This window comes from Liolophura sinensis, chromosome 6, assembly GCF_032854445.1.
Source record: "Liolophura sinensis isolate JHLJ2023 chromosome 6, CUHK_Ljap_v2, whole genome shotgun sequence".
Taxonomy (NCBI): Eukaryota; Metazoa; Mollusca; class Polyplacophora; order Chitonida; family Chitonidae; genus Liolophura; species Liolophura sinensis.
The window spans coordinates 80,964,738-81,101,067 of record NC_088300.1 but is presented as its reverse complement, the minus strand read 5'-3'; the positions used below and the strand labels follow the sequence as shown (position 1 = coordinate 81,101,067).

General features: G+C 41.3%; 11 protein-coding genes across 14 annotated transcripts; 5 read left to right on the top strand and 6 right to left on the bottom strand.

Annotated features, from left to right (window-relative positions):
- Positions 1 to 3,190: 3,190 nt before the first annotated feature.
- LOC135466365 (TNF receptor-associated factor 6-like) lies at positions 3,191 to 29,104 on the bottom strand. 2 transcript variants are annotated; one of them, XM_064743801.1, is made up of 7 exons: positions 28,926 to 29,104; positions 20,999 to 21,300; positions 18,667 to 18,826; positions 10,733 to 10,894; positions 10,376 to 10,450; positions 7,261 to 7,338; positions 3,191 to 6,793 (listed from the first exon to the last, which is right to left on the bottom strand). In XM_064743801.1, exons 2-7 carry the CDS (start codon positions 21,253 to 21,255, stop codon positions 5,618 to 5,620), a joined length of 1,908 nt encoding a protein of 635 aa, XP_064599871.1. In that variant the 5' UTR covers positions 21,256 to 21,300; positions 28,926 to 29,104; the 3' UTR covers positions 3,191 to 5,617. The 2 variants fall into 2 exon arrangements, with proteins under 2 accessions (XP_064599871.1, XP_064599872.1); XM_064743802.1 differs by lacking the exon at positions 28,926 to 29,104 and adding an exon at positions 28,799 to 28,881.
- A 2,819-nt stretch (positions 29,105 to 31,923) lies between these two features.
- LOC135467830 (glycosyl hydrolase YngK-like) lies at positions 31,924 to 41,017 on the top strand. 2 transcript variants are annotated; one of them, XM_064745715.1, is made up of 3 exons: positions 31,924 to 32,070; positions 36,478 to 36,661; positions 37,930 to 41,017. In XM_064745715.1, the coding sequence occupies exons 2-3, from the start codon at positions 36,613 to 36,615 to the stop codon at positions 39,321 to 39,323; spliced, it is 1,443 nt and encodes a 480-aa protein (XP_064601785.1). In that variant the 5' UTR covers positions 31,924 to 32,070; positions 36,478 to 36,612; the 3' UTR covers positions 39,324 to 41,017. The 2 variants fall into 2 exon arrangements, with proteins under 2 accessions (XP_064601785.1, XP_064601784.1); XM_064745714.1 differs by lacking the exon at positions 31,924 to 32,070 and having other exon boundaries at positions 36,221 to 36,661.
- A 3,743-nt stretch (positions 41,018 to 44,760) lies between these two features.
- On the top strand, positions 44,761 to 49,628 carry LOC135468198 (Rieske domain-containing protein-like). The gene is made up of 3 exons (XM_064746313.1): positions 44,761 to 44,978; positions 46,773 to 46,955; positions 47,586 to 49,628. Exons 1-3 carry the CDS (start codon positions 44,927 to 44,929, stop codon positions 47,810 to 47,812), a joined length of 462 nt encoding a protein of 153 aa, XP_064602383.1. The 5' UTR covers positions 44,761 to 44,926; the 3' UTR covers positions 47,813 to 49,628.
- Positions 49,629 to 52,617: 2,989 nt separating this feature from the next.
- On the bottom strand, positions 52,618 to 66,360 carry LOC135466492 (ER degradation-enhancing alpha-mannosidase-like protein 2). Its single transcript, XM_064744004.1, has 10 exons — positions 66,253 to 66,360; positions 62,720 to 62,830; positions 61,439 to 61,584; positions 61,132 to 61,257; positions 60,688 to 60,899; positions 57,836 to 57,977; positions 57,233 to 57,357; positions 56,789 to 56,933; positions 56,387 to 56,508; positions 52,618 to 54,102 (listed from the first exon to the last, which is right to left on the bottom strand). The coding sequence occupies exons 1-10, from the start codon at positions 66,258 to 66,260 to the stop codon at positions 52,780 to 52,782; spliced, it is 2,460 nt and encodes an 819-aa protein (XP_064600074.1). The 5' UTR covers positions 66,261 to 66,360; the 3' UTR covers positions 52,618 to 52,779.
- A 54-nt stretch (positions 66,361 to 66,414) lies between these two features.
- LOC135466493 (small ribosomal subunit protein eS10-like) lies at positions 66,415 to 73,403 on the top strand. 2 transcript variants are annotated; one of them, XM_064744005.1, is made up of 6 exons: positions 66,415 to 66,457; positions 67,592 to 67,732; positions 68,064 to 68,238; positions 68,698 to 68,763; positions 72,891 to 72,946; positions 73,283 to 73,403. In XM_064744005.1, the coding sequence occupies exons 2-6, from the start codon at positions 67,592 to 67,594 to the stop codon at positions 73,325 to 73,327; spliced, it is 483 nt and encodes a 160-aa protein (XP_064600075.1). In that variant the 5' UTR covers positions 66,415 to 66,457; the 3' UTR covers positions 73,328 to 73,403. The 2 variants fall into 2 exon arrangements, with proteins under 2 accessions (XP_064600075.1, XP_064600076.1); XM_064744006.1 differs by lacking the exon at positions 66,415 to 66,457 and adding an exon at positions 66,488 to 66,681.
- Positions 73,404 to 73,540: 137 nt separating this feature from the next.
- Positions 73,541 to 78,241, bottom strand: LOC135467602 (very long chain fatty acid elongase 4-like). The gene is made up of 11 exons (XM_064745375.1): positions 78,223 to 78,241; positions 77,908 to 77,967; positions 77,676 to 77,735; positions 77,328 to 77,387; positions 77,100 to 77,155; positions 76,736 to 76,978; positions 76,302 to 76,382; positions 75,678 to 75,734; positions 74,973 to 75,087; positions 74,620 to 74,747; positions 73,541 to 74,084 (listed from the first exon to the last, which is right to left on the bottom strand). Exons 1-11 carry the CDS (start codon positions 78,239 to 78,241, stop codon positions 73,866 to 73,868), a joined length of 1,098 nt encoding a protein of 365 aa, XP_064601445.1. The 3' UTR covers positions 73,541 to 73,865.
- A 6,251-nt stretch (positions 78,242 to 84,492) lies between these two features.
- Positions 84,493 to 106,090, top strand: LOC135466791 (very long chain fatty acid elongase 4-like). Its single transcript, XM_064744478.1, has 8 exons — positions 84,493 to 84,598; positions 92,678 to 92,768; positions 93,978 to 94,165; positions 94,654 to 94,734; positions 95,357 to 95,528; positions 95,938 to 96,065; positions 102,219 to 102,380; positions 103,910 to 106,090. Exons 2-8 carry the CDS (start codon positions 92,702 to 92,704, stop codon positions 104,018 to 104,020), a joined length of 909 nt encoding a protein of 302 aa, XP_064600548.1. The 5' UTR covers positions 84,493 to 84,598; positions 92,678 to 92,701; the 3' UTR covers positions 104,021 to 106,090.
- Positions 88,261 to 91,218, bottom strand: LOC135467601 (uncharacterized). Its single transcript, XM_064745374.1, has 3 exons — positions 91,186 to 91,218; positions 89,698 to 89,990; positions 88,261 to 89,412 (listed from the first exon to the last, which is right to left on the bottom strand). Exons 1-3 carry the CDS (start codon positions 91,216 to 91,218, stop codon positions 88,404 to 88,406), a joined length of 1,335 nt encoding a protein of 444 aa, XP_064601444.1. The 3' UTR covers positions 88,261 to 88,403.
- A 4,494-nt stretch (positions 106,091 to 110,584) lies between the features above and the next one.
- LOC135468857 (uncharacterized) lies at positions 110,585 to 116,856 on the bottom strand. The gene is given in 5 exon segments (XM_064747316.1): positions 110,585 to 110,691; positions 112,790 to 113,483; positions 113,485 to 113,786; positions 114,959 to 115,076; positions 116,824 to 116,856. Coding segments are annotated over 4 exon segments (1,215 nt in total). The 5' UTR covers positions 115,071 to 115,076; positions 116,824 to 116,856.
- Positions 116,857 to 118,455: 1,599 nt separating this feature from the next.
- On the bottom strand, positions 118,456 to 118,884 carry LOC135467600 (thioredoxin-like protein 4A). The gene has a single exon (XM_064745373.1). It carries the CDS (start codon positions 118,882 to 118,884, stop codon positions 118,456 to 118,458), a length of 429 nt encoding a protein of 142 aa, XP_064601443.1.
- A 1,121-nt stretch (positions 118,885 to 120,005) lies between these two features.
- LOC135466373 (NADH dehydrogenase [ubiquinone] 1 alpha subcomplex subunit 9, mitochondrial-like) lies at positions 120,006 to 135,158 on the top strand. The gene is made up of 11 exons (XM_064743815.1): positions 120,006 to 120,057; positions 121,168 to 121,344; positions 121,754 to 121,851; positions 123,709 to 123,800; positions 125,706 to 125,868; positions 128,511 to 128,619; positions 129,071 to 129,141; positions 129,484 to 129,560; positions 132,699 to 132,794; positions 132,960 to 133,026; positions 134,501 to 135,158. Exons 1-11 carry the CDS (start codon positions 120,018 to 120,020, stop codon positions 134,678 to 134,680), a joined length of 1,170 nt encoding a protein of 389 aa, XP_064599885.1. The 5' UTR covers positions 120,006 to 120,017; the 3' UTR covers positions 134,681 to 135,158.
- Positions 135,159 to 136,330: the final 1,172 nt, after the last annotated feature.

The window sequence follows — 136,330 nt, the reverse complement described above, 5'->3', positions numbered from 1 at the left end:
GGTCATCATTCTACAGCTCACACAAGCTGCCCATCACTATAGGCTGGTCACCATTCTACAGCTCACACAAACCACCCCATCACTCTATAGGCTGGTCATCATTGTACAGCTCACACAAGCCACCCATCACTCTATATGCTGGTCACCATTCTACAGCGCACACAAGCCACCCCATCACTCTGTAGGTTGGTCACCATTCTACATCTCACACAAGCCGCCCATCACTCTATAGTTTGGTCACCATTCTACAGCGCACACAAGCCACCCCATCACTCTGTAGGTTGGTCACCATTCTACATCTCACACAAGCCGCCCATCACTCTATAGTTTGGTCACCATTCTACAGCTCACACAAGCCACCCCATCACTCTATAGGCTGGTCACCATTCTACAGCTCACACAAGCCGCCTATCACTTTATAGGCTGTTCATCATTCTACAGCTCACAAAATCCGTCGATCACTCTATAGGCTGGTCACCATTCTACAGCTCACACAAGCCACCCCATCACTCTATAGGCTGGTCACCATTCTACAGCTCACACAAGTCACCCCATCACTATGGGCTGGTCATCATTCTACAGCTCACACAAGCCAACCCATCACTCTATAGGTTGGTCACCATTCTACAGCTCACACAAGCCACCTCATCATTTTATAGGCTGGTCATCATTCTACAGCTCACACAAGCCACCCATCACTCTATAGGCTGGTCACCATTCTACAGCTCAGACAAGCCACCCATCACTCTATAGGCTGGTCACCATTCTACAGCTCACACAAGCCACCTCATCACTTTATAGGCTGGTCACCATTCTACAGCTCACACAAGCCACCCCATCACTCTATAGGCTGGTCATCATTCTACAGCTCACACAAGCCGCCCATCACTCTATAGGTTGGTCACCATTCTACAGCTCACACAAGCCGCCCATCACTTTATAGGCTGGTCATCATTCTACAGCTCACACAAGCCGCCCATCACTCTATAGGCTGGTCATCATGCTACAGCTCACACAAGCCACCCCATCACTCTATAGGCTGGTCACCATTCTACAGCTCACACAAACCACCCCATCACTCTACAGGCTGGTCATCATTCTACAGCTCACACAAGCCACCCCATCACTCTATAGGCTGGTCACCATTCTACAGCTCACACAAGCCGCCCATCACTCTATAGGCTGGTCACCATTCTACAGCTCACACAAGTCACCCCATCACTCTATAGGCTGGTCATCATTCTACAGCTCACACAAGCCGCCCATCACTCTATAGGCTGGTCATCATGCTACAGCTCACACAAGCCGCCCATCACTCTATAGGGTGGTCACCATTCTACAGCTCACACAAGCCGCCCATCACTCTATAGGTTGGTCATCATTCTACATCTCACACAAGCCACCCATCACTCTATAGGCTGGTCACCATTCTACAGCTCACACAAACCACCCATCACTCTATAGGTTGGTCATCATTCTACATCTCACACAAGCCACCCCATCACTCTATAAGCTGGTCATTATTCTACAGCTCACACAAGCCGCCCATCACTCTATAGGCTAGTCACCATTGTACAGCTTACACAAGTCACCCCATCACTATGGGTTGTTCACCATTCTACAGCTCACACAAGCCACCTCATCACTTTATAGGCTGGTTACCATTCTACAGCTCACACAAGCCACCCCATCACTCTATAGGCTGGTAATCATTCTACAGCTCACACAAGCCGCCCGTCACTCTATAGGCTGGTCACCATTGTACAGCTTACACAAGCCACCCCATCACTCTATAGGCTGGTCACCATTCTACAGCTCACACAAGCCACCCCATCACTCTATAGGCTGGTCACCATTCTACAGCTCACACAAGCCACCCCATCACTCTATAGGCTGGTCACCATTCTACAGCTCACACAAGCCACCCCATAACTCTATAGGTTGGTCATCATTCTACAGCTCACACAAGCCGCCCATCACTCTATAGGCTGGTCACCATTCTACAGCTCACACAAGCCACCCCATCACTCTATAGGCTGGTCACCATTCTACAGCTCACACAAGCCACCTCATCACTCTATAGGCTGGTCACCATTCTACAGCTCACACAAGCCACCCCATCACTCTATAGGTTGGTCACCATTCTACAGCTCACACAAGTCTCCCCATCACTCTATAGGCTGGTCACCATTCTACAGCTCACACAAGCCACCCCATAACTCTATAGGTTGGTCATCATTCTACAGCTCACACAAGCCACCCCATCACTCTATAGGCTGGTCACCATTCTACAGCTCACACAAGCCACCTCATCACTCTATAGGCTGGTCACCATTCTACAGCTCACACAAGCCACCCCATCACTCTATAGGTTGGTCACCATTCTACAGCTCACACAAGCCACCTCATCACTTTATAGGCTGGTCACCATTCTACAGCTCACACAAGCCACCCCATCACTCTATAGGCTGGTAATCATTCTACAGCTCACACAAGCCGCCCGTCACTTTATAGGCTGGTCACCATTCTACAGCTCACACAAGTCACCCCATCACTCTATAGGCTGGTCACCATTCTACAGCTCACACAAGCCACCCCATCACTCTATAGGTTGGTCACCATTCTACAGCTCACACAAGCCACCTCATCACTTTATAGGCTGGTCACCATTCTACAGCTCACACAAGCCACCCCATCACTCTATAGGCTGGTCATCATTCTACAGCTCACACATGCCGCCCGTCACTCTATAGGCTGGTCACCATTGTACAGCTTACACAAGCCACCCCATCACTCTATAGGCTGGTCACCATTCTACAGCTCACACAAGCCACCCCATCACTCTATAGGCTGGTCACCATTCTACAGCTCACACAAGCCACCCCATCACTCTATAGGCTGGTCACCATTCTACAGCTCACACAAGCCACCCCATCACTCTATAGGTTGGTCATCATTCTACAGCTCACACAAGCCGCCCATCACTCTATAGGCTGGTCACCATTCTACAGCTCACACAAGCCACCCCATCACTCTATAGGCTGGTCACCATTCTACAGCTCACACAAGCTGCCCATCACTCTATAGGCTGGTCACCATTCTACAGCTCACACAAGCCACCCCATCACTCTATAGGCTGGTCATCATTCTACAGCTCACACAAGCCACCCCATCACTCTATAGGCTGGTCACCATTCTACAGCTCTTATAGGCCGGTCTCCTCACCGAGATGGTAAGAGAGAACTGCATAAAGCAGCTTGGCCCTGAAGCATATTGATGACTGTCTTTTTACCTGTAATATTGGTTATAGCTAAGGGCAAGGCTTAATGTTCTTAATTTATCTTTATTCAAACAATAAGATGCACAATGACAACAGGACATACATGTGCACATACATGTGTATATATCTGCCTCTACACAAGATACATACTGACAACAGGACATACATGTGTATATATCTGCCCCTACACAAGATACACACTGACAACAGGACATACATGTGTATATATCTGCCTCTACACAAGATACACACTGACAACAGGACATACATGTCCACATACATGTGTATATATCTGCCTCTACACAAGATACAACACCAACATCTGGAATCCACTGGCTTTATATAAAAGCACCATTAATGTTTTAACTGTTTCTTGTTTAATATGCACAGGGGAAAGGAGTGCATGAGCAAAGGTACAGAAAATGTCAACAGTCTTGGTAGTTTAGCAGCGACCCAACGGTAGCTAATCCTCATCGTTCATGTATCAATCGCTACAGCTTTCGCTGAATGGAAGGTTGGCATACAGGACTTTCAGGCTCCATAATAAGTTTAACTTTAGTTTTATGATAGTCCACTGGATTGCATACAAGTCGAATTTATTGACCAGGATTAATTTAAATCTGAAATTATAAGAAATTACCATTTTTTTTCCTTAAGAATGAATGATTAAAGAATTTTGGTTCAAAGGGAAATTCTGTTCCATTCAGATTCGACACACATACATATATGTAGCCATAGTATGGACAACTATTGTGACACTCTCACTGTTCAGTCATTGGTGAAGAAATGTAACTAAGAAGAGAAGAAAAGCTAAACACTATATGAAAAGTCAAACTAATTGCTCAGTTCTTCAAATAAATAATGACAGGATTTCAAGCTTAAATCTTTCTAATGAAACAAAAAAATGTTCGCTGGTTAAATGTTGATTCAGGCATGCCATTTTCCATTTTACGTGAACAAAAAAAAAAGAGCGACAAAAGAATATTTATTATGTACTGGTATGTTTCCTACTTCATGTTTCAAGTCAATTAATTTCTGACACAGCTAAGATATGTGCTAAAAATGTGATTTAATGAGAAGGTGGTTTTACTTCTGTCACAATCAACATGAAGTCATCCATAACGGTGAAAACACACCCAGTAACTTTCTAATCAAGAGCGTAACACAGGCGATCAAAACTATCAAGCTTTAAATCGAGCATCAGAAAAAGGTATGTTAACACCTGCTCTCTTGTTTGAGCTGGCTGAGCCATCAGAAGTCTACATGTTGTGCCTACATGTATGAAGCTGGCTAGCAGAGCCATGCTGCCAGGACCAAAGATTAAATATGGGTATAAATGACAAGACAACTGCTGACTGCGAGCTCTCGTCAACCCACTGACCACCGGTTCAATTCTGACCATGCCAATTACATAGTAATTACACATACTCTTCACTGTGATATAAATGTATAACATTTACTGGAGCATTCTGCATTCATTCACTACAGTTCTACATGTAACTATAACCATGAAATAACTTCATGGTTATAACATTTACTGGAGCATTCTGCATTCATTCACTACAGTTCTACATGTAACTATAACCATGAAATAACTTCATGGTTATAACATTTACTGGAGCATTCTGCATTCATTCACTACAGTTCTACATGTAACTAGAACCATGAAATAACTTCATGAAGTCTAAATTAAAATCAGTAAGCCTCTTGGCCTGTGTAAATAAGAGTGATGCTGGGGAGTAAAGGGCTGAACTCTCCTGAGCAGCCTGTGTGTGTGGATTATCTGTGTTACAGCCTGTGTGTGTGGATTGTGTGTGTTACAGCCTGTGTGTTTGGATTGTGTGTGGTTACAGCTTGTGTGTGACTTATCTGTGTCACAGCCTTGGTGTGTAGAAGTTTAGACAGGGGGATGTCTGTAAAAGTAGGTCGAAACTTCGAAACTTGGCACTAGCCAATGTCAGAGGTCCCATCTAACCCAACCTTGACCCTTAAAATGCGACAAACGAGCATGAAAATAACTTCAAGGGAGGTAATGCAGTCAGGCCTAATTAGTTACCAGTATTTTAAAAACAAACATGTACATGTGTCTTGGGATCAAACAATCGTGTAACTTTGAATAATGATCAGTTATGGAACAACGTTTACACAGTTAGGGTTGGACATTTAACACAAACTCAAACTGAATATAAAATCCCTTAACTTGAATACTGGTAACAATATGTTAATTATACAGAGATCCAGCAATATGACTTCATATTATAATATAATTAATTAATACATGTGATACAGATAGCTCAAGATATGTATTTGCTTCTTTGTAATCCTATAAGAGTGATATCACAGTGCATTTGCTGGAATAACTTGGGCCTTTATAATGAGAATGTCATTTAGAACATAGGAGCAGCTATCTAAGATATGCAGGGGAACAAACTCCATATAGCCAAATCCTTTGTGGTTTCGTTGTGTCATAGGTCTCTGAAAAGCAGCCAGATTTGGCTTTGCCAAAAGAGTTTCAATGATGTGATGTCGAATTTCACAAATTGGGTTCTGATCGATGACACTTAGAATAATTTTTCCCTCAAATGGCCAGTCTAGAACGTCATCAAATTCACCTTGCATGAAATGTACAAATATGGACATGTGTGTTCCGCGAGCTGTGTCCACACCGTTCAGGTTGACCCGCACACACATCTTGTAGCCGTAGAGGCTGGAGTAAAATGCAGGACTATGTAGCACCGTGGTCTCACCCATCTCAGCCTCTCGCCGGAGTCTCGAGAAATTCTTCACTTTCCACAAGAAGTTGCCGTTGCAGGCACGAGATTCCAACGTACCATAAAAGGACAATTTTTCCTCGAGGTAATGGACTTTTTGCTTGAACTCCTGGTTGGAGTGTTGCAACATGTGGATCTTGTTTTGGAGCTCCAGGATGTGCTGATCATGGCGGGCTAGACTCTCATCCTGGATCATGTTCTGATCCTTTAGGGACGTGAACTCTGAGCTCAATACAAACGGCATACCCAGGTTGTCCTTACGCTGAGTATCCTGACCAGACTTAAAGTGGAAGAAGTTCTCCCGAGTCGAAGTGTTAGTCCCAGGAACTTCTTCAGTCGCGCCCACTGCACCCGCTGTAGCCCCTAGCGATGAGCTGCGCGTCACAGCCTGGTGTGGTTGTTGTTGTTGCTCTGTAGGAAGAGGGTGTGAATGGAAGGTGACGCCCGAAAGAAGCGGTGCTCCTGTGCTGGCTATAGCCGGTAATGTCTGAGGTTCCTGCCGTGGGGAGCTTGTAACCCCAGGACCTGCTCCTATGCTGTGACGTTGCATCAGTCGACTCAGATCAGACACACCCTCGGGCACGTCAGGGGAGCTAACTCCCCCCATAGGGCTGCTGCCCGTTGTGAGTGCCTCCGGGACAATGCCCTGTATCATACAGTACCTACAGAAGGCAGTACTCAGCAAACGCAGATGGAACGCTGTAGAGTCCCTCTGATGATTTGCCTGATCTGAGCGTATAACCTGCAACCATAATTGCAATATTAGCATGCTATAAGCTGCTCGCTGGCTAAGATGGAGACTGCATCATTTGGACCCTGAGAAACAACTACCAGTGTACATGCACATCAAGACAATTTTCATTCATGTTTACCTGATAAATTACAAAATTATCCTATAAAATACCATGCAATGCACTCAAAACCCTTGAAGAAAAGTAGTTACTGAAAATCAATGGGTATCTTCCCCATGACATGTTAAGTGTTTAGCTGGGAATAATCAGTCTGTCTATTCATCTAACGATTATTCATAAAATATGGAACAAGAATTGAATAGGGTTTGCCTACATGCCCAAACTTACATGTTATGTATGTCTAGTAAACTTTAGTTTAAAATTTCATCAGAAATTGCATTAACAAGCCTTTCATAAACTTTAATGAGCAAATGACCATTATAAATAGGTCAAGGTGAGGCTGTTTTCCTGCACTTACCTCTGTATCACAGCCCCAAACACTGAAAACACACTTGACTTTCACATTTGGGCAGTCCGTATCCAAATGACGCTTTATCTACAAACCACAACAACACTTTGGTGATGCTGAGCTTTTCAACCAATCAAAATGGAAGGAAATAAAGAAAGATCTAAGACAGTGCAATATTGATACCGTATATACATGTACATGACAGTACGGTGTAACAACATGGAATACAGAAGTACAGACACTTCAGTCCAGCTCAGGTTTGACGATGACAAAAGGCCATATTCTGAGGACAATATAACATCACATGGACTGGACAGTCCCTCAGAACAAGGTATATCAGCAGAAGTACAACTGAGGTCCATGTACATTATGGCTGGCTGCTGACCAGCCCAAAACACTGTGCAGCACTTGTTATATTATACCAAATTTCTCCATTATTTTACCCAAGGCAGAGGGCTTCCAAGGGAGATAACTGTGTTATTTGTATGCGTGTAAGTGTGTATTCATTTATTTATTTATTTAATTGATTGGTGTTTTATGCCGTCCTCAAGAATATTTCACTTATACGGTGGCAGCCAGCATTATGGTGGGTAGAAACCGCCCCCATGTGTGATTGTGCTTTATACAGTACCGTATCTGCATGTACAACTTCAACTCAATCCATCCTGTACTTTTTGAGATACCACCCCAACACTTTAACACTGATTCTAATACAGAATATACTACAAGTCATGAATTTTGTAATTTACAGTAATTAATTCGCACAGAGCACATCTTTGATGCAGCCTCCCCTTGTCTTAAAAAGAGAAGAAAACTTAAAAACATGTCACTATGGGCTGAAAAGAGCACATTTTTTTCTATCTGGCGACACCTGCTGCATAATTTTGTGATTTTTCCTTGCCATACACGTAAAGCCTGAAAACGGCAAAGCTGGCATAAATCGTTGAGTCCATCTCGTCGTCCATCTTTAACACCCTGTAATTTATGCTGGGGGTGTGTTGCCTCTCAGCCAATGAGAGTCGTTAAAACTGCCGGCATGTTTGTGTAAACTCGGAACCTACGTCCAACATTCCGGTTTCCCAATCGTCAAGTGCAAAGCGAACTGTACTTTTCGCAACCTTCTGGAAAGACCTTCTTGGAGGTTTCCAACAGAAATTCTCCTCCTAACACAGAAGACTTCAGGGTTACTTCTTAGGCAAAATGGAGTCACCCACAGCCGATTTTGCCCTGACTTTATTTATAATTTATCGTCTTGAGGTACATATTAGAATTTTTTATGGCATGCACCTGCGAGGAAATGCATACTCTTTTCAATGGTATTTGTTTGTAATTTAAGTTTTCTTTTCCTTTAATGTTTTTAACATATGGGCAAAACCTCAGCTCAGTACATGCAATACGTTTCGTGAAACGAACTCTTACATTCTGTTTAACTTTGCCTTCCTGTTATCAGACACAGACACTCGGGGTATGACATAAGCCAGGTAAATATGGTCTACACCAGCCACTGATGTTAATAGAGACATGTAAATATGGTCTACACCAGCCACTGGTGTTAATAGAGAGACATGTAAATATGGTCTACACCAGCCACTGGTGTTAATAGGGTGACATGTAAATATGGTCTACACCAGCCACTGGTGTTAATAGGGAGACATGTAAATATGGTCTACACCAGCCACTGGTGTTAATAGGGAGACATGTAAATATGGTCTACACCAGCCACTGGTGTTAATAGGGAGACATGTAAATATGGTCTACACCAGCCACTGGTGTTAATAGGGAGACATGTAAATATGGTCTACACCAGCCACTGGTGTTAATAGGGAGACATGTAAATATGGTCTGCACCAGCCACTGGTGTTAATAGAGAGACATGTAAATATGGTCTACACCAGCCACTGGTGTTAATAGGGAGACATGTAAATATGGTCTACACCTGCCACTGGTGTTAATAGGGAGACATGTAAATATGGTCTACACCAGCCACTGGTGTTAATAGGAAGACATGTAAATATGGTCTACACCAGCCACTGGTGTTAATAGAGAGACATGTAAATATGGTCTACACCAGCCACTGGTGTTAATAACGAGACATGTAAATATGGTCTACACCAGCCACTGGTGTTAATAAGGAGACATGTAAATATGGTCTACACCAGCCACTGGTGTTAATAGGGAGACATGTAAATATGGTCTACACCAGCCACTGGTGTTAATAGGGAGACATGTAAATATGGTCTACACCAGCCACTGGTGTTAATAGGGAGACATGTAAATATGGTCTACACCAGCCACTGGTGTTAATAGGGAGACATGTAAATATGGTCTACACCAGCCACTGATGTTAATAGGGAGACATGTAAATATGGTCTACACCAGCCACTGGTGTTAATAGGGAGACATGTAAATATGGTCTACACCAGCCACTGGTGTTAATAGGGAGACATGTAAATATGGTCTACACCAGCCACTGGTGTTAATAGGGAGACATGTAAATATGGTCTACACCAGCCACTGGTGTTAATAGGGAGACATGTAAATGAGATATCATATAAACCTTTATGACACTGTCCTATTTGTCCCGGCAATATACAAAACGAATTCCAATGAATGTGGTGCATCACTTCCCTGTGACGCACAAGTCCATGCAAGATTTTCTTCAAAAGACATAAGAACACAAACTCTAAAATTCTGACATACTTGTATTCACCACCAAAACTGTAGTATTAGTGACAGAGTTTAAGTATTCACACCTGTACTCAACACCAAGACTACAGTATTAGTGACAGTGCTTTAGGATTCACACCTGTACTCAACAACAAGACTACAGCATTAGTGACAGTGCTTTAGTATTCACACCTGTACTCAACAACAAGACTACAGCATTAGTGACAGTGCTTTAGTATTCACACCTGTACTCAACACCAAGACTACAGTATTAGTGACAGTGCTTTAGTATTCACACCTGTACTCAACAACAAGACTACAGTATTAGTGACAGTGCTTTAGTATTCACACCTGTACTCAACAACAAGACTACAGTATTAGTGACAGTGCTTTAGTATTCACACCTGTACTCAACACCAAGACTACAGTGTTAGTGACAGTGCTTTAATATTCACACCTGTTCTCGCATGAGCTTCAGTTGACAAAACTGGCAGAGCACAGTTATATTTGGACATTCTTCTTGCTGGTGATTCTGAAAAATATCAAGACAATCATTATGTTTTTTTTTTTTTAATATTTTTTGCACCCAATGACATCTGGTTATAAGACTGTGTAATGTTTACAACAAACTAAACATTTATTCATTTATCTGTACCTTAGAACAGAATAAACAGAAATGTTTACATAAGGCACAATTTTGTTTACACATTTGCAAAAAGTGCATGCCATCTAGCACCTATCTTTGCACATCATCAGCAGACCACAGCTTTAGCCATCTGATGCAGCAAGGGGTTATTCCAAGCCAGACACCTACCTGCGCACGCCCAGCCAGGACAGTCTCATGGCAGAATGGACACTCCACCCTACGGCTCTCACAAGACTTCGCCACATGCTCCTCTACGTCCTTCCTGAACAAGATACAAGCACAGCCCAGGGGGCAGGGCTGGTAAGTCATCGGGCAGTTGTCCTCGTGCTCCTACAGGTGACAAAACCATCACAAGTAAGTATGGAGTGGATGCAATAATGGCATGGGCCTAATGCAAATTCATCAGGTGTAATCATTTATTTGTTGGTGTTTAACTCAAGAATATGTCACTTATACGATGGCACCCAGCATTATGATGGAAGAAAACCAGGCAGAGTCTGGCAGAAACCCATGACCGTCCGCATGTTGCTGGCAAATCTTCCCACATACCGCTGGAGAGGAAGCTAGCATGAGCTGGACATAAACTCACAGCGAACGCATAGGTGAGAGGCTCCTGGGTCTACACTGCGCTGACGTGCTAACCCCGCTTAGTCATGGAGGCGCCCAGACATAATAATGCAGTATGAGTTTAACCTCATATAATTATGTAGTGAATGTAATATTGGTACAATAACAAGAAATGACAAGTGAGTTAGGAGTGAATGTTATTATGGTGCAATCATCACAAGTGAGTTGGAAGTGAATGTTATAATGGTGCAATCATTACAAGTGAGTTGGAAGTGAATGTTATAATGGTGCACAGCCAACACAAGTGAGTTGGAAGTGAATGTTATAATGGCACACTGCCAACACAAGTGAGTTGGAAGTGAATGTTATAATGGTGCAATCATTACAAGTGAGTTGGAAGTGAATGTTATAATGGTGCAATGCCAACACAAGTGAGTTGGAAGTGAATGTTATAATGGCACACTGCCAACACAAGTGAGTTGGAAGTGAATGTTATAATGGTGCAATCATTACAAGTGAGTTGGAAGTGAATGTTATAATGGCACACTGCCAACACAAGTGAGTTGGAAGTGAATGTTATAATGGTGCAATGCCAACACAAGTGAGTTGGAAGTGAATGTTATAATGGTGCAATGCCAACACAAGTGAGTTGGAAGTGAATGTTATAATGGTGCAATCATTACAAGTGAGTTGGAAGTGAATGTTATAATGGTGCAATGCCAACACAAGTGAGTTGAAGTGAATGTTATAATGGTGCAATGCCATCACAAAATGAGTTGGGAGTGAATGTTATAATGGCACACTGCCAACACAAGTGAGTTGGGAGTGAATGTTATAATGGTGCAATCATTACAAGTGAGTTGGAAGTGAATGTTATAATGGTGCAATGCCAACACAAGTGAGTTGGGAGTGAATGTAATAATGCCGTATGTATGCTTGGAACATTACAATGGTGCAATGTTAGTCCATCACAAGTGAGTTGGGACTGAACATGGTGGAGTGCAAATCCATCACAAGTGAGTTTGGAGTGAATGTTATAATGGTGCAATTTAAGTCCATCAAAAGTGAGTTTGGTGTGAATGTATTATTGGTGTATAATGCAGAAGAATCTTGAGTGATTAGGAAGTGAATATACAAATATTCCACAAACAGCTCTCCAACAACACATTTGCTAAATCTGTGATCAAAAATTCTTACACTGTATTTATGCAATTATATTATGAAGTCCATTATGAAGATTTATGAAGACATAAACTACAAATTAAGCCACACAAAGGAGTGCAACTTACGCAACAGAAATTATCATAATGCAAAAGCATCTGATGACCTTTCAGTTTAAATGCAACATCTCGGTTCATTCAGAATACAAGTATGTATGATTTTGCAAAATGCTAAGCTTATTGGAAGATGAGAAAAGATATGACAAAGATTACCTCTGTTAATGTTGCTATGACCTTGATGTGACTTCAAGAACATCCCCTGTAATATCTGTAACTTAACTAGTCAGAGACTATGGAATTCTCTACAGTTACAAACTAAACATTTACACAACCCTGAGGGACAGCAACTTCAGTGGGGCAACTACAGCCTAGCAACATTCACATCTGTAGGCTTCATCTCTACACATAAATACCAGGTAAATAGCATAAAGATCCACCTGTTGGGGTACCAAAGGTTTACTGCATTAGTACCAGATCAACAGCCTAATGGGATTGCATATTATTCATTATAAGCTTCTTTGAATAAGTTATTCTGTAAACTGACCCACTAGGAAGTAAAATTACTCAAAATAGGGCAATGCCAGGGTTGGAATTATCACACTAGTGCTTAATAAGAGGCACTTCCTGGTTCTCATGAACAGACTAAATTACTACCTGTGTCAAGTAGGTGCCAGCTAATATTGCTATATTAACAACAGAACACCATTTAACCTACATGTAAACTGTAAGCTTGTAACACAAAATACAGAAATATACCTGTACACGTGTGCACGCATCATCAAGACGTGTAACACATTCTGGTCTATTTTATCATTAAGACATGTAACACATTCTGTTCTATTTTATCATCAAAACGTGTAAAACCTCCTGGTCTATTATATCATAAAGACGTGTGACACATTCTGGTCTATTTCATCATCTAGATGTATAACACATTTTGGTCTATTTTATCATCAAGACGTATAACATATTCTGTCTATTTCATCATCAAGACGTGTGACACATTCTGGTCTATTTCATCATCTAGACGTATAACACATTCTGGTCTATTTCATCATCTAGACGTATAACACATTCTGGTCTATCTTATCATCGAGATGTGTAACATATTCTGTCTATTTCATCATCAAGACGTGTGACACATTCTGGTCTATTTCATCATCTAGATGTATAACACATTCATGTCTATTTTATCATCAAGACGTATAACATATTCTGTCTATTTCATCATCAAGACGTGTGACACATTCTGGTCTATTTCATCATCTAGATGTATAACACATTTTGGTCTATTTTATCATCAAGACGTATAACATATTCTGTCTATTTCATCATCAAGACGTGTGACACATTCTGGTCTATTTCATCATCAAGACGTGTGACACATTCTGGTCTATTTCATCATCTAGACGTATAACACATTCTGGTCTATCTTATCATCAAGATGTGTAACATATTCTGTCTATTTCATCATCAAGACGTGTGACACATTCTGGTCTATTTCATCATCTAGACGTATAACACATTCTGGTCTATTTTATCATCAAGATGTGTGACACATTCTGGTCTATTTCATCATCAAGACGTGTAACACATTCTGGTCTATTTCATCATCTAGACGTGTGACACATTCTGGTCTATTTTATCATCCAGATGTGTAACACATTCTGGTCTATTTCATCATCAAGACGTGTGACACATTCTGGTCTATTTCATCATCTAGACGTATAACACATTCTGGTCTATCTTATCATCAAGATGTGTAACATATTCTGTCTATTTCATCATCAAGACGTGTGACACATTCTGGTCTATTTCATCATCTAGACGTATAACACATTCTGGTCTATTTTATCATCAAGATGTGTAACACATTCTGGTCTATTTCATCATCAAGACGTGTGACACATTCTGGTCTATTTCATCATCTAGACGTATAACACATTCTGGCCTATCTTATCATCAAGATGTGTAACATATTCTGTCTATTTCATCATCAAGACGTGTGACACATTCTGGTCTATTTCATCATCTAGACGTATAACACATTCTGGTCTATTTTATCATCAAGATGTGTAACACATTCTGGTCTATTTCATCATCAAGACGTGTGACACATTCTGGTCTATTTCATCATCTAGATGTATAACACATTCTGGTCTATCTTATCATCAAGATGTGTAACATATTCTGTCTATTTCATCATCAAGACGTGTGACACATTCTGGTCTATTTCATCATCAAGACGTATAACACATTCTGGTCTATTTTATCATCAAGATGTGTAACACATTCTGGTCTATTTCATCATCAAGACGTGTAACACATTCTGGTCTATTTCATCGTCTAGACGTATAACACATTCTGGTCTATTTCAGGTGCATGTTCCTCACCATTCCTGTAATCCTCCATTTAGTCAAATACAGATAACCTCTGTTATCTCTATACATACATCATCATATCAAGATACACAAATGTCATCTATAGATATGCGTTTGTCAGTGGAAACATTTACTACAGAAAATTTATATGCTCTGGCAGATCTGGTGACACCTATCTGGTGTCATTGTGCTTGTGAACATGTATCCTACTCCTACCACAGACTCATGCATCATGTCTGTGAACACATATCCTACTCTTCCCCTCAGACTAAGGCATCATGTCTGTGAACACGTATCCTACTCCTACCACAGACTAAGGCATGATGTCTGTGAACATGTATCCTACTCCTACCACACTCATGCATCATGTCTGTGAACATGTATCCTACTCTTCCCCTCAGACTAAGGCATGATGTCTGTGAACATGTATCCTACTCCTACCACAGACTCATGCATCATGTCTGTGAACACGTATCCTACTCTTCCCCTCAGACTAAGGCATGATGTCTGTGAACATGTATCCTACTCCTACCACAGACTCATGCATCATGTCTGTGAACATGTATCCTACTCCTACCTCAGACTAAGGCATGATGTCTGTGAACATGTATCCTACTCCTACCCCAGACTCATGCATCATTTTTGTGAGCATGTATCCTACTCCTACCTCAGACTAAGGCATCATGTCAGTGAACATGTATCCTATTCCTACCCCTGACTCATGCACCATGTCTGTGAACATGTATCCTACTCCTACCCCTGACTCACGCATCATTTTTGTGAGCATGTATCCTACTCCTACCTCAGACTAAGGCATCATGTCAGTGAACATGTATCCTATTCCTACCCCTGACTCAGACATCATGTCAGTGAACATGTATCCTACTCCTACCTCAGACTAAGGCATGATGTCTGTGAGCATGTATCCTACTCCTACCCCTGATTCAAGCATCATGTCTGGGAACATGTGTCCTACTCCTCCCCCAGACTGCGGCGCCATGTTTGTGAATATGTATCCTACTCCTACCCCAGAGTCATGCATCATATCTGTGAACACGTATCCTACTCCTACCCAGAGTCATGCATCATGTTTGTGAACATGTATCCTACTCCTACCCCAGACTAAGGCATCATGTCTGTGAACACGTATCCTACTCCTACCCAGACTAAGGCATCATGTCAGTGAACATGTATCCTACTCTTCCCCTCAGACTAAGGCATCATGTCTGTGAACATGTATCCTACTCCTACCCCAGACTCCTGCATCATGTTTGTGAAGATGTATCCTACTCTTACCAGACTCATGCATCATGTCTGTGAACACGTATCCTACTCTTCCCCTCAGACTAAGGCATCATGTCTGTAAACATGTATCCTACTCCTAACCGATTCAAGCATCATGTCTGTGAACATGTGTCCTACTCCTCCCCCAGACTCCAGCGCCATGTTTGTGAATACGTATCCTACTCCTACCACAGACTCATGCATCATGTCTGTGAACACGTATCCTACTTTTCCCCTCAAACTAAGGCATCATGTTTGTGAGCATGTATCCTACTCCTACCCCAGACGCAGACATCATGTTTGTGAACATGTATCCTACTCCTACCCCAGATTTAGGCATTATGTTTGTGAACACGTATCCTACTCTCCCCTCAGACTAAGGCATGATGTCAGTGAACATGTATCCTACTCCTACCCCAGAGTCATGCATCATGTCAGTGAACATGTATCCTACTCCTACCACAGACTCATGCATCATGTCTGTGAACATGTATCCTACTCCTACCCCAGACTAAGGCATCATTTTTGTGAATATGTATCCTACTCCTACCCCAGAGTCATGCATCATGTCTGTGAACACGTATCCTACTCTTACCCCAGATTCATGCATCATTTTTGTGAGCATGTATCCTACTCCTACCCCAGACTAAGGCATCTTGTCAGTGAACATGTATCCTACTCCTACCCCAGACTCATGCATCATGTCTGGGAACATGTATCCTACTCCTACCCCAGACTCATGCATCATGTCTGGGAACATGTATCCTACTCCTACCCCAGAGTCATGCATCATGTCTGTGAACACGTATCCTACTCCTACCCCAGACTAAGGCATCATGTCTGTGAACATGTATCCTACTCCTACCCCAGAGTCATGCATCATGTCTGTGAACACGTATCCTACTCCTACCCCAGAGTCATGCATCATGTCTGTGAACACGTATCCTACTCCTACCCCAGACTAAGGCATTATGTCAGTGAACATGTTTCCTACTCCTACCACAGACTCATACATCATGTCTGCGAACATGTATCCTACTCCTACCCCAGACTAAGGCATCATGTCAGTGAACACGTATCCTACTTTTACCCCAGACTTAGGCATCATGTCAGTGAACATGTATCCTACTCCTACCACAGACTCATGCATCATGTCTGTGAACATGTATCCTACTCTTCCCCTCAGACTAAGGCATGATGTCTGTGAACACGTATCCTACTCCTACCACAGACTAAGGCATCATGTCAGTGAACATGTATCCTACTCCTACCCCAGACTAAGGCATCATGTCAGTGAACACGTATCCTACTCCTACCCCAGACTAAGGCATCATGTCAGTGAACATGTATCCTACTCCTACCACAGACTCATGCATCATGTCTGTGAACATGTATCCTACTCTTCCCCTCAGACTAAGGCATGATGTCTGTGAACACGTATCCTACTCCTACCACAGACTAAGGCATCATGTCAGTGAACATGTATCCTACTCCTACCCCAGACTAAGGCATCATGTCAGTGAACACGTATCCTACTCCTACCCCAGACTCACGCACCATGTCTGGGAACATGTATCCTACTCTTCCCCTCAGACTAAGGCATGATGTCAGTGAACATGTATCCTACTCCTACCCCACAGTCATGCATCATGTCTGTGAACATGTATCCTACTCCTACCCCAGACTCATGCATCATTTTTGTGAACATGTATCCTACTTCTACCCCAGACTCGGGTGCCATGTCTGGGAACATGTATCATACTCCTACCCCAGAGTCATGCATCATGTCTGTGAACATGTATCCTACTCCTACCCCAGACTAAGGCATGATGTCTGTGAACATGTATCCTACTCTTCCCCTCAGACTAAGGCATGATGTCTGTGAACATGTATCCTACTCCTACCCCAGACTAAGGCATCATGTCTGGGAACATGTATCCTACTCCTACCCCAGACTCATGCATCATGTCTGTGAACATGTATCCTTCTCCTACCCCTGACTCATGCATCATTTTTGTGAACATGTATCCTACTCCTACCCCAGACTCATGCATCATGTCTGTGAACATGTATCCTACTCCTACCACAGACTCATGCATCATGTCTGTAACATGTATCCTACTCCTACCCCTGACTCATGCATCATTTTTGTGAGCATGTATCCTACTCCTACCTCAGACTAAGGCATCATGTCAGTGAACATGTATCCTACTCCTACCCCTGACTCATGCATCATGTCTGTGAACATGTATCCTACTCCTACCCCTGACTCATGCATCATTTTTGTGAGCATGTATCCTACTCCTACCTCAGACTAAGGCATCATGTCAGTGAACATGTATCCTACTCCTACCCCAGACTCATGCATCATTTTTGTGAGCATGTATCCTACTCCTACCTCAGACTAAGGCATCATTTTTGTAAGCATGTATCCTACTCCTATCCTAAGTCTGGGCAGAAGGAATTCAGGTGGCTAACCAGACACCTACTCATCAAAGAGACCCACAGTTTACATTCACAACCTGATGATTCAACTTTGGACACAGAAAATTGTCATTTGTGGTTTTTAACACTGTTAATCAAATGGCCTTAACAACTAGCATGAGAAAATGGAGAGAAACAATCAGTGTTAATGAGGCAGACTACCCACCTGGACTTTGCCCAGCTCCACGACACTATCGCATCCATGTTTGGCGTTAGGACATCGTACTCTCAGACTCAGGATTTCTCGTTTGGCAAAATTATCAGGAAAAAGTTGTGCCTTTGTGATTGGCTCATTGTCTGCAGGGCACCTTCTGGTCTCATGTTCACTGGCAGGAAAACAACACAGGAAAAGAAATAAAAACGTCACAAATCATAACAAAACATCATATCTGTTCTAACAGCAGAGGGTGTACATCATATCTGTTCTAACAGCAGAGGGAGTACATCACATCTGTTCTAACAGCAGAGGGTGTACATCATATCTGTTCTAACAGCAGAGGGTGTTCATCATATCTGTTCTAACAGCAGAGGGTGTACATCATATCTGTTCTAACAGCAGAGGGAGTACATCACATCTGTTCTAACAGCAGAGGGTGTACATCATATCTGTTCTAACAGCAGAGGGAGTACATCATATCCGTTCCAATAGCACAGTGTACATATCATATCTGTTCTAACACCACAAGGTGTACATCACATCCGTTCTAAAAGCAGAGGGTGTACATCAGATCTGTTCTAACAGCATAAGGTGTATATCATATCTGGTCTAACAGCAGAGTGTGTACATCATATCTGTTTAAACCGCAGAGGGTGTACATCATATCTGTTCGAACAGCAGAGGGTGTATATCACTTTCATCAGACACATCTCTGCTTTCTCCTGGTGGCTCATGGAGTGTGGGGAGTTTTCTCTTTAATCAACCTGTCAGATATGATAAATGACCGATCGGTCAGCAATGATTACAGTGATGGCAACCAGTCAGATGTGATGGCAATCTGCCAGATATGATGACAACTAGTCAGATGTGATCAGTCACATGGGATGAGAATCATTCAAATATGATGACAAACAACCAGTAAAATATGATGACAATAGATATTATGACAGCCAGTCACATGTGATGACAACCAGTCAAATATGATTACAATCAGTCACATATGATGACAACCAGTCACATGTGATGACAAACAATCAGTCAAATATTATGACATTAAACCAGTCTGATACTATGATGACAATTTACAACCACAGGACTCTGTCAATGTCAAACTTTTTCATCTCTCTCCTACAATACACTTATATGTACATGTGTATATCTTGCCTCATTCGCAACAGTTACATAGAAATGAACAAAATTTTTCATGCTCCCTATTCTTACATTTTAAGCTGGTATGAAATCTGTGTCTGGAGTCTATACCTGGATTCTGAGTTTGGAATCTGAGCCTGAAGTCAGAACATGGAGTCTGTCTGATGTGTAAGGATTGAGTCTGAGCCTGAAGTTTGAGCATAAAGTCTTAGCCTGAAGTTTGAGAAGTCTGAGCATGAAGTCTAGAATGTGAGTCTTAGCATGAAGTCTGAGACTTGAGCCTGCCCTTGGAATCTGAGTCTAGACTGTGATTCTGAGCCTTAAGTGTGACGTTTAAACATAGACTGTAAGTCTGAGGACTGAGCATGGAGCCTAAGTCTGAGGACTGAGCATGAAGCCTAAGTCTGAGGACTGAGCATGGAGCCTAAGTCTGAGGACTGAGCATGGAGCCTAAGTCTGAGGACTGAGCATGGAGCCTAAGTCTGAGGACTGAGCATGGAGACTAAGTCTGAGGACAGAGCATGGAGCCTAAGTCTTAAGACTGAGCATGGAGCCTAAGTCTGAGGACTGAGCATGGAGCTTAAGCCTGAGGACTGAGCATGGAGCCTAGGCATGAAGTCTGAACCTGGAGTCTGAGCAGTACAAGTCTGAACCTCAAGTCTGAGATATGAAGCATTAAGAGATATGAGCCTTAAGTCTAAGCCTGGAGTCCCAGTCGAAAGCTGAGTTCGAATAAGATTGGAGTCTGAGTTTACATTGAACCACAGAGGCACATTTAGTACGGAAAATTTGATTAATCCAGCTGGAAAATAACACACAATCTCCTGGGACATATGCCAGTAGTGTCTTAGGTGACACATTACACCGCTCAGCCAACAGAAAGTACATGTAGGTCCTTACCTACCATGATCATGAATGTTGCAGGAATATAAGTGCATTTAAAGCGCTATTTGGACTTCCTATAAAAGTTCTCAATTTTTTCAGCCAATTTTATGTCTCAACTAATCAAGTTTAATTTTCATAATAATTCCTACCAGCCAGAAGCTTAAAAACTCTCAGAGAGCATCAATTTGATCTGCATTTTAGAAAACTAAATTCCTTTATACACAAGCTTTTTTCTCCTAGATATGGCTCTAGGTATGTGAAACCTGATCATAATGTTATCTAAGCTGGCTGACCACTGGGCACTTACCTGAGCCACCTGGTGATGCAGCCCCGACAGAAGCGGTGCCCACACTCTGTCTGACACGGCTCACGTAATATCAGCAGACAAATTGGACATTCATACTTGGGGTCAGGCTGAGGTACAAACTCGTAATCATAACCCTCCGACCTCTCGGAGTAACCCGGAGATGCTTCCATTGTTGTAGCAAGTCTGTGAGAGTGGGAAGAGTCTGTGGCACACAAGGATAAGACATCTTGGTCCTGCCATTCCACACACCTGGCCATTAAACCTACATTCTAGCCAACGGTATAGCCTGCAGCTTCATTTACCTGTCAAACACATAAAACTTTAATTTAAACTGCACACATTTCCATTAAATGCCCTCTACACATAAAATTAGTTTGGATAACTTAAACTTTGATAATTCATGTACATGTAAATGTAGTTTAATTACCACAGACCTTTTTGCCAAACCCAATATTACCTAATATCATTTAAAATGCACAGAGCTGAGTACTAATATGTGCTGTCACACACATACACTGTACCAGGTAATTACAAATCAATTCCTCATCTCACTGTATTATAGCCTACCAACAAAGTCACACAAATCTTTAACAAGAAAATTAAAACTGTTCTTTTCACTGTAACTTATATTTGTAAAAGATGTCATACATATGAGAGTCCTGGTGCACTGCTATGTTTTCCTTTATACATGTAAACAAACCAAAAGCACATTTCTTCATATTTCATCTCCTTTGGTGTTCACTTACATCTTACAACAACAACGATCTATTCAAACATCTGGTTCTCCATGATTCTTCCCTAATCTGTCATGCTGTGTCTACATACCAATCCCAGCTCAGCATGATAACATCTGGTTCTCCATGATTCTACCCAAATCTGTCATGCTGTGTCTACATACCAATCCCAGCTCAGCATGATAACATCTGGTTCTTCATGATTCTACCTGAATCTGCCATGCTGTGTCTACATACCAACCCCAGCTCAGCATGATAACATCTGGTTCTTCATGATTCTACCCTAATCTGTCATGCTGTGTCTACATACCAATCCCAGCTCAGCATGATAACATCTGGTTCTCCATGATTCTTCCCGAATCTGCCATGCTGTGTCTACATACCAATCCCAGCTCAGCATGATAACATCTGGTTCTCCATGATTCTACCCGAATCTGTCATGCTTTGTCTACATACCAATCCCAGCTCAGCATAACATCTGGTTCCCCATGATTTGACCCCAATCTGTCATGCTGTGTCTACATACCAATCCCAGCTCAGCATGATAACATCTGGTTCCCCATGATTCTACCCTAATCTGTCATGCTGTGTCTACATACCAATCCCAGCTCAGCATGATAACATCTGGTTCTCCATGATTCTACCTGAATCTGTCATGCTGTGTCTACATACCAATCCCAGCTCAGCATGATAACATCTGGTTCTCCATGATTCTGCCCCAATCTGTCATGCTGTGTCTACATACCAATCCGAGCTCTGCACAACATCTGGTTCTCCATGATTCTACCCGAAACTGTCATGCTGTGTCTACATACCAATCCCAGCTCAGCATGATAACATCTGGTTCCCCATGATTCTTCCCTAATCTGTCATGCTGTGTATACATACATGTACCAATCCTAGCTCAGCATGATAACATCTGGTTCTCCATGATTCTTCCTGAATCTGCCATGCTGTGTCTACATACCAATCCCAGCTCAGCATGATAACATCTGGTTCTCCATGATTCTACCCAAATCTGTCATGCTGTGTCTACATACCAATCCCAGCTCAGCATGATAACATCTGGTTCTCCATGATTCTACCCGAATGTGTCATGCTGTGTCTACATACCAATCCCAGCTCAGCATAACAACATCGGGTTCTCCATGATTCTACCCTAATCTGCCATGCTGTGTCTACATACCAATCCCAGCTCAGCATAACAACATCTGGTTCCCCATGATTCTACCCGAATGTGTCATGCTGTGTCTACATACCAATCCCAGCTCAGCATGATAACATCTGGTTCTCCATGATTCTACCCTAATCTGTCATGCTGTGTCTACATACCAATCCCAGCTCGGCACAACATCTGGTTCTCCATGATTCTACCCTAGTCAGTCATGCTGTGTCTACATACCAATCCCAGCTCAGAATGATAACACAGTTACAGTTTATATAAAGCACAATATGTATCCATGTTCCAGCCGGGGTAAACACTATATAAATGTAGGCCCTGTAACATGTACAGCTACGGCTGACAGGAAAGTCTATAGATAAAACAGTCACTAGAGGCAGCGTACACTGTAGTAAAAGCTAACTGACCTACAACAGATCACAGATTTGTCAGAGAGGAAATTTGTTCAATGTACCAACAACAGCCTAATCATTATTTAGACTGCCGGTAAATGTCACAAGTAATATTTATGACGATATCTAAGCAATTTCCTCATAATTACCACTAAATCTGCAGTCTTTCCCGCAATTCAGTAAACTGTTAAAACATGTGATTCTGAAAATGATGTTTCAAGTCACCATAAACAGGAAACTAATCATTTCATTGGTGATTTGGCTAGCCAATCTAAAACACTTCCTCTTTTGTTTCCATGGCCCATGTGCCCGCAAAATTACTTTGTGCTCATAGCAGTCCCTTCATAACAGTAGTTTCCTCTGCATTTTTTGTCTCGTGGTCATTTTTTGACAGTCACATTCTTTTCATGTGTCATTCAATGACTGGTTAAGATAAAAATATATTTTCAAAATTTTTTTTTCTGAAATGTCATTAAAGGTGCTGGCAACTGTAAAGTGTAATGTCATTAAAGGTGCTGCTAAATGAACAGTGTGTCAGTGCACCACTGTGTCAAAAATGTGTTGTAACTCCTATAGCACATATCCTGGTTGTGGAGTATGGCCGTCCTCTACACAGGCTTTGTAGACTGGTCAGAATCTCAATAGCCAACTAGACCAAACCCTTTCTAATGGAGAGCACATGATTATTTGTTTGATCTTGATTTTACAATGTGCATGTATTAAAAAAAAATATTTCATTTTATATGATACCGCGATATCTGACGAAATATGTCCAGTGGCACAAAATATCAGTCCATTAATTTGATGTTACTTTTTATGTACAGACTACAAGATTTGAAAAAAACTGACCCACGTTCTCTCAAGGGTAATCTAACTGCTCAACACCATCTTGTTTTGGAGTCATTTGATTACCTATAACTGATGTCACTGAACCAAAAAGGCCCAGCTGATTTCTCAAATAGTTCTCATTACCTTCATGTTTTGGATGAGAAGACAGTTTCAAGTGACCCATACTTCTGTCAGGCCCAACAGGCCAAAGAAGTAGTGACAGACTGAAAACAACAGACAAACCACAGAAATCAACAGCCCAAAACACACAAAATAGATTCCTACCTGTAACCTACAGCCATTTGGTCAAAGGTCTCTTGTGAGTGGTAAGAGTGACATGTACAGTACATGTCTCCAAACATAGCTCACAATCGCCTGTTGTGAGCAGTGAGATGGACGCCTTTTACCACTATGCCAACATGCTACATACATGCACATATACTGTGCGGTACATGTCTCCAAACATAGCTCACAATCATCTGTTGTGAGCAGTGAGATGGACGCCTTTTACCACTCTGACAACATGCCACATACATGCACATATACTGTGTGGTACATGTCTCCAAACATAGCTCACAATTGCCTGTTGTGAGCCGTGAAATGGACGCCTTTTACCACTCTGACAACATGCCACATACATGCACATACACTGTGCGGTACATGTCTCCAAACATAGCTCACAATCGCCTGTTGTGAGCAGTGAGATGGACGCCTTTTACCACTCTGCCAACATGCCACATACATGCACATATACTGTGCGGTACGTCTCCAAACATAGCTCACAATCGCCTGTTGTGAGCAGTGAGATGGACGCCTTTTACCACTCTGCCAACATGCCACATACATGCACATATACTGTGCGGTACATGTCTCCAAACATAGCTCACAATCATCTGTTGTGAGCCGTGAGATGGACGCCTTTTACCACTATGCCAACATGCTACATACATGCACATATACTGTGCGGTACATGTCTCCAAATATAGCTCACAAACGCCTGTTGTGAGCAGTGAGATGGACGCCTTTTACCACTATGCCAACATGCTACATACATGCACATATACTGTGCGGTACATGTCTCCAAATATAGCTCACAAACGCTTGTTGAAGGCAGTGAGATGGACGCCTTTTACCACTCTGCCAACATGCCACATACATGCACATATACTGTGCGGTACATGTCTCCAAATATAGCTCACAATCACCTGTTAAAGGCAGTGAGATGGACGCCTTTTACCACTCTGCCAACATGCCACATACATGCACATATACTGTGCGGTACATGTCTCCAAATATAGCTCACAATCACCTGTTAAAGGCAGTGAGATGGACGCCTTTTACCACTCTGCCAACATGCCACATACACATACTGTATGGTACGTCTCCAAACGCAGCTCACAAAGGCCGTTTGTGAAAGGATTGTGAGCATTAAGACTGACCCCTTTTACCACTCTGCCAACATGCCACATACACATACTGTATGGTACATGTGTCCAAACACAGCTCACAAAGGCCGTTTGTGAGCAGTAAGACTCTTACCTGTTCATGTATATGTTCTTACCCTACAGGATCTACCGCCCTAATTTGAATGAACTTCATGCTCCTCATGTGGGCAGTAAGTGGGTGTGGTCAGTAAGTGGGTGTGGTCAGTAAGTGGGTGTGGTCAGTAAGTGGGTGTGGTCTGCAGTGATCTCAACACACACCACTCCAGCAGGATACAGGTACGTGTACTTACAGGAATACTGTGTGCTTGTCTACTGCTTTCTAATCAGAAGATATGTAAAGTTCAATTGGAAAGTTTTATTTTAAAGGAAAAGAAAACATAAAAACAATGGTTTTTAATATTTATTCGATCTTTCCTTTCAGGCATTTCAAAACATTTTTGCATGGTGGGTATTTGGAAACACCTCTTGGCAAAACCTGAATACTTTTTGAAACACCACCAGAGATTTTTGGCAAAATATGTTATTACACAAATCCAACCAAATTTTTGTTGTTATTTCATAACAACCCGTAGAATTACATCTCACAAAATAACAGCCTGGCCTGTGCATGTGTTACCATTTCAAAATGGGTAATATGTTCCTAAAAAAATGGATCACATTATAATTTTTTCAAGATTCATAATCATTTCAACGCCATTAACAACACAGATATGAGTCTGATAATTACTGAGAGGCAATAATTCGAGCTGTTTTAATATACAGAAAATTTGACTTGATTTGCAGCAAATATGGACCTTTTGCCAAAAAGTGTGGACTCTTTAACACTGCTTTCACTGTTAACAGGTAACAATGCCAATAAGGTATTTCTTTACATGGTTGGTGTTATACGCCATACATAAGAATATTTCACTTATACATCGGCTAGAATCATGGTGGGAAGAAACCTGTATTTTCTGTAAAAAAAAATTCTGTATGATGATGGGTAAAATATTTTGATTTTTTTCCCCTCATTATATACATGAATATTCATTAACAAGAAACTAAATAATGGTGAATAGGAAAAAAAAAACTAACTGACTGGTGTGCCACTCCACAAAACGCAAAGACATCAACTGCAGAGGACCAGCAGGTTACTAATAAAGCTACAAATAACACCTATGTGTGATGTATCAATTTTCTACTCATTCATTTATTTGGATGGAGTTTTATGCTGTTATCAAGAATATTCAACTTTCTATAATGGTGGAAACCTATGATCATCCACAGGTTGCTGGCAGATCTTCCCATGTATCACTGGAGAGGACGCCATCATGAGTTAAACCTAAGCTGGCATGCTAACAACTCAACCATGATTTTCTAACTATGGCTGTATCCACAACAGCTCACAGAATAATCTGACAAATATTTCCAATCTATCTCCCAACTCTATCTCCTTGAACGGATATCCACCACATTATCCTCCCTTGTTTTCCTAGTGTCAGGAAACCAGTAGGGCTGGACATTATTGTCATACATGCAAGCAAACACACCAGTCATAATAAATAATCATGTCAAACATCATGTGACAAACTTCTAGATTAGAACAGCAATTTTCAGTGGATGAAGTTCCATATTTTTATTCACCAGAGACAAATGTGTGAATGTTGGTTTCCAAGTCACAAACTTTTTGTGTGACACTAATGTTGTATAAAGCAGAGGCTATCAAACTGCATCCCAAATTAAGATGATGCAAGCTTTATTGGACATTCTGACTACGTCCTTGCATGTGCACAATGAGCATTCATCCCATGTAAATGTCAGACCTTGAGTGTAAGCAATGGTGAGGAGGAAATGGTGGCTTAAGAGTGGTTCAATTTGGAGTTACAGTACATATTGCACATGCTTCATATTGCTATGATACGTCAACCAGAACAAAAATATTCCTTCCTTCTGCTATTAAAGGATTCTAGGTACGTAAATTATGTGGTGCAGCGTTCCATTTAAGCAGGCTCAAAGTTATATTGCTATTTACGCATGGATCGATATGGATATGCCTGTGACAATATTAAAGGTCCAAATATCAAAATCCTCACATTCCAAAATTGCTCAATTACTGGGGTAGGGCACAGCCTCATTCTTCTTTGTCTATTCTAAAACAAATGAATGGTGATGAGTCCTTATAATTCATTAATCTACATGCTGACATTTTGACAGATTCTGTCAACACTGTGAATGTTTCAACAAACTCTTGGCAGTGTACCCTGAGTTCCACATGACAGTCACCATGAAGTACAACCTGATGATTCTGTCAACCTGTGAAAGTGTGCAACAAACTATTGGCAGGGACACCCACATGGTGAAGTCACCATGAAGTACCGTCTGATGATTCTGTCAACACTGTGCAAGTGTGCAACAAACTATTGGCAGGGACACCCACACGGCGAAGTCACCATGAAATAAAGCCTGATGATTCCATCAACATTGTGAACGTTTGCGACAAACTATTGGCAGGGTGATGGCGAAACCCACACAACCAAGTCACCATTAAAAGCAGCCTGGGAACCAAACTAGAGCATAGGATGTTGTTTTGACATGGGTGACCTCCACACATGAGGGCAGTATGGGTTAGCAGTTTTATATCCAACTGCCTGGCGGTGCATGCGGCCGTAGATGGCGGCCATTTTGTAAGTGACAAGTGAGCGGAGATGCTGGACTTTAATAAATATGGATGAATATTTTCCCTTGAGAAGATCAACTCTCAGGATTTTAATAGCCAGGTGCCCTAGGACCCTAGGCATTGTTAAGGAGTAACTGGGCGGGTGTGGTAGTTTAGTAACCGACTGTTTTCCTAAATTTTACAATTCTTCACATCTGGTCGAAGTGGGTCCAGCCATGACTACTCGAGCGTCAGAACAAATAAAAAGAGCGCTGCGTAGTTATCCAAGGCCAGGTGAAGTTAAACCTAACGGAGACATGGGGAATTTTAAAATGGGGGTTACGACACGTGGTAGAGTGACGTCAATTCATTAAAGAACCAGCTCTTCACAATGAACATCTCCGAGAGGCTCAATGAATGACAAAAGGATCAACCAAGTCTTTACTTTTCAATTGGTCTTGTTCAATCTTCTTGTCTTGATGTTGTTGTTGTTCAGGTAAATTACGTGTTACACCTACCGCCATAACTGTAAACAACTACCACAAAATGTTAACACAGTTGTATGACAAGTACTTTACCGTCTTACCGTCTACCGATCGGTGATAAGCACTCGGGAAAATTTTCCCGAAATTGCCTAACACCCAACCTCTTAGATACTTCACTTCCTGATTTCGTCCCGAGCGCCATAAGATAATAGCCAGAAAAAGACTCACCTCCAGTTTAACTTAGGTTTATGGTCATCTAACGGCTCTCAGATCGCCCTTGTTCTCCACTGTTTGCCTCAATTAAATACGCCCTTATAAATTTCCAGTACGTTATTATGCCAGTTCTCGAGTTGAAATGCTTCTTTGGATCGGTTGTGATAGTTTAATGTTAATATAATAACCGTAGCCCTTGTCTCACGTGAAGCATTTCAGAAACTCGGTGGGGATTTCCCCTCGTATTTCTCCCATGGGTCAAAGGTCATCAGGCCTGCTTGTTGCAAAGAGCTGAATACACTCTCATGCAGTAGTCTTAACATTGATAATACTGACTTTCCTCGCGAAATTCGGCCAGGGTAATCTGATTCCATTGATCATTTCCAAAGTATTCGTCACGTTTTGGCTTGCTTTAGAAAACCTAATTTAGTTGTTCATTTTTCGTAAAGGAGAAGAAAACTTAAAAACATGACTCTATATGTTGAAAAGTACACATTTTTTTCTACCTGGTGGTGCCTGCTGCATAATTTTGTTATTTTTTTCGCCATACACGTAAAGCCTGAATACGGCAAAGCTGGCATAAGGACACAGACCCCCATTACAACTTCCGTTTTTCGAACTACGATTGTAGTTCTGTGTATTTTAGGGTGTAAAGTCTTTTTTTGCTGCTAGCCTGCCGTTTTTGGTATCAAAATGATGGAAATTGTATAAGCTTTGGGCAGGTATGAGTTTTAATGATGAAAGTTTGAAATTCAAGGAGACAGGTGGTGATGAGGCTGCGAGTGACGTCCCCTTGGCGTCCCCTCCAAGCTGCCGGCATAGAAAGGTCCAGATTTTGACGGTCAACCTATGTCAAGATTTTTATGGCTTCTTTCTCACAGGCTGGGCCATGTATGCACCAAAGCTTATTTGCCACGGAATGTTTGGGACTGAGCTACAGCGCTAACGGTTAACATTGTCGCTTATGGAAAACTAATGGGGGTCTGAGGCCATAAATCGCGCCCTCCATCTTTAACACCCTGTAATTTATGCTGGGGGTGTGTTGCCTCTCAGCCAGTGAGAGTCGTTAAATGTTCATGTAAACTCGGAACCAACGTCCAACATTCCGGTTTCCCGATCGTCAAGCGGAAAACGATGTACTGTTCGCTTACTTTTGGGAAGATGAGTTCTACCGGAAATGTACGAACTGCACTTCGGTGGATTCCGACGGCAATTCTCCTCTTAACACAGAAGACTTCAGGACTAGTTGTTAGGCAAAATGGAGTCGCCCACAGCGGATGTTGGCGAGGACTTAATTTATAATTTATCACCCTGAGGTACATATTAGAATTTTTTATGGCATGCACCTCCGATGAAATGCATACTCTTTTCAATGGTATTTGATTGATATTTATGTTTTGTTCTCCTTAAAGTTATATACTGGTAGTCAGTATATCAGTTAGGATTACTGGTTAAGTCCGTGTATATAGGCCTGCACGACTATGTCCCGTAACCTATATGTAGTCCTACATATGTGTAAGCTTTTTTTTTTGTTTTTTTCTCATCGGCTTTAAGACATCCGAGGCACCTCTGTAGAAGTTTGTTGTAAGGGAAGCCACTGTTTATACCAGAAGACCACTCTTCCACCGGGGAGAATCCGGCGAAAATATACTACCGGTGCACATGCAGATGTTATGGAGTAAAATAACTGAAAAAATCGGACACAATTACACGTTATTATCGGTACAGTTTGCCAGTGGCGTAGGAAGGAAATTAAAAGTATGGGGAAGGAGAGGGGTCATCTGTCACGTTAGGCTAGGGTCATGGGGCCGGCAAGGGCCGGGAAGCTTCACGACCCTAGATTGCCCTAGATGGGTTTTGGAGGGTAAAGGCGACAGGCTGAAACTGAAAGGGTTTTTAAAGTTTACCACGGCATATTAGGCTAGGGCCCATACATGGGTCGCTTAGGCCCCGAAAACTCCGCGACCTTATATTGCAAAAGACGGTAAGCCTACATGTTCCTGGGCAGCTACTGACAGCTGAAGCATCGAGACATGTGGTTTAAAAAGTAGACAGGTGTTTAAATTTTTTAAAAGATTAAAGGTTGGCGCCCGGGGGGATGTTGGGAAGGGAGTGGAGTGGGGTTAGTATAAAGTTCTACACATCATATCAGAATTATTGCATGTATAGGCCTATATATGTATACGTATCCCTAACCTATATATAGGCCTACATGTAACCCATTCTTTTTTCTCGTCGGCTTTAAATAATTTGTTTTCCTCAAATCAAGTGGCTCAGAGAAAGAGTTTGTGTGGTTCAAATTACACCCCCTCCCCCCCATATAAATTCATGTTAAGCACTAAAATATTATAAAATGATACGAATCGAACTCGTGATGTTATTCAACATAATGGTTTAAGACATATCTGTTACCACTGGATCAATGCGGACAGTATGTTAGAGGTCATGAAATATTATGGTGATTAGAGTTACACTGAACTTCCAAATTCCATTTCCTTTTTAATGTATAAAGATATGACTGTGTGAAGCAACGCGGCACTTCGTTATAGCTTGGAACTCCCTACCTAGACATCAAACATGTGGAAATGATTTTGATGCACGTAATCATATCTTTATTATGAAAAAAATTCCCACACGAAAACCCCTTAAAACAGCACAATCTGCTTTTAGTCCCACATTTGTCTTCTGATAAAACAAAAAATATAAATCACATCTGTTCAATTTTCACACATGCACATGTTTTTTAGTATTTGTACTTCATATTCAAGTCAGTTTTTCTTGTTTTTCTGCATGAAAAATATTACCCTTCACTTCTGCACCGAAGTGGGGCAATTTCGTATCGAGCGCAAGGGGTGAGGCAAGCATATCAAGCATATGAAGTGGTGTTGTCCTCGACCCCTGGATTCACTCCACTAGTTGCTGGTATACAATGGAATGCGGATCCTTGCGGGCTCGGTAAATGCATGGTCATATCTCTCTTGCGGATATTCATTCATTCAGCCATTCCCTCATTCATTCAGCAATTCCTTCATTCATTCAGCCATTCCTTCATTCATTGTTGTCTGGCGCGGTGTTCGAGAATTACGTATATAACTGTGGGAGGTTGTAGGTTTCCACGGGCAATGCTGTAGAAGTGGAATATTCTTGAGTACGGCCAGGGGTTAGTATCTTATATTAGTTATTATTATACATATGTACGGCGTAAAACACCAATCAAATAAATATAACTGCGGGCTATAGGTGTAGATATCAGACCACGTGACCGAGTGGTGCCTTTCAGTAGCCACGAAACACGAAGTGCTGGATCAAATCTGACCTTGGCAGGAAATTTGTAGATTAATCCCCCCAACACCCCGCCTCGTGTAACGTCTTTTGCTTGTCGTCCACCAATATTGGCTGTAGTTATATGCCCTCTGAATGGATAAGCTGGATGTTCAGCTGTAGTTATATCCCTTGTGAATAGGTAAGTCGGAAACTCAGCTGTAGTTATATCCCCTGTGAATAGATAAGCTGGATGCTCAGCTGTAGTTATATCCCTTGTGAATGGGTAAGCTGGAAACTCAGCTGTAGTTATATCCCTTATGAATGGGTAAGCTGGAAACTCAACTGTAGTTATATCTCCTGTGAATAGATAAGCTGGATGTTCAGCTGTAGTTATATCCCTTGTGAATGGGTAAGGTGGAAACTCAGCTGTAGTTATATCCCCAGTGAAAAGATAAGCTGTAGCTATATCCCTTGTGAATGGGTAAGTTGGAAACTCAGATGTAGTTTTATCCTGTGCCCTGAGCGGGAAAGCTGGAAACTCAACTATATTTATATCCTTTGTGAATGAATGGGTAAGCTGGAGACTCAACTATATTTATATCCCGTAGATGGAGCGAATAAGCCGGAAATTCGGCTGTACTTATATCTCTTACGTTGAACGGGTAATCTGGAAATTCAACAATAGTTATATCCCTTACGTTGAGTGGGTAAGCAGGAAACTCAACAGTAGTTATATCCCTTCCGCTGACGCGGAGAGGCTGGGTGAGCTACAGTTGCCGACATAAGAATATCATTGATACTGTCATTTTGGATTTGATTATCTGTTTATTGGTATGTTTTGGCTGACTGATGCAAAGTAGAGAATCGTATAAACTTTGCCGGGATTTGTAACATATGTTTTAGAGAGGGTGCAAGGCGCAAGGTTAGCCTATCAATGAATCTTTGAACGGCGTCTCATTGCATGTGAAGGATTTATTTATTTATTTGATTGGTGTTTTACGCCGTACTCAAGAATATTTCACTTATACGACGGCGGCCAGCATTATGGTGGAAACCGGGCAGAGCCCTGGGGAAACCCACGACCATCCGCAGGTTGCTGAAAGACCTTCCCACTTACGGGAAGAGGAAGCCAGCATGAGCTGGACTTGAACTCACAGCGACCGCAGTGGTGAGAGACTCCTGGGTCATTAGGCTGCGCTAGCGCGCTAACCAAATGAGCCACAGAGGCACCCATGTGAAGGATTGATATCTTTCATGTTAACATTGTTGTATAAAGGATAACACACGTCTTGTGCTCGCAGTCTATGGGTTTTAGACAATAATTCTTCTTCCTGAACGGAAAGATGATAAACAACTATGGTCAGAACGGAAGAATGATAAAGGGATGTGGTCCGAACTGAAAGATGATAAAGGTTTGGGATCAGAAGAAAAAGATGATAAAGGGCCGAGGTCAAAACTGAAAGATGATAAACGGTTGTGGTCAGAGCGGAAGATGATGTAGGAATGTGATCAGAACGGAAAGATGACAATGGGCTGTGGTCAGAGTGGAAAGATGATAAATGGGTGTGGTCAGAATGGAAAGATGATAAAGGGCTGAGGTCAGAATGGAAAGATGATAAAGGCTGTGGTCAGAACGGAAAGATGATAAACGGCTGTGGTGAGGGCGGAAAGATGATACAGGGCTGTGGTCAGGACGGAAAGATGATATAGGGATGTGGTCCAAACGGAAAGATGATACAGGGCTGTGTTCAGAACGGAAAGATGATATAGGGGTGTGGTCCGAAAGGAAAAGATGATAAAGGGCTGTCAGAACAGAAAGATGATAAACGGCTGTGGTCAGAACGGAAAGATGATAAAGGGGTGTGGTCCGAACGGAAAAATGATAAACGGCTGTGGTCAGACTGGAAAGATGATATAGGGGTATGGTCCGAAAGTTGGTCTGTTATATACACATAGATACCGCCAAGGAAGACCTTTTCTCCAATCCCACACCATCACATCTGGTGACAAACAGTCCCTTTCCTGTTTCTGTGAAGTTCTGCTCCCGTACCTATCGAGAGTGCCCTTGAAGAGAATGAATAAAGGAAGCAAAGATTGTAATATACGTGAGAAGTACTGCTCTCCATTTCCCCGTGTGTTAATCTGGGTTGTGATATATTGTCAGGAGGTGACAAGATTTTTTGCAACTGGTCAGTTTCCCGAACCAGAGTATTGACGACAGTGTGATAGCTAGTAAATGATTACACATAAACCGGTGAAATACGGCCTCTCGCCAATTTACCTCAGTCAGGGTTTTATTCTGACTGTTCATGTAAATGCTTAAGCAATAGCAAATTACAAACTCCTAGTATCATGACTCAAGCAGAATTAGGTAACAAAATGGACTGATGTTCATTAGATGTCAATGATCTGGAATTGACATTGATTGGAAAACTCAAAATGTGTGGTCATCACATTTACCACACAATAACAGTAAACAATGCAAATGGACCAGGCCACGGGGTTGCTTCGTCCACCATTACATAGAGACGTATCCACTCGGACTTCCTCTACTTTCAACACTACGATCCCTAACAAAGATTAGGATGTCTTAAGCAGAGGTTGTTGTCACGTGGTAGACATGTCAATTTGTTGAAAAACCTCGCTTCCGCCATGAACACCAGGTAAGTGGGTCAAGGAGTAACAAAGGCATATATTCTACAACTGCCAGTTGAGTGCTTTCTGTTCTTATGGAGGTGGGCTTTCGACCCTTAACGTCCCTTTATGGTTTACGCGTGGATACGAATGTTGGACTTCGTGCTAAGGTCCATCATATGGAATGTATAACACTGTCTACAACATCCATTTATCCTTCACGATTGTCGGAGTTGGTGCTACGGCCCATAATCTGGAATGTCTAACACTGTCTATAATGTACATTTATCTTTCACGAATGTCTGAGTTGATGCTAAGGCTCACCATCTGGAATGTCTAACATTGTCTACAGTGTACATTTATCCTTCACGAATGTCAGAGTTGATGCTTATGTTCACCATCTGGAATGTCTAACATTGTCTACAGTGTACATTTATCCTTCACGAATGTCGGAGTTGATGCTAAGGCTCACCATCGGGAATGTCTAACATTGGCTACAACGTACATTTATCCTTCACGAATGTCGGAGTTGATGCTAAGGCTCACCATCGGGAATGTCTAACATTGTCTACAATGTACATTTATCCTTTACAAATGTGGAGTTGGCGCTAATATCCACAATCTGGAATGTCTAACATTGTCTACAACGTACATTTTTCCTTCACGATTGTCGGAGTTGGTGCTAAAGTTCACTATCGGGAATATCTAACATTGTCTACAATGTCCATTTATCCTTCATGAATGTCCAAGTATTGTTCTATGGTCCACATATTACATGTACAATTACAGCGCAATCAAACCAACAATAAACCCACACAAATGAATGCACATTATTACGCAGAGTATATTTAGTAACATTCATATTTGATTAGGCAAAATCGCTAGCACAGTTATGGTACCAATTCCGTGGACTGTTGGCAGTACTAGAATTTGTTTATTTATTTATCTATTGAATTTTTATTTGCTTGATGTTTTACGTCCTACTTTAGAATAATTTACTTATACGACGGCGGCCAGCAGTATGGTGAGAGGAAACCGGGCAGAGACCGAGGGAAACCCATGACCAGCCGCAACTGTACGCTGTACCCCTCAAACTGTACCCCTCGTCCACGGAGTTCCGTGCTTATGGTGTGTGCATTTCGTGCCTGCAAAGTACAAGAGTGTGAATCCCAATTCTCCATGGAGCGGTACACCGGTCATTTCCAACACACCACTTCGTTTACTTCGCCTGCTCCATAGATCTCAAATCCAACGACCTAAGGTCCGTGGACTATAAAAGCTACAAGCAGTAATTCGTGAAAAATAGTGACAATTTGGAATATTGGGGTGACGTCACAACTGGAAAAACCTGATTACCAGGAAGTCGGAACATAGCGGAAGTTGGCCTATTCACACGGGGTAAGTAACACATATAGGCCCTATGATAGCTACGGACCGATACGGCAGGATTCAGTCGTATATTTCGATGCATATCTGATTTTGATAGTTACAGAGTAAAGCCGTCGTTTTCCAAGCATAGGGTCGGGGAAAGGAGCTAACTTTTCTGGCGTTATACACACGGTTTATGACGACTTATAATGTACGCTGGTGGTACCTGTGCATGCCTTTACGATCACCAAGTGTACGTATCATATCAGTGTCAGTTTAAAACGTTGCCTTCTTCTTACAGCTGTATGGCTGACAGTCGGTCATTTTCTCATGCTTGATAAGAGACTGCATATCCCGGCCGAGGATCGCGCTTATATGAATATAGCCGCAACTGCTCACAAGTGAGGACAACAACGATACGTGTCACAGAATCAAGATGACCCCGTCCCCACTCCTAACCACAGGCATAGTTTGTATGCTCTCAGGTAAGTATACCTTTTCCTTCGGCTTAAAACCCTAGAGAGTAATAGTATGCATTTTAAGTCCTAATGATATTGTATCAGAAAAGCTATTGTTTCGGACATTTACATTTTATTTACGTTTACAGCAGAATGCACCTTATACTTCAATCATCAAAACAAACATTCGTATACCAGCTATCAACCAAATAAAGACATTCAGAGACAATAATAACGAGGCGAATTCCTAAAATGACGTTCAACACAAGCCACCAGAACCAGAACTAAGAAAGTATATGAACTACGAAATTAAGACGGAATCTTGGAAAGAGAAGCAGGCAACAGCTTCCAATGATGATGGCTGGGCGCAAGAAATGTTCTAATGAATGAAATCAAAATACAGATCGTGTACCAGGCTAGAATATATGTTGTCGATAATCACAGTATGTAGGCAAAGTATGCTCTTTCATTACAACTTTTCATACATCCTACGAGGCGATATAATTCAACATGATGAATAAACAGCCCCTAGCCCGTAGTTCGACACAGTCATGAAGCAGAGCACCACAGATTTTGGACACCCTGTCCATATTTACTTACAAGAGAAATATACTCGTTGTAAAAATTAAATAACATAGAGTGAAGGCGTTTGATGGAATAACCTTCATGGAATAAGCTTGACACGCTATTTTTGATGGAGTATCGTTGAAACACCACATTTTGTGGTAATACCTTGTGGCGTGTTGTGTGAAATCGTCACACAACACGCAGGATCTAACCAATGCTACATTCGAGATACGTACACGCCATATGCAGGGCGCTTCTGTATATTGCTGTCCAAGTAAGAATAATTTACACTGTTAAATCTGAAACTATCCCTCTTGTCTTAAAGTCTGCGTGACAAGAAAGCCTTTGGCCTTTGTACAATTACAGATCCTGATGGGGTATACCATCTGGAGAGTCTATAGTTTCCTCCATATCCAGCGAAGCCTTTGCTTTATATGGAAAGGAATGGATGAGAAAGACCGGGCCTTCTGAAGATTACTCTTAATAACTTCCGCATAAAGTCGTCTTCATACGAGATCAAATATTGTTCAGCCAAAAGCACAATGTTTTTATCGGAATACCCATACACTATTGATATACCGGAATTTCACATAGATGTTATTACTGAGAAATCCAAGCAACAACACGAACGAGACATCCCATGAATGACGACGCTCGTATGTAGTGGAACGGAAGAAAGCTTTGTTACCCTTGACGTTACAAATATATTCTTTCATTTCTCTGAACAGGAGCTTTTGGCCAGACATGGCCATCTCGGGAATTCCGAGCCGTCTGGGTAGCAACGGTGGCCAACTTAGACTGGCCCTCGTCCAAACACCTCTCATCTTCTCAACAGCAAGCTGAAATGGTGGCTCTTCTGGACAAGATGGAGACGCTGAATCTAAATTCACTGGTCTTCCAGATCCGCCCAGCATCTGACGCGGTGTATAACTCCAGCTTAGAGCCTTGGAGTCGATATCTGTCAGGGACTGAAGGTAATCCCCCATCACCCTTCTACGACCCTCTTCAGTTTGTCCTTAATGAAAGTCATAAGAGGAACATCGAGGTACACGCATGGTTCAACCCCTACCGAGCTTACTTAGACGGCTGGTTGGCCAAGAAGTATCCTCAGTACGCCCATTCCATTGGTGGAAATTCGGTTGTAATGGACCCAGGTGCAAAGGTCGTGCAAGACCACGTGTACAACGTGTTTACTGACGTCATCAATCGTTACGACATTGATGGTGTCCACATGGACGACTACTTCTACCCTTATCCTGGGTCAGCCGTACACTTTGACGACCATATCACTTACAACGCTTACAAGGCAGCTGGGGGAAAGCTCTCTCTTGCTGACTGGCGAAGAGACAATGTTAATACACTTGTAAAGCGCCTGTCAGACATGATACACGTCAAAAAGCCGTGGGTTAAGTTTGGGATCTCCCCTTTTGGAATTTGGGAAGCGGGTCACCCGCCAGGTATTACGGGCCTGTCCTCTTACGATGCCATATACGCCGACTCGCGAAAGTGGATCAGAGAGGGCTGGTTGGACTATCTGACCCCTCAGTTGTATTGGAAGATAGACCCCCCGCAGCAGAGTTACACAGCTCTGCTCGACTGGTGGCTCCAACAAAACCCTCACCATCACCATGTATACCCCGGCAATGCGGCGTACAGGGTGTTCGACAAGAGCCACTGGCCCGTCACCGAGATCCAAAGGCAGGTGGAAGAGACGCGCCATCGTGCAGCTCAGAACTCACTGGGCAACGTCCTCTTTCGGATGGGCTCCTTACATTCTTCGGTGTATGGCATTTTCCATGACAATTTGTACAGCAACCCTGCTCTAGCTCCTATAATGTCATGGTTACACACGAGCTTCACGGGCCCCGCCATTCCTCAAAACGTGGTGACTGGACCGAGCTATATCACGTGGTCTGTGGATGAGACCGGAACAGTGCGGTCATGGGCAGTTTATGAACTGAATGGTGCGTCTTGGAAACTCGTCAAGGTGATGAATCGAGACATAGTTTACTTCACTGTCCCTCGTCACGGGAAATACGCTGTCAGGGGAGTGGACAGACTGAGTAGAGAAAGTGGTGAAGTTGTCGTTGTTGTGTCCGGAAATATATCTGTCCTTGGTTAAACAAAATAATGCAAAGCATCAACGTATTTTTTCCCCACATATATGGTTTCGTGATAGTGTGGTAGCAATCACGGTTTGTTTTGAACAAGGCTAAAAGTAGATGACATGTAGATATAATGTTATAAAAGTACATCTATAACAAAGAATTTTGCGATCAACGTTTCCTTTATGATGTAAAAATGGATCCATGGCAATGGCACATAAGATTTTTTCTGCTTATTCCATCTTTCTTTACATATGTAGATTGCGGTGTGAAACTGTAGACAAATATCCAGCCACTTTGCTGGGCTCCCCTAATAGTCGGGCTGTGTACTGCTATATACGGATTTTGGGTGTGGGCAGCAGATTACTGTGGGCGAGCCACACCTGACCGTTCGGTGGATTGACCGCGCCGCTAGTGGCATGTTTACGACCACAATTTCTTTTGTATTGTACTGAACGGTGGTAGTTATCCGTAAGTTTTGTGTTTAGAAAATATTTTTAAAAAATTGTTAAAATTCGTTTTTGTTGTGAAAGTGTTCAATGCATCGTTTTTATAGTTTACTTTTCTAGTTCTACGGAGCAACGTCGAAATAGCAAAAGGAATTTCCGTACCACAAAACATTTGGCCTTTTTTAATGTTTCCGACTAAATGAAACTGGAAACTGAAGGCCGCGGTTACATACTGTATGTATTGATGCCAACAAACCCGACAAAACATGTTACATATAACGATGTTTTCCCCACATTGTAATAACGGGATATGTATAATCTGGAGAGGAGGTGTCCCTTCCATATTGTACGTGACTGAAGTAAACCGCAGCACCCTATGTGCCATCATAAAGTGAAACGTCAGAGAACCGTGTGCGTGCATGGCCCGAAGAATCTATAGATTGCTGTTAGTTTACTGAAAACATTCACCCGTATGGTGATCTATCGGCTGGATCATGTGATCGACAAGTATGCCAACCCTTCTGCACACGATCGAATATTTCAGAATATGTAGCGGCTGCTGGACTCAAAACAAACGTTCATCTGTGATCCAAATTTGTACGAGTTCCTTACCTATGTCAACAGGTGTCCCTTCTCATGCATGGAAGATTTCAAAAAGTAAGTTGAACCATGTGTTATCTGTCAAATTGCATTTGAGCATGCAGTTATGGCCTTATTTCCATATGTAACCGGAGAGGGCATAATCAGCCAAATATACCATGCATACATCGAATGCATCACATCATGCATACAGCGAATGCACCACACCATGCATACAACGAATGCACCACACCATGCATACAACGAATGCACCACACCCATAAACGCCTGAACCATGCAGAGGGTGAGAAATGTTGAGCACGAGAAAGGGGAAACGATGACTTGAAGAGTAATCAGTTTGGTGTCCTACTACTCGCACGCAGCAGGCGAAAAATTAAGTCGTTGTTTTTATTGTGGACAAGCTAATTCTTGGTTGCGAGCGGTCCAAGTGTCAAAATCACCACGGCCAAGACACTTCGGCTAACATGCGCTCATCAAAATGATCACTCACCTACCAAGATGAAACCTGTTCTACGACGGTTACCATGCGCCTGCCAAGATGAAACCTGTGCTACAACGGTTATCATGCGCCTGCCAAGATGAAACCTGTGCTACAACGGTTACCATACGCCTGCCAAGATTCGCCTTTGTAACACGGGTATGGCGAGGAAAGTAAGACAGAAACAGGAAATTATTCTGTTTAACGAAAAGTCACACCAGTCGCATCTCTAGCGTGTAAGCGGCGAGTGCGCCGTTGGTAGCCACAGTTACCACTATATAATAATAATAATGATAATAATAAACTGTGCGTGTACAGCTTTGTAACACAAATTTTATGGTCTTCCATACTTTTCTGTTTACAGCTTAAAACGCTGAATGTGATATTACCTGAAAACACACCATATCTCGTAATGATCAACAGCAACACATTAGTACATTTATTTGGCAACTCATTTTACACACAGTTCAGGTCAGGAATTGATTCTGTTGGACGATAGTCACAAGAGGCGCATCTCTAGCTGTAAGCGGCAAGTGCGCCGTTGGTAACCACAAACTTGCGAACGTTTCAACCTAACGGAACGGAATTCTGAACATTATAATTTGGAATAAGGTATTTTGAAAAAGAGGGGGTCTCCAAATACCGTCTTACACCTGCCAAGATGAATTCTGTTCTACCACGGTTATCATACGCCCACCAAAATGACACGTTGCAACGGCTACCATGCGCCTGCCAAGATGAAACGTGCTACATCGGTTACCATGCGCCTGCCAAGATGAAACCTGTGCAAGGATGGTTACCATGCGCCTGTCAAGATGAAACCTGTACTACAACGGTTACAGTACATCATGAAACCTGTGCTACCACAGCAGCCATCGCCACGTGTATATCAAAATGAAACGATCACAGGTGGGTTTAGTTTTGATGGCTAATTATTTTCACTTTATATTTTCTATTTTCACAAGCACCAAATCCCCGATAAGAAAACAAAAGTGAAGAAAACAATTCGGGCGACAATCTAAGCGTAAGACCGAACTCCTCTATAAACGCCGGATGTTCCTGAAGAGAATATAACTGTTTAAGGATTTGTACTTTCCTCCCAGCAACGAGCCATGGGACAACACAATGTGTAAGGTCTTATCCTCTGTTCAGCGATTTCTAACACGATATGTACGACAGAAAAATTTTGGGAAATACCGGCAGTAAATATCTGTAAAGCCTTTGTATTCCACGTCGAGGTATATGTAGGTCTAATGGTGTCGTCGAATGGTACTGTCAGCGTTTTACAAGATCTGTACAGGTTTGAATAGTTGGCCTCGTGCTTTACGTTTCGTTAGAGTTGTGGAGGCTTCGTGATGATGTCCTAGTAGAATTGTGACTTTTCTTAATTGCTCATTATAATCTGCTAGTTACATAATCTTAATAGATTCATAGTGGCATCGTGGTTCACTTCGAGTCTGTTCGTTATAATGGTGGTTCTCCACGCCTAGTCTTTGCATTTCCGGCACGTCTTGCTATGTTGTGGGCATTCGTAAATCTTGGTGAGTCGATGCAAGCCTACGGCTATTTACACAACACGATTCCATATGAATGTTCACGAACCATCACGACAGTTGCACAACGTGTCACGACACCAGTTTATACGACACACGTCACAGATATTTAGAACACGTTGAAACGACGACATCGCTTGGAATCTTTAGGGACTGTTCAGAACCTCTCACGGCTATAGCTTGGATCCCATTATAACGCAATGACAGTCATTTGAAAATAGTGCAGATTTTCAAGGCTTTAATATGCCTCGCATCTAACGTGAGCGTTGTAATTAACAATCAGAATGACCCCCACAGTGAGTGCTTATAATTATTTATTTGTTTGACTGGTGTTTTTACGCCGTACTCAAGGATTTTTCAAGGCGGGCAGCATTATGGTGGGGGGAAACCGGGCAGAGTGCGGGAAAAACCCACGTACGAGCATCCGCCGGTTGGTGGCAGGCCGTCCAACGTGAGTATAATGTAGTTAAAAGATACATGAAACGCTTTGCTTTATTTCTCAATGTGCAGATTATCACATATAACAGTAAAAACTAATTTTGTAACTTTCACTTTGGGGTTTAAAAATGGCTTCAGGCTACAGATTTCTTAAGGCTCCAGCGGTCAGTCCGGTAATGAAGTAGCGTGCAGCGGTGACGTCAACGATGATCCCTTTTTAAACAGCGCTCCTAGGGAACAGACCTAGCGGGTGTGGACGAATGGGGGCGGGGGAGTACTGCACAGACCGAATGGGGTGCAGGTGTTGGGGCGCGGAGGGGGCGCTAAGCTTGCCCGAACAAGCCATGCAGTATATCAGTGTACATGCTTCCTTGCCCACTCGGTTCATCGGGTTCGGGGTAGTTTGGGGGGTGTTCACCGAGTTTCGAGCAAGATCAACGATGGCGTAATTTCTGAAAAAATCCGACAGTTGACGGAAAATATGCATCATATAGACGGGCAAGTCACAGGTTGAAAAGTACCCCTAAAATGAAATTTTTTTTGAACAAATATTCCGGGGCATAATTTTCTTCATTTGTCATATAACCATAATCTTTGTTTTAGAGTTCCTTCTGAGGTATCCTTCAAAGGAAACTATATACATGTAAGCCTACTTATTTGTCTCTCTCTGTTCAGGTGCTAACATGCATGTTCTACAACACTCTTCTATATATTAACAACATGATAGTGCAAAACTCTTCCCCAAGATGCATGGTTTCAAAGTACACTTCATTTGTGTTTTTCAAACGATGTCAATTTCAAAGCTTTAAAAACATATTTTTCTTCATTTCTTTTTCTGATTTTTGCATGTTTTAAAATTACTTTCCGTGCTTTAAACATTTTTAAGCTTTAAAAATACGGAATAACTAGCACATATATGGGGTACTTGCAATGTATTGTATGATCACTATCTCGGGACACATGCCGCCAATTACAGGCAACCTAAACCGTTAATGGCAAAGGAACTAACTTGATATACATGTCAGATAAATCCCCATTAAACTGCCCAGGAAAACGAGTCGCTTTATTCTGCATAATGAGTCGGAGATTTTGCCCGTTAACACGGATTGGTGAATTTGTGCATTGAAAATGCATGGTGTCTTCGCATTTCGCCTACCTAAAATCGATTAGGCGAAATGCGAATAGCGGTCCAAATGGTTTAGAGGCTCTCACCAGGTATCAGTCGGATTAACCCAAGGATTACGCATATGCCACTAGCACAATCATGGTATCGAAATGCGAATAGGCAAGTTCAAAAATAGGCGAGTTGCAAATCAACCAAATGCATAGGCCTAAGCCCTAATTCTGTAAATAATATAGAGCAATATAAAAGATTTAGGTCCCTGGCCTTCTTGTTGAGCAATTTCAAACAGTGACTTCATTATTAACCAATAGTGTCTCATGGTCTTTATGAATAATTTCTTTACATGGCCTAAATTATTTGCTAATTGGGCTTCGTTGGTAACTTGAAAATTGCTATGTTCGACCCCCCGTGTAATTCTGTATGATAGTGCATGTACCAGCCAGCACTTGTAAAATATACATGTAGACTACATTCACACATCTGTAGGCCTACATGTAACATGTATGAACACGAGCGCGTATAAGTTTTCCTGAACATGCCTTGATCAAAGACAAAGCCAAACGCAAGCATCATTCTATCGTCAACATGAGCCTGGGGCTCGCTGAGGGCAGAGATGAGAGTAAAACACCTCTGTCTGATGTGATGTAGGTACATCGCCAGGCTGCAGACGTCAGATGATTTACACAGTCGACTTGCGGTGGTGCATGATTGACGGACTCGAAGAGAAATGTCGTCCATGGAGTCAGCAAGCAACCCGAGGTCAGATTAGGCGGAAGTGACCTTTGGGTTTGACGTCGTCTGCCCGCGAGAAAACAACAACAACAGAACATAGCCCAAAGTTCCAGTCAAGTTCATCGATTTTGTTTCATAGTCAATATGACACGTTTCTTTTGGTACAGATATGTCGTGTAGGTGTGCGGAGCGGTCCTCGAGCTCGAGTCTGCACATAGATCGGATAATTTGATGTGTGAAATTTGAAATGCCGGACGAGCCAAAGTTGTTCTTGCCTGTGTCAGATGTCAAATATGGGGGTAAGTAGGAGCAGTAGGCGTGAATTCGTATACTAGATACAGTACTCCAGCTCTCCTATTTTATTTTGTGTTGGACGGAGATCCGTACTGGTATTTGATGGTTTATGACTGTAGGGTTTCCTTTGTTTTTTTATCCGAGCACGTTATATGGGTGCCTGGTTGATGCTCTCAGCCACACATCTGGACGGGCAGCTGTATAGTACGACCAGTCCCAGATTTTGACATTTATGGCAAACATACTGACATTTAGTCTGGTTTGCAGCATGTTTTATAATACAAAAATCAAGTAATTTGTTCTACAGTTTAGTATTGGGAGTTTTCATAATCTCCTGACAATTATAAATGAACATATAATGCCACGTTCAAATTTGTACTTCTTTTAAACTCACAGCACCAGAAGTTGAAATCTGTTTTAATTATCTGAAAATTTATTTCTTTATTTGAGTGATGTTTTACGCCGAACCGAAGAATATTTCACTCTCGACGGTGGCCAGCATTATGGTGGGAGGAAACCGGGCAGAGCCCCAGGGGAAACCCACGAGCATCCACATGTTGCTGACAGACCTTCCCGTGTACAGCTGGAGAGGAAGCCAACGTGAGCTGTTGTCTGAAAACATCAGAAATTGCTGAAAACAGACTTCAGTGTTTAGCATAATTGAACTAACCTGTTCGTAATTTCTCTTTACTGATTTCATCGATTCTTGGAGGACATATTGACTTTGATGGTAGACCTGTAGTGAGTTGCTACCAATTCTGAAAGCTTTTCAGCTGAAGAATCACATGGCGGTAATGATGATAGAATATGAATGATTGACTGGGCGCCACTTTTGAGTTGTAAATTATTCTTGAGTTGAAAACCATACTTGTGGAGATATATACCAGGACTACTATTACAGTTCCTCAACAGAATTGACAGGGTTACATGGAAGCAGATTAGTTTAATTATCTTGATAGGAGAAAACCTGCTTTGTTAATTTTTTACAGATAAAAAAATCTGATTACCTCTGTGATTTAATTGACAGCAAACAAAAGAAAAAAAGAAATCCATTCTTGGCAAAATTTTGTTTATACACAGTATGTACTAGCTGTCTACAGTGTCTAAGCAATATCTGTTTCTAATGAGCATAGTCAGTATGAAGGAAGATATTCAGTGGTACACTTTAAGTCCAGCCTGACATTCAGGTCTGCAGTATAAAACTTCTAGTCCTGTGGGGAAAAACACACAGATGTGGGCACAGAGATGCCCAGAGTGTGTACTCAACCAAGTGTGGTAAGATCGAAAACATTGTTGTAATTAAAAATGATTGTATTACAAATGCTGGAAAACAGTTCATTTTGATAATAGCACATCTATCTTCAATGTCGGGACATGGGCACAGAGAGGCCCACATAGTGTGTCCTCAGCCATGTGAGCTAGAATGGAAAAGAGTTCATTTTGATAATAACTCTATCTAGCTTCAGTTTGATAATAGCGCATCTAGCTGGAATGTCGGGACATGGACACAGAGATGCCCACAGAGTGTGTCCTCACCCATGTGGGCTAGAATGGAAAAGAGTTCATTTTGATAACAGCGCATTTGGCTTCATTGTCGGGACATGAGCACAAAGTGTGTACTCAACCAAGTGTGATAAGATTGAAAACAGTGTTGTAATTAAAAATGATTGTATTACAAATGCTGGTACATTTCTGTTTATGCTGGACTTCACTCAGTTGATTATACATTTGTTTCAATAGATTGCATTGCAAATATATGTATATATTTTTTTTTGTTTTTCTTTCATTTTGTTGGATAGATTTATTTGACTGGTCAGACCCTTTGCAGAAAAAATTGAAGCACACCAGAATATCTAGAAGACCATCTGTATCGCGGCAAAACAGCAAAACTGGGACGCTTACAGAATGTAATGACGTCCAAATAGCACTGTTTCGTTATGGTGAAGAAGTGTTTGCCTTGGATGAGAAATGTCCTCATGCGGGTGAGATTATATACGACATATTAATGAGAATAGTTGTATTGACGTTCTTGTGACATATCATACAGAACAGCTAATAGCACACAGCTATAAAGCTTCTCATCCACCCAAGACATGAAATTGTGCAGCTCAATAAATTATTTTTTAGTTTAGTTCAAGATTGAAGGTGATTTTGGTACGGTTATAGCAGATTGAAGTTCACCTCAGGGTAGCAAACCTGAGCCACATTTGTTACAGTATTGCCATTTTAACATTGAATATCTCATGTGGGGCTAAGGGCCTTGTAGATTTCCAGGTGGAGAACCCGAAGTGAAAGCTGCCACTAACAGAATTAAGTTTGAAAGTCAGCCAGCCACAGATAATGATATGTTTTCAGGTCATCATAAACATCCTGGGCACTGTATATTGTTATTTACTAGTTTGAATAAGAAAGAATTGTCAAGTCATGAAAAATACTGAAAGGCATATGATATTTTGGTTTTAACAGCAAGCGATGAGGTGTGGAAAATCTGTTCTTGTGTGTATGTTTATAAGTCAGGTCACGTGATGTACATGTATTCTGTTATTGTGTTAGGTCTATTATGCATGTTTATTTATATCAGTTACTGACATCATTAGTTGTCTGCTTCACAGGTGGCCCTCTCCATCTTGGAGACATAGAGACATTGCCGGACATGTCTGTGTGTGTGAGATGTCCGTGGCATAGCTGGAGGTTTGAACTGAAGACCGGGCAGGTCAGGCAGCCCAAAGGAAGACAAATCTCGGCCAAGATTTATCCTGTTCAAGTAAAGCAGGATGGCACACTGCTTGTTGGATTTAGCGAACTAAACAGCAAATATTTTACAGATGAAGATTTTTAGAAATGTTCTAATGATTTGTTCACCCTATATATGTATAGTTATTTATATAGACAACGTATATATTTTTTTACTTTGTATATGTTAAAGATATTTATTGTTGTGTGTTGGCTACACACACTGCTTCCTGTAGACAAATGACACACTTTACTCTTGAGTACCCGTGATAGTGTCACGGGTACTGATTTACGATCTGTTTACTTTGGTTGAACCAGTAACTTACAACATACACTTGAGTGTCCATCTGCACATGAAAAGTGCCATAAACAGAGGAAGGGGTGACCACCCAAATCCATGCACACCTTATACCACCTTTCTGTCTCTGACTGCATCAACATATTAGAGCACAACTGTTGTTGTTAAAAATGAATTCAGCATTTTGTGTCTACATTTTTAAGGCTTATTGTAGAATGTCTTGTTGATATACCACAAGGTATAGTCAAGTATATCTCCGTGTGTGGGTGATGACAGGAATGTACTGATAATAGTACTAAAGAATTGTGGGGGGGATTTTATGGTAGTCAAGTCAGTATTTTATGTAATTATTTAAATATTTTTTTGTATTTCATGTCACATGTTAATCATCAACCATTTTTAAGTATCCAAGAAAAGTACATCATAAAAGTGATCAACTTTGTTCAACTTGATCAAAACTATGTGTAGCATTTCACTAAATACTTTTTTCATGTTTTTACCTTAAAGATATTAGTATGATGTTTTCTAGCAGAATTTTTCTGTCTTGTGAGTCTGCTGTAATACATTTGTGCAGTACATTTTAATGGGATGGAGACCTGGTTATGTGTAGGATTGGTGATTATCACATCTTCAATATAGCTGTATGTAACAGGTCTGGTAAAGCACTGTTTTATGTGTAATGCTTTTAGACCCTTACCCTTATTTTATCATCTGTCTCTTTTATTTTCTGCCAGAACTGGTAGTGAGATTTCATTGAAGTCACTTTGCATTAGTTTTAAACTGCTGTTATATTTTGTTATTTGAAAGAAAGTCCATTTTGACTTTCTTATACCGTCCTTGCCAATCAAACCTCACTGTTGATTACATGTTAGGGCCATAAAGTTTTACAAATCTACAGTTTAATCTAATTTTTTGTGTAACCAGTTAATTCTTATTTTACAGCTAAAGCTTTTTGACACAAAAGTTGTGCTGTTACTACACATTTGTGGTCATAGTGTGGAAAACAAGATTTTACGGAGTGCCTGGCCAGATAAATTTTTGAGGATGATTACTCTGTTACATCAATGTGTTTTTCTGTTATATGTGAACGTCAGAGGATGTACATGTACAGCAGGGCTGATTGATTCATCTTGTTGTTAATTTGTCTTTTTACTTGTAAAATAGTACTTTGTTTTATTATTACTCTTAATTGGTTGATCGATTAAGACCTGTTCTCTTTGTACACTGCCCACATGTAAAATATTTTATCCTTTTTCTGGAAATACAGGAGATAAGGAAATAATGTTTCAAACGGTTAAGGTGTGGGACTGTTATGAGTTAAGAAAAGGTATTGGTTACACTCTGCTGTAAATGCGCTGTATGATACTGCATTCTTTCATCTACTAGGTTGCGTATGGCTGGACAGCATGCTCTTCATGCATCATCATTTACAGGACACTGAAAGTAGCGCACAATTTAGTTCCTGTAATATATTGATACATACACTGTGAATGTCCCAGTGAATATTTTTTCAGAGGAAGATTTTTGTGAGGGGTTAGCAGGTCCTGTGATGAGTTAACACTACACATTTGTGGTTATAGATTGTAACATTGTGAACTAGTGTGCAGAGGCCAGTCACATGTGTAGCAGGCGTACTTGTGCTGACAAGTCAGCAAGCAGGCTGTGTATCATTGAGAGAATGTTACTTACTGTGGCACACTGCATTGCACTGCCAGAGTTTTGTAACTTTCTGTTGTTTGAAGCTTGGCTGGTTATTTATGGCATGACAAGCCTTTACATGTAGTTAACAAGAAAGTTCTTTATACACATATGAAGCTAAATCTTTTCTCTTCCTTTCCAAAGGGATGTTTGCATATCCCGGATAATGATAATGCTGAGCTTACCTTGGCACATACACTGCTCTATGTATGGTTTATATTGGTGTTTTTGCTTGCCAAAACACTTGTTACATTCTTATGTTTGAAATGTATATCTAAGTTATGTATCTTACCTATGTTATGGTTATTTGCTGCTTGCTTTTAGATGGTAACTTGTTAGGTTACTGCTGTATATATGTCCTTCTCTGGTCAATATTTGGTCATTGTGGTTGGTGTTTAAATTTTTGTACATGTAGTCCTGCACTTAAAAGTTGAGCCTTGAGATAGTGACAGAAACTTACACAGTACACCATATACATGCCATATTGGAATCAGTGAGAGACTTTGCCATGTCAAGAAAATCCCTTCACTTTACTCAACTCACTCCTGGTTATTTGTACATGTACATCTTTATTTGTGTGACTGGTGTTAAATGTGATATGGTAGTCAGAAATATTTCACCTTTTATACTTACGGGGGTAAGTCACTAAGAAACCTCCCTATAATGGGATGCAGAAATACTATTCTTCAATCACAATTTAAAGGCCAATTGCCCAATGACACCTGCACACTCTGCAGACAGAAATTCTCTGTGCAAAGCCGAGATTGAGCTTGCGCCACAGGTCTGGCATAACGAAGTCACATGGTCAGATTCAGCTTCCATTTTGTGTGAGAAAGATGTGAGGTGCTTTGGAGGTGTGCTGGTTTCCTCTACCCTTTAGACTATCTGCAGTCTTAAGTGGCCCCTATATATTGGAGGAATCAATCAGAATCAACAATATGTGTCACTTGAAAAATGCTTAACTTCAGGTGAAACAGAGCGATGGTCCAGACAGAATGTCATCAGTAATGGTGTTTAGGCTTACACCAGATCAGTATATTCACCTTGAGTGCTAAAGCAGACATTATTTTCCTATGGTCAAAGACAATGGTCACAGATTTCTGGCCAGAACATCAATTCTTCAGTGACACTATAAATATATTACTATTACAATAATTTTTTATATAATCCTGATCATAGAGACTTTAAACTTTGCCTGTGCCCACTGCAGAAGTTGTTGATACCAGAAAACTGTGAGTGTTGCCAGAAAGGAAGTTAAGTAAAACCTGGTCCTAGTGGCATGGTACAGGAGCTTCGTGTAATGCAGAAGGATTGAATCTTGGGGATTCACAATCAACTTAGGCCTACGACCTATTTGTGCAAGCAGCCAGTGGTGTACATGTACAAGGTATGCCATGTCATAACACCGCAGTCTAGTGTGAACTTGACAAGCAATTGCAAATATCACACAAAACGAACAAACATGATTTCTAGTTAATCTTCCTTGCCCTGAATGTGAACACTGATTGTAAATATACAAGTACAGAACATACAGTAAGTTAATGTGTTTTCACACACTCATATAAATAATGCACTATTCTAATACAGGACCAGTAAATCTTACACTGTCCATGCACATTCACTGTTAAGGTGAATTATAACTATTTAACTTCTATTGGTGGACATGATAAAATGTGTGCCACTACAGATGCAAGGGTATTGCAGTTTTTCTCCTTTTGGATGTACAATCAAAAACTAACCACACCTTAAGTGGAACATGTCTTCACTGAAATACCATACAGCATATCACAGGTCCTGTCTATATTTAATATTTCACCACAAAGAATCCTTCTGTAGAATGTATATACATATATACAAAAGACTAGCAGCTAATGTAATGATTCACAGCGATTTTGTGTACAAAAAATACTAGTGCAGAAAACTGATCACTTGACATTCATTTCCATCAGGATATACAAAAACCCATTTCTAATGGGTTTATATCACCACACAGAGTAGATAAAAGCATGTAAATGTATATCACTGCACAGAGTAGAACATAGGCATGTACACGTATATCACTACACTGAGCAGAATATAAGCATGTACACGAATATCACTACACTGACTAGAATATAAGCATAAACACGTATATCACCACACAGAGTAGAACATAGGCATGTACAGGTATATCACTGCACAGAGTAGAACATAGGCATGTACACGTATATCACTACACTGAGCAGAATATAAGCATGTACACGTATATCACTACACTGAGCAGAATATAAGCATGTACACGAATATCACTACACAGAGTAGAATATATGTATATTACCGCACAGAATAGAATATTAGCATGTACAGGTATATCACCACAGAGAGTAAAATGTAAGCATGTACATGTATGTATGCTTGGGGTTTTATGTCATACTCAACAATGGATGGATCCAACATGTCCAATGTTCCACCACGTTATTTTTCATTCCATTCCCTGTGAGAGCAAGATTTAACATTTGTAATCAATGCGTGGGACATCTGCTTGACATATCTGTAACAATACTGCTTATGATTGGTAAATTGCCTGTTCTTGATTGACAGTTCGGAAAGGTCTGTTTTCCAATTATATGACGTAGAGGAGTCATTAGATGTGCACAAATAGTTATTACAGTAGAAAATCCTTTCTTATGTAAGAGTATGATTATCATACTTGTATGCATGATGTATTATAAGTACTCCATGATATGTTAAGTGGGTAATTTCATAATCAGTGATCCAACTAGGGACTGAAAGTCTTGTGCTATGCCTGCCAGAGTGAACCAACCATCCAGATACTTGTGCTATCCCTGCCAGAGTGAACCAATATATATATATATATATATATATATATATATATATATATATATATATATATATATATATATATATATCTCCCATAACTAACAGTTCCATGTAGAATGGTCCCCTTCTACCCTTTCACTGTCCACTCTGCTCTACTCCCCAAACATCTCTCCCATGATGGACAGGCTCATGCGGAATGGCAGAGCGAGGCAAACCAACTGCTCTGGCTTATCGTCTCCAAATCTGTCCACTCTGCTCTACTCCCCAAACATCTCTCCCATGACGGACAGTCTCATGTGGAATGGCAGAGCGAGGCAAACCAATTGCTCTGGCTTATCGTCTCCAAATATAGGATCATCAACTATACTTTCTGCCTCTGACTTTTCATCTGTCCTCGATTTCCCTTCAGTTCTCGATTTTCCTTCAGTTTTACTTCCAAAACTGAATCCAGAATTTCCTGAGAACGTATGTTCTGAGTTTGAATTTAAAACATTTCTAATCATGGTAGCCAAGGCCTGCACTTGGGCATTGACTGTTGTGAGTTTCTCAGTTTTATCATGAGAAGAGTCTTGGTGACTTGCTGCAGTGCTGCCTGCCTTGCCTGCCTTACCTGCCCCTCCTGATTGTATACGCACCCACTCCCCATCCTGGGTGACTGTGATCTCGTCCTCGCTTTCCCCTGTCCCATCGGCTTCACCAATGCCCTTATTTGGTATTTCTGCTGCAGATGGCTGTTGCGCTGTTCCATGCCTTCCTTCCACCTTTTTGTCTGAGGTCTCCTTTCTTCCCAAAGATTGCACAAACTCTGTCAGCCGACTGAAATCTACATTCAACTTAGAACTCACTTGTTTCATTAGTTTTTGTGTCTTCTGATCAAACATGAACTGTTTCGTCATGGAATCCTCTTGTCCTTGCTTACCATCCGTGGAAACTGACGAGCTTTGAGCTGGTGATTTGTTTTCAGAAGTCATCACGACAACACTCTGATCTGACCCCTCAGTGTCAAAGGAGTCCTCTTCTGTGGCACTGACACCGTCCTGACGAGATATGTAATGTTCTGCTGAATCATCAACACTGTAGTCTTCCTCATCTACATCGGCACCTTCCTCATCAAGGGCTGATTCGTCTTCTGTCTCAGCAGTTGTCTCCCCCTCATCTGGGTGTGTGTCACTAAAGGGCTGCAGCACAGTTTTGGGCTTATTTGGCTGCAGCTGGATGTTTTTCCTTCTTTTCTCAAGTTTGCCACCAGCAAAGAGATCAGCTGATGGATCTACTATGTCCAAAAGAGTTAACAAATCTAGATTATCATGCAAGTCTTGAAGAATTTGGTCATCTTGCTTTTTCTGAGCACTACAACAGTACATAGCAGCCATATCTATTGGATGTGCCTCTGTGTTAAAGACGTAACCGCCAGCATCTAAGACACATTCTCCATTTGGGGTCTGGACCACATCCCCATGGTTACCAGTGTTGTGAATGAAATGATCTGGTGTGAACAGAAGATACAAGTATTTTGTTGTCTCTGCCAGAAAAAATGATTCCATTCTGTTTTCTAGGGAGTGACTTGTAACATCTTTCACCTGCAAGTAAGATCAGAAGACGACGAAAATGTCAGGTTTATCACATGAACATGGGGAAAGCCTTGACAGCTTATCACCCATATGCCAATACACAAGGAGTATGTTTTCACTGGGTGTTACTTTTTTGCAGTGAGTAACTCACAACAGATATGTGATGATGAAAATACCATGATACTTACCAGCACGTGGGAATCATAATAAAGCTGATCCACACACAGGTACACAGACTGAGCATGTGGGTATCATCATGAAGCTGATCCACACCCAGGTACACGGACTGAGCATGTGATAATCATGAAGCTGATCCACACCCAGGTACACAGACTGAGGATGTGGGAATCATGAAGCTGATCCACACCCAGGTACACGGACTGAGCATGTGGCAATCATCATGAAGCTGATCCACACCCAGGTACACGAACTGAGGATGTGGGAATCATGAAGCTAATCCACACCCAAGTACACAGACTGAGCATGTGGGAATCATGAAGCTGATCCACACCCAGGTACACGGACTGAGCATGTGGGAATCATCATGAAGCTGATCTACACCCAGGTACACACACAGACTGAGCACATAGGAATCATCAAGAAGCTGATCTACACCCAGGTACACGGACTGAGGATGTGGGAATCATGAAGCTAATCCACACCCAAGTACACAGACTGAGCATGTGGGAATCATCATGAAGCTGATCCACACCCAGGTACACAGACTGAGCATGTGGGTATCATCATGAAGCTGATCCACACCCAGGTACACGGACTGAGCATGTGATAATCATGAAGCTGATCCACACCCAGGTACACACACAGACTGAGCATGTGGCAATCATGAAGCTGATCCACACCCAGGTACACACACAGACTGAGCATGTGGGAATCATCATGAAGCTGATCCGTACCCAGGTACACAGACTGAGCATGTGGGAATCATCATGAAGCTGATCTACACCCAGGTACACGGACTGAGCATGTGGGAATCATCATGAAGCTGATCCGTACCCAGGTACATAGACTGAGCATGTGGGAATCATCATGAAGCTGATCTACACCCAGGTACACGGACTGAGCATGTGGGAATCATCATGAAGCTGATCCGTACCCAGGTACACAGACTGAGCATGTGGGAATCATCATGAAGCTGATCCACACCCAGGTACACAGACTGAGCATGTGGCAATCATGAAGCTGATCCACACCCAGGTACACACACAGACTGAGCATGTGGGAATCATCATGAAGCTGATCCGCACCCAGGTACACGGACTGAGCATGTGGAAATGATCATGAAGCTGATCCACACCCAGGTACACAGACTGAGTATGTGAGAATCATCATGAAGCTGATCCGTACACAGACTGAGCAGATGGGAATCATTATGAAGCTGATCCGTACACGGGTACACAGACTGAGCATGTGGCAATCATCATGAAGCTGATCTACACCCAGGTACACAGACTGAGCATGTGGCAATCATCATGAAGCTGATCCGTACACAGGCACACAGACTGAGCATGTGGGAATCATCATGAAGCTGATCCACACCCAGGTACACGGACTGAGCATGTGGCAATCATCATGAAGCTGATCCACACCCAGGTACACGGACTGAGCATGTGGCAATCATCATGAAGCTGATCCACACACAGGTACATGGACAGAACATGTGGGAATCATCATGAAGCTGATCCACACCCAGGTACACAGACTGAGCATGTGGGAATCATTATGAAGCTGATCCGTACACAGGTACACAGACTAAGCATGTGGGAATCATCATGAAGCTGATCTGCACCCAGGAACACAGACTGAGAATGTGGGAATCATCATGAAGCTGATCCGTACACAGGTACACAGACTGAGCTTGTGGGAATCATCATGAAGCTGATCCACACCCAGGTACACAGACTGAGCATGTGGGAATCATGAAGCTGATCCACACCCAGGTACACGGACTGAGCACATGGGAATCATCATGAAGCTGATCCACACCCAGGTACACAGACTGAGGATGTGGGAATCATGAAGCTGATCCACACCCAAGTACACAGACTGAGCATGTAGTTCTCTCATGTCTGCGTGGTTACACATGAATTGGATGTCAAGGCCTTTCAATGTAAATAGGCCTTTGAGGTGAAATCTATGTGAAAAGGGATGAAAGTTGTTGTCATCACACGGAATAAAATGACTTAACCATTGGTGATCTCACAAAAATCTGAGTCATCCAACTCTGCTCTGAATGGTCATAGATTGAGTAAACGGTGAAGGAAAGTTGACTTACAGTAGCAAAGCCACACGCTGTCTTGGTGCTGTGTTCAATGGCCTCCAGCACATCTATGCCTATCTCCAGCATGTACGGGTCTCTCGTGGCCCTGTACAGGTACATAGCACTCTCAACTAGCTCTACAACATGGCCCAAAAACAAACATCCAAATACTGTCATACTGTCAATACTGTCATCAAGTAGGGCATGGGTGGGGAGCTCCGTGACTGAGGGGATGAATATTTAGAGTACTGAAGCTGTCTGCCTTCATGCAACTAATTTGTTTCGCAAGAAAAAAAAGGTGACATTTTATAATGATAAAGTACCATTTATCTAATTACATACAATTCATCAAACTGTCACTACTGTTGAAACTGACATACTGATTGCAGATAAATGTGCCATGCACACAAGACTTACCTGGCCTAAGTGGGTAGCCCTCCCTGCCCTGGTGTGCCTCGCCTTTAGGGATGTTGTAAATCTCAGGTGTGAAGCCAAACTGCCGCCAGACCTGGTGGAAGTTGTGGATGGTCTTCACAGCCTTCTCAATGTCTCCAACAAGACTCTGTCAACAGTTACACCGTTATCAGAAGTTCAGCTCTATAATGTTTTCTCAATTATTCATAGTAACACCAGAAGTGTATTCGGACTAGACTACTTCTACCCCTAGTAATAGCTTCTTGAAACTCCCTAGGTGAAAGTCATTTGAATGGTGAGAATTTACTGGTTTATAAGGCTTTCACGCCTACCAAAAACATAGATCCATCTGGACTTGCACTGCCAGTGAGTGGAGTGATTTATCCAGACGCATGATGAATCACACACACAAATGTACACTAAGAACCACAGCACCCTCCTGCATACCTGCATTCCAGGCCAGAAGGCATCTAGAGACTGAAACACTGGCAGAGTTATTCCCCCTTTCTTCATGTTGGCCCACATGTACCAATCATCCCTTTTCACATAGGTTTCCAAAACAGACTCATATTCTGTGTAAACAAACGATAAGAAATGTTCAAATGTTGCTGCACACTGTTTACTAAAGTAATTGTTGACAGAATACTATATCAAGGCAAACACATATGTATATATTGCTCACAAAATAAATCTGACTATAAAACCAGTAGGGGCCTCCGTGGCTCAGTCGGTTAGCGCGCTAGCGCAGCGTAATGACCCAGGAGCCTCTCACCAATGCGGTCGCTGTGAGTTCAAGTCCAGTTCATGCTGGCTTCCTCTCCGGCCGTAAGTGGGAAGGTCTGCCAGCAACCTGCGGATGGTCGTGGGTTTCCCCCGGGCTGTGCCCGGTTTCCACCCACCATAATGCTGGCCGCCGTTGTATAAGTGAAATATTCTTGAGTACGGCGTAAAACACCAATCAAAAAAAAAAAAAAAAAAAAATAAAACCAGTAACATATCTGTAGCACAAAACAGAGCATTGTAGTTACAACCAGTATCAGTTAAACTAACCTCTATACATTTTTAAAAGCTCTGTGTTCTGGAACATGACTGCTCCTTTAACGAGATACTCAAAGTAGGAATCCACGCCACCCCCAATTCCCCCCTCCGTGGCCGTCCACTTGTTACTCTGTACATCAATGTGATTACCAACCTGCACACAAGAACACACACATTCAGAAAACACAGTTTTACAGTAATATTTTCAATTTAATCAAGTCTTATCTCAACTAAAGATGGATGAGGCCCTTAACTGTCTATTAACTGTAGTCAGGATTAAGTGTTGTATTAGGCCTAGATTGGTATTGGTATATGCCTGGCATTAGTTCTAATTAAGTGTCATTAGTGTTGTATCAGGCCTAGACTGGTATTGGTATATGCCCTGTGTTAACTGTAGTCCGGACTAAGTGTCATTAGTGTTGTATTAGGCCTAGACCGGTATTGGTATATGCCTGGTATTAGCCTGGACTAAATGTCATTAGTGTTGTATGAGGCCTAGACTGGTATTTAGATTTAACCCTGGCTTAACTGTTTTTTTTTTTTTGAACAGCCGGTCCCTGAAGAACAAACACATGACCCCAAAGAGTAGATTAACAACCATCCCACAATAGAAGACAATGTATTATGTAGGATTACCAATGATTTTGGCATTAAATACCAATCAAGTCATGAGCTGATTTTGGCATTAAACAACAATCAAGTCATGAGCTGATTTTGGCATTAAACAACAATCAAGTCATGAGCTGATTTTGACATTAAACAGATTTTGACATTAAACAATAATCAAATCATGAGCTGACCTTGGCATTAAACAACAATCAAATCATGAGCTGATTTGGCATTAAACAACAATGAAGTCATTAGCTGATTTTGGCATTAAACAACAATCAAATCATGAGCTGATTTGGCATTCAACAACAATGAAGTTATTAGCTGATTTTGGCATTAAACAACAGTCAAATCATGAGCTAATTTTGGCATTAAACAACAATGAAATCAAGAGCTTATTTTGACATTGAACAACTATCAAATCATGAGCTGATTTTAGCATTAACAACAACCACATCATGAGATGATTTGGCATTAACCAAAAATCAAATCATGAGCTGACGTCTACTTGGCTCTGGATTGTGCTATTCAATGACATGTAGGGGATATGCACATCCACTTTGACATTGTTGACACTCTCCATTTTGATGTGAAAATGTGACCTATATTCGACAAATTCTAAGGTAAAAAATTGTCATCCTAGTCTGGCTGTACATGGGGAGGTGTGCCGGCAACCTGTGGATGGTTGTGGGTTTCCCCTGGGCTCTGCCCAATTTCCTCCCAACATAATGCTAGCCACCATCGTATAAGGGAAATATTCTTGTGTACAGCATAACACATCAATCAAATCAATGAATAAGCAAAACTTTAGTCAACCAATTAATCCCTTGTTAAAACCTTAATCCATGGTGTGAATTGTTCAATATCTTGTTTATTGATAAATGATCATAAACAAGAAAAGCTGATTTGACCACTACCCTATACCTGACATAGACAGTATGACCTTGTACTTACCACTCCTACAAGTGACCATGTACTTACACTCTTACGGATGACCTTGTACTTACCAATCCTATACACGATCTTGTATATGTATTGACAACTCCTACAGCTACAGATGACCTTGTACTTACCAATCCTATACACGATCTTGTACATGTATTGACAACTCCTACAGCTACAGATGACCTTGTGCTTACCAATCCTATACACGATCTTGTACATGTACTGACAACTCCTACAGCTACAGATGACCTTGTGCTTACCAATCCTATACACGATCTTGTACATGTACTGACAATTCCTACAGCTACAGATCACCTTGTACTTACCAATCCTATACACGATCTTGTACATGTATTGACAACTCCTACAGCTACAGATGACCTTGTACTTACCAATCCTATACACGATCTTGTACATGTATTGACAACTCCTACAGCTACAGATCACCTTGTGCTTACCAATCCTATACACGATCTTGTACATGTATTGACAACTCCTACAGCTACAGATCACCTTGTACTTACCAATCCTATACACGATCTTGTACATGTACAGACAACTCCTACAGCTACAGATGAACTTGTACTTACCAATCCTATACACGATCTTGTACATGTACTGACAACTCCTACAGCTACAGATCACCTTGTACTTACCAATCCTATACACAATCTTGTACATGTACTGACAACTCCTACAGCTACAGATAACCTTGTACTTACCAATCCTATACACGATCTTGTACATGTACTGACAACTCCTACAGCTACAGATGACCTTGTACTTACCAATCCTATACACGATCTTGTACATGTATTGACAACTCCTACAGCTACAGATCACCTTGTACTTACCAATCCTATACACGACCTTGTACATGTATTGACAACTCCTACAGCTACAGATGACCTTGTACTTACCAATCCTATACAGGATCTTGTACATGTATTGACAACTCCTACAGCTACAGATCACCTTGTACTTACCAATCCTATACACGATCTTGTACATGTACTGACAACTCCTACACCTACAGATGACCTTGTACTTACCGATCCTATACACGATCTTGTACATGTACTGACAACTCCTACAGCTACAGATCACCTTGTACTTACCAATCCTATACACGATCTTGTACATGTATTGACAACTCCTACAGCTACAGATCACCTTGTACTTACCAATCCTATACACGATCTTGTACATGTACTGACAACTCCTACAGCTACGGATGACCTTGTACTTACCAATCCTATAGATGATCTTGTACATGTACATACCACTCATATGGACAACCTTGTACATACCAATCCTATAGATGATCTTGACTTCCAGAGTGCCCTTAGAGCTCGCATCGCAGTTTCCTCAAAGACTGGATCGCCCGTGAGTCGTGACAGTGCCCCAAACTCCACGATATACGTCCCTACCCCTGCTGTACAGGTCACGGCAGTCTCCCCCTTAGGCACCCCATACTTCAGGTTAACTGTGCCGTATGGCATCCCAGTTGAAGTGTTGAATGCTGGAAGATTTAATCCAATATTCTGAACTTTCAAAACAAATAAATATAAACTGAAATAAAACAATCAGTTTCAATGTTTATGTGTAAATGTTTTGTTATAATATCGAATGATTTCTCATTTATATTTATTTACTCCTGCCATTGGTGTTTCATCATGTACTCAAGGTTACAACAAGTCTGTAGGCGAAGGAATCAACAAATCTAAGTTAACAAAGTTGTCTCACTGTGTTACCTGGCAAAAGGCGACGAGCCACATTTTCAGCTTGCCTCAGCAAAGGGCCTGAACATGGCCAGCCAGGCTCTAGGGTCAGACCAGCTCTCTTTGAGAACAGGTGAGCTGACAGGAGACCACCTATGACTGAGAAAGCATCAACAAGTAAGTCAACCTAACCAACACATTCCCCAGTTCACCATATATGTAATGCAGGTGCTTTAATTAAATTGTACACTTCAATAATATTACAATTTTTGAAACATAGAAAATTACAAATAACATTAAACCAGTCTCTATAGTTTGGATTTGTTCATTTAACTCTCACCTCTAATGTTTGTCTCAAACACAGATGCATTAATATCGATGTCAAAATTGATTTTGTCGATTAACAGCTCTGCCACCCTCTGAAACTCAGAGTAATTCCCCATGACAGCCAGGGTGTCGAGAGCATCAATCAGTGTAAGAGAAAAACTGAAACACAAAGCATTGCATATATATGTCAGATTTAGCAGTTAGTTTCCAAAAATGGCCAATCGAGTGTCATAAAGCGCTTTTTGTCACCATTGATCCTCATAGAATGAGGATAAGGGAATTTATGAATTCCCTGTCCAAGGTTAGGTATTATTCCATCCCTCATGTGTTATCACCAACACAATAAACATCTCAGTGGCTACACTCACAGAAACTTGGTTACCTTAACCTAAGCACAGTTAACACTGTATTTTTGGTGTCTGGCAGGTGACAAATTTAAACTTAGTTGATTTGGAAGTCAAATATGACTTTCACAAAACACAAAACTGTGTGGCATAAGGCCCAGAGAGTAGTCTAGAAAACTGAGTCTGGTTTCAGGCAAATCTAAGATCCTATCAGTATTATGGACTGTTAACTTTGCACACCGTCCAGCTTTTAGATCAGGCATTTTTATCCATACATGATGCAAACCACAACTCCAAGAAATGATGATTGGGCAAAACACAACTGTAACACATATCCTACTTATACTACAGCCTAAGTTTCAACAAGCATTACACAGATAAAACTCACAAGGTTTTAATGTCAAACCTTTCTTTTGGGCTTAACAGTGCTTTCAACATTATTTAAGTCACATCACAGCAGTTTACGCCTGTAGCACACCCCTTGTCTCCTTGAAGACACCAGTAGACAGGATGTAACTAATTGGCCATCACAGTGTGGTCAAGGGATGGGAGCAGCAGCTGAAACATACTAGAACTGAACACAAAACATACTGCCCTGCACAAACCAAAACTGAAAGTGATACACAGAACACAAAACATAATGCCTTGCACAAACCAAAACTGAAAGTGATAGACAGAACACAAAACATAATGCCTTGCACAAACCAAAACTGAAAGTGATACACAGGACACAAAACATAATGCCTTGCGAAAAAAACAAAACTGAAAGTGATACACAGGACACAAAACATAATGCCTTGCACAAACCAAAACTGAAAGTGATACACAGAACACACAACATAATGCCTTGCACAAACCAAAACTGAAAGTGATACACAGGACACAAAACATAATGCCTTGCATAAACCAAAACTGAAAATGATAGACAAGTACAATACAGTTACATGTACCTTCCCCAGGTGTCATGCCCATCACATGTCAGGGGTCGGAGTTCATCATAGGGATAGGCATACTTCAGATACCCGTCATAGGCATGATGAAACATTTTAACCACCCTCTCCCTGAAACAAGAACAAACAGACAAGAAGCTGTATATCAACATACATAGGTCATTCCGGGGGAAGTATATATCAGCATGAGCAGGAAAACACTGCGTGTTGTACCACCACTTCAAGCCCACCCTTACAGCTTGGTCCTATCCCCTTGGAGTCCCTCCCCTAGTACTTCTTCAATTAACAACTAAATAACTAGTTTCTGTTTAAATTTGTATCAGCCATGTTTCTTCTTTTCCGACAAATTCTGGGAATAGCGAAGTTGCGAACAAAAGGTTATGTGTTAGTTTTAGAGTTAAGTGAGTGACATAGTCTACCCACTACATGTAAGTTACATCAAAATATTCTTTGTATATGACGCAGCCAGCAAACACTATTCAACTAAGTAAACTCTTCCACCTGTAATTCACATGACTGCCAGTTAGGTTAGAATGAAATGTATTCTCCAAACCTTCTACTGGACATTAAATGATTTATTTATTTCATTGCTGTTTTACGTCATACTCAAAAAATATTTCACTTAGACAGTATCTTTGAGGTAGGAGAAAACCGGGCTCAGTAACCCATGAGAATTCGCCCATTGCTGGAAGACCTCAACAATGCCAATGATGTACAACAAGTTGGTCAGCAACAATGACCCTTTTAAGTTTCTGTGATCTTGTTAGATTGTATTATATCTCTCACAACAGTCCATCTAGTGTCCAGTTCTCTTAAAATTCTGATATTCTTTCTTAAACAGTACCGTAGATCATGCTTGTACTTTGACTTCATTGTAGTTTTGTACTCAACAGGGCCTGTTATGGAATCAGGTTCTTGGGAGTTCCGCATGGGGGTGCTCGCACATATATCGGACATTGGAGTTTGAAACCTGGCGGCGAAGGGTCTTCACGTATGTAAGTGTGGGGTTAATGGAGCGTGTTCTCAATTAACACATCCATGACGAATTTTGTTTTTAAGTGAAATATGAAGAAAGCCATCATTTGCGTATGGTGTTCTAGATTTGTACTAAGTACACATGAGTGCTTAATGCCAGAAGATGGACATTGTTTAAATCAAAAGGATCATATTGATGACAACTAAATCCAGATTAGGACTCCAGTCTCGAGATGTCTTGGTGGGTGGAGGTGGGTAGGGGGTTGTCATACCAGTTCATAATCTGATTAGCTTTAATCTCATAAAGCCATTTTGTCACGTTAGTGGTAAAGACATGCTCACGCATATCAACTACCACCAGTATGAGCACAAATTAGCCTAGGCCCTACATCTCTCTGTACATTTCAGTATTGCCTGCCTTCTCAAAAGCAAATTTGTTCATAGAAAACGGACTTCATATAGGCCTACATTTTATAAATAGTGTTTACATGGATACTTTATTTATTCCTTGACTTTGACTTTGTGCGAGATGGATGACTTGCTAATAAAAACCTACCGTATGCACACGTTTGGCCCTATTCTGTAAGACAGATCGGAAGCTAAAGACCATGTGATCTCCTCAGTAACAAACGGCATGGTTGAAGAAAAACGGTCCTCCCAATGTTATTGCATTGGAAAATGTCTTTTCTGAATCGCTGTCAGCGATTTTTTATCCGTTGGATTTGTATAATTTTTCCAGATAGTCTGAGTATTTCTGCTGAGTTATTGTGATGTTATTTTGTACAGCTCGCCCTTATTGGTCGCTACCAAAGTGGCAAAAAGTGACCTTTTCCCCAATGCTTTAACATTAGGGGGCCATTTTGTTTTAGACACGAAAGGGTGGTCACATGTCCTCCGACATCCAACTGATCTTACAGAATGCCGGTGTTACCAGTAAGCCTGTTTTAGACATAAATGTGCCTTTCTACATGATCCTACGGCACTGCGACAAGGCTCGTGTATAGATAGGTGCCATCAGCGCAGTGATTTCCCCCCAAATTTGGGGAAGATTGTTGATTGAGGAGTATCAGATATTTAATAAGCATTTTCAGATGCTTATTTTCCTTGAGTCTAAATCTGTATAAATGGCATATAAAATCAAGCAACTACCTCCATCTGAATTAATCAAAAACATCCAAAATAAAAATGAACTACTTACTCACGTATAAGCTAATGAATATTAAATTACTCAACATGACGGCGGCCATGAAAGGCGGCATGAGCAGAGAGTTTGAAGAAGTTGTTGCGTATGCCAAGGTAAGCAGTGGCATTTCGGTAGAGTTAAAGTCTTGTATATCAGCTTATGCCTTGGGTCATCCAACATCGAGAACACAGTGAAGAACTCACGATACATATTGTTGTATCCCCTAAAAACACAGCAAGGTACACACAATACCTATTGTTGTATCCCCTGTGAACACAGTGAGGTACACACAATACCTATTGTTGTATCCCCTGAGAACAGAGGGAGGTACACACGATACCTATTGTTGTACCCCCTGTGAGCACAGCAAGGTACTCACAATACCTATTGTTGTATCACCTGTGAACACAGCGAGGTACACACGATACCCATTGTTGTATCCACTCTGAATTCTGTTCTGCAGAATGAAGCATTAGGTGTTAATGTATTTCAGCTTGAGCATGGACAGATATGATAATAATACCCACAGATGCCTGTCACTCGCGCACTGTTCAACAGTTCGTTATGTTCGCCATTCGTGCAGTTGTTTACATAATCAGATCAGGTGACGTAATGCACGAGCCTCGCTTTCGACATCGCTGTTGTTAAAAGTATGGCATCCAAGTCTATTTGATATATTTATCTGATTGGTGTTTTACACCGCACTCTGAAATATATGACCCCAGCCAGAAATGTAACCTCAACGGAGGCAGCAGGTACATGTCTATTTTAGGATGCTACATGCGTTAACCTTACACTGTGACACGTGTGCTAGTTAACGCTTAGTGTGATCTACATAAACTACTGACACGTATAGATATCACCACAAAAGATAAGACAACAAATATGCAAAGGTAAAAATGTTTTGTTTTTTTTTTCAACTGATAACACGCTGCATTAGCCCAACGCTAATGAACATGTACATGAAGGCTGTTTACCGCCAAGATTCTAACCCCGATTTCCGGTATATGCACGAGCGCCCCTACGTGGAACTCCCGAGAACCTGAATCTGTAACAGGCCCTGTAGTAGTTACAGATTCACATACACTGACGGATTTACTGACAAGAAGGCCTGCAAGAATTTGTCCAAAGTAATATAATGTATTGTCCTCATCATGAAGAGAGTCAAACGAATTAAAATCCATGAAGTCATGAAAATTAGCACAAGTAAAAATTGTAAAATTGTAACTTCTTAAAATGGTTGAAACTTATAATAACATAATTTTTGTGAATTATTGCGTGACCATATTTCGTTCCCCAGATGCAGACGACACAAGCAAGACGTGACATACAATACGCATAAATATTCACGTTCATATTTTTATGAACTGCATACCTGTACATGAGTAAATCTTTTTCCTCGTAGGCCTTCCCTTTTGTGCTCCACTGAAGACCTAGCAAAACTATTAAAGAACTGCTGACAAGGATAGAGTAACATACTTTCATCGTAATGCCAAATCAAAATCTCGTTCTCGTTTACCTCAGCGCGCCACAACGTGATCTCGGTCTTTTCCGGTGCAAGACCGTGTCAGGCTGTCAATGTGAGGCCAGTTGTGTATATATATCGCCCCAAATCTTAAAATCTGTTTACCATCTGTGCCTGAATTCAGTAGAAAACATTTCTATAACAAATTATACTGTGGAAATAGCCATTTCACTGACAAATGGTCAAATTATATCCCATAAATCGATATGTAAAAAAAGAGATTTCATGGTGTAACTGCAACAACAACAAGTAATATCGACAGCAGAAGCAACCTGAGTTGTAAGCTGTATTTTATTTCAAACTAAACGTTTATTGTTTCAAGCAACCCAGCGGTAGGATGAGATGGAATGCCCTTTGCTTGTTCAAACGAGTTTGCAGTAATTACTCTTATTATAAACTTTCATGCTGTTATCAGCAAGTAACTGCAACAACAGTGGCTCTGCCTCTATCAGGCTGGGACTGGGCCCGATAGCACAGTTGGTAGAACGTCCGCTTCGGGAGTGGTAGATCCAGGGTCAGTTCTGGTCGAGTCACACCAGAGACTTGAAAAGAGTACGTTCTAACTTCCTTGTTTGGCGTTCAGCTTAAAGGGGATAGTGCAACGACTGGTTGACCCATATCAGTCTTATGGCTGGGGCGGGGCGGCTTACTTGCCTTCGCTAAGTTGTCTTTTTTGGTGGAAATCCGTCCTGCAACAGGGAGGCACAAAATTACATGCTCTGTAAGGATTCCTTCGTCGTATGACTGAAAAGTTGTTGAGTACGACGTTAAACCCCAAGCACTCACTCACTCTATCAGACTTTGATTACGCATGCGATGGGCGTATATTTAGAAGGAGGAACAACTCGCCCAGTCAGCCCAGCAAGCCGGCCAGACATACCCATTGTGCCTTTCTACTAAGAATGAACCTTCCTGCCTTTGAGGCCTTTGAGGTCCAACGTGTTGTAATGCACCTCACAGGGCGTCTGCCAGTGGGGCTTAGTGTGAACTGCCTCGGAAGTAGCCCATGAAAGATTCCAACAGCTAGCATTGTTGAAGTCTAGATGCTAACAGTATTAATTTCGTACTCAACGAAGGTCCAGGTTGATTCTCTGAGCGGCGTTAGTACTTCGCAAGGTGTCGCAGCTGTCTTATATCTTTAAACTTGCTTCCCTCTAGATTGTCACCTTTGATACCTACCCTATTGCAGATGTTGATGCCTAAGAAGAACCGTGTTTTAATCTATGAGAACCTCTTCAAAGAGGGTGTAATGGTGGCAAAGAAGGATTTTGCTGCAGCCAAGCACCCAGAAGTAGATGTCCCCAATCTGCACGTTATTAAGGCTCTTCAGGTGAACAACCTTACATTCTGCAAATATCTGCTGACCCTAGACTAATCTGTCGATTCGAGTTTTGTTTAAATCCTACATTTCTTTTCCATCATATGAAATATATTGCCTTACTCTTCCAAGGGACTTAAGTCTTTCAGAAAGAATCCATTACAACATTGTACATAAACATTTCCAAATGAAAGCAGTATGAAATTTCAGAGCAAAAGCATACACAGTGATCCAAGGTTAAGGATATTGTATTGTCTGTCTGTTTTTCCTGTGGTGTTGAAAATCCACTGCAGCGTTAAACAACTGTGTCTTTTGCTTAACATTTCTTTGACCCTGTTTGCAGTCTCTGAAGTCCAGAGGTCTGGTCACAGAACAGTTTGCATGGCGTCACTATTACTGGTACTTGACAAATGAAGGCATCCAATATCTGAGAGACTTCTTACACTTGCCTGCAGAGATTGTGCCATCCACACTGAAGAGACAGGCCAGACCTGAAGCTGCAAGAGCAAGGCCAAAGGGTAAACAATGTTCTCTTCTCATCTTGTTAAGTAGGGTTTTTGAGATGCTGTATTGAGATGTCATATTGAGATTACAGAGTGAAATCTTGCTGTATATGTCATGTGGGTGTGTCATGGTAGGGTGGGGAAGTTATTATGAGCTGATATTTTAAATGTTAAATGTTCTTATATGTCAAAGTTGTAATGTGGAAGGGAAATATGTGATGCTAAGTTCGAAAGTTGATAGATAAAGGGAGGATTAAGTTGCAATGGTAATTTGTTGCAGGACAATAAAACATCTAGGATTATTTCAGAACATGATGCAAAGTAGCATTCAAATCTTAGTCCTGTAATTATGCCATTATTGTTGAAAAAGAAATGTCACCAAATTGTCTAATAGAAATTTTGCATTTGTTTTGTGTTTTTGAGAATTGATGGTTGAATTTGTGATTACATTGCTGATAAATGCTGTGTTATCAGGCCCAGAGGGTGGACCCCGCACACCTGGTGCTGATGACAGGCGGGAATACAGGAGAGCAGGTGGACGTAAGTATCATGACAGGTGTTACTAACAGGGTAATATACCCGGTTATAAACATGTAGTTCAAGGACAGTAGGGCCTACTTTGGGGCCTCCGTGGCTCAGTCGGTTAACGCGCCAGCACAGAGTAATGACCCAGGAGCCTCTCACCAATGCGGTCGCTGTGAGTTCAAGTTCAGCTCATGCTGGCTTCCTCTCCGGCCGTAAGTGGGAAGGTCTGCCAGCAACCTGCGGATGGTCGTGGGCTTCCCCCGGTTTCCACCCACCATAATGCTGGCCACCGTCGTATATGTGAAATATTCTTGAGTACAGCGTAAAACACCAATCAAATAAATAAATAAGTAGGGCCTACTTCACAGTGACCATCAAGATATAGTCCAAGGGGAGTAGGGCCCACTTCACACAGCGGCCATGAATATGTAGTCCAAGGAGAGTAAGGTCTACTTCACACAGCGGCCATGAATATGTAGTCCAAGGAGAGTAAGGTCTACTTCACACAGCAGCCATGAATATGTAGCCCAAGGGGAGTAAGGTCTACTTCACACAGCAGCCATGAATATGTAGCCCAAGGGGAGTAGAGCCTACTTCACACAGTGGCCATGAATGTGTAGCCCAAGGAGAGTAAGGTCTACTTCACACAGTGGCCATGAATATGTAGCCCAAGGGGAGTAGGGCCTACTTCACACAGCAACCATGAATGTGTAGCCCAAGGAGAGTAAGGTCTACTTCACACAGCAACCATGAATATGTAGCCCAAGGGGAGTAGGGTTTACTTCACACAGTGGCCATGAATGTGTAGCCCAAGGAGAGTAAGGTCTACTTCACACAGCAACCATGAATATGTAGCCCAAGGGGAGTAGGGTTTACTTCACACAGTGGCCATGAATGTGTAGCCCAAGGAGAATAAGGTCTACATCACACAGTGGCCATGAATATGTAGCCCAAGGGGAGTAGGGCCTACTTCACACAGTGGCCATGAATGTGTAGCCCAAGGAGAGTAAGGTCTACGTCACACAGCGGCCATGAATATGTAGCCCAAGGGGAGTAGGGCCTACTTCACACAGTGGCCATGAATGTGTAGCCCAAGGAGAATAAGGTCTACGTCACACAGCGGCCATGAATATGTAGCCCAAGGGGAGTAGGGCCTACTTCACACAGCGACCAAGGAGAATAAGGTCTACTTCACACAGCGGCCATGAATATGTAGTCCAAGGAGAGTATGGCCTACTTAACACAGCAGCCATTAATATTTAGTCCAAGGAGAGTATGGCCTACTTAACACAGCAGCCATTAATATATAGTCCAAGGAGAGTATGGCCTACTTAACACAGCAGCCATTAATATTTAGTCCAAGGAGAGTATGGCCTACTTAACACAGCAGCCATTAATATTTAGTCCAAGGAGGGTAAGGTCTACTTCACACAGTGGCAATGAATATGTAGTCCAGATAGAGTACACATAGGGCCTACTTCACAGAGCCCTTGGCTCCTTTACTACTGCAGTCCAAGAAGGTCAGCAGTGCTCACAACCAACTGATAGCTTCAGGCAGCTTGTAGGCTGCTTGCACGACTGTAAACACATGTCGTGTAAACACACTCTAGACAACAAATTCCTAGTCATACCTAAACATACTAAAGTAAAGGTGGTCTTCATTATGTTCCTGATGTTTTTGTCTTTCTGTCATTCTGTCCTGGTTAAGCTTGATGTGCTGGTATAGCTGGAAGTATATCACACCCAGGGTTACCTTACATAGTGGGTATGGATGACAACTGTCAGGTTGTGCATCCTCACTATGTAATGTACAGGAGGATTCTGACTCTTCACAGATTTTGTTTGTCTTACAGACCGTACAAGGCGCTTTGTTGGCCGCTCTGTTGGTTGTTGTTGGCCACTCTGATCTGCGTACTCTGTCATTTCATCACTCTGATACTGTTGCCCTATCTGATGATAGTTGTCAAGCAGTTGTGCAGCGACCCTCTGTCTGTAACTCCAGTTGGGATTTCTCCTTCTTCTTGTCTGTCAAATTGTACATTTGGTGATTTGTTCATGAAAATAAAGGCACAACCAACTGTAGAATCGAATAAAACCAAAAAATATTCTCCTGAAATGTTAAGGATTTCCTTGCAATTGGGTGTGGTGAATGAAGTTAATTTGCAGGATCCATCTTGTTCAAGTGTTATGTGTTGTTGGTGACAACTTTTGTTAAAGCAATTTCAATCTTAGTGTCTTTCTGCCAACACCGGGTCCTTGGTGGAAATTTGTCATGCTGTACTCCACAGTTGTTCATGTGACAAGCTCGCACAGCCCTAATGCCCTTCTCTGCTACGCATACAAATACTTGATAAGCCAAAGTTATCCATAATTATAGTTGAAAACCTTAAATCTTCACACATTTCTCAGCACTGCTTGTCTTGCCTGCTCAGCACTGCCATGTCTTTCAGCTTGGTTATGCAGATTCTGTTGTATTATACCAAATAAATTTGTCTGTTAAGTTTGATTGGGTGCCATTGGGCTAGCCAGCTGTATGTCAGACTGGTGAAATAGAAAACTTGTGCTGTTTAGACACCTAGTTTTCAGCACTCTCACCAAAATGTGGACACGCTGCTCAAACAACATCACCTCAAAACCAGCTGTTTTTTACACCTGCCTTCACATTTCACTCCCGCATTTTGGCAATCTGTTGTCATCCAGAGATATAAATTTTGCAGATGGCTTCATTAAGATAAGGTGACTTTTCCTTATCTGAAAAATTGTTCAGTACGACGTTAAACCCTAATTATACATACATTGAGACAAGGCCCTGGGTTTCCAAGGGAGATAACTGTTACAAACATGGAAATGTGAATGATTGTTATTTGATCTAAAGGTAGATAGTAGAACTTGGTCTGCAACTTCGCTTGCTCCGCTAATGTGTATGTTAGAGGTCATGTTTGTTATCCTACTGTGAAAATCACTACTTTTAGCAAGAGACCTGAATGAAAATTGTAAGAATTTAGTAAGGAGACAGCCTGTGAGCAGCATAAACTAGATCAGTACTGCACAGTGCCGTGTGCTATAATAGAGTACAGCGTTGTTACAATAAATCAAGTAAAATCTGTCCTACATTTCTAATTTAGGATGAGGCTTATAATGCTTTATGTGCCCTAATTCTTCCAACCTTTTCAACCCGACGACCAATATTTTTGAAACATTCTGAGGGAATTATGGGGTGTACAGAAATAATTTGTACAGTTTTATGAAGATGGTATCTTTATTCACACAACCAAATTTTAGCCTGATATTAATCATTGTATGCATAAATTAGATTGAAAAAAATGCTTTAAAGGTAGAAAAGGTCGAAAAGAAAAAGAAAAAAAGAAAAGATTTTCAGTGCTCAGTCATATGTCTGTGCCCAGTATTCACTTAGATCAGCATGCTGCTATACAGGTAGATGTGCCAAGGATCCATCTGGATCAGCATACTGCTATACTGGTAGATGTGCCAAGGATCCATCTGGATCAGCATGCTGCTATACTGGTAGATGTGCCAAGGATCCATCTGGATCAGCATACTGCTATACTGGTAGATGTGCCAAGGATCCATCTGGATCAGCATACTGCTATACTGGTAGATGTGCCAAGGATCCATCTGGATCAGCATACTGCTATACTGGTATATGTGCCAAGGATCCATCTGGATCAGCATACTGCTATACTGGTAGATGTGCCAAGGATCCCTCTGGATCAGCATACTGCTATGCTGGTAGATGTGCCAAGGATCCATCTGGATCAGCATACTGCTATACAGGTAGATGTGCCAAGGATCCATCTGGATCAGCATGCTGCTATACTGGTAGATGTACCAAGGATCCATCTGGATCAGCATACTGCTATACTGGTAGATGTGCCAAGGATCCATCTGGATCAGCATACTGCTATACAGGTAGATGTGCCAAGGATCCATCTGGATCAGCATGCTGCTATACATCCAGCTGCTTTGGGAAGTTGCCCTCCAGTTGGCCTTGAAATTCAACTAATACTAATGAACACCACTCAACAATGCTTATGTAAAAATCTTAAATGTGTAAATACCCTCCACTCTATGCCACCAGTTGGTAGGTGCTTAAATGTTGTGTTTATGTTGACTGTTTGTAGCTGGCTCAGACAAAAAGGCAGATGTAGGAGCTGGGGCCAATCCAGACTTCCAGTTCGTAAGTAGGCCTGTGTTCAGCAAACTAAACATTATGCCGAAATGTCATGAATTGAATAAAGCCGTGTGTCTTCAAACTGTAAGTGTTACGGGTAAAACATAACTGTATAATAGTGTATCATTATGGCTATGACAGCAGTGTGAACTCCCTTCATTCCCACCACTAGTGCCTGACCAGTTACAGGCAGCTAAATTCACTGTGGTGCTTTGCTTTGTCAGTGACAGCATCAACACAGCTCTGCTGTGCAAGCTGCATTAATTTCTAATATCTTTGTAAAACTGTTGTTGTAGCAGGTTTTAGTTGTGATATGTTGTCTGTTTTCTGCTTTGTTGTCAGCGAGGAGGATTTGGACGCGGCCGACCACCTGCACAGAACCAGTGAATTCTCTCTGGACTTTCTCTATTCAACTCTGTCAGTGGATGCTATTAAAGAATGCCTGTGAAATGAAGAAGGAAAACCCTTGTCACTTGTTAATGTATTAACACTTAATTATGAAATTTCATGTGTTTCTGAGCTCGGGCTGTGGTCTGGTGGTTATTTAAAGAGTGTTCATTGAAGGGTGCTTGTTTTCTACCAATCTTGTGTGTAATTTTGTATGTCACATGTGGTAGGTTCAGGAGAAGTGAAAGGTCAAACGAAAAGTCAAACCATGAACCCTGACCACTCAACTGCTGTTCCTCCACCCATACTCAGGGCTATCGGTGTTTGTTTGTTTTTTGTAATTATACAAAGAAAGGGTGTGTTAAAATCCTGTAATGAAGAAACAAGCAAAGCCCGACTTGAGTGGGGTCAGTAATTGTTTATTTGACAAAAATCCCAGTCTGAACATCAAACTGCGTAGAAAGATTGAAAAGACAAAAGTGTAAATGCTTTGGCAGCGTAAAGGAAGTGAAAATAATGGCCATTGAGGGTCATAAGTTCATTGTTCCTTAAGATGGTGACAGGTGCCATTACTGAGTGATCCGTTCACGTGTTTCCTTGAGTCCCTCTTGGTTATGTAGGCATGGTAGTAAAAATTTGCAAAAAGTAGGATGTGGGAAAAGATGTAGACCATCAAAAGCCATTGATAAAACTTGGGGAAACCGCAGTCCACGTAAATAGCCATCAGTGTGTGGAACTCTACTGCAAAAAACTGCATCTAGAAAAGAGAGACATTATTTCATGTTTGTTGAAATTCATTATTTGCATTTGAATTGAGACCAGATGGTACAACTGTGTTAATTTCAGCTCAGGTGCTAATCCATAATCCTTGTGACAAAGCTGATCGTGATCTGAGGTAAGTTCTAGAGAATAACTGTTTGAAGCATTGGTCGACATAAGGATTCTATTTTTACTGACGAAGAAGATTACGTAAGGATACACTTGCCTTACCAGAATCATATTTAAAGTAGAACAAAAATGGGGACTAATAGGACGAGTTCTGTCTGAGAAGATCATACTGTATGAACTAGTCCTCTCTTTGCACCTGTAACCAAATTTGCACCTGTAACCAAAAGGCTGAAAGGGAAATTACGGCCATCAGCAGGTTGCTATCAGACTTTCCCACATAGGGCCGGACAGGAAACCAGCATGAGCTGGACATGAACTCAGGAGTGACCGCATTGGTGAGAGGGTCCTGGGTCATTGTGACAATGGCGCGCTAACCACCTTGGCCATGGAGGCCTCAGACTTACCAGCTGAAGTTTGGTCATGTACTTCTTCCACCATAAGTACTTCTGCATACTGGGTCCTAGAGCAGCCAATAGGTAGTACGTGTACATCATCACATGCACGAAACAGTTGATGGAGGAGGAAAAGTAGGCTGAAGTAACAAAAACAGAAAAGTTTAGTGAATCCTAGATAGAAAAAAATATCACTGTTAAGTCAGTACTCAGAAGCTGATTGTCTTTTTTTATTTTACACCCTTAATTATGTACAAAATGTTGTAAAATGCGAGACTTTGAGAGTGTTTTCTATGCAGTTTTCTCCCTATGCAGAAGAGTTATTCCCTTTGAGTTCAACTGTCTAGCATGAGATGAAAGCCTACCCTCGCCACCAGGTGCAAATCTGACTCCAATCCACCAGAGGATGGGCATTGTGGAGTGGTGGTACACGTGCAGGAATGTTACCTGGCTGTTCTTCTTCCGCAGAACAAAAAAGAACTGAAATTAAAATATGCGTACAGTAGGGTAAAGGTACATTATGAGTCGGTCATATCATGTGCAGAACAGACTCGTGCGACTAATGAGCAGCACAGAAACATGCATCCATTGAGCAGCACAGAAACGTGTGTCTATTGAGCAGCACATGAACATGCGTCTAATGAGCAGCACAGGAATGTGTCTAATGAGCAGCACAGAAACATGAGCAGCACAGGAACATGCGCCTAATGAGCAGCACAGGAACATGCACCTAATGAGCAGCACAGAAACATGCGTCCATTGAGCAGCACAGAAACGCGTGTCTATTGAGCAGCACAGAAACGCGTGTCTATTGAGACATGAGCAGCACAGGAACATGTGCCGAATGAGCAGCACAGGAACATGCGCCTAATGAGCAGCACAGGAACATGTGTCTAATGAGCAGCACAGGAACTGGTAAACCAAAGTTAATCAGCCTGATTTAATCATGTTGAATGTTTGATAACCTGAAGGCATTAAAATTGCATTAGGCTATTTTTGGCCTGAAATTTGAAGGACACCTGAACTGGAAAGGAATTTTTTTTGTCGACAGATTACCACAGGCTACTCACCGTGTCCATCAGCTCAATGAGTTTGGAGACGTAATACCACCAGCAGACTTCCGCAAGCTAGAGGAAGAAAAGATGTCACAAATAGACGAGATTCTGTTTTCTGTTACTTGTCTGCCCACAACTGCTACCCAGAAGAAAGCTCATTAGCTTATGCATGGTTGTACTCAGCACAACAGTGGAAGTCACAATCACAAAGTGAAATTCATTTGAAAACAACTGAAAATTAGCTGCGATTGTTGCAATATATGTCACATAAAGTGAACTTATCGTAGCTGTAGAGCTTATGTTACTCAGCATTAGATACGCATGAGATGTTTCAAACTGGTAAGCTGCCCTAACAAGTGTTTGTGCTTGCCTAATTCTTCACAAACTGGGAGGAGTTAATACACCAGGCTTCAGAGAAAACTAAATCCTTCACAAACTCACCCCCATACATAGTTCATGCTATAGCATATGAGAGAAATGTTGTCTGACATTGACAGATTCTTTTATAATTTCTGTTTAAGAATACATTTTAAAATCTTCAAAATCATATCATCTATGTTTTCAGAATGCATATAAAATATTACTACATTGATTAAAGTTGGAGAATTGCTGGTATTGTGCTGGTCTGCTGTCTCTCACCCTTAGTGCTGCAGGCTGGTCATACTCCAGCGGCTGACATATGAGGCTGAAACCAGGTCGTAACCACGACGACACCAGGAACTAAAATGATTGACAGTCAGTGTTAGAGCATGATGGTTTTGGGCATTTTCAACGACAATCCTGTAGTAATGAAGCAGAGAATGTTATTTGCTGAGAGAATGATCTGAAGAAAGGCAGACTTTCACTTAAACCGCTCCACATGTGCTGAACGGAAAAGTACTTTCATTTCTGTACACATTGAACAGGAATTGGCTGCCTCCTACTTATACCTTGTATCACATCCAGAATATTACCTTTTTTGACTTAGCATCTGTAAGTAGGCGTGTTTTAATACACAAACATTGGGTTGCTGTAAAGTCAAATATGGATGTGCGTGGGTATACAGTTTTTGATTCCGATGTGATATGACCTACCTCATAAAACATATACAAGGAAAGGATGACCAGTGTGGCATTATACACCAGCATGAGCGTCTTCAGCTGAAATGCCTCTCTCTTCTTCATCCATTGTTGTCCCTGAAGCACCAAGATGACGTACACACTCACCAGGGTAAGGGTGGGCCACGGGGAGGATATGAGGAACCAGTCTGATGTACGGGAGTCTGGAGTAATAACACAGGACAGATTAGCTGATACAGCACCAGGATGACGTACACACTAACCAGGGTAAGGGTGGGCCACGGGGAGGATATGAGGAACCAGTCTGATGTACGGGAGTCTGGAGTAATAACACAGGACAGATTAGCTGATACAGCACCAGGATGACGTACACACTCACCAGGGTAAGGGTGGGCCACGGGGAGGATATGAGGAACCAGTCTGATGTACGGGAGTCTGGAGCAATAACACAGGACGGATTAGCTGATACAGCACCAGGATGACGTACACACTCACCAGGGTAAGGGTGGGCCACGGGGAGGATATGAGGAACCAGTCTGATGTACGGGAGTCTGGAGTAATAACACAGGACAGATTAGGTGATACAGCACCAGGATGACGTACATACCCATCAGGGCAAGGGTGGGCCAGGGGTAAGATATGAGGAACCAGTCTGATGTGCGGGAATCTGGAGCAATAATACACGACAGATTAGCTGATACAACACCAGGATGAAGTACATACCCATCAGGGCAAGGGTAGGCCAGGGGTAAGATATGAGGAACCAGTCTGATGTGTGGGAATCTGGAGCAATAATACACGACAGATTAGCTGATACAACACCAGGATGAAGTACATACCCATCAGGGCAAGGGTGGGCCAGGGGTAAGGTATGAGGAACCAGTCTAATGTGCGGGAGTATGAAGCAATACCACAGGACAGATTAGCTGATACAGCACCAGGATGACGTACATACCCATCAGGGCAAGGGTGGGCCAGGGGTAAGATATGAGGAACCAGTCTGATGTGCGGGAATCTGGAGCAATAATACACGACAGATTAGCTGATACAACACCAGGATGAAGTACATACCCATCAGGGCAAGGGTAGGCCAGGGGTAAGATATGAGGAACCAGTCTGATGTGTGGGAATCTGGAGCAATAATACACGACAGATTAGCTGATACAACACCAGGATGAAGTACATACCCATCAGGGCAAGGGTGGGCCAGGGGTAAGGTATGAGGAACCAGTCTGATGTGCAGGAATCTGGAGCAATAATACACGACAGATTAGCTGATACAACACCAGGATGACGTACATACATATCAGGGCAAGGGTGGGCCAGGGGTTAGATATGAGGAACCAGTCTGATGTGTGGGAGTCTGGAGCAAAAGCACAGAACAGGTTAAATAAATGATTGACTGAAATGATTGTTTGTGCCAATATTGATGTAATATTAAACTGCAGTGAGATAGTTAGCTAGCCTATGTAAATATACCTAACAACAACAAACACAATCACCTGCTAGCTCCTTGGACATCTTCTCAAAGTTACGTGTCGCAGATATCAATGACAGCATTGTAAAAACCAGCAAGGGTTCTGAAAAGAACGGGAGAAAATACATTTCTTCTTGGTAACAAAACAGATGACCCCTTATGTTAACGTCAACAAATTCTGATGTCTGGACCTGTTGTATTTTGTTCACAATTAAGGTGACTAAATTTCCTTTTTCTAACTTTTTTTCTTAAGCTGTCATAATTGAACAACTGACCTTATACATGATTTACCCCACAATTATTTGGAAGATAAAAACAGCTGAGAGGGATTGCTTATTGAATAATCTTAAGTATCGGTACATTACCGTTGCTATCAGCTAATACAGTCCAACGTGCTTACGCTCGCCACACGTGTGTGAAATAGGGTGTGCGCTACAGCCAATCAACATCTATCTTATTTGACATGAACTGTCAATATTGTCTTTTCGGATTTATTCATTGGCTGGGTGTGATAGAGTTATTTATGGGCAAAGGGGATCACCACGACGAGTTGTTGATAGCAACGCATGCTTTGATTGTGTTGATTCTGTGTTCATGCCTCATTAGACATCTGTCAGTGTTAATGTAGGTTAGTGTGGTATGGGTATGAACACAGAGCAGGACATGCACACACGGGGAGCCTGCCTACAGGTGCCCGCACGACGCATGTCCAGTCGTACTACACGTGTGGGCCTCAGCGATGTTTAGCATCCACGATCTACAGCCAACTTCCAAATTTGCACTCACTTCCCATGTTACAGGCTTTATTGCATGACTTCAAACACTTTTTAGCGGAACGTAATATACTTTGCCATTTAATACTACTTCTGAGGATGTTATATCACACAAAACAAACAAATTTCGTTTCATCGATGTGCTGTTTTGTAGGAAATTTTTTATGACCACTAACTTTCCAGTTAGTACACGTACATTTATTTAGAATTTTGCAAAATTTAAAATCAGAGACCAGCGGTATATGCTACCTGGGATTCAGGTAGACCAGATGCCACGTGCAAGCCACATTCAGTCATGGGGAATCCCCTGTCTGAAATGATTGCATTTGTACGACTGGCCAATGGATACACGCTAGCATAAACGCAAGCTTATATATTATTTAAACCCCTTGCGTAATAAGTTAAACTGATCCAATAAAGGGATAGTTAACACCCGTGGGTATATAGGCCCTATATATTTTATTCATTTATTTGATTGGTGTTTCAAGCTGTACTTAAGAATATTTCATTCATACGACGGCGACCAGCATTATGGTGGGAGGAAACGGTGCATAGTCAGGAGGAAACCCACGACCATCCGCAGGTTGCTGAGAGACCTTCCCACGTAGGGCCGGAGGGCCCTATATAGAAGGGGTGTAAAATACCCGTCATTTAGGTGTGTTGGTGAATTAAGTCTAAACATCTAAATTATAGCTCTGCCGACAAAAATTTGAGATACGTTTTATAATAACATGTAAGTAATTTCATCACTGAAAATCGTAAATTTATTATTCGTTTCGAGAGAGTTTGTTTTTTGTCTTTCGTCTGCACCGTCTTGCTTCAGATGAGCAATCTGTTATAAATCTGTTACCATTGACGACATAATGGTATATGGTAAAACACAAGCCGAGCATGACCGCAGCTAACGAGCAGTACTACAGCGTTTGAAGAATGCGAACTTTACCTTAAATGAGAAATGTCAGTTCGGCGCTGATCGACTTGGTATTCTGGAGTATGTGATTGATTCACAGGGAATTGACCCTAACCCTGAACTAGTACAAGCAGTCGACGCGCATGTTCCAGAAAATAATGACCAAGGCCGACCCAGGCTAGGTATGGCTGCGTATTACGCGAAATTTTGTGCCGAATTTTTTCGTCTCACGTTCCTCCGATTTGCGATTTACTGCAACGCGACCGGTTTGTCTGGTCAGATGTCACTGATCATACATTCAGCTCAGTTAAGAAAGTTATAGTGGACAGTCCTGTTTTATGTCTCTTAGACCCAAATTGCGAGACCATAGTCACAACTGACGCAAGTGGCTATGGTCTGGGTGCCACTCATACGCAAATCATGAATGGTCTGATCACTTGTGCCTCGCTTACGTTAACGGCACAGGGGAGAAAGTATTCCGCAGGTGAACGCGAATGTGTGTGGGCCGTGGAAAAATGGCATACTTATTTATGTGGTCGAAAAGCGAACAGATCCCCAAACTCTGACTACGCTGGTGTCGTCAAGAGGTCAAGGTCACAGATTTGTGCGTATTGCCAGATGGAATGCCCGTTGGACGCATCACAATTATTCAGTCTCGCACAAGCCGGGTACACAGAATAAGGTGGCTGACGCGTTATGGTGCCTACCCCTGAATACCTCTACCCATCCCAATGAGGAAGATTGTGACGTTGATTGTGAAACTGTTTTAAATGATGAAAATGCTGTAATTTCTGCTCCCGAACTCCGCAATGCTACGGTGTCCGAAGAGACATGTCGCAAATTCATTTCCCACATTGATACAATGTAATTTTCCGAGGTGGTCGAGTTGTCGTTTCTGCCGAACTGCAACGAAATGTGCTGCGATTGGCACATGCTGATCACCAAGGCATTGTCAAAACTAAACAGAGAATCCGTGATTTATATTGGTGGCCGAAAATGGATACTGACGTGGAAGAAGCTGTGAAGCACTGTCTAACTTGTCACATGAATGACAATTCCGCATCTGTACGAGTTGCTCCAATACAATCTGTTCCTTTACCGGAGCAAGCTTGGCGTAAGTTTGGCCTTGATTTTGTCACGCCTGACAACTCCTGAGCGATTTATGATTTGTTTTTGATTGATTACAGAAGCAAGTGGCCTGAAGCGGCTTTCGCTCGTGATATCACTACTGCGACTGTGAAAGACTTTTTGATTAAAGTTTTTAGTAGAGAGGGTTATCCGGCTAAGATTGTAACCGATAATGGCCCTCAGTTGATTTCACATGACTTTGAAGATTTCCTCAGATCGAGAGATATTTAACACAGACTTTCGTCTATATATCACCTGTAGGGAAATAAAGAAGTTGAGCATTTCAATAGGATTTTGAAAGAGGTTATTCAGTCAACTGGATTTCAGAAACTGAATGTTGAAACTGTCGTCACCGAGTTTTTAGGTTCATGCAGAGCTACTTGCCATCCTACCACTGGAGAGTCTCCATCCATCATATTACACGGTCGACACATGCGCACAGCTTTGACATACGAGACATTACTACACCGCTAACTCCACACTCCGCAGAAGCGATTAACACGCGCGCGAAATCGTGTGAGTCCAAAAACAAAAAGTACTATGATGGGGAAAAGGGGTGTCTGCTCGCGAGTTTCGTACATTTGACTTTGTCCGTGTTAAAAGGCAATGGAGAGAACCACAAAGGTCAGAGCAAGTTTTCTGATCCAGTCGGTATAAGCAAACGAATAGGTCAGAATACACATTCTTGAAAACGGACAGAAGTGGAATGTGACATATTTGTAATTTTTTCATGCGAATTACAAGTCTAAGTGGGACAGTGGAGATCGATAGTTTTAGCCAGAAGTCGGGTGCGAGTGTTAACACGGAGATAAGAACTCCAAATACAAATCAGTCTAGATTGAGCGCGTATGCTAAGCCATCTATAGTATCTCAGCCTCCAGTATGAGGCAAGGACTATGTCATGTACTGGTCAGTCAGCGATTTTCTATTAACTTGAAAGTTTATTATGTGGGTTAAACGGTCTGTACATATGGTGGGTAAACGGTCTGTATGGTTGGTAAACGATCTGTATGGTTGGTAAACGATCTGTATGGTGGGTAAAAGGTTTGTATGGTCGGTAATTGGTCTGTGTGGTGGGTAAAAGGTCTGTATGGTGGGTAAAAGGTCTATGATGGGTAAGTTAAAGGTCTGCGGTGGGTAAACGGTCAATACATATGGTGGGTAAAACACCAATACATATGGTGGGTAAGCGGTCTGTATGGTGGGTAAGCGGTCTGTGTGGTGGGTAAAAGCTCTATGGTGGATAAACGATCTGTATGGTGGGTAAAACGTCTGTATGGTGGGTAAAAGGTCTGTATGGTCGGGAAATGATCAATATGGTGGGTAAAAAATTTGTATGGTGGGTAAAAAATCCGGATGGTGGGTGAAATGTCTATGGTGGGTGAGTTAAAGGTCTGTGTGGTTGGTAAGAGGCCTGTACATATGGTGGGTAAAAGGTCTGTATATGTGGTGGGTAAACGGTCTGTATATGTGGTGGGTAAACAGTCTTTATGGTGGGTCAGAGGTCAGTGTGCATGGTTGGCAAAATGTTCCTCAGTGGCGTAGGAAGCGACGGGTGGGAGTGGAGCCCCCCCCCCCCCCCCATGTTGTTCTGAAATTTTGAACTGGACAATGTAACTGAGCATTCAAACGGAGTGAAAACTCACGTCTCTTAATTCCTCTGGAGGGCCTCTTATCCTCCAGCACCCAGCAAAACTCAGTGCAGTATTTGCCCTATTTCATGGCATATGTTCAGCAAGGCGATAAAACTTGCAAACGATGCTAATGGTTTATGAGGCCATGCCTACATGTTTTCTAACACACAAAAAATAAGAATATAAATATCGAGTTTTCAGGTTTTTATCATAATGCTGAACAGGAATTCTCTTTTGTGATTTTGTGGATGCTTCTAGCTCCCCGTTCAGATGATTCCATCTTAGCACACAAATTTTCAATATTTTCAAGTTAAAGGCTCCATGCATCTTTGTATTTACTTTAATTGGTCGAAAAGGCATTTAGAACATGTCTCCGCCCCCACGCATCTAAGAAATTGACTTAGATTGAGGTAGTCGTTCCGCTTGCCTATATACGGCCACAACACCTCTCCACCTCGCTGCCTGCAGGCCTGATTACTGTGGTCAGTATATAATAAACATTGTTCAATTTATCCGTTATTAAAGTAATATTTCAGGCGCGTGTCAGTTTTTCAACAGAAAGTTAGTATATACATGTAAACTATGGAAGCAATCCGAAAACTAAATTTGTGCCAAAATGCGCAGTATAGGTCGTCTTCATCACAACCTTGAGGATGGACATTTTTTTCTTTTATAACACATTCAAACGCGCGTACGGCTATATAAGGTCGGAGAGCTTCATTGGTTGTGATAATGTCCCCCCCCGCCGCCCACCCCCACGCACACACACAGTTGCCATTGGCTTCCTACGTCCCTGTATATATCTGAATAAAATTCTTAAACTTCAGTCATCTACTGTTAGTCCGCCGCTGTACACGTTAGTCCGCCGCTGTACACGTTAGTCCGCCGCTGTACACGAAACAGGCATCAAACATTAAATATCTCTTAGCACCAGAGAAAAGTCAATTCGACGTCCTTCAGATCACATTTATAACCAATCTGGCAGTGAAGCCTTCCTTACACTCCAAAATATTTCACTGCATTGAATAAATTCAGTGAAGCGAAAAACAAAACATCAGACATATTTAATGGTGTTCGAAGTGAATTTTATAGGTCCTACTTCATTTTTATTTGTCTCTCCCTTTTATTTGATGAAATAGACGTATAGGATTCCCTGTAACAAAATGCATAATACATGAGGTAAACTTATAATATTCTGTAAACCCTTGGGAATAGACGGTTAGAGAAACTATGCTGCTGTAGAGCAGACTGTTGAAATACAGAGTAGGCTACTAGAAATACATGCACCGTGGCTTAGCTATAGGGTATAAGCTAATCGATGTCCATCCCAAAATCAGCATGGCCCGGATAGTAGGCATGTAAGTACAGGCTGTATTTATACGCGCTGTAGTGTAGGTGCGTTTTGGAATATGCTCATCATGATAGGTTATATCAATACTGTTGGAATAAAATAAATAATATGCCAAATAATATGATAGCTGTAGGCCTATGGATTTATCCTCACAATCCAGGTGCCGCATAGGCTACATACAGGCCTGTATCAAATACCGGTATTACAAACGCCTATGATCTTACACAGCTATATATTTGAGACTTTCACAAGCAAAACCAGTTTAATTGTACATTTGAACTGTGGTTTTCCTTTTTGTGCTTAACCAAGTCAAGGTCAGTGAAGCATACATTAGTTGTTGAGTTTCTGTAAGACGCCTTACTGTAATACTAGATGCATGTTCAGATACGCCGAAGTCCAAGCGAGATGCGTTTGACATGTGACAACATGTGCGCGCTGAGACGACGCCAGCGATTGGCTGGTTATCTGAAGATAACCTTTGACCTGTTTCCAGGGGTGGAATTTGTTCCCGCGTAGTCAGTGGCAACATTACCTCTCAGGGTATATCTTGACTATACCGATACTGGGTCGACATTAGCGGGATTGTCCATGTATCATTTTTATAGGTAAGTACCTCGACTTAATTCTTACATCCATGAAAAATCGGAGAAATGGCTATATAGTGGGAAACGAGGCGTGGTTAAGGCGTCTGCAAGCACATGGATAAGGAAGTTGCCGGCAAAACTGTGTGTTCACATCGTGAACATTGTACCACTGTAACGAAACCACATGGACTGTAGACATGTCTCGGTGTAATAGGGCTATGTGACGGAGATTTGTGTACGGGACAGATCGGGGGTGTTAACTGTAGGGGTGTTAACTGTATGGGTGTACGCACGGAGTTGTCATCAAGCGTTTACAGTTGTTTTGTGTACATCATATCGTATATTCCCTACACGTGTGACGTATTCACAGTGAAACACATTCAGCTCTGAACATGTGTACGTAAAAGCCTCGCTTACTGGATCAACCCAGGCCATCCATGCGACTGGCACGGTTAAGTAGCCTGCATGACACACTATATAGTATGTACTCAAAAGTTAAGTCCAGAACACACTCACGAGAACCTCAAGACAGGTCAGATTGCGCAAGAACTCTTGTCGAAAAGCTGACTATCCTGTACCCCATCTCTCTGATTAACCTGTTATCATATGCTGTTCTTCTGTATGCCCGGTGTTTTTTTAATTTATTTTCATTCGTGTGTTTTGTTTTGGTGCAGTGAGTCAGAAAAGGTTAATTATAACTAAGTTGTATGTATGGAGGCATAGATTTCACCTTGTTTGATGCAGTGTAGCATTTACTGTGGGTCTGTATGCATGTAGCAGTTGGTCACCCATGTAATTTACACTCATCAGGTCAGACAGAAATGGTTAACTTCAAGCTTTGTGGTTGCTCAAAGATACATTTAACTATCTGTCGTGAAACATGCAGTTGTCATCTCCCCCACTCCCTTTAATACGTGTATGATTCCTTCCTGAGAAGTCACTTTTGCTGAGAAGATTTTCATTTGTAACAATGTAACAGCAATTGTGTGATGACATGTTAGTTGTGTTGGAACCCTCAGCAGTCTTGTACACTAACAGTGACATGGTTGTGAGCTCTACACCCAGTACTGTCGAATCAGCATGCCATCCATAGACATAAGGTGCACCAGGGTGACATCATCATGGATGTGTATTTGTAGGTTTACAGCTGTTGAGGAGGCATAACATCAAAATACAATCTTCATGATTTGATGTAGCAGGAATAGAGAATGGACACAAAGGGAGATAACTGTAGTTGTGGAACTGCTAATAGAGCTTTAGTAACAATATCAAGCCTACATCTGTGGAGTCAGCTACTCTCACAAGGTACGGCACTGGCCTGTATTCCCTAGTGTCCAACTGACAGTGCTGTAATCTAAAGTTTTGAATAGAACAAAAACCTGGCATTGGTGAACTCTGATGAGCTGTCAATGACATGAATTTAGCACAGACATTTGTTTTCTCTCCACTGAAAGCTGGAATGCAGAAAACAAGCAGGCATGCAGAAAACAAGCTGGAAAGCAGAAAACAAGCTGGCATGCAGAAAACAAGCTGGAAAGCAGAAAACACGCTGGAATGCAGAAAACAAGCTGACATGCAGAAAACAAGCTGACATGCAGAAAACAAGGGTATAAAATTCACATAAATATGTTTGTGAAAACCAAAAATTTCACACATTTCCCCCCAAAATTTAAGTGAAAAACTTGAAAACTAAAGATTTTATGGACCCAAGGGTCATATTTTTCATGTAAGACACAGCTAAAAAATCCTCAAATTCCACATTGATAGTTTGGGTTTTTTTTCAGTACATTCATGACATTGGGTATGCTAAGTTCTGAGTCGGTAGCTGTGACACAGTCTGCACTGGTGACAGTGGGCATGCTAAGTTCTGAGTTGGTAGCTGTGACACAGTCTGCACTGGTGACATTGGGTGTGTTCAGTTTTAAGTCAGTAACTTTGGGGTGCTTATATGCAAAGGTGTACCATGACGTGTGACAATTGAAAAAATTTTCAAAATACCATGATTCACATTATCAATTGTTTTTCACATAAAATAATCATTATATTTTCTGAAAAGCATATCTATTAGATAACTAAGCAGCCCTGTTGACCTATAACATTCCGAGAATAGTAGATGGTTTTAGTATGTTGGATGAACATTGACAGACACACAAGTGAATTTCATACACAATAATAGCTTTTCATGGAAAAGTTTATTAAAAATGCATTTGTTTGAGAGTGCAAACCAATTCTGAAGTAAAGAAGTCTGCAAAAATTTCTGAATTAGTATGTTTTACAGAAATACCTACTTTATGTTGGACGAACACAAGACGGACAATGTCCTCTCCAAATGTCCAAATAATATTGCCCTAATAATATTGCCCTTAAATGCAGCTGGTTAAGAAAATGTAAACAGTTGCTAGTAGAATGATTTCATAAAAAAAAAATGCCTGAAAACTGATCTTGTCCATAAAATAAACACTTGAAAAAAACAAAATATATGTTGGACGAACATAAGACGGACAACTTAGATGTTGGACGAACACATAAATTGGATATTGGTATAAAGTGAGAACTATTCTTTCCACTATTGTAGGAAGCAAACAACATATGAAAGTGTGTCAATAATTATTTTAGCCTCCTGTTCTGTACCAACTACTCAACCACAGCATGCTAATTTTGCTTCATTCTTTACTCGACAGCTACCAACGTTGGAGTTTGTTGCCTTTTCCTTGTTGCTTTTTAAATTCCATTATAGCTTGTGTTCAGTATGTTAGAGAACTCCAATTTTCAGTTGGTATGATTGGCATTTACCCTAAATCCTTTGATTGTTTTTGTTTATGATGGCTCCCCATCTTCTACTAGCACTTCTGATTGGGATGCGTACGACTAAATCAGGAATTTGAACCAAAACTGAGGAAAATAGAAAGGTGTCAGATTTGTTACTTTGTTGTATGCGGCCCAACCGAAAGTGCTAACCGAAGACGGGGAGCCGCCATAAACATGGCGTCGTTTTTATTTGAATGTGGGGTGATGATTTTCTTCCAAAGGAATCAAGGCAAGGCCTCCATGATTGTAGCATGCATATTTGTGTTGGCCTGTTCTTTCAAAGGAGACATGGGAAAAGTGCCTGAGGTGCGAGATGGCAGAACTCTGGCACTACTACACAAGAATCAAATAGAATGTTCCACCCCATAGTGGTAGTGAAGGTGTACAGCTATCTAGAGCTACTTCTAAATAAGGAAATGCCCACTTATACCGAACGATCGATGATTGGCTGAAAATGCCCTGGCAGAGGTACTTGGATCACAATGCTGTTGTCTGTCGAAAGAGCAGTTTTCTGAAGACTTTCAAATGTACAGTGAAGAAAGGGTGTTAACGTAGCCTATAAACGCATTATCCATCTTGCTGACAGGAGTAAGTGAGCGCCTGGGGTTTAACGTCATACTTAACAGTATTTCAGTCATATGACAACGAGGAGTCCTTCTGGTGTGGGCATATATAGTGTGTCTTCTTGTGGCAGGGCGAGTCCATGCCGCCACTGGAACATCATGCCAAAGACACCAAACATGACACCCCACCCAGTCACATTATACTGGCTTGAACCTGGATCTCCTGACCTTGCTGATGGGAAGAAGACTGTGTAAATTAAAAGTCCTCAAAAATATACATGACACGTTGTCCATGAGAAAGAATGTCTGGGGGTGTCAGGCTATGGACCACCTCATCGACAGTAATAAGGTGTATGGTTTTGTCCATTGTCCATTCATCTTGGTTGTTGATACTGGGATGGAAATAGTGTGCATAGAAGGTGCCTTTCGGTGGATCTTCATATTCTGCAGGAGCATCAACCACCTGAAACATGCAGACACATGACTTGTGCCTTAGATGACAGTTCTGAGTGAAGCCGTTCTTTCAACTTTTTGGTGCCACACTGATGGCATTGCCTTTTCGCACATTTTATGTTTGGCAGAGAGCCTTTGGGGTAATCACACAGTGTGATCCCTGTTGCTTCGTACTTATTCCCCAACTGTCTTTCACCTGTTGAGTTGATTGCCTTCAGCTTCATTTCTATATTTACACACTTTTCACATAAGCATGTAAAAAACTTACCACGGTCTTGAGTTTGAACATGCTTAGGTCTGAGTTTAGTAAATTTGCTGTAGGACAGTTTTATATTCGGATTTTCAGACTTGTAAATTTCATATGCAGACCGAAGGGTTCTGGTCATTGTTTGTCTTTGTTTATTTAATCGCTTGAGTACAGCTTTTTTGCCTGAATGAATGTACCAGATGTAAGGCTTCATGTAGAAGTTTTGCACAGCTTCATGTGTGGGAATGTGGATCTTCATGGTAGCTTCATCAAGCTTTGACCATTTAATAAGTGTTGCACCCCGAATTCCCATTTCCCAGCATTTTCTCTTGTGGTTTTTCATTCGAGCTACATGACTACCCAGTACATGTCGTTGCTTTGTGTCTTTGGATTTCCTTGATTCCTTCAATTTCTGATAATACTCCTTAAATGTGGTCATTGTGCATTCCAAAAACTCAATTCTTCGCTTCTTATTGGGCATCAAAATTACACCAGACTCGTGCAGGAGTTTTCTTTTTCTTGGTGTACGGCATGCACTTTTAATCAGCCCATGGAGCACAGAGCTGAATTTCGATGCACTGTTGGGAAAAGCACTTTTCACCCTGCTAACTGCCTTTCTTTGTGCACTAGGTGTGCTGTATGTAGTGTCCGGTTGGTCCATCAAGTAATTAACTGACGACTTCTTGGCCAGTTCCCTGCAAGCCGCCTTTGTCTCCCTGTCTTTCTCTCTCACACGCCTCTTTTTTTGGCCACTCATGTTCATTCTGTTGACAAAAAATACAGGATAGCTTTACACATTTCAGTAAATATGGTTGATCTTTTGAGCAATAAAGGTGTGCTAAAAGTGTACACATGTGGAATTGTATTTTACTTCAGCTCTGGGTCCAAGTTCAGTTAGGAGAAAGGAATTGTCAGGAATTATGAATGAAATGACAGTCAGTCAGTCAATATTTCACTTGAATTAGAAGGTCCATGAATTTAGAACAGAATCTCTTAAAAATTTTCATAAACAGTAAAAGAAAAAAGGGAAAAATCAAAAGTTTTTTCACCTGTACTTTTGTTGAGCTTCTCTCCACTTTTGACGTTGCTCTAATTTCTTTTTCCTAGTGCTTGGCGCTGCTACAGATTTTTTTGCTTGTGCGTGTGTTTCCGTCTGTTTGTCTAACGCTCGTTTTTTGGCCATCCGAAGTCGAGCTAGTTCCCGATCGTGTACTTTTTGTTCCTCAGTCCTGTTACTTCGGAACAGTTTTTTTCTTAGTTGTTCTGACGTCCTTTGCCTTTTGTCTGTAAGCTTTGCATCTTTTGGCATTTGTTGTCTTTTTATGAGCTTGACCAGAATCTCCTGGTGTCTGGAAAAAACACCAGGAATAAGTTAAAAAAATGTTTTGTGTTGTTCTGAGTTCTATGTTATGTTTATATTTATTAATTTGATTGTTGTCTTACACTGTACTCGGGTATATCTCACTTACACAACCAGAATTAGGGTGAAAGGAAATCTGGCGGCACCCAGGGAAACCCACGACCAAGTTGCTGACAGACCTTCCCACATACTGTTATGTTTTTAATTCACTGCCCATCAATCTCATATTAACCCATGAACTGGTCTCCAAATGTGTAAAAAAAGGGGACAAAATGTGGAAAAAAGGGGAACAATAATCAAGTTAGTTTAAGGAAGTGTTTGAAAAAACAGAATACCATAAATTCCATCAGTCTTAATTTTTCTTATATCTTATATAAAACAGAAAAGAATTAAAATAAACATCTGTAAACTGAATTTGCAGATGCCATAATCCATGTCGTCATGAAATATTGCAAGAACTATTGTTGTCTCTATGGATTATGAAACCTGAAGGTACTATACCACAGATTTTTGAAAAAAAAAATGGTAATCATTCTGGTCGAATTATAGACTTTCCCAACTTTAATATCAGTTTAACAAAATATAATACTATACATGCCAGTTTTAATGTTTTTTGTTTTTATTTTTTTTATTTGATTTGAGTTCGGCTATTCCCCACAAATACAAAAACGTTAGCTTGATTAGCACTGATAGACTTTTGGCCAATAATCTATGGTATAGTATCTTTTAAACTAAAAGAGAGGTTTATATTTATTGCAGTTTGTTTATCACACCTGTCCTCACTCAAAGCCAGTTGATTTCCGTCCGTTTTTGGTCGGTTAATCCCACATAACGAAAAATCCATCAAATGTTTGTCCAACACAATGTAATTCCGTCAGGATGTTATGTCCGACGCAAGTGCCCTCCGTCAAGTTGTTACGTCCGACAAATCTATTGTCCGTCTAATTGTTACGCCCGACAAATCTATTGTCCGTCTAATTGTTACGCCCGACTCAAAATTTAGCCAAACGAACCATTTTGCACAACACCTACGCTTGAAACTCATCAGCAAACAGCAAGAAACTGGCAAATTTCGAAGTTGGGGACCGCTACAAATCTTACATGGGGTACTAAGACCGTTATTATGGTATCATAATTACGTGTGTCGCCCGTAACATCAGTTGAAAGCGGAACTTACCTTGACAGACTCCCTTAACTTCCATCGAGCCATCTTGTCATCTGCTTGTCAACAGAGACGCTGGTGGAAATGACATTTAGGTGCCGAACTGATGACGTAGACCGCACGTTTTCTATAAATAGCCTGGTTTATTGGGGTTTACACACACCTGTTTGTTGGGCGTAACTTCGGACAGAAAGCGAAGTACATTCTTTTTAATTGTCTTTTCTCGAAAACAACGGAAAGCAAGACCATTCTTGACTGATCACATTAAAAACATCAACAAACAAGACACAGTGACTTCAAAAATTTCAAGTAACTTTTATTTCTTTCTCAAAATAGAACATTCAAAGATTTATTTAGGGGATGACGGACAATGTTCGTCCAACTAACAACTAACTGGAACCAATATTTTCCAAGGAAACACCAGATAAACGTGTTTTATTTGCTAATCACCCCAAAAAACGCGATTTCATTTGCTATGGAATGTATAAAAGACCAAGGTAAGGCATTCGTGGCAATGAAAAAACGGAGGTCGAAAAGACATTGTCAGTGCATGTCAAACTTCGTCGCGAAGAATAAGCTAAGAAATCAACGCATTTCTTGCTCAAAGTATTTATCTGGAGAACCCACAGAGTTATAATTGTGAATTTTATTCAAGTACAATATGCTAATTACAATGATACTTTGGAATAAAACATACAACATTGGTGGATAAAAAAAAAACATGTACTGAAGTTGAAAATGCAAAAAAGTACACCTCTGTGTATAACCACCCTTTGACACATTCTACATGTGTGACTTTAAGTTTTGAGTCTGTGGTGTCTGCACATGCACACATCTATCAGACCCTGTGACAGGTTCGTGCACATAGCAGAGGTACGTGCACATTGCAGAGGTACATGCACATTGCAGAGGTACATGCACATTTGTCAATAGCATGATGTATGAGGAAAATCTACAAGTTACTTATAGGCTCATAGTTACTTGAGGTTGTTAGTCTTGTCTGGAAATCAGTGCTCTTTACATTATGACTCACCGGTTCGTGTTAGATCTGTTTTGATAGAGCGTACACTGTAGTAACGTGTGTGTTATTATCACTGGGTAATCTTTTGTTCTACAAATGAAAATTTCTGAATCTGTGAAAATTGCTGTTAATCAAACAGGTATATTGTATCGAATTTGTGACATTTCTGTTGTTTCGGGTGACACAGGTATAATTTGTGACATTTCTGTTGTTTCAGGTGACACGGGTATAATTTGTGACATTTCTGTTGTTCAGGTGACACAGGTATAATTTGTGATGTTTCTGTTGTTTCGGGCGACACAGGTATAATTTGTGATGTTTCTGTTTCAGGTGACACAGGTATAATTTGTGACGTTTCTGTTGTTTCAGGTGACATAGGTATAATGTGTGACGTTTCTGTTGTTTCAGGTGACACAGGTATAATTTGTGACGTTTCTGTTGTTTCATGTGACATAGGTATAATTTGTGACATTTCTGTTGTTTCAGGTGACACAGGTATAATTTTTAACCATGGATCTCATTATGGACAAGATTCACCATTTTCAAACCTTCTACAACAAGGCCCATTCCATGTCAGGTAATGATCTCACTTTCTCCTTCCATCTTCCCGAAGGATCACGTTTTGTCAGTGATGATTAGTGGATGTCAGTTATATCAGTAGTACAACCGTCAGGTTTCAGCATACACATCTATAGACATGAGCTCTGTATGGTTTTCATTCTCAATCAATTCTTGATATGTGAGAAATTCCTCAGGACTTTCCAGTCAGAACTACACATGTAAGATAGGTTTTTTCCAGTTCTTGAGCTAATTATAAATTTAAATCATGTATCAAAATATATGCCTTGACCCATATTGTTATCTCACTGTGCAATAGTTTAATGGTGTATTAATTTTTGATAGAATGAAGCCAGATATTTTGTGTTAAATGTTACCTTATTGTTGAAGTTCTTGAAGACGTGCACCATTGAGGGTATCCGAACTATGTACTCTTACTGTGTGCCTGCTTAGTGTAGCTATCACAGGGTCAGATGTTGTTCTGGATCAGCCGCAGTGCCGGGAGTATGTAGCCCACACAGTAGCATTTATTGAATGGACTGCAGATCAGCAGATGCAGATTAGGTGCAGTGTAATGATATAGTGGACTCTATAGTTGTGCACCTGTGCAGGTGTATGTCACCATTTCTGGTGTGTCATATGATACACTGAGGCATTGTACACTTCCAGGTGCCTTTTTGTCTGACACAGGTATGGTTGAGGTCATTAGGACACAGCCAGAACTCTGTAACATCTGTGTTCTCTCGTCGATGACCTCCTGCATCTATACAACATCCCTGTCTCAAGTATATGTAGCTCTGCATATTGATTAGTAATAGAAGTGCGACATTACATATATGGTTAATGTCAAAAAATTAAAGCCCGTGTTTTTCTTTATATAAAGCTTGTACTATGCGATTCATTGCTGGCATATATACTATAATAGTACATGTAAGTGTAATGTAGTGAATGTTTTATGGACAATCAAAAAAGTTTGTAAGGTATTTGTATGATATCTGTATTGAAGTTGATTTGAGTAAAGTATATTTACCTGTATTAAAACTGATGGAGGTGATGAAGGTATATTGATTGCTGCACGACTACCTCTATTAAAGCTGATGTTATTTGATGGAAATATATACATGTACCTGTGGTAAATCTTTTTTCAGTTACAGCTGTAAATACAGTATCTGTTGTAAAGCTGACATCTGGGAATTCACAAGTGCCTCCCCCATTGGTTTGCTTTCAGATGAACGGGTGGCCAACTGGTTTCTGATGCAGAGTTACCTGCCCACTTTAGCCATCACAGGCCTCTATCTCTTTATTGTATGGATCGGTCCCAAAATCATGGAGAGTCGGGAAGCATTGAAATTCAAATACACACTCTTCTTTTACAACTTGTGTCTAATCATCATGAATTTGCATATATTCACAGAGGTATGATCTCAGATGGTTTGCATTGTGCCTGGTCAAAGACTGCTCTTCTCATATGTGTTCTAATTAGAGAGGCTAAACCAGAAAATACTGGTCACTGCAAAATAGTGGGTGAAATGCAATCACTCTGATTAGTGCTTACCAATTTTTTACAAAAAATCTCCAGTATTGTCTCTGAAGATAGACTCTACGTAAATAGTAAAAATATAATATTGGCCTGAAACATTAAGATAAAACTTGAAGGCATATGCGAAATAGCTTTAAAGTTACCATGATGGAGTATTATTGTTAAATATGTTATTCTCTTGGTCATTTTTGCTGTCTTCTGTACATTGTCAGAAACAGGTAATCAGTGTCATAATTCTGTGCTCTAGATGTTGACCTCAAGTGTAAAATTTGCCCATTGTAAGTAGAACCTTCATTACAAGGGGGCTTTTTTTTAGAACTATGAATTTTGGTGTACGTGTATTTATTTTGTAATTCTGTTTCAGATCATTATTGCGTCCACAAATCTGGGATACAGTTATTATTGCCAGCCTGTTAATTACACGTACGATGTGAATGAAATGAGGGTGAGTTGGTTATATAAAAGTGTTTTTACAAAATTCGGAATTAGTTTGATATAGTTATTATTGCCAGCCTGTTAATTATACGTACGATGTGAATGAAATGAGGGTGAGTTGGTTATATCAAAGTGTTTTTACAAAATTCGGAATTAGTTTGATATAGTTATTATTGCCAGCCTGTTAATTATACGTACGATGTGAATGAAATGAGGGTGAGTTGGTTATATCAAAGTGTTTTTACAAAATTCGGAATTAGTTTGATATAGTTATTATTGCCAGCCTGTTAATTATACGTACGATGTGAATGAAATGAGGGTGAGTTGGTTATATCAAAGTGTTTTTACAAAATTCGGAATTAGTTTGATATAGTTATTATTGCCAGCCTGTTAATTATACGTACGATGTGAATGAAATGAGGGTGAGTTGGTTATATCAAAGTGTTTTTACAAAATTCGGAATTAGTATGATGTTTAAACACAAAACAACTCTCATTAAATTTTTGATTTTTTTGAAACTAAATTTCATATAAATGTTGCTTTGTTTTTGCATTAAACCCTAATTTTATTTTCCTGAGTAAAGAACATTGTAAAACGTCATGTGATGTAATTGATTGTTTGTGTTTTTACAGATAGCAAAGGCTTTGTGGTGGTTTTACTTCTCCAAATGTGTGGAAATGCTTGATACAGTTTTCTTCATTTTACGGAAAAAAAACAATCAGGTGTCATTTCTGCATGTGTATCATCACGCGACCATGTTTCCTATCTGGTGGATCGGTGTCAAGTGGGTCGCAGGAGGACAGTGTAAGACAACTTCACTTTTTCCTGTATCAAACTGGAAATCTTTGTTCTCTAAACTGTAGCTGTGGAGTTAGTAGTTTATTGGAGTGGTCTCCCTTAGCTATCAGGTAGATTTGTAAAAGCTAAGCTTTGATGAACAAGCGTCAAAACTGCTACCATCTGATTGCACAAGTTAAAATTGTTTGTCTGCATGAAATACAGCCTAACTGATCATATGAATCAGGGGGTATTTTAAACTTTCTACAAAGTCTATGTATGTTACCAGAGAAAAATCTTGCGAAATTCGGTCCACTTCCAGTTGATGTAATCCCAGATCGGGTAATTTGTTATTGTTATGAATTACAGATTACGATGTGATGACAGTGGGGTTATGTGAACACAGGTGTTGAATCTGTGTTTTCATGTTTTTCAGCTTTCTTCGGTGCCATGCTGAACTCTTTCATCCATGTTGTGATGTATACGTACTATGGAGTCTCGGCTCTGGGACCACAGTTTCAGAAGTACCTCTGGTGGAAGCGCTACCTGACCAAACTCCAGCTGGTGAGTCACGCTAAAACATGTTCATACAAATCCCTGACCAAACTTCAGCTGGTGAGTCACGCTGAAACATGTTCATACAAATCCCTGACCAAACTCCAGCTGGTGAGTCACGCTGAAACATGTTCATACAAATCCCTGACCAAACTCCAGCTGGTGAGTCACGCTGAAACATGTTCATACAAATCCCTGACCAAACTCCAGCTGGTGAGTCACGCTAAAACATGTTCATACAAATCCCTGACCAAACTCCAGCTGGTGAGTCACGCTGAAACATGTTCATACAAATCACTGACCAAACTCCAGCTGGTGAGTCACGCTGAAACATGTTCATACAAATCACTGACCAAACTCCAGCTGGTGAGTCACGCTGAAACATGTTCATACAAATCCCTGACCAAACTCCAGCTGGTGAGTCACGCTGAAACATGTTCATACAAATCCCTGACCAAACTCCAGCTGGTGAGTCACGCTGAAACATGTTCATACAAATCACTGACCAAACTCCAGCGGGTGAGTCACGCTGAAACATGTTCATACAAATCCATGACCAAACTCCAGCTGGTGAGTCACGCTGAAACATGTTCATACAAATCCCTGACCAAACTCCAGCTGGTGAGTCATGCTAAAACATGTTGATACAAATCCCTGATCAAACTCCAGCTGGTGAGCCATGCTGAAACATGTTCACATCTCTGTTGTTTGAATCACAAATCTGTTCATACAAATCCCTGACCAAATTCCAGCTGGTGTGTCACGCCGAAACATGTTCACATCTCTGTTGTTTGAATCACAAATCTGTTCATGCAAATCCCTGACCAAACTCCAGCTGGTGAATCACGCTGAAACATGTTCATACAAATCCCTGACCACGCTCCACCTGGTGAGTCACGCTAAAACATGTTCATACAAATCCCTGACCAAACTCCAGCTGGTGAATCACGCTGAAACATGTTCACATCTCTGTTGTTTGAATCACAAATCTGTTCATACAAATCCCTGACCAAACTCCTGCTGGTGAGTCACGCTGAAACATGTTCATACAAATCCCTGACCAAACTCCAGCTGGTGAATCACGCTGAAACATGTTCATACAAATCCCTGACCAAACTCCAGCTGGTGAATCACGCTGAAACATGTTCATACAAATCCCTGACCACGCTCCACCTGGTGAGTCACCCTGAAACATGTTCATACAAATCCATGACCAAACTCCAGCTGGTGAGTCACGCTGAAACATGTTCATAGAAATCCCTGATCAAACTCCAGCTGGTGAGTCACGCTGAAACATGTTCATACAAATCACTGACCAAACTCCAGCTGGTGAGTCACGCTGAAACATGTTTACATCTCTGTTGTTTGAATCACAAATCTGTTCATACAAATCCCTGACCAAACTCCAGCTGGTGAGTCACGCTGAAACATGTTCATACAAATCCCTGACCAAACTCCAGCTGGTGAGTCACGCTGAAACATGTTCATACAAATCCCTGACCAAACTACAGCTGGTGAATCACGCTGAAACATGTTCATACAAATCCCTGACCACGCTCCACCTGGTGAGTCACCCTAAAACATGTTCATACAAATCCATGACCAAACTCCAGCTGGTGAGTCACGCTGAAACATGTTTACATCTCTGTTGTTTGAATCACAAATCTGTTCATACAAATCCATGACCAAACTCCAGCTGGTGAGTCACGCTGAAACATGTTCATACAAATCCCTGACCAAACTCCAGCTGGTGAGTCACGCTGAAACATGTTCATACAAATCCCTGACCAAACTACAGCTGGTGAATCACGCTGAAACATGTTCATACAAATCCCTGACCACGCTCCACCTGGTGAGTCACCCTAAAACATGTTCATACAAATCCATGACCAAACTCCAGCTGGTGAGTCACGCTGAAACATGTTCATACAAATCCCTGACCAAACTCCAGCTGGTGAGTCATGCTGAAACATGTTCACATCTCTGTGGTTTGAATCACAAATCTGTTCATACAAATCCCTGACCAAACTCCAGCTGGTGAGTCACGCTGAAACATGTTCACATCTCTGTTGTTTGAATCACAAATCTGTTAATACAAATCCCTGACCAAACTCCAGCTGGTGAGTCACGCTGAAACATGTTCACATCTCTGTTGTTTGAATCACAAACCTGTTCGTACAAATTCCTAATTTATATGTTAATTATCAATGTTGTTCAGCCGACACCTGATACATGTGATGTGTTTGATGTTGTTGGTCTCCAGGGTTTGGGCGTCTCATCACCTGGGTACAAACAAGATATTACACTTCTCAGTAAATTTCATGACCCACTTTCCCCTTTTATCTGTTTAATTTTGTTAAGGTTGTCTTTTTTTCCTCCATTAGTTTTACAAATGCTATGATAATTACATTTTGTGCTTTTCATTGAAAAGTTCTATCTTTAGTCTGTCATTCACCCAATTACGAGCTTTGTGTATTCTTTGATATTAGGCAGTAGCACAGGTAGATTTGCTCTACTTTGTTCCTTTAGGGTGATGAGAAAGAAGGATAAATTGTGCTTCAGTAATGTTGTTATAGATTTTCTGCCTGAGCTGGGTAAGGGTTTGTGTACATGCTGGCAAAACAACCATCGTGCTTTCAACCTAGAATTAGAAGATAACCTCCACTTGTAAACAGAATGTCAGTTTTTTGTACATTTTATCTTGAACCAAATCAGTGTTATTACCACGTGTGCATTGCATGAGGTGTTAAGTATTTCATGTTGCTGAGGGATTTTAGTTGTTGCATGCTAATGTTACATTTTAGACTCCCGAATTTCTTCAGAGAGAATGTTTTTTTTTGTTTTGTTTTACTTTTTGTGGAACAAATCAGTAAATGATCTTACATAATAATTCATTAAACATTAACACATATATGTTGTGAAATCAAACTTCTCTGCATAAAACGATTTCATTGTGAACTGCGAAGGGTTTTGATTTTAATCTGAAAATGATCCGAGTAAAGACATGGGCATGACTGAATTCCATTTTTCTGATATTTTCTCTGAGTATACATACCTTGTAGCTGTTGTTTGGATAGACATACATCCCACAAAGCTGGACGACAGTCTATAATGAGCTTGCTCATTATTGTACAGAAAATGTTCATTGCTTATCTGACTTTGTTTTTTTAACTTGATGACATCATTGGTGATGCCATTGATGATGGTCACAGACATGATCCAGGCCCACTTTGATGTCACAAAGTTCCCAAAAATCCAATAGGAGCAAGCCAGGGTGTTTACAAGAGATTAAAGACTGTCTAGATTTGTATGGTTTATTTCTGGCCATATTACAGATTGCATACATGTACATAAAATAAGTGAAAAACATAATATATCCATGTGTTTATTTTGATAACTTTCAGTTCAGATCAAAGACCAGTTAACTTAATACAGCTCACCTTTATTAAGCTATAACATAAGGTTGAATGTTTTCTATGTGAAAATAACAGAAGAAGTGTATCAGCAGCAATTTGTGCAAGAATTGATCTTTAAAGAATGTCAAATATTTTGTTATAATTGAGGTGGACAATGTCGCATGTGATTGATAGTCAGTGTGTAATGTGTAACCAGGTATAAACACTGTGACTGATGAAAGGTCTGCAGTGAAGGTATGATGAAATGCCCAGTGGAATGGTACTGTTCTCTCATGTTAACAATGATGTTGTTGTATTGTTATTTTGATGCTTACTTGTTGTTTTCTGGTGTGTACTTTGTGTTTCATTATCAATTATTTCTTTTTTAATTGTTTGAAACCCTTATCATTTATCTTCTTACTTGTTGCATTATATAGTTATTATGAAAGTCAGTGTTCAAATGCTGAGTATGATTTGGTGTTGCTATACTCACTCTAATTGCATGGCCATGTATTAAGCTGGCCTCTTCAAAATTGTAATTTATTGTTACCCAAAAAACTGAGGAGAATACATGCAGGGCCTGGTTCATTTGGCTTCTGACATTCTCGGATTTTCTCATTTTTCTCTAATTCTTTTGAGGTGTTTTTAGTTGCGTGTAGTTTATTTCACCTGCCATATTGCTAGTTAAGGCGCTTTGATTTCACACAGTTATCTCGTATACCTGTAAATGAAAAAATAATGTCTGAATTTCTGACAAGAAGCGACTATGCCTTTCCCCACTATTACAAAGAACTGTGGTCTGACAGATGAGCCCCAACCTCTTATTTTTGTTCCCTCTTTGACTTAATAGAATACTTTGTAGGCTTGTTTTTTCTCTTAGTCTCTTCTTTCTTTTCTCACTCTTTGCTTCTGTTCTCTGAAACTCTGCATGCTTCTATGGATTTGAGTATGAGTCTGCTGTAAAGAGCTGTTAGTGAGGTGTGTGTAGTGGTACAAGCTGGGTATCTGAACACCCCATATAGACAGCTGTTAGTGAGGTGTGTGTAGTGGTACAAACTGGGTACCTGAACACCCCATATAGACAGCTGTTAGTGAGGTGTTTGTAGTGGTACAAACTGGGTACCTGAACACCCATAGAGACAGCTGTTAGTGAGGTGTTTGTAGTGGTACAAACTGGGTACCTGAACACCCCATAGAGACAGCTGTTAGTGAGGTGTGTGTAGTGGTACAAACTGGGTACCTGAACACCCCATATAGACAGCTGTTAGTGAGGTGTGTGTAGTGGTACAAACTGGGTACCTGAACACCCCATATAGACAGCTGTTAGTGAGGTGTGTGTAGTGGTACAAACTGGGTACCTGAACACCCCATATAGACAGCTGTTAGGGAGGTGTGTGTAGTGGTACAAGCTGGGTACCTGAACACCCCATATAGACAGCTGTTAGTGAGGTGTGTGTAGTGGTACAAACTGGGTACCTGAACACCCCATATAGACAGCTGTTAGTGAGGTGTGTGTAGTGGTACAAACTGGGTACCTGAACACCCCATATAGACAGCTGTTAGTGAGGTGTGTGTAGTGGTACAAACTGGGTACCTGGACACCCCATATAGACAGCTGTTAGTGAGGTGTTTGTAGTGGTACAAACTGGGTACCTGAACACCCCATATAGACAGCTGTTAGTGAGGTGTTTGTAGTGGTACAAGCTGGGTACCTGAACACCCATATAGACAGCTGTTAGTGAGGTGTTTGTAGTGGTACAAACTGGGTACCTAAACACCCATAGAGACAGCTGTTAGTGAGGTGTTTGTAGTGGTACAAACTGGGTACCTGAACACCCCATATAGACAGCTGTTAGTGAGGTGTGTGTAGTGGTACAAACTGGGTATCTGAACACCCCATATAGACAGCTGTTAGTGAGGTGTGTGCAGTGGTACAAGCTGGGTACCTGCTGGGCACACCCCTATAGACAGTTATTATATGCAGGTACCCAGCTTGTACCACTGCACACTCATAACCCACCTTCACATGTTCTAACTCACTTCTGGTTTTGCGTATAACCCGTGTGTTTGTGACACCTGTAAACAGCAATCTTGTTCCTAACACTCTAACGCTAGGGTGGAGGGTGGGAGGTGGGGGTGGTGGTGTTTGGAGTTTAGGGAACAAGTATTACAACTTTCTAACAAATTAATACATCCTTCCTGAGCACTGAGATTAAGCAAGCTACAACACCGGAAATCTTGAGGTTTTATTAAAAATAGCAGGAATTCTGCCAGGCTTTGTTGTGGTTGAACTCTCCAGACCAAAACCTTTCACACCTTCAATGAAGCATGTTTGGAAAGCAGAAGATACCAGAAACTTGAATACCTGTAGGTATTTTATTAAAGCAGTAGTACAGGTAGCTAAGGGACATGCCTATTGAGGTATAGTAAATGTTGCCCACCTACGTTGTTTTTTGCCTTGTCTTGACCGATGTCCATTGCTTAGTAGATGAACTAACCAGTGACTGTTTCCACTTTGTCCCCCGTTTCTCCGGACCAGACACAGTTCTTTGTAGGCATGGTTTACGGCTTCAACTCGCTCTACTCTGACTGTGACTTTCCACGCTGGATGCAATGGTCAGCCGTCGCTTACGGAGTCACCATAATTACTTTATTCCTCAACTTTTACACACAAGCTTACATCAAGGCTGACAGAAAGCAACAGGTAAATGATGAATCTGTTACACCTTTAATGCTAATGTCTTCTTCCTTTTGCTGATGATTTTAGATTCAGTTCGTGACGGGCATTGCACATACGGCACGCTCTTTGTTCTGGGGATGTAACTTCCCTGCCTGGATGCACTGGGCGCTAATTTTCTACGCATTCACCATCCTACTGCTGTTTTTGAATTTCTATGTACAAACGTACATCAAATCCTCCCGGAAAAAGGTAAAGGGTTTGTCTTTCAGCAGTGTTATCCCCATAGTTATTGTGCTTAACAAATAATTTAAAAGATAGAGCTGAGGGGAAAAGTAGTGAATATGAAATTACCTTCACGCAGGAAACTGCCAGTTTGTATAATCAAAGAAAACAAGTCAGATAAATTAACCTCTCTGTGGCAAATAATGGTTATTCCATATTTAGAGATAAGTTTGTAAACCAGAATGATCGTCATAGAAGAATTCAGCTGCTAGGAGACACTAGGTTTGGGTTCCAACCCGGTCTTGGACAGTAGTTTGGTATATTTCGTACTTTCACTGTTTGGTGGGGGGGAGGGATGTGTGACAACAAACAGTTTAAGATGCTCATGTGGGAATTTGCGCAGTCATGACATTAATTGAAGACAATTTGTCCTCCAATATGGCCTAGAACAGTCTGTACATGACACGATCAGTGGTTTTCCCCAGGCACAGTAGGTTTTCCCCAGGCACAGTAGGTTTTCCCCAGACACAGTAGGTTTTCCCCAGGCACAGTAGGTTTTCCCCAGACACAGGCACAGTAGGTTTTCCCCAGGCACAGTAGGTTTTCCCCAGGCACAGTAGGTTTTCCCCAGACACAGTAGGTTTTCCCCAGGCACAGTAGGTTTTCCCCAGGCACAGTAGGTTTTCCCCAGACACAGGCACAGTAGGTTTTCCCCAGGCACAGTAGGTTTTCCCCAGGCACAGTAGGTTTTCCCCAGGCACAGTAGGTTTTCCCCAGACACAGGCACAGTAGGTTTTCCCCAGACACAGTAGATTTTCCCCAGACACAGTAGGTTTTCCCCAGGCACAGTAGGTTTTCCCCAGACACAGGCACAGTAGGTTTTCCCCAGGCACAGTAGGTTTTCCCCAGGCACAGTAGGTTTTCCCCAGACACAGGCACAGTAGGTTTTCCCCAGACACAGTAGGTTTTCCCCAGGCACAGTAGGTTTTCCCCAGACACAGGCACAGTAGGTTTTCCCCAGGCACAGTAGGTTTTCCCCAGGCACAGTAGGTTTTCCCCAGACACAGGCACAGTAGGTTTTCCCCAGGCACAGTAGGTTTTCCCCAGACACAGTAGGTTTCCTCAACCCATAAAACTGACTGCCATCCTACAGGTCATTAGATCTGTTATTGTACACGTATAATCATAACAGATAGAGCTGGATTTCACCGTTCATACTGGTACTGTATGAACCGTGTCAGTCTTGAATGCATGACTTGTGAACTTCAGTTTGTTAGACTTGTGAAAATTTGGCCTTTCTCTGAGTACCAATGAGTCGTGGGACAATTATGTAAAGAAATGCCGGTGAAAGTATACATTAAACTTACAGTTTAAAAGTATCCTTTATAGACTGGTGATTTGTTTACAGTTATCAGCTGTATAGTTAGAAGAGACGATCTGTCTGTTAAGTACCATGCTAATCGTGTTTATCGCACATTAGATTGACTGTTCAGATAAGTAACAAAAAGGTAATTACATATCTCCATGACATGTAATATACTCCTGTTTTATTGTAGGCGATAGAGAAGGGCAAAACACAGAATGGCAGCGTGTCCAATGGGAAGGCAGCTCACAACGGAGTCGCTCATGGCAGTGGAGACATTCAGGAGCACAAGAAGGAGAAATAGCAAGTGTAATGTGTACCAGGCACTCTGCTTGTCATCTGACTTGTGTACATGCGGTTTTTAATTCAACATGCAAGTGTCAGTTATGATGTAATTGATTTGTGCATATGAGCATGGAGTTATGACTTCACATAAAATCTGTGATATTCTAACCTCTGATTTGTTGAACACAAGTCAGGGGCAGTATGGAAGTATAACATCACCAATTTTACTGTTGCATGTCATTATATATCTAATCCATACATGCTGTAATGTGCAAATGTAGATAAAGTACATCTGTGGTTTGTAAATTAGAAAAGCATTTCTTACTGAATTTTAAAAAAGAGGTAAAACTGCATGTATGTGTACATTTTTCACGGTACAATAAGTTGCTTTCAAACTCATATTGCAGATTGTCAGAATAATTTCTAGATTTTGTCATTGCTTTTTAAAATATAAAATACAAAACAGTGGTTAAATTTCCAGCAGTCTTACTATTGTCCATCTTGAACTGGTACTCTGTTATTAGTATGCATTTTTACATACATTACCACCAGTCATCCGTTTTTCACTGTTTTCATTTGTTCATGTGTATTTATATTCTTCATTGGAAAACATGTTCATTTTACAGGGTGTTGTAGTCTGTACTAGAATATCAATATTACTGTGTTTTCCAGAGCGAAGATGTGAATTTTTTAAACATAATGAAAAAATAATTGAAATAGAGTTTGATTTATTTATTGTGATTGTTGTTAGCCATACTGAAGAATTTCGTTTGAGATGTAAAGCGTATATCATCGTACATTACCACTGCCAAACAATTACCTGCAATCAGTGATACTGAAACTCAAACTTTGGTCTCCCTTTGCTATGCCATTTGTGTGGTGTTGACAATCAGCTGCTGAATAATGGTCTGTGTTTCTGAAATCAAGTGCTGTCCAGCTACATTACAACATCAGATACCACACTTATGTGCAGATGTCAAAGTTAGTATTGCTAAAAAAAATGTGTGCAGCATAAAAATGACAAATCCCTTAATCTGTGTACATACTCATATTGTCACTTCACATGTGGTACATGAACAGATTGGACATCACGATTGTGTAGTTATCTTGAACATGTGGTACACGAACAGATTGGACATCACGGTTGTGTAGTTATCTTGAACACGTGGTACATGAACAGATTGGACATCACGGTTGTGTAGTTATCTTGAACATGTGGTACATGAACAGATTGGACATCACGGTTGTGTAGTTATCTTGAACACGTGGTACATGAACAGATTGGCCATCACAATTGTGTAGTTATCTTGAGCACGTGGTCCATGAACAGATTGGCCATCACAATTGTGTAGTTATCTTGACCACGTGGTACATGAACAGAATGGCCATCACTATTGTGTAGTTACCTTGAACACGTGGTACATGAACAGAATAGATAAATCAAGTGTACAAATCTCGTCATGACCAGGTTGTGTTTCTGTGATTTGGTGTATTTGTATGTCAGTTGACATTGCATAATGAAAATGTACTTTGACTGTCTCCTGCAGGTATATCAGAGCTGTTGCTCAACTTGCATTTTCCTCTGTTTCTTAATGCTCCTTGTTCACATATATTTTTATGGTACTACTCCTGTACACATCTCTTCGTATTTGGAGCTTATGTTTTGGTTAGGTATTGAGTTTAATACTTACCACTAATTGTGGAATTAAGAATATATTCCTTTTGTTTATCATGAAACATTTTGCTTTGGTTGATAGTATATTTATCCGTTCTTGTACTTTTTTTGAGAACATGAAGTACTTGTATTTCCTGAAAATTTTGTGAAATACTTGGGTGTTCTGTGGGTTATTCTTTGTGAATATTAATGAAAGAAAGAGTATTGAGTATGAGCCACCAGTTGGGAGATGAGTACTTGTATTGTTGAGCACAGTAAGTGTAGGTGATCAGCATTATAGTTGTAAAACATTCACAAATATCATCAATTATTGTCGTATTTTTTCTATTCACGTTGTGCAAAGTTGTACCTGTGTGCAGTTCTATTATTTATCAGCTGTAAGTAAAGGTTATGTGTTAAAGAATAAACTTTACCACGGTGTAAAATGTCAGTGTGTTTGTTGATAATCCATATCCAGTCTAACTTTGCACGGTAAGACAGCCAGGCTTTAACTGATCTCAGTTATCTCCCTTGCTTCAAGTTAACACTGCTTGAATTTCACAGGTATTGAAATTCCAGACTTGTTTATAAGGACGAATGTAAGGAAACAATGGATGTCATAATTTCACAAATGTCAAATCTCTTCACCAGACCCGTTGCTGACTATTTTTGATGTAGTTCCAGTCTCACTACCGTCAGATCTACTAGACATTCCCTATACTGATTTAATGCTAACCAGATCTGAGACAATACCAATCTCACTGGTCAGGTCTAGAATCTGTTCCCTGTTATACTGACTTGTCACTAACTAGATCTGAGATAATACTAATCTCACTGGTCAGGTCTAGAATCTGTTCCCTGTTATACCGACTTGTCACTTATTAGATCTGAGATAATACCAATCTCATTGGTCAGGTCTAGAATCTGCACCCCATCATACTGATTTGTCATCAACTAGATCTGAGATAATATCAATCTCATTGGTCAGGTCTAGAATCTGCACCCCATTATTCTGACTGGTCATTAACTAGACCTGAGATATACTGATTTGTCTCTAACCAGATTTGAGATATACCAGTCTCACTGGTCAGATCTAGAATCCACTCCCTATTTTGCACTGACTTGTCACTAATTAGATCTGACAATACCAATCTCACTGGTCAGGTCCAGAATCTGCCCCCTATCATACTGATTTGTCTCTAACCAGATCTGAGATGTACCAGTCTCACTGGTCAGATCTAGAATCCACTCCCTATTTTGCACTGACTTGTCACTACCTAGGTCTGAGATAATACCAATCTCACTGGTCAGGTCTAGAATCTGTTCCCTGTTATACCGACTTGTCACTAACTAGATCTGAGATAATACCAATCTCACTGGTCAGGTCTAGAATCTGTTCCCTGTTACACCGACTTGTCACTAACTAGATCTGAGATAATACCAATCTCATTGGTCAGGTCTAGAATCTGCACCCCATTATTCCGACTTGTCACTAACTAGATCTGAGATAATACCAGCCTCCCTGGTAAGATCTAGAATCCACTCCCTATTTTGCACTGACTTGATCTGAGATAATACCAATCTCACTGGTCAGATCTGGTATTCAGAGATGTCTCAATCCCTGTACAGATCTAAAATCTGTTGCTAACTAGATCCGAGTACCAATCTCATTACAGTCAGATGTATTAGTCACTCCCTTTACTGCCTTGTTACCACCTAGGATTTTTTTATTTATTAATTTGATTGGTGTTTTACGCCGTATTCAAGAATATTGCACTTGACGGCCAGCAATACAGTGGGCGGATACCGGGGTTGGGGAAACACTTGACCAGGCTGATGGTCAATCTGACAGACTTTTCCACATGTAGCCAGAGCAGAAGCCATCATGAGCTGGACTTGAACTCACAGCAACAGCATAGGTGAGAGGCTCCTGGATCCCTAACTATGATGATGAGATGCCATTAGGTGCATGTACATGTACTACGTGTTTTTGTGGCGAGGCGAGTCCATGTCGCCAAAGTGTTGCAGCCACTGAAGTATCATGCAAAGGACACCAACCATGACACCCTTCTCAGTGACATCAGCCAACCAGTCTTGTTTCCTTGCTCTAACCTCTCAGTGCTGACGACAAGTACGATTTTTAAAGTCTTTGGTGTGACCCAACCTTGGTTTCATCCCAGGTCTCAAAACTTTGAGGAAGATGCTGTCACTATTAAGCCACCAATGTGGTCTACACATCCCAGCAGGCAGTGCACATGTGTCTGACCCTGCCCTTAGCACGTGCCTGACCATCCCCTTATACCAGAGATCCAGCAGGCAGTGCACATGTGTGTCTGACCATCCCCTTATACCAGAGACCCAGCAGGTAGTGCATGTGTCTGACAATCCCCTTATACCAGAGACCCAGCAGGTAGTGCACGTGTCTGACCATCCTCTTGTACCAGAGACCCAGCAGGTAGTGCACATGTGTCTGACCATCCTCTTATACCAGAGACTCAGCAGGCAGTGCACGTGTGTCTGACCATCCCCTTATACCAGAGACCCAGCACGCAGTGCACGTGTGTCTGACCATCCCCTTATACCAGAGACCCAGCAGGTAGTGCACGTGTCTGACCATCCCCTTATACCAGAGACCCAGCAGGCAGTGCACGTGTGTCTGACCATCCCCTTATACCAGAGACCCAGCAGGTAGTGCACGTGTGTCTGACCATCCCCTTATACCAGAGACCCAGCAGGCAGTGCACGTGTCTGACCATCCTCTTATACCAGAGACCCAGCAGGTAGTGCACTTGTCTGACTATCCCCTTATACCAGAGACCCATCAGGCAGTGCACATGTGTCTGGCCATCCTCTTATACCAGATATCCAGCAGGCAGTGCACGTGTCTGACCATCCTCTTATACCAGAGACTCAGCAGGTAGTGCACGTGTCTGACCATCCTCTTATACCAGAGACTCAGCAGGTAGTGCACTTGTCTGACCATCCTCTTATACCAGAGACCCAGCAGGTAGTGCATGTGTCTGACCATCCCGTTATACAAGAGACCCAGCAGGTAGTGCACGTGTCTGACCATCCTCTTATACCAGAGACCCAGCAGGCAGTGCACGTGTGTCTGACCATCCTCTTATACCAGAGATCCAGCAGGCAGTGCATGTGTCTGACCATTCCCTTATACCAGAGACCCAGCAGGTAGTGCATGTGTGTCTGACCATCCCCTTATACAAGAGACCCAGCAGGTAGTGCATGTGTCTGACCATCCCCTTATACCAGAGACCCAGCAGGTAGTGCATGTGTGTCTGACCATCCCCTTATACAAGAGATCCAGCAGGTAGTGCATGTGTCTGACCATCCCCTTATACCAGAGATCCAGCAGGTAGTGCACTTGTCTGACCATCCCCTTATACCAGAGACCCAGCAGGCAGTGCACATGTGTCTGACCATCCCCTTATACCAGAGACCCAGCAGGTAGTGCACGTGTCTGACCATCCCCTTATACCAGAGACCCATCAGGTAGTGCACGTGTGTCTGACCATCCCCTTATACAAGAGACCCATCAGGTAGTGCACGTGTGTCTGACCATCCCCTTATACCAGAGACCCATCAGGTAGTGCACATGTGTCTGACCATCCCCTTATACCAGAGACCCATCAGGTAGTGCATGTGTGTCTGACCATCCCCTTATACCAGAGACCCATCAGGCAGTGCACATGTGTCTGGCCATCCTCTTATACCAGATATCCAGCAGGCAGTGCACGTGTCTGACCATCCTCTTATACCAGAGACTCAGCAGGTAGTGCACGTGTCTGACCATCCTCTTATACCAGAGACTCAGCAGGTAGTGCACTTGTCTGACCATCCTCTTATACCAGAGACCCAGCAGGTAGTGCATGTGTCTGACCATCCCGTTATACAAGAGACCCAGCAGGTAGTGCACGTGTCTGACCATCCTCTTATACCAGAGACCCAGCAGGCAGTGCACGTGTGTCTGACCATCCTCTTATACCAGAGATCCAGCAGGCAGTGCATGTGTCTGACCATTCCCTTATACCAGAGACCCAGCAGGTAGTGCATGTGTGTCTGACCATCCCCTTATACAAGAGACCCAGCAGGTAGTGCATGTGTCTGACCATCCCCTTATACCAGAGACCCAGCAGGTAGTGCATGTGTGTCTGACCATCCCCTTATACAAGAGATCCAGCAGGTAGTGCATGTGTCTGACCATCCCCTTATACCAGAGATCCAGCAGGTAGTGCACTTGTCTGACCATCCCCTTATACCAGAGACCCAGCAGGCAGTGCACATGTGTCTGACCATCCCCTTATACCAGAGACCCAGCAGGTAGTGCACGTGTCTGACCATCCCCTTATACCAGAGACCCATCAGGTAGTGCACGTGTGTCTGACCATCCCCTTATACAAGAGACCCATCAGGTAGTGCACGTGTGTCTGACCATCCCCTTATACCAGAGACCCATCAGGTAGTGCACATGTGTCTGACCATCCCCTTATACCAGAGACCCATCAGGTAGTGCATGTGTGTCTGACCATCCCCTTATACCAGAGATCCAGCAGGCAGTGCACGTGTCTGACCATCCCCTTATACCAGAGATCCAGCAGGTAGTGCACATGTGTCTGACCATCCCCGTATACCAGAGACCCAGCAGGTAGTGCACGTGTGTCTGACCATCCCCTTATACCAGAGATCCAGCAGGCAGTGCACGTGTCTGACCATCCCCTTATACCAGAGATCCAGCAGGCAGTGCACACGTGTCTGACCATCCCCTTATACAAGAGACCCAGCAGGTAGTGCACATGTGTCTGACCATCCCCTTATACCAGAGACCCAGCAGGCAGTGCACATGTGTCTGACAATCCTCTTATACCAGAGACCTAATAACGACACAAAACAAGCAAAGCACTTATGTCTCATTTATTTTTTGGGATTAAACATCATGTTGGGGTCTGTGGGGAAAGCTCCGATCATTTCTGAACTTGCTGGCCGGAATTTTTGAAGAAGAGGGCTGTCTGTACCAAGACCTGTCAAAACACCAATAAGATAAGCACATTAAAATGGACCCATTTGTACACATTTGATCAGAAAGTCTTTGGGCTGAAGTAAAGCTGGTAATCACTGTCTAGAGTTAGGACGCATGTAACATTACCATCCATCTGATATGGGATATTCACTTGCAATTCAGATATTTTTCAAATATTTATTTCTTAGCTTGATAAATCAGCCTAGTCATAGTACAGTATGATCAATAATACACACAAATGACAATCTTCAAATCAGACTTCCATGTTTTCATCAGAGTAGTTTGTCCTGGAAGTGTTTTGACCAGCCATATTAGGATAGCCCATACAACCTGAGCAGCCACATTAGAATAGCCCATACAACTTGACCAGCCATATTACGATAGCCCATACAACTTGACCAGCCATAATAGGATAGCCCATACAACTTGACCAGCCATATTAGAATAGCCCATACACCTTGACCAGCCATATTAGGATAGCCCATACAACTCGACCAGCCATATTAGGATAGCCCATACAACTTGACCAGCCATATTAGGATAGCCCATACAACTTGAGCAGCCATATTAGAATAGCCCATACAACTTGACCAGCCATATTAGGATAGCCCATACAACTTGACCAGCCATATTAGGATAGCCCATACAACTTGACCAGCCATATTAGGATAGCCCATACAACTTGACCAGCCATATTAGAATAGCCCATACAACTTGACCAGCCATATTAGAATAGCCCATACAACTTGACCAGCCACATTAGAATAGCCCATACAACTTGACCAGCCATATTAGGATAGCCCATACAACTTGACCAGCCATATTAGGATAGCCCATACAACTTGACCAGCCATATTAGGATAGCCCATACAACTTGACCAGCCACATTAGAATAGCCCATACAACTTGACCAGCCATATTAGGATAGCCCGTACAACTTGACCAGCCATATTAGGATAGCAAATACAACTTGAGGAGCCACATTAGAATAGCCCATACAACTTGACCAGCCATATTAGGATAGCCCATACAACTTGACCAGCCATAATAGGATAGCCCATACAACTTGAGCAGCCATATTAGAATAGCCCATACAACTTGACCAGCCATATTAGGATAGCCCATACAACTCGACCAGCCACATTAGAATAGCCCATACAACTTGACCAACCATATTAGGATAGCCCATACAACTTGAGCAGCCATATTAGAATAGCCCATACAACTTGACCAGCCATATTAGGATAGCCCATACAACTCGACCAGCCATATTAGGATAGCCCATACAACTTGACCAGCCATATTAGGATAGCCCATACAACTTGACCAGCCATATTAGGATAGCCCATACAACTTGACCAGCCATATTAGAATAGTCCATACAACTTGACCAGCCAAATCACATTACAAAGTTACGGCTACTTGTTTCATAAATTCACACTGGTTATCTCAAGTCATCAAATGTTTTCACTTGAACTGTTTTGCTTAATATCAGGCTCATTGGTTACCTGATCAAACTGGTTCACCATACTCATCATTTATCCTACACCAAAAGGTGGTCTGGTTTACCGGAGGCATGTTTGTGGATGTGTTCTGCCAGAGCCAAGCCTTACTTGATATCAGGCTCATTGGTTACCTGATCATTTATCCTACAACATAAGGTGGTCTGGTTTACCTGAGGCATGTTTGTGGATGTGTTCTGCCAGAGCCAAGCCTTACTTGATATCAGGCTGACTGGTTACCTGATCATTTATCCTACATCATAAGGTGGTCTGGTTTACCTGAGGCATGTTTGTGGATGTGTTCTGCCAGAGCCAAGCCTTACTTGATATCAGGCTCATTGGTTACCTGATCATTTATCCTACAACATAAGGTGGTCTGGTTTACCTGAGGCATGTTTGTGGATGTGTTCTGCCAGAGCCAAGCCTTACTTGATATCAGGCTCATTGGTTACCTGATCATTTATCCTGCAACATAAGGTGGTCTGGTTTACCTGAGGCATGTTTGTGGATGTGTTCTGCCAGAGCCAAGCCTTACTTGATATCAGGCTCATTGGTTACCTGATCATTTATCCTACAACATAAGGTGGTCTGGTTTACCTGAGGCATGTTTGTGGATGTGTTCTGCCAGAGCCAAGCCGCTGATAGCTGCTCCTTGTATACAGGGACTGACCAGCCAGTCTCCACAGACACCCACGTGGTGCAGGCCATCAAACACACACTCTTCACTCGTCTCAAGCGTGTTCATAGGTACGGCGGCCCCCCAAAGCTGAACAAAGGTCTTGCTTGGCTTAGGCAGCCTGTCACCAAGGCCTGTAACTCTGCCAAACTCTGACAACAGCTTGTTAGTTACCTCCCTTCTCTTGCTTGGTGGAATGTTCTCTTGAGGCACTTTGTTGGTTGCTGCAAAATCACGTGTACTGAAAACAGTCCAGCATTCTTGACCAACACATGATCCTCCTGTGCTCTGAGTTGTACCAGCGGATAGTTTGGCAGTATTGTTTGCAACCCAGGAAATTATTCCACCATCCACATGTGCCCCTTGGTATTTGAGTTTCAGACTGGTAGGAAAAATTGCTAGCAGCACCCACAGCGAGCAGAGCTGCATTCTGAGATCTTTTGGAACTAAGCGTGATCCAAATCTGACTTGCAGCAGTTTATGGATCCTTGGCACTCCTGCATTAGCCATCAATCTGTCAGCACACTTCCCATTATGTGCTATGACAAGGTAGTCAAAGTAACCCTGGCCTCCCACATTCCATTTCTTACTGCCCTCCTCCCACACGACCTCCCCCCACCCAGACTGGTCGGCGGACGTGTACCATGGATGCTAAGCATTGTGGGATACTACACATGCCCCCAGTTCCAACAAAAGCCTGTGTTAATGTCTGATCCTTCTCAAACTGACCATTATCTCTAAGGTGGCCAATAGGGCCTGTCCATATCTTGACCGCTCCCTTTGCATGGAGATAGGAAACAATCTTGGAGAAACGCTGGTCAGTGACAGTGAAATACTGGGTAGAGTGGTCAAAGACATAGTGAGTCTGACCACTCTGTAAAAGTCTGCTGGAGCACCGGCCACCTGGAGCATTCTTACCTGAAGATCAAAGACAACAATACAGACTGATTAGATTTATGTTCATGTGGGAGGTAAAGTCCAGCACATGCTGACTCCCTCTCCAGTTGTCTGTGGGAAGGTCTTCTAGCAACCTGCAAATGGCCATGGCTTTCCATTGGCTCTGCCTGATTTCCTACCAGCATAATGATGGCTGTCGTGGTACAGGTGAAATAGTCTTAAATATGTTATTGAACACCTATTAAATAAATAAATAAATACATAAATAACCAGTAAGCCTTACACTGACACATTAGAATGGTTGTAGGTGCTCACAATTACAAGCCCACTCAATGCACATGTTCTTATCATTGATCTGTAAGTGCTGTGCATTCTAAAGTTTTCAGTAAGGAAGTTCTACAACAATAGCCTGCTTTAAGGGTGGGGATAACTGGGCTCACTACACCAAATATGCCTGGTGTTCTTGTAGTGATTAATGAACAGCCTACCTGAGAACAGGAGCTAGCCCACCTATAACTCACCTGTAGGTCCCTGTAACTCATCTGTAGACCATGTCTAACTTATCTGCAGACCACTGCTCACTTGTCTGTAGGCCACCTGGAAGTCACCAGTAACTCACATGAATAATACCTACATTTCACCGGTATCTCACCACATGATCACCTGTAATTCACCTGTAGATCACCTGTAATTCACCTGTAGATCACCTGTAATTCACCTGTTGATCGCCTGTAATTCACCCGTAGATCACCTGTAATTCACCTGTATCACACACTGTTGTTATGGCTGCCCACCTGGAAACAGACACCACCTACAGCTGACCTGTGTCACACACTGTTCTGTTATGGATGTCTACCTGAGAAAAGACACCACCTACAGCTCATCTGTGTCACACACTGTTGTGTTATGGCTGCCTACCTGGAAACAGATACCACCTGCAGCTCACCTGTGTCACACACTGTTGTGTTATGGATGTCTATCTGGAAACAGACACCACCTGTAACTCACCTGTGTCACACACTGTTGTGTTATGGATGTCTACCTGGAAACAGACACCACCTGCAGCTCACCTGTGTCACAAAATGTTGTGTTACGGATGTCTACCTGGAAACAGACACCGCCTGCAGCTCCCTGTTTCACACGCTGTTGTGTTATGGATGTCTACCTGAGAAAAGACACCACCTGTAGCTCACCTGTGTCAAACACTGTTGTGTTACGGATGCCAAGTTGCCCTAACCTAACAGCACACACCAGGCCAGAAATCCCACCTCCTACGATGGCCACAGAACTGCCTTCTACAGACATTCTTATCTACAATGAAACAAAAGCTGAAGGTTTCATATCTGCATCTGACCTGTAATCCATTACAAAGTTATTCATTTTGCAAAGTTCTGAATTCCACTGATTTTAGAAGAACATTTGAAGGTTTCGTTGCAAGGTTGGACGATAACCTACTGGAAACATTTTTTCCAGCCACAAAGGTAATATCTTATGACATTTAAGTTCACTTGTCTCTGAAAATGTACCCGTACTTTTTGGTGGAGGTGGGGGTGGGGTGGGGTGGGGGTGGGTTTGGTGGGGAGGAGGAGGAGATTTTAGATCAAATGAAGCAAAATTATGGTTTATGGTGGACAATGGAGACATTACTGTATTACATACTGAACTGTATCCTGAACTGTATCCTAAAATTTTGACATTCATCATAACACTGATAATTCTGATATTCATCATAACACTGATAATTCTGATATGCATCACAACACTGATAACTCTGACATTCATCATAACACTGATAATTCTGATATTCATCATAACACTTATAATTCTGATATTCATCATAACACTGATAATTCTGATATGCATCACAACACTGATAACTCTGACAGTCATCATAACACTGATAATTCTGACATTCCTCATTACACTGATAATTCGGTCATGCATCGTAATGATCAGTGTGATGGTAAATATCAGAATTATCAGTGAAATGATGAATGTCAGAATGATCTGTTCGGATTTCTCCTGGTATCCCATTCTGACATTTATCATGACACTGATAATTCTCACATTTTTTATATGGAAACACTGATAATTCTCACATTCATCATAACACTGATAATTCTCACATTCATCATAACACTGATAATTCCCACATTTGTCATATGCTAACACTGATAATTCTCACATTCATCATGACACTGATAATTCTCACATTTGTCATATGCTAACACTGATAATTCTCACATTCATCATAACACTGATAATTCTCACATTTGTCATATCCTAACACCGATAATTCTCACATTCATCGTAACACTGGTAACTGATATGCGTCATAACACTGATAATTCTGACAGTCATCATAACACTGATAATTCTGATATTCATCGCATGGTACCACAGATAACTCTCACATTTGTGGTACTGTAACACTGTTAACTCATCACAACCATGTTACCGGTACAATGAATATCAAAATTCTATCAGTTTACTTATTGATTTGATTTGTGTTTTATGTCGTTTCACTTATATGATGGCGGACAGCATTATCATTGGAGGAAATCCACAACCATCCACTGGTTTTTGGCAGACCTTCCCACTTAAGGCCGGAGAGGAAGCCAGCATGAGCTGCAACTTACACTCACTGCGAATTTTAAAATAATACACAGTGTCCACCTATCATACTGGTGTGGTGTTGTAAATTTTATTGTTATGAATGACTGTCACGAAGAAATGTCACAAGTCAATCATCCATCTAAAGCTGTAGTAAACCAGGCTCCACCCATTACAATCGAGAAAATATGAGAGATATGTGTGCCCCGCATTGCAGCGTAGCCTTGAGATCTAACGTAGGCGCTGTTTCACTACATGTAATGACGTTGCTAGTTAGACCGTCATGACCGTACTGCTGTTTACATCATACTGTCATGCGCAACAAGTGACAAGAGCATACATGCCAATCACATTTCCGGTTTTAAAACATCTCACTGAATCCCAGGTAAACAGTACAACCATATAACCATCTGTATCCCCTCAGCTTCTGAAAATATCAACCTACACCTGGCAGTAGTATAACCTTCCACGTCGGCCAACAGACGGTTGCATAACGGGAAGGGAGACAACTCTTTTCAAATGGCCTCATGGATTACCTACCTTGATCTGCTAGATATTTATTTTTTTTCCTCCCTGTACGTAAACCGGTGCACAGCTAGTCCACCATATGATTTTACGCTTAAAGGAGAAGAAAATTTAAATATCAATGAAATACCACTTTTAATGACTCACATTGGCAACACACCCCCAGCATAAATTACAGGGTGCTGAAGATGGGGGACAGCGTGGACAGCGATTTATGCCAGCTTGGCCGTTTTCAGGCTTTACATGTATGGCGAGGAAAAATCGCAAAATTATGCAGCAGGCACCACCAGATAGAAAAAATGTGCTCTTTTCAGCCTGTAGTTTCATGTTTTTAAGTTTTCTTTTCCTTTAACGCAGGTCCCTGCTGACAGGTCAAGAACGCCAACATGTCTAAAAAGCTGCTGTATCTCATTCCTTCTTCACAAACTAGAAAAAGTCCAACTAAGACATTCTGAAAGCTTCTGATTTCAGAATGTGTTCTTTGGATTTGTTCTAAGAAAGGATACATCAAACGGTAATATTAAACGAAAAATATGCTTTTAAGGAAAATTAGATAATAAATATTCTTTTTTGTGGCATATTTCATATTTCTTAATAACTCTCAACTTATATATATTTTCCGTCAATGGTAAAAACTATTTGGAAATGATGTCATCGATTAAAGTATTAGGAACGCAGGACCAGCCAAAGTACACCAATTCAGTCTCCCCAACCAACAAAGTTGTTCTGACTGCTATCAAGGTGGGCATCACCACAGCAGACTGCTTCATTTCAATACTCTCTGTAGCTTGAAGCCATTTATTATCATCAAGAAAAAAGCTTTTGGGCTACATTACATCACATTATACTTTGTTTTTAGAAACAACAAACAAGCGTTTTTTCAGGTATCCTCTAAATGACATGCTGGTACCAGAAATAGAGGCCATATCTCCATGACTTTCCCTTTATTTCTAACCAAATCCTCCTGTTTACTTTTCTTGCTATACTACCTGCCAGAATTGGACTTAGCTGCAGAGAGCCTGTAAAGTCTGATCTGACTTAAAGAAGAGCACGTTCCAACACACAAAACTCATTTGTACATCTTTGTTTATTCAAAATGTAAATCTACTCATCACAAGGTCTGACCTTAACATTCCTGACCTGCAAAAGAAACACATCGAAGTACACGTAATAGTACATTTGACTTTTCCAGAGCTGACACAGTGGAATGTGAGGTTGACAAATGATCACATATGCCTCTGGACTTTACACCTTGACTGGCTGACCAGACACTGTTAAGCTACAGTCTAACACCTTATTTCAGCATATGTGTGTAACATGCTTGTATTGGTCAAAATAATTAATATCGATGACGACACTGATGAATGATCAATAGATGTGGCATCATACATAAATGATGTACGTAAATTGTTGTGACCTGTCGTGAGGTCAACGCTACATGACAGCTTGCCAGCTTAAGTCTCTCCGACGTCATGTCCACTACTCATATCCGCACCCATTTAACCATGACAAGAAGTGTACAGTCACAATACAATGAGAGTTTGCAATGCTGTCAGTAGCGGTATTTGGTGGAGTAGTCTTTAGGTGAGACTACCAAGCCACGACCTTTCCTCGCGCCACGATACACCGTTTCTACAATGTCAATGAACTCTTGCACATCCTCCATTGCCCAGTTGATCTTGTTGTTGTTTCCCGTGCCCAAGTCAATCATGATGTGCTTGTTTCTGTAGAAAAACATACTTGTACAAGGATCGTACAACTCATACATTTTGTTAAAGTCTGGCACCTCAGATATGTCCACTAAATACACCACAGCAAATTTTTGTATCCTCTCGGCACACTTGTATAGGGTCTCATCCATTACCATGCAGGTGGGGTCCCAGTCGTGTCCAAATCGTATCACCACGACCCGATCCTCCTCCGACAAAATGGCCTGATCGACTTGCCAACCATTATGTAAATGAGCTAACATGTAAGACATGGTTAGTTCTGGTTCAAAGTTCCTCCCACAGCATTAATCTGAAAAGAAACAAAAATGAATTGAACTCATATAATATATTCTACATGTACCAGTGGATGCACCAGGGGTAATCATATCTCAGCCAACTTACTAAATGCCAGTATAAAGATAAGCTGATGCATATTCAATATTTCAGACTACTTATTAAAAACTTTTAAAGCAAATAACAGTGAATTATTAATTGTGATGTGAAGGCGTGATCCTTGATTATGTTGCACACTTTGTCTGATCGTGAGTGTACTTGTGATCTTAAAAAGGTATGTGTTAGCTTTTAAGGATGATATCCTATTGGAAAGTGCAAGTTTCAGCATCTATTTCTTTGCCTTAAAATAAAATTTTATCTTAATATTTATTTATTTATTTATGCAATATTTACATCACGTAGTCTAGTTCAACAAGTCAAACGATCTCTTGCTATATGTCGGCAATAGGCCGGCTGTATAACACATAATCATACTGCACTCCTTTGAGTTTCAGGCATCTCGCTGTCTATTGGTCGTGGTTTGTTTCTGTTTCAAAGATTCAATTCATTAATCTGTACAAGCAGGGAATCTCCGACATAAATGAGCAACAGCTACATGATGGAAACGAGCAGTTTTGTTGCTTTAGTCATGAAAGTTATGAAAAACCCTATGCACGTCGTATTTTCGAGATATACCAACACGAAATGGAAATCTTCCTACACTTTTTTGGAATATTACTAAATAAGCTTATTTTACTTCTTTCAATGAATCAAAGTCAAAGCAAGCTTTATTAAATATTATCTAGTGTTACTTACCGTTACGATAACTTAAAGCAATGTCTGAAAGCGATCAGTAAGAAAGAGAAAATCATTCACTCGGCTCCATAGATGATCGAATTTTTAAAAGTAAATCGAAAAACTTACGGATACGGAATTATTCCTTATTCTTCCCATACAGTGTATTTTAGAGTTTAAGATTCTTAAAGTCAAATAACCAACGCAGATTCGTGTCCAGAAGGAAAATGGAAGTTATCAGAGAAGTGAAGACGTCACCATAACTGAATAGTCTGACTTTCTGTCCGTATTAGAATTTCAGTTAAGAAATTGCATTCCACTGACATTCAGTGGCAAAATGTCGGTGTTGGTGCTGAGAAATATCGCCGTTGCTGGGCGTAAGACGTTTTCTTTTTCACATTTGAGCGTTTTAGAATTTACAAAGCAATCTTGAGACTTAGTCGAAATAACTTGTTTCATCACATGTTGAACATGCAATTGTCAAGAGTTAACCACTGGCGAAGGCGACTGGAAAACGCTACGATAATTAGGCTCTGCATGGTGCTAGCCCTTGGATACAGTAGGCAGTTGTAAAGACTAAGGTGATCCTATTGTTATTCAATCAGCTCCTTCTCAGAGGTTTATTATGAAAAGCTGCCTCTTCAACGACTTAACGTCACTTAACCACGTGACATCACTCAAGTTTAAAATCTCCACATTAGGTTTGGCAAACATTTTGTTCAGATATGAACTGAAACCAACAGAAGAGCACCATCCATTTAAAAATCTGGTGCAGCTGCCGTTGCAGTTTGTCTGGCCGGGTGTTTAAGACAAAAATTACCCATCGTCTTTACACTTATCTTCGTCTGTCAAGCACAAAGTCGATCGGCTGTCCTAGGCTGCATGGGTCTGAGATTCCTTGGTGATGCCCAAAGGGACCCCTTGTACTGACTGCCACAACATATTTTACAAAGGCAGATAGTTCAATTGAATTAAATGTTGAGGTCTTCATCAATTTCTGATATTTATCTGCCTGAACGATTAATTGTTGAGGCAGGCAAGTATCAGAAATTGTTGAAGATAGACCTCAACATTTTATTTAATTGAACTAAAGGGCAGGTAACTGCATGAGGTTTTTAAATAAAGTGAGGGGTCATTCTTGGCCGAATAAAATTTTGCAAAAGCTAATACCAGAGAAATCTTGGCAGCTAACTTAGCTGTTTGGAAAGGGATCCTTGGATAGACATCCCAGAAAGAAAGTAAAGGACATCCATTCAATTAATACATCTGTTTTCAATAACTAACAACAGACTTGTGAATAAATAATCTAACCCAAGACACTTAATTGTATGTTCTGATTGGTCATTTTGGAAAACAAGAGGTTGCACAGTTTTAGTGAATAAACTTGTGGATTTTTAGGAACTCATAAACCTGATGACTTTAGACTAAGTTAAGTTAAGTTAGACTTAAGATTATTGACCTGTCCCTGACTTCACTGATTTCTCTAGGGCACCAAGCTCCCTGTGTGAACGGAGCAGTGTTTGTGCAGAGGCGCCATGACAGCAGTGCCACAAACCTGGCTGCCCTGAAGAGAGGACGTGGAGGACGGTCGTCATTTAGTGGAATTGTTGCCACTGTGTTTGGAGCATCTGGCTTCGTGGGAAGCTATGTTGTCAACAAGCTGGGTAAGCCAGTTACATGTAGGATCACTTATGTTCAGGTAATAGCAGAAAGACAACTGGTCTGGATCTTAGTTGTCACAAATCCCAGGAGAATGAGTTCATGCCATGAGGAAGGTTGTTTTGAAAATACAGCCAAGGTGAAACTTCATGGATTTGTTTATCACCTCGTATTTCTCCTGTGAGGAAGAGAGACTTTTTATTAGGTATTTAACATTTTTGATATTTTTGGCGGTATATATATTCTTTTATCTTTCTCTTTAAAATGTTCCAAGAACCAAGCAAATTAAAACATAATAAATGCATAATGATCACTTGCATCAGGATAGATCAGTAAATAAAAGAGGAATTCCAAGAGAGATTACTGATGAGACATTTAGGAGCTGGTGTTAATTCATGTGTTTTTGCATGACAGGTAAGATTGGATCTCAGGTGATTATCCCTTACCGTGGGGACCCTTATGATGTGGCACCTCTTAAACTTTGTGGTGACTTGGGACAGATTCTCTTCTTGGTGAGTATCATTTATCTCTCATGACTTCATGGTGGATTTGGTAAGTATCATTTGTCTCTTATCACTTCATGGTGGATTTGGTGAGTATCATTTGTCTCTCATCACCTCATGGTGAATTTGGTGAGTGTTACTTGTCCCTCATGGCTTCTAGGTGGATTTGGTGAGTATCATTTGTCTCTCATCACTTCATGGTGAATTTGGTGAGTGTCACTTGTCTCTTATCACTTCATGGTGGATTTGGTGAGTATCATTTGTCTCTCATCACTTCATGGTGAATTTGGTGAGTGTCATTTTTCTCTCAACACTTCATGGTGAATTTGGTGAGTGTCACTTGTCTCGCATGGCTTTGAGGTGGATTTGGCGAGTATCATTTGTCTCTCATCACTTCATGGTGAATTTGGTGAGTGTCATTTGTCTCTCAACACTTCATGGTGAATTTGGTGAGTGTCACTTGTCTCGCATGGCTTCGAGGTGGATTTGGTGAGTATCATTTGTCTCTCATCACTTCATGGTGAATTTGGTGAGTGTCATTCGTCTCTCAATGCCTCATGGTGGATTTGGTGAGTGTCATTCGCCTCTCTTTGCCTGGTGGTGGATTTGGTGAGTATCATTTGTTTCTTATCACTTCATGGTGGATTTGGTGAGTGTCATTCATCTCTCATTGCTTCGTGGTGGATTTGGTGAGTGTCATTTGTCTCTCATTGCTTCGTGGTGGATTTAATGAGTGTCATTTTGTCTGTCATTGCTTCGTAGTTGATTTGGTTAGTGTCATTTGTCTTTCATCGCTCAGTGGTGGATTTGGTGAGTGTCATTCGCCTCTCATCGCGGATTTCGTGAGTGTCATTTGCCTCTCATCGCTCCGTGGTGGATTTGGTGAATGTCATTTGTCTCTCATTGCTTTGTGGTGGATTTGGTGAGTGTCATTCGCCTCTCATCACCACGTGGTGGATTTGGTGATTGTTATTCGCCTCTCATTGCGAGATTGGTGAGTGTCATTTGTCTGTCATACCTCTGTGGTGGATTTGGCGAGTGTCATTTGTCTCTCATCACAGATTTGGTGAGTGTCATTTGTCTTTCATTGCTCTGTGGTGATTTGGTGAGTGTCATTTGTCTTTCATCACTGTGGTGGATTTGGTGATTGTCATTTGTCTTTCATCGCTCTGTGGTGGATTTGTTGAGTGTCATTTGTCTTTCATCGCTCTGTGGTGGATTTGGTGAGTGTCATTTGTCTTTCATCGCTCTGTGGTGGATTTGGTGAGTGTCATTTGTCTTTCATCGCTCTGTGGTGGATTTGGTGATTGTCATTTGTCTTTCATCGCTCTGTGGTGGATTTGGTGAGTGTCATTTGTCTTTCATCGCTCTGTGGTGGATTTGGTGATTGTCATTTGTCTTTCATCGCTCTGTGGTGGATTTGGTGAGTGTCATTTGTCTTTCATCGCTCTGTGGTGGATTTGGTGATTGTCATTTGTCTTTCATCGCTCTGTGGTGGATTTGGTGAGTGTCATTTGTCTTTCATCGCTCTGTGGTGGATTTGGTGATTGTCATTCGCCTCTCATCATGGATTAGGTGAGTGTCATTTGTCTGTCATCGCTCTGTGGTGGATTTGGTGATTGTCATTTGCCTCTCTTCACCTCGTGGTGTATTTGGTAAGTATCATTTGTCTCTCATGACACTGGTATTACAAACTCTGTCTCCTGAGGCAAGAGCATTTACAAAACACACTGTGATTTCTGTTAGCCATATTAATTAAGTGGTCAGTTGAAAATGTTTGTACATATGAAAATTCTGACAGGTAGAACCCAGTTTTGTTTCCGGTGGTTTGAGAAGTGTTGTGATAATATTGCTTACTGATTGCAGCCATATGAACTACGGAATGAAGAGTCTGTACGCCAGGCCATGCAGTACTCTAATGTGGTTGTCAACTTGATAGGAAGGGAATACGAGACAAAGTAAGCCTGACATTTCCATGTACACCTTTATTTCTTTACTCTAATGTGGTGGTCAACTTGATAGGAAAGGAATTCCAGACAAAGTAAGCCTGACATTTCCATGTACACCTTTATTTCTTTACTTTGATGTGGTTGTCAACTTGATAGGAAGGGAATACCAGACAAAGTAAGCCTGACATTTCCATGTACACCTTTATTTCTTTACTCTGATGTGGTTGTCAACTTAATAGGAAGGGAAGACCAGACAAAGTAAGCCTGACATTTCCATGTACACCTTTATTTCTTTACTCTAATGTGGTTGTCAACTTGATAGGAAAGGACTACAAGACAAAGTAAGCCTGGCAATTTGGACAGAAGGCATAGTATTATTTCTTCCACAGTGAGTTGATTGCATCACTGGCTTGTATAACCTGTAATAGGTATTAATGCAGATTTCATTGTGGTAAGCCTTCTCTGAGTTACACAGGATATGACAGGGTGCATAATTAAATACACCAGGTAGATTTTCACCAGGAAATTCATTTTGTTTTTGTAATTTGAGATTCTTATCTGGTAGGAGTTCGCAAAAGAGCAAAACAGTGGAAGTTTCTGCTGAAGTCAGCATGCCTCCGCAGGGCGCAAAATGTTCATGTGTCCACCTTTCGAGGACAGATAAAATTGGCTTGTGGCAGGTAGAATAAAATCTTACCTGTTGCTAGTGACAGGTAAGAAATCCAGTTTAGAACAGTGTATATCATGAGATAAGGATCGATAAGTCGGGTGCTGAAATGTTCCGGGAGTTAACATGCGTTTCCGATGATAGAAATTGCAACTTAAATGTGAGTAGTGACTTGGGGTTATTGCCCATAGTGCAAATATCATTGTTTTATAGCTACTAAACCAACAAATTTGTAAAATGATCGCCATTTTAATGTATGTTATGCTAAATCAGTGTATTAAATGAAGGAAAGAAGCCATTCTCAAACGTTCGGGGAAGTCTGTACTCCAACATGTTAACATGCCAGTAAGCCAAATCTCACCCCCTCTTGTTTCACACCAATTTTTACAGCCATTCTGATGAAAGCTATAGGCATTTACTGAAAGTGTACAAACATTAAAACCTTTATGATGAGATACGCCTGTCACAGGGAGCCAAGTGTGTTCTGTATTGCTGACGACGCCACACTCGCGCGGAAGCAACAACATCATGACTTGTGCATTTGGAATTGAACTCGTTCACAAAGAAAAGTAGCCAATTGAACACCCTCTTCCATTATTCACAGAAAAACCCTTTTGCTTTTGCTTATATGGATGTTATATTCATCATCTTAAACCTAAAATACCAAATATCCCATGGGTCACAGAGTAGCCTACAATACCAAATATCCCATGGGTCACAGATTGACCTAAAATACCAAATATCCCATGGGTCACAGAGTAACCTAAAATACCAAATATCCCATGGGTCACAGAGTAACCTAAAATACCAAATATCCCATGGGTCACAGAGTAACAGTAGAAATAAAGCCAATAATCTTGTGCTATTTACATGTTATATATTTCTTTGGTGAAAGATTAAAACTGCAAGTTGCAGTTTTACTTTATTTTCTTTTGAATCCAAACACGTTACTCATGAAAACACACCACATATTTTTAGGGGACAAGATCTGAGTCGCATTTTATCAGATTGCACGCTACATTGAGGCTTCTCATAGTGAGACTGGCACAGATAAAATTTGAGAGAGACAGATAACAAAAATCAGTACCTGTTGCATGTGACAGGTCAAACCCAAAAACATTTTGTTTTCTGCTGTCCAGTGTTGGTAAAGCTGTTGTAACCAGTTTTATGTATGGTGTCTACACGTATGTGAATGCTTTAGTAAATTTACAGTGAGTGTATCTTGCTACTATTTGTTTTGTGAATAGGAATTACAAATTGAATGATGTGAATGTGGAAGGGAGTCGCCGTATCGCCAGACTAGCGCGGGAATGTGGTGTGTCCAGACTGATACACTTCTCTGCTCTCAACGCCAGTCTTAACCCTCAGATCATCTACATGAAGCAAGGCTCCCAGTATCTCATCACCAAAGTAAGTTAGCTTTCTACATGAAGCAAGGCTCCCAGTATCTCATCACCAAAGTAAGTTAGCTTTCTACATGAAGCAAGGCTCCCAGTATCTCATCACCAAAGTAAGTTACCTCTTTACATGAAGCAAGGCTCCCAGTATCTCATCACCAAAGTAAGTTAGCTTTCTACATGAAGCAAGGCTCCCAGTATCTCATCACCAACGTAAGTCAGCTCTTTACATGAAGCAAGGCTCCCAGTATCTCATCACCAAAGTAAGTTAGCTTTCTACATGAAGCAATTCTCCCAGTATCTCATCACCAAAGTAAGTCACCTCTTTACATGAAGCAAGGCTCCCAGTATCTCATCACCAAAGTAAGTTAGCTTTCTACATGAAGCAAGGCTCCCAGTATCTCATCACCAAAGTAAGTCAGCTCTTTACATGAAGCAAGGCTCCCAGTATCTCATCACCAAAGTAAGTTAGCTTTCTACATGAAGCAAGGCTCCCAGTATCTCATCACCAAAGTAAGTTAGCTTTCTACATGAAGCAAGGCTCCCAGTATCTCATCACCAAAGTAAGTTAGCTTTCTACATGAAGCAAGGCTCCCAGTATCTCATCACCAAAGTAAGTTACCTCTTTACATGAAGCAAGGCTCCCAGTATCTCATCACCAAGGTAACTTAGCACTCTGTATGATTTGGTGGGAGGAAACCGGGCAGAGCACTCTGTATGAAGCAAGACTCCCAGTATCTCATCACCAAAGTAAGTCAGCTGTCTACATGAGGTGAGGTTCCAGTGTCTCATCACCAAAGTAAGTTAGCTCTCTGTGTGAAGCAAGACCCCCAGTATCTCATCAACAAGGTAAGTTAGCTTTTTGTGTGTTGCAAGTCTCCCACTATCTCATCACCGTGGTAAGTTAGCTCTGTGTGAAGCAAGACTCCCAGTTTCTCATCACAAAAGTAAGTTAGCTCTCTGTGTGAAGCAAGTCTCCCAATATCTTATTTCCAAGGTAAGTTAGCTTTTTATGTGATGCAAGTCTCCCACTATCCCATCACCGTCGTAAGTTAGCTCTCTGTGTGAAGCAAGACTCCCTCTATCTCATCACCATGGTGAATTTGCTGTCTGTGTGAAGCAAGACTCCCAGTATCTCATCACCATGGTAAATTAGCTTTCTGTGTGAAGCCAGACTCCCAGTATCTCATCACCGTGGTAAATTAGCTTTCTGTATGAAGCCAGACTCCCAGTATCTCATCACCATGGTAAGTTAGCTCTCAGTGTGAAGCAAGACTCCCAATATCTCATCACTGGGTAAATTAGCTCTCTGTGTGAAGCAAGTTTTCCAGTATCATCATCACCAAGAAATAAAGTTAGTTCTCTGTGTGGAGGAAGTCCCCTAGTATCCCATAACCAAGGTAAGTTAGCTCTCTGTGTGAAGCAAGACTCCCAGTATCTCATCACCAATGTAAGTTAGCTCACTGTATGAAACAACTCCCAGTATCTCATCACCATGGTAAGTTAGCTCTCTGTATGAAGCAAGACTCCCAGAGTCTCATCTTCAAGGTATGTTAGCTCTCTGTATCAAGCAAGACCCAGAATCTCATCTTCAAGGTAAGTTAGCTCTCTGTATCAAGCAAGACTCCCTGTATCTCATCACCATGGTAAGTTAGCTCTCTGTATGAAGCAAGACTCCCATTATCTCATTACCAAGATAAGTGAGCTCTGTATGAAGCAAGACTCCCATTATCTCATTACCAAGATAAGTGAGCTCTCTGTATGAAGCAAGACTCCCATTATCTCATTACCAAGATAAGTGAGCTCTCTTTCAGGTGGTGGGAAGTATAGTTTTTTACCCCTCAGCCTATTTTGGCTTAGCTGTGGTGTCATAGCTGTTGGTGTGTGTCTGCTCATTTTCTTGTTGATTTATTGTCAGTGTTTCATGACCAATAGACCTTTCCGTACTGTCAATCAATAACAGACAAGTAACCAATCACAAGCAGTATTGTTGCAGATAGAGTATCCCGATGTCCCACACATTGACTACAAATGTTCAATCTTTACATCACAATTGTTTTCACCAGGAATCCAATGGAAATTAACATTGTCTGTCCAGTGTTAGTCCATCCGGCCATCCATATCTTGATCCGTCTGGTTATTGCCCGCTAAACACTCTATCCCGCTATCTCTTGAACAATGAACTTAAGTTCCCCAAGAACTGTACTGACTTTCAGCGTGCTTGTCATGTTTTTCCTGATTTGTCCCTTGACTTTTTTTTAATTGTTTTGACTTAAGGCTGAGGGGTTTTGTTTACATGGCACAGTATTTTTTTTTCTTTTCTCTGTTGTGGATAGTTTGTTGGGTCATGCGGTGATGCCTTAGCCTAGTTCTGATTCAGTCTCTCACCAATGTGCTCATTGTGAGTTCAAGTTAGCTCTCTGCTGGCTCCCTCTTTGGCCATACATGTGAAGGTCTGCTAGCAACCTGATCTTGGATTACCACAGGGCCCTGCCCGGTTTCATTGCATCATAATTTTGGCCGCCGTGGTATAAGTGAAATACTCTTGAGTACTGAGTAAAACACCAATCAAACTAAATAAAAATATCCTGATGAACTCTCATATGAAGTAGTAGAAATGTATTGGTTGTTAAGCCTTAGGTCTGTCATCTGCAGGCTAAAGGTGAGCTAGCAGTGAAGGAAGAGTTCCCGGATGCGACGATATTCCGTCCCGCCGACATCTACGGCCAAGAAGACAGATTCCTCCGCTATTACTCCAACTACTGTAAGTCTGCACAAAGTTACGTTACACAAGATTGTCACAACTGATGATGTCCTCAAACAAAAGTTCCAAAAGTACCTGCTCGTCATGTTTAAGTGCATGTTGGTAGCTTGTAATAACCAGCTTTTTTAACTGGTTTGCCTTCATAGAATTTGCTCAGAAATAAGGTTTTCTGATAGAAAGTAATTTCTCAACTCTTCTGTTTGATATGGTGAGATAGTGGGTAAAGTGATTCCCTAAGTATTGGCTGATGTGAAGAATTTTGCTCTTAGTATTTAAGAACATCTTTAACCATCCTCATATCTTCTCCCAATCTACTTCTGGAGTGAATATGTGCAAGTATTTGAAGTCACGGATAATTATCGTTTCGAATGGAGTTTAAGTTTTTACTTTTGTTGTAATGTGGAAATGTGGATTTACATTCATAAAATTGAAATTTTTTTTGCTCATCTAGGGAGACGATCGACATCAAATTCTCTTGGCTTGTGGAAGAAAGGAAGACAGACCATAAAACAACCTGTATTTGTAAGTGAAGTCTGCCTGTTATCCCCTCCAAGTGCAAGTTGATTTTGTGGTGATTTCTGAATTGGGCTAATGCTTACATCAGTGGTGCATGTCATATTGCTTTCTAATCTTCATTTTATTTTCCTTTGCGAGTTAATATTGTGGTGCATTACCTTTTTTTTTTGAGTTGCTTTTGTCCAGATAATATTCGTAAGTTGTGTACCTGATTTTTTCAGTCACAATGTACATGTATTAATATTTTCACTGGTTAGCTTTCATGAATTTGTTAAAAGTTAATGTGCAAAAGGTGAAAAATGTTGATTCCTTTCTATAGTTTTATAGTTGACATTCTTACTGTTGTAGGTATCAGACGTGGCAGCTGGAGTTGTTGCTGCGATCCGAGATCCAAGCACGGCTGGCAAAACATTTGAAATTGTTGGGTATGTTACCTGTCATGTCAATTTCACGTTCTATGATATGCTCAAGAATATTTGACCTGGATTTCAAATACTGTATTTCACCTACAATTTTGGCCGGTAACAATGCTCTTTCAGAAGCACAGAAAAGCCATAAAATGCTTCTTAGATGCCATCACCTAAGTTTTCCTGATGAGAATTTCATCAAATGTAACAAAAAAGCTCTTTAGTGGCCCTATTCGGTGGATGAATCAATCAGAATTAAGCAAACTGTCACCTGAAAAATATGTGAACTTAACAGAACAAATGTATGGATAACAGAAGGAATGTATGGATAACAACTTTAGGTGAAACACAGCATGTGACCTCAAAATGAACGAATGTATGGATAACAACTTTAGGTGAAACACAGTATGTGACCTCAAAATGAACGAATGTATGGATAACAGAACGAATGTATGGGTAACAACTTTAGGTGAAACACAGCATGTGACCTCAAAATGAACAAATGTATGGATAACAGAACGAATGTATGGATAACAACTTTAGGTGAAACACAGCATGTGACCTCAAAATGAACGAATGTATGGATAACAGAACGAATGTATGGATAACAACTTTAGGTGAAACACAGCATGTGACGTCAAAATGAACGAATGTATGGATAACAGAACGAATGTATGGATAACAACTTTAGGTGAAACACAGCATGTGACCTTAACAGAACAAATGTATGGATAACAACATTAGGTGAAACACAGTATGTGACCTTAACAGAACAAATGTATGGATAACAACTTTAGGTGAAATACAGTATATGACCTTAACAGAACGAATGTATGGATAACAACTTTAGGTGAAACACAGCATGTGACCTTAACAGAACAAATGTATGGATAACAACTTTAGGTGAAACACAGCATGTGACCTTAACAGAACAAATGTATGGATAACAACTTTAGGTGAAACACAGCATGTGACCTTAACAGAACAAATGTATGGATAACAACTTTAGGTGAAACACAGCATGTGACCTTAACAGAACAAATGTATGGATAACAACTTTAGGTGAAATACAGTATATGACCTTAACAGAACGTATGTATGGATAACAACTTTAGGTGAAATACAGTATGTGATCTTACCAAAACGAATTTAGGGATAAGAACTTCTGTTTATTCACTGAGCAACATTTCGATGTCATTTAAAGCATTTAATTTCATAATTGTGAAGGGAGGGGGGGTGGGGGTTGGGGCTTGGGGCTGGGGTGACAGGTAGTTGGAGATCGTTTTCCTGAAGTGTTCAAAAGGTCTTTGAAGGTGTTAATGCTACTGAAAATGGTGTCAGTATTGGCCTGTTTTAAGAGGCATCTTATCTGGTAGCTGATTTTGCTGATGAAGGGGAGTGTGACTGTAATAGGTGATGGATCCTTGGCTGGCAGTTTCTCTGGGCAAGATGGTCTGATGACGTGAGAAAGGGCCAGTTTGTAAGGGCCAGAGGGTTCAGTTCAGTAAAAATTGTCTTGAGATGGGCTATCTCTGAGTCTAGGGCTTGTTGATTGGATGATATTTATTTATTTGATTGGCGTTTTACGCCGTACTGAAGAATATTTCACATATGACGGCGTCCAGCGTTATGGTGGGAGGAAATAGGGCAGAGTCTGGGGGAAACCCATGACCATCCGCAGGTTACTGGCAGACCTTACCACATACGATTGGATGATAAATTGACGGCTCTCTTGGTTAGTGCTGATATCATGCCAGTTTTTATTTTGGTCGGGTGATTGGACTTATAGTTGATATACTGGTCAATGTACGTTGGTTTGCGATAAACACAGGTTTGCAGCTTGTCATCTCTTCTGACAAGAACATCTAGGAATGTTAACTGCTGGTTGACTTCTGTCTCCATGTTAAATTTGATGCGGGGCTGTTGGTTTGTGATGTGGTCTAGAAGCTATTTTGGGTCGTGGTCTGGTTGTAATGCTACAATGGTATTGTGGACTTTCCTGACCCAGCACAAAGGGAAAACTGGCGCTGTATTCAGCGCCACCCTCTCTTGTCCATCTTGTCAATCCGTTGTATGTTTCCTCTTTGTCCATATCTTGAAATTAACAAGGTAGCCCTCTCATTAAGTACCCATTGTTGTAACTAATTGATCATTATGTTTGGTAACGATATTAGTCACTATACCCCAAACATCGCTCACTGAATAAATAGAAGTTGTGATCCATAAATTCATTCTGTTATCCAATTCAACTTCTAAATGCCATTAAAAAAAGTATTATGTGACCCTGTTAGCTGTTAATTGGTAGCCTTTTGTCAAGCTCATGGTGCAGTTTTGTTTTCTGTGTTTTTCTGGAATTGAAATTAAACTCTGTGCTTATTGCTGTATGCGTGTCTTCCTGTACCACATGTATCACATGTACCACATGTCTTCCATGGACTCAGAATTAGACCTGTACTCAATGGAACTATCTGTTGATGGGAGGAGCACTGCCAGTGTTGTAACTGTGTTAACTCATTGACGGGAGGAGCACTGCCAGTGTTGTAACTGTGTTAACTCATTGATGGGAGGATCACTGCCAGTGTTGTAATTGTGTTAACTCATTGATGGGAGGATCACTGCCAGTGTTGTAACTGTGTTAACTCATTGATGGGAGGAGCACTGCCAATGTTGTAACTGTGTTAACTCATTAATGTGAGTATCTTGCCAGTGTTGTAACTGTGTTAACTCATTAATGCGAGGATCATGCCAGTGTTGTAACTGTGTTAACTCATTGATGGGAGGATCACTGCCAGTGTTGTAACTGTGTTAACTCATTGATGGGAGGATCACTGCCAGTGTTGTAATTGTGTTAACTCATTGATGGGAGGATCACTGCCAGTGTTGTAATTGTGTTAACTCATTGATGGGAGGATCACTGCCAGTGTTGTAATTTGTGTTAACTCATTGATGGGAGGATCACTGCCAGTGTTGTAGTTGTGTTAACTCATTGATGGGAGGATCACTGCCAGTGTTGTAACTGTGTTAACTCATTGATGTGAGGAGCACTGCAGGTGTTATGACTTTGGTAACTGATTGTGGTAACTCTATATCTGTTCTGTTAGCCCTCATTGTTACCACCTGTCTTATATCATTGACTACATCTGTTCTTGATTTCAGCCCTCATCGATACTACCTGTGTGACATCATTGACTACATATACAAGCTTATGAGATACGAAGATTTCAAGATCACAAATGTATCACCGCTGTTGAAGTAAGTGAACCTGTTCCCTGCTGTGATCACTGCTTGTCACGTGAGGTTTATTGCATAGTGCAACAAGGCCACTATTTTATGAGCAATACTTTCTTTAAAGGAATTTCTGCTACTTTTTGTTACTCCTTTTTGTAAAGCCTTTTGACTTGGTGTCTTGTGTTACAGGTTGACTGCCACAGTTATGGGAATGATGCCAAATTACCCAAGGTTTAACATGGAGAAAGTGGAAGCAGTAAGGCTACTTATGTAACATAGCATGTTGTTTGAACATTGTTACATTATTAAGCCTTAGAGGTTCGTTTTTCACAGAGAAGTAATTAAATTTTAGGTACTGTTGTCAGACTGATAAGTGGTTTGCAGAAAAGAAGGGTGTTATAGTAGGTAGCCGTTTATTAGTGATTAACTCACTAGATTTGATGTCAATTTGCAGGGTTGGATACAGGGTCTCTTTGTGTCCGTCAGACGGACTCTTCTAAAAAATCAGTAGGTCCAAAAATAAAGCAAAATGAAATGATTTTGTCAAAATATTAAACCTTTTTATTTAGTCTGTACTGTAAGTACCCCGAGTCTTTTACTACTGGGGTCGCTAATGGCAGGATCAATGGAGAAGAAGAAACAAAAACACCATAAGACTTCCACGTGTTCATGTTTCGAGCTGCAGCCTTGTTTACATGTGGTTCTGTAAAGAAGAAGTGTGTTATGTTTTGTGGAACCAGCTACTGCAACCAACTTAGTTCTTGCCGATTAATAGCTTTTCTCCCAAAAATAACGTCTTGTGTTTGTCATGAAGTCAGCTGGTGTTCATAATGTCTTTTTTAACAGCCATTATTGCATTAAAGTGCATGGACTTTACTGTAACAAAATCATGAAAGCTGATGAAGAGTTACCTCCCTTGTCATGCCTTGCTGATTTGAGCTAGCGATTTTTGGATACTGTTAGTTCTAACAACATTTATGTAGTGTAAAAATACAACGGTTTGTTCGATTTTCGACGAAGAGGGACAATTTAATTCAAAAGGCTCAATATATTGGCTCCAAACATTGTCTTCTTTGGTTTTTGTACTGGTAGTGGGCTAATTAATTATTATTTCATATGCTGGTATAAATACAACGTTACCATTCCTTTTGTAGGATATCCCATGGTTTCAAGTAATAGTTGCAAAGTAAAACTCCAGTCAATCAGATTATAACAACATCCCGGCTATATTGTGTGGATGTCACTAATATGTTCCTTTCATAATATTTGCACAAACAGCTTAAATCGGACTTTACAAAAATTTCTGGATCCAACCCTGATTTGTATCGAGGCTACTGTTCAGATATCCTCCACTGAAGACTTTTGCCACTGGACACACTAAGTTAGGGGTCAGCCTACGACTTGGATAAGTAATTTGTACCTTCCCACTCTCACATGTTCACGTTAAGGTACACATGTCCTAATAGGAGAGTACAGATGTGGCTCTGTGATGAAATTTCCTCACTTACTGTGAAGTGGCAACAGAAGGGCTTTGGTTTCATATTATCCAATTTAGCAGTTGTAACATACTGTATTTTTTGTCAAACTAGGGAGGCAGTTTAGACTTTCTTGATCTTTATCATTTCATCTTGCTTCACATGTATAGTTCTTTGAGCAACCTGGCCAGATGTATCTTACTGGCTACATGACTCTCCTGTATTTAAGCAGTGCATGACCTCTGTCTCTCACAGGAACATGTGACAGATGTGGTGACAGGCCTGCCCAACCTGGAGGACCTTGGTGTGGAGTTGACACGGCTAGAAGACAGGGCTGACTATGAACTAAAACCTTACCGTCTGTATGCCTATTATGAGGACAAGCTGGGCGAGTTTCCCAAACCTAACCCTCCAGAGAAAGTACTAGGCTTGTAGATAATTCTAGTTTGCTTCCAGATGAAACCGGGGAGGCTGTGAAGTCCACATGGTGAGAAGAGTTATGCAGGTGGATTGAATGCATACGTGTACTGGTGATTTGTTGTCTTATTCCAGAAAAATGCTGAGGATAATTCTACTGATGGTTCTCTTCAGATCTTCAGCTCCTGACATCTGGACGAGAATCCAGTTGTGTGGATGAAAAGTGTCCAGATCTAACAACATTATTGTAGATCATAATAATTGAGATTGTTCTTTGTGTACTTGAGATGTTGAAACTGCCCAGCGTTTGTCTGATTGATGTAGAGGACTCGGCTGCTCAGCTCATGTGACCTGTTACAGGGCGTATTGTGGATGTTAAACCATGTCTCAGTGGACATCACAAGAGAAGTGCTACATTTACCTTAAACCTACAAAACAGTTGGTTGTTGCAATTCACATACACATGTGTCTTGTAAATAAAGTATAGTGTGATGAACGTGCTTGTTTATTTATTTATATGATTGATGTATTACACTGTACTCAAGAATATTTCACTTATACGATGGCATTATGGTTGGAGGAAACCAGAGAGACCCACGACCCATGACAGACAGGTTGCTGACAGACATTCCTGTGTATTGCATTGTGCTGGCACGCTGATTCCCCGGCGGTGACAGCTAGCTACCGATACCTTTATAGGCAGAGATTGTTTCCACCTGGAAATGTTAAACTGAATGTCTGCCGAGATATAGTATGCCCCCAGTTTCTATCAGCTGATGTATGGCCAGTGCATATTAAGTATCACCACAGCTGAATTCAAGTTGTCAAGTTATGTGCTCATGACAACACAATGACATTTCAGTATAAAATATCTCCACTTGGCATGGTAGAGCTTCTTGCCCATCTTATAACATGGCAATATTCATGGTTAAGTCACACCAATGCATTAAGTTATCAGAAATCCATGAAAAACCATGAAGATAGTGGAATCTTAGTTTCATTTCACTTTCAGACTTTTTAGTGTTGACTTACTCATAAAACATAAAATGTAATTAAAGCTGTTATCCAACAGCGTTGCCGGGGTCCACGCCACTAGACTTTTACCACGTCTGGTAACCTGATGTCTATAAAGTTCATGATAATGCTAAAAAACATGAAAAAAATGTAAAGGAATGTACTAATTTGAACCCTACACTGCCAAGAATCATTTACAATTGGCCAAGACTAGAATAGAGATTGGGCGGTTTTGATCTTCTGCTGATGCCCCCAGGACAAAAGACAGAAAGAATACTTTGTTGTGAAGTTGGTGCTTGAGCTCAGAAGACAAAGAATGCATTGTTGTGAAGTTGGTGCTTGAGCTCAGAAGACAAAGAATGCATTGTTGTGAAGTTGGTGCTGGAGCGCAGACAAAGAATGCATTGTTGTGAAGTTGGTGCTGGAGCGCAGACAAAGAATGCATTGTTGTGAAGTTGGTGCTGGAGCGCAGACAAAGAATGCATTGTTGTGAAGTTGGTGCTTGAGCTCAGAAGACAAAGAATGCATTGTTGTGAAGTTGGTGCTGGAGCGCAGACAAAGAATGCATTGTTGTGAAGTTGGTGCTTGAGCTCAGAAGACAAAGAATGCATTGTTGTGAAGTTGGTGCTGGAGCGCAGACAAAGAATGCATTGT

What these genes read in the sequence shown, in the direction of transcription:
- LOC135466365 (XM_064743801.1), bottom strand. Translation starts at nt 21,255, where the DNA reads ATGGCCAGGTGTGTGGAATGGCAGGACCAAGATGTCTTATCCTTGTGT. An exon ending in TGCATCACCAGGTGGCTCAG is followed by an intron (nt 18,827 to 20,998) that starts GTAAGTGCCCAG and finishes TTTTCCTGCCAG; the next exon opens with TGAACATGAGACCAGAAGGT. An exon ending in TGGAGCTGGGCAAAGTCCAG is followed by an intron (nt 10,895 to 18,666) that starts GTGGGTAGTCTG and finishes TGTCACCTGTAG; the next exon opens with GAGCACGAGGACAACTGCCC.
- LOC135467830 (XM_064745715.1), top strand. Translation starts at nt 36,613, where the DNA reads ATGACCCCGTCCCCACTCCTAACCACAGGCATAGTTTGTATGCTCTCA. An exon ending in CATAGTTTGTATGCTCTCAG is followed by an intron (nt 36,662 to 37,929) that starts GTAAGTATACCT and finishes TTCTCTGAACAG; the next exon opens with GAGCTTTTGGCCAGACATGG.
- LOC135468198 (XM_064746313.1), top strand. Translation starts at nt 44,927, where the DNA reads ATGCCGGACGAGCCAAAGTTGTTCTTGCCTGTGTCAGATGTCAAATAT. An exon ending in GTCAGATGTCAAATATGGGG is followed by an intron (nt 44,979 to 46,772) that starts GTAAGTAGGAGC and finishes TTTGTTGGATAG; the next exon opens with ATTTATTTGACTGGTCAGAC. An exon ending in TGAGAAATGTCCTCATGCGG is followed by an intron (nt 46,956 to 47,585) that starts GTGAGATTATAT and finishes TCTGCTTCACAG; the next exon opens with GTGGCCCTCTCCATCTTGGA.
- LOC135466492 (XM_064744004.1), bottom strand. An exon ending in GGGCATGACACCTGGGGAAG is followed by an intron (nt 61,585 to 62,719) that starts GTACATGTAACT and finishes TTTGTGTTTCAG; the next exon opens with TTTTTCTCTTACACTGATTG. An exon ending in GTTTGAGACAAACATTAGAG is followed by an intron (nt 61,258 to 61,438) that starts GTGAGAGTTAAA and finishes ATGCTTTCTCAG; the next exon opens with TCATAGGTGGTCTCCTGTCA.
- LOC135466493 (XM_064744005.1), top strand. Translation starts at nt 67,592, where the DNA reads ATGTTGATGCCTAAGAAGAACCGTGTTTTAATCTATGAGAACCTCTTC. An exon ending in ACGTTATTAAGGCTCTTCAG is followed by an intron (nt 67,733 to 68,063) that starts GTGAACAACCTT and finishes CCCTGTTTGCAG; the next exon opens with TCTCTGAAGTCCAGAGGTCT. An exon ending in ATACAGGAGAGCAGGTGGAC is followed by an intron (nt 68,764 to 72,890) that starts GTAAGTATCATG and finishes GACTGTTTGTAG; the next exon opens with CTGGCTCAGACAAAAAGGCA.
- LOC135467602 (XM_064745375.1), bottom strand. An exon ending in GCCCACCCTTGCCCTGATGG is followed by an intron (nt 77,736 to 77,907) that starts GTATGTACTTCA and finishes TTATTGCTCCAG; the next exon opens with ATTCCCGCACATCAGACTGG. An exon ending in CCTTGTATATGTTTTATGAG is followed by an intron (nt 76,383 to 76,735) that starts GTAGGTCATATC and finishes CAATCATTTTAG; the next exon opens with TTCCTGGTGTCGTCGTGGTT.
- LOC135467601 (XM_064745374.1), bottom strand. Translation starts at nt 91,218, where the DNA reads ATGGCTCGATGGAAGTTAAGGGAGTCTGTCAAG. An exon ending in AGTTAAGGGAGTCTGTCAAG is followed by an intron (nt 89,991 to 91,185) that starts GTAAGTTCCGCT and finishes TCCAGACACCAG; the next exon opens with GAGATTCTGGTCAAGCTCAT. An exon ending in GAAGCTCAACAAAAGTACAG is followed by an intron (nt 89,413 to 89,697) that starts GTGAAAAAACTT and finishes TTTTGTCAACAG; the next exon opens with AATGAACATGAGTGGCCAAA.
- LOC135466791 (XM_064744478.1), top strand. Translation starts at nt 92,702, where the DNA reads ATGGATCTCATTATGGACAAGATTCACCATTTTCAAACCTTCTACAAC. An exon ending in ATTTGCATATATTCACAGAG is followed by an intron (nt 94,166 to 94,653) that starts GTATGATCTCAG and finishes ATTCTGTTTCAG; the next exon opens with ATCATTATTGCGTCCACAAA. An exon ending in TCAAATCCTCCCGGAAAAAG is followed by an intron (nt 102,381 to 103,909) that starts GTAAAGGGTTTG and finishes GTTTTATTGTAG; the next exon opens with GCGATAGAGAAGGGCAAAAC.
- LOC135467600 (XM_064745373.1), bottom strand. Translation starts at nt 118,884, where the DNA reads ATGTCTTACATGTTAGCTCATTTACATAATGGTTGGCAAGTCGATCAG.
- LOC135466373 (XM_064743815.1), top strand. Translation starts at nt 120,018, where the DNA reads ATGTCGGTGTTGGTGCTGAGAAATATCGCCGTTGCTGGGC. An exon ending in CTATGTTGTCAACAAGCTGG is followed by an intron (nt 121,345 to 121,753) that starts GTAAGCCAGTTA and finishes TTTGCATGACAG; the next exon opens with GTAAGATTGGATCTCAGGTG. An exon ending in CCCAGTATCTCATCACCAAA is followed by an intron (nt 125,869 to 128,510) that starts GTAAGTTAGCTT and finishes TGTCATCTGCAG; the next exon opens with GCTAAAGGTGAGCTAGCAGT.